Below are 108,776 nucleotides of genomic sequence, written 5' to 3'. Positions count from 1 at the left end.
TATTTTGTCCGCTCTCATTGTCAGTCATGTTCATAGTGATAGTTAAGTTACACACAGCCTCATCAACTCGAGTGCGGATATCGTAAAATGAACGCATGCATCATTTGTATAATAATCAGAAGATTCAGCCCGCGAATCCAGTCATAAAAATCATCGTTTAAAACCATATGAATAATTATGCGTACCAATTTTTCACTAGCTGCAGTCAAAACTCTTCTGAATCCAAGATATAAGATGGCGACGTCGCGTCGTCGATCGGGAATTCAAATATGGCTCGAGAATGCGCATTTTGGATGACGTCACGAAAGCATGCGCGCGCATGCATACAGCCTCACTTTCAAGTTGACTCACTTTTTTCTTCTAAAATGCTCTTATGTCGATCTTGACTCATTTTTTACGACCATGTGAGTCAGTCGAAGCATTTTGCAAATGCGTCAGCTCATGATTGACACACTGGTGAAATATAAATGAGACAATAGAGACTCATTGGTTGTTACTAATGAGTCAATTTACACCTGACTCACGAAAATTATGCTTAAATGTGTCAAATGACTCACTTTTTGTTGTGGGTGTATATATATGTGTGTGTGTGTGTATGCGTGTGCGTGTGTGCGTGTGTGTGTGTGTGTGTCACGTGGTGGGGGGGGGGTAGTAGTGTGTTTGGTTGGATAGGGTTATTTGTTTTATGTTACAACTGATTTATTTTTTGTTTTCATCAATCGTACAATCTATGTAATGAAAATGCTTTGAACTCATGTAAAGATGAAAAACAACTTATTTTTAAGACTGGTTTGTATTGTTAGGAATCAATTTTAAAAAACTATTGAAAAAAAATAATAATCGATGAGATCTGTTTTCGTCTGGGCCAGTCCTGTGACTTCACCATCCTGAAGATGCAACTTATAACCCAGCCGTGTCGTAGAACACCTAAGATCTATAACCACGTCTCAATCAGCCCGAACCTAGACATGGGAATAATGTTTAACCCAGCTATAAACGAAATAGTTTTCACTTCATTCACATTTTTTACAGCAATAACAGATATTTTAACCTTTTGCACAAGTGAGTAACATTGCCACAGACTTCTTGTCGCTCGCCAGCACAATTACCAATGATTCAATCTATTGCTAAGACCCCTCGTTGCCCCAAACTACATATACAGAACATAGATTTAAAATATATTAAAAAAACAATGCAACATCATGACTAAAAATGATTTAGAAAAATTCAATAAAATAATACTAAACGATCAAAATCCTCTCAAAATGTATCCATATGTTCTCAAATTTGTCAGTTTTGTTAGCAAGAATACTTACCTGCCTCTCATTTATGTAAATATTCCCGATATATTGTTTTATTGTCTGGAGGACGGTATAGATTTTTGTATTCGAGAAAAATATAATTGTTGTTTAGTCTAAATTATTATACAGTTTAAAGCATCTTTTTGTTTGTCAATGAAACTAATCAAACATGTATTAAAGACAGTTTTATGCTACAGCGTGTTAATATGTTTAACCAGTCAGTGAAACGACTCCAAGTCAATTTGGTCACGTAACAAGAGTTTAAAAAAGTGCATCATATCTTCTTCCTCTCTTCCACAAAGGGTTAAAAAAATATATCACAAGATCTTTATTCAAATAAGGTATCCTATATAGAAGTCTGTACTGAAAGTACAAAACTGCTGTATGCATTGTACAGCGAAACATAACTCTGAAATAATATTGCATATATTTATCATCAAATAATATACCTGCCTGCCATCTATTACATAATATATTCAAATGATCGTCCTTTTCTTTTAACATGATATGATATATATGACGTCATCCTTTGTTATCTTTCAAGAAGCATGAAATATACAGGGCACAATGGTCCATTTACCTTCATTTTATAACTTTCCAATTCGCATCTCTATTTGCATTAATTGATTTGACAGGTGTGTAACAATGAAGAAATGTATTTTGATTAAAAACTTTTATCACTCTTCTCTTACTAATATAATGTCATTAACTCGAATACCTTCATCCCACCATCAACCAAATATGGAAACAGAAACACCAATGAGAATGGAAAAGGGGCACTTATTACAACGGAACATGAGCAAAGGAGGTAAAGGAGAAAAAAATGAGAGGTGGTTGAGTTGAGTTTGAGTTGAAATTATTTTATTTATACACAGTAAAAGCCCGAAACAGTTAGAGGAGTGGTTTCGATCAGGGACGTGTTGATAAAAAAGCAACAAAATCATGAGATATAAACGAAAGTAATATAACACTGACAAATTTACCACCATAACACAACAATATATTGAAAGTAAGCTAAACACTTTAGTAATTAAAAAGCCTAAAAGATAAAAGATTAAATAAGTTATGAAAATCCAAATTTGTTGGTATATAGAAAGGGGCACTTATAAGAAGGTGAAACGGGTGCTTATTAGAAAGAAAAATGGGCACGAATCTGACGTAAAAGCGGTCATTTTCTTATGTAAAAAGGAGCACTTTTATGGTACTTCAAAAAGTGGGGAACTGCTCTTCCCCCGGGGGCGCCGCCTCTGAATATAGTATGAACAAATGCATGAATGATAGCATGAAGGAATAAAAACTGAAAGAATGAAATAAATTGTGGATGGTTGATGGAAGATAGAAGAGAAAACAAACAAAATGGTATTAAAAAAGTTACCAGCGGGAAAATAATCCCCGAGGACAACCACACAAGAGGACACCCCCCCCCCCCCTCGAGGACAACCACCCCCGAAAAATTCCCCCTGAAAAATTCTGCTTTTTTTTAAAAACCAACCTATTATCAGGGTAGACTTCCCCTTTAATGAACAGGGGAAGGGGTATTGTTCGGGGGGGGGTTATTGTCCTGGAGGGTAAATGTCCTTTGGGGGTAGTTTTCCGGGGGGTGATTATCCGGGGGTAATTGTCCAGGGGGTAATTGTCCTGATACGAGGGAAAAGAAGTAAAGACTGGGTATCAATGCTATCTTGCTTTCCCGTTTTTTTTCGTTTTCCTTTCATTATTCATTTGAAAATATTTTCACCTATTACATTCTTTCTTAGTTTCTTTTTTTCCCATATTCTTTATTTCTTCCATTCATTTATCCTATATCTTATACTATTTATTTTAATTTGTCTTTCTTTTTCCTTTTCTTCCTTTTCTTGTCAGAGTGAACTAACACGTCATAATTCCGTGGTAGGTGATGGTTTTGTGCCTCTGAAACCATGCATGCTGAAACACTGACGATTAGCATAGCCTCCCAGTCAGTGGCGTACGCAGGATTTTTTTCAAGGGGTGGGGGGGGGTTAACATTTTGAAATCGGGCCAAAAATTTCGCAATGACTCAGCCAGCCGTTGGGGGTTCATCTTTTTTAGGTCGTCCATTAGGATTTTTTTTTTAATATAAAAAAAAAAATATCACAAAAAATAACAACTCATAAGGGGGGGTTCTCAAAAAACATACACTTAAAACAAACTGAAGGAGGGGTTTAACCCCCCCCCCCCCCGCCCCTGCGTACGCGCCTGCTCCCAGTGCAGTGTGCAGCGCAGTCTAATGTGTCGCGTTACACTTTAAGACTTTAAAAAACATATATCTATAATTAATATATGGAAGGTAAATTTCAGCATGTCAGTAACGCAGCCTAAAGAGACTTAGTGCTTTAGTGTTGCCGTTGGCAATGGTTGGTACAAGTAAAATACACATGCACATAACAAATCAAACAGCGGTATTTTGAAGAAGAAACAAAATCATTATTACATCCCCATGAAATGGCTGTAAAGTAAGAATTAAAAAAGAAGAAAAAATACGTGGTGAGTTCTTTGTTTTCAACTTACTGATCCTGTGTGCGAGTATTCCCAGGATTTGCGTGAAAAGGATCGCCGATATGATGAAACAAAATTTAAAAATCATCTTGTCCGGGCAAGTTTGACTGGTGACTCTTTTAATACCACAATTATTTGGGTGATTATCTAATGATGATTTTCAAACAGGGTAGAGTTGTCTTGCCGTCGACTGTTTTTCTCCGAAATTATTGAAAACATACAACAGATTTCTTTTATCAGCTCGATACCCATTTCCTCGTACCCGGCTCAGGGACAGATCCAGCCTTTCATTAAAAAGGGGGGGGGGAACAAAATATTCCTTGAATCTGGTGACATGACAACAACTAAATGGTCATCACTTCAAAGTGAATGGGGTGCACATTCTTCGACGTGTATATACCAAAAGTATGATACTTGGATCTCAAATGGGGGACGGTGCGGGCTGTGTTGCCCTCCCCTCCCCCCCCCCCCCCCCCCAAGGAATAAATAAACGAATAAATACAATTCCGCCATAATTCAGGTTCACCTCTTAACAAGTTTATTTTGGTCTTCCGATTCCACCGTGAGCAACGTCCTTAAAAATCAAAGAGAATGCTTAGTTGTGGTAAAGATAAAAAAATAATGTATGAGCTTTCACAATCCCTGTAAGTTGGTTTGGAAAAATATAATAGCAGCAACGCCCCTGGATAAGATTGCTCTTCAAAAGCCATCATATTCGAAATATGCCGTGAATTGGCTGAAAGGTTCGGACCAATTTTGTATGCAACAATATTGGGTGAAAGTTTGCCACGATGGTATAATTGTGTGTACAACCACGCAGAGACAAAAAGTTTCGGGAATTTATTTCCAGCTGCGTAACACTTTGCCCATTTTCAAGTAGATTAATTTTGTTTGGACCCTATAAACGGGACGATATATAACACATGATGGGTTTTCAAAAAAGCCCAAAATTGGCCGAACACATCATTACCCTTGTGCTGGGATATTTACTAAATATTTTAAGAGTTCAGTGCATTTTCATCAGGATTGGGTTCGTTTCTTTATATTTCTGACCATTCCTAAACCTCACGGTAAACATAAATTCCTATGTACTACATAAACTTGAATCTTACTCAAATGCTTCCGGTCAGTTTCTTTCACAATGTAATCGCATGACCAGTATACTTAACTTATCTGTACGTTTTGAGACGTTTATCACAGGTCGCACTAAATAACAATGTAACTATAGTAAGGAGTGTCAACTGGCTGTCACATATGTTTTTGCTAATGGGGCATATAACTGTCATTGATATTTCTGATTTCTTTTTCCTTATCCAGATTTCCAGTTCAAGACATTAAAAGAATTGAATTCATCAAGTAAGCCCATATGTTTCCTGTTCTATGTTGGCAATGTACCCGATGTCTGTTTCAACTTTTATGTTTCTTTATATTTTGTGAAGGACATATCGATGAGCGAGGAAGTATACATGGATAACACTGCGTGACTGCGGTATCATATGGACGCCAGGATATAGCTTGTATATAATACACGACACCTGCATCTCACGGGCATGTCACAGACAACCCCAAACCAAATCAATTCCAGAGCCGTATGTGAATCATTAAGTTCAGTTTACAAATGAATTTGACATGTAAAATATTTGATACATTGAGAATGAAAAAGGGGAAACAGTAATATAAATCAGAAAATTAAACATTTGGATAATGTGTAACCTCTTCAAAATAGAATGGTCATTCGGTTAAATTTACGTAAGTTCAAGTAACGCCCGGCTGGAATGCTCCCCAGGGAGTGGAGATTGTGCACACAGTGTGTGCGGGCAAGCACTGAATCCAATGACCGGGGTAATAGTATATATTTGTAAAGCGCTTAGAGACATTTGTATTAAGCGCTATATAAAAATTAAATATTATTATTATTATTATGGAGCTATTGGCGCCTATGTACAACATCATTATTATATTAATTTAATATCTTAACTAACTATACAAAGAAATTTGTAACATTAAAATTGAGTACATTTTTTCACGTAACCAGCATCATTTCTTTTCAAGTCCAATTAAAGATCAAAACATACAGATGCATATCAACGTGTTATAGCCCCCCCCCCCGGACTCGGGGGGGGGGGGGGGTACTCAGATTTGGTTTGGACGTGGGTGTGCCGCCGAAGCCTCGAAACCCTTACCCATTTTTAAGGATCACTTTGGGGGAATTTTTCTCGAAATAAAGGCCCATTTTGCACAATTTTGAAAAAACGGACCCATGTTTAGGGATATTTTGTTAAAAATGATACCCATGTTAGGATTTTTTTGTCAAAAAGTTACCTATTAGAGCGGCACATCCCCGTGTGTCTTAATATGTGAGTACCCCTCCCCCCCCCCCCCCCCCCCCCGATTATAGCATAGCTCGTAGTCGTAGAAGATATATGTATTCTTCTAAGATAATACGATGCAAGTGGTAGAGGCTCATCTAAACAAAAGCGTACAGCATGGAGAAATCTGTATCAGTAAATGCAAAGCTTGAATATAGACATATACGGGCATGTACATAAATTTAGTCTGACAATCCTGATTGACCGAGTATCGAATGGTTATGTCATTACTAGTATAACACGATCATATCAAGAGTGATTATAATCACTTGTGCTTATTGCCTAATAGTAATAGATTAGTTTACGGTACGGTGTAGAGGGCGTTAGTGCATACAAGAGGCAGTCGTCCTGTTTCTTGAGTTAATAGGGACTTTTAGATTTGCACGTCGACAGCTTTGACTGCAACGTTTGACGTCATTTTAAGGCACTGCGCATGCGTCACGTCGTCTCAGTCGACGATCGAGAATGCGTCAACCTTGATTTTCCTAAATCTAGTACGTTACTAGTATATGCCGCGTGCGCATAAAATATACAGTTCCTCAGGTATAGATAAAGGAACATCCCGTCCCTGCTATTATGTAAAATGTGTAAAACAGGTGTCACATGCATATTCACTTGTTCTACACATTTTACTTAAGAGCAGTGAAGGGATGTTCTACCACAGCAATTGTTGAGCGTAGAATGAGGAACTGTATATTTTGTCCTCCTTCTTTGTCCGTCATGTTCATAGTGTTAATTTTTGCATGCATGTATATCGTCGAGTGCAATCTAAAAGATTTCTTACTGTAGTCAACATGGGCAGTTGGGTACGTTGACACGCATGATCAGTCTGCGTTCGTCGTGTTCTCGTCCACTCAATCTAAAAGTCCCTATTGGCACGCAAATCAAAGCGACACAATTCATGACAAGACTTAGCTGTAGAGGAGCAATTATCTGAACCGTTAGCTTTTGAAGTTTTTGATGGAGGAAAGAGTGTACGATGTTTTTTTTTTCAATTGACAGTTATATTCGATTGTCCCATACTCATGAAACATAGACATGAAAAATAATTATAGCCTATCAGGAGATGGTGAATTTGCAACAAATAGTTGTGGATAGATAGGACTGTATGCTTAACTATGTACAAGAAATGTTTTGTGTTCGGCGAACCATGCTACTTAAAGTCTTCAGTCAAGTAAGAAACGATTCACCATATCAACCTCTCAGGTCTAGTCATCCTTGATCGAGTTGACGACAGCAGAGGATGTTCTTGAAGACCCCCTGAAAGTTAGGATGCTTCAGTCCATAGATGATCGGGTTTACAACACTGTTCGCTAGTAAGATTATGTAGCCATAGAGTGAGGCTATGCTCGTACCGGGGATGACTAAGTTCACGCTGTGCACTAGGAAACAGAGAATAAACACACAGACAACGATGAAGAGATTCTTGGTGATTTCGACCTCCATTTTGTTGATGGCTTGGATCTTTGGTGGTCGACGACCGCGAGGCACGGACGAAGCCTCATTCTGACAACCCTGTAAAGTGCTTGATCTGCTGATTTCAATAATGCCAATCATGTTCTGAATCTGCCTGTTGTGCCGCACAACATGTCGCAGAATAAGAATGTAGAATGTCACGTTAAGCAAAAGGGCGGTTACAAGTAAAATTGCCTGGAATATAACGGAATAGAAGTAATACGAGTTCGTATCTGAAAAAGAGCATAGACCGTAGTATTTAGAATACCCTAGTGTCCCGAAGCCGAGTACAGGGGGTACGACCATGAACGCGACCGAGAGGATCCAGATGTTCACCACCACTGTGACGATTTTCTTTGGAGTATGAATCCCCTGGTAAGCACGAACAGATCTCGTGATGACGTACCAGCGGACGACAGCAATGGCGACTAAGGTAGACCCACTGGAACAGAGACAGGTAAACATGACACCTGCTACAGTTGCGCAGACCGCCTCGTGAAGAGGATATCGTCCTGTTTGACTTAGGAGACCCAAGCTCAGAAACGGCTGGAGGGAACAGGTGACAAGATCAGCGAAAGCAAGGTTGACGACCAAGATGTTGGTCACCGTACGAAGCTTCTTGGCGACGATGACGGATAAGATGACGAGGCCATTACCAAACAGTCCGATTATCGTCAAAGCAATCAAGACTGATGCAACAATAGCTCGATGGTGGAAAGATATCACAGGGGTTTCTGTGCTATTTCCAGGGTGTGTTTGAAAGCCCGTCAGATCCATTCCTGTAATCGTTTAGTAATCAAAATCAAATTTCGAAGAATTTTACACGATCCTTTAAGTAGTATAGTATTGATCTAAATAAGTTTTTGAAAAAAAATGACTGTTTTTCCAGTTTCCCTTAAAACTGGAGATGAATATTTCACCTACTCAATGAAATATCAGTTCGGTTTTACATGAACACTCTTTCTATTATTGCTGACAGCAACATTACTTCAATGTCGTAATTCGACAACTCGGTAAACAGAACAGAACATCATTTTAGGTGAACAAAATAGTCTTCCGTTAATCATCTAAGGTTCGATGTTTAATTAGGGAATCCGAATCACGCACCAGACAATATCGATATGAAATGCAACTCCGTAGTGTTTAACCGTCGTCAAGAAAAGAGGAAGGTGTTGCCATGGTAACCACTGAATTTAACGATACGTTTTGCTCAAATGGTCTTTCAAAGCTTCTTATACCTCGATTCTTAAGTGATGGTTTGCTGACATTACCGCCATCAAGGCAATAGGTTTGACATAATGTTTGCATCGGTCTTTTTTTAACAATCAATTCCAGTAATAACAATGTGATGGGTAATGGCATCAGTTTCTGCCAAATTGCCATGGCAACAAACCAACTGAACATGGACAAGGCCAGTAATGAATAATTTTTAAAGAGAGCATTTTTTCTATTAGCTTTGCTTTCAAGAATAAATATCCAGGTCGCCTAATTAAATTTCTACATGGTTTGTATGTTTTGCTGCTAATAATAATGTTCGTCTACAAAGGCTAATTATTATTTCGGTTGAATGATTGACTTTTGTTGGGGAAAATCCAAGCAGTTTTATTTTACCTCTTCTCGAGTCCTATCTCTCATCCTTATGTATATTTGTCTTCTTCTTCTTCTTCTTCATCTTTTACTTCTTCTTCTTCTTGTTTCTTTTCTTCTTTTTCTTCTGCTTCTTCGTCTTTTTTGTTCTTTTTATTCTTCTTCTTATTCTTGTTTGTGTTTTTGCTTTGTTAAGTTACTTACCACAATGAATTTTATATAAAATACTCGGAAGACCAAACTTTAACAAAAACCATACTTTTAGTGACGTAAAAGTGAGTAAGAATTTAAAACAAAACTAAATAAGAATGAAAACAAAAATCTCAATCAAATACTATGCTATCCTTTACTAGTGCGAGCTTTCGGTTAATTCGTGACGAAATTTTGGTTTACACTTCGTTAAAAAAAATGTATATAATATTGTGAGCAATTAAATAAATCAAATTCCCGCCTGGGGTAGGCATCGTGACTGGAATAGCCTTCCAGGGGGTTTCACTAAGACTAATATCGACTTTAAGATAGACTTAATCATGGCAGGCCATTAATGCCACAATTTTCTCTCACCATTTACTGGCATTGGTCTCTCAAGGGACGTACAAATCATGGTCACAAATCTATACAGAATTTACATTTTTTGATAATTCATTATTGAAGGAAAAAACATAAATATCTAAATGGACCAATAGTGAGAGCAACCAGTGGCATGAACGGCCTGCTATAGTTAATTCCAACTTAAAATCGATCTTAGTCTTTGTGGAACACCCCCCCCCCCCCCGAAGTTTCAGTGGAGGCTACGTCTCTATGCACTTGTGTGTCTAGGGTCAGCAAGTAGCTTTGCCAGTCATCTTCTTCAGAAAATCTGTTAATATACAGGTGTACACTGTCTTGCACATAATGTATGTCGTGGAGGGGGCAATGCAGGATATGAATGTATTCTAGATCTTTGTCTCAACCATGATGATCAACTCCTTTTGATTGTGGCATCAACGGAAAGACTATATCATGATACCATTTTTGTAAATTTTGTTTGCCTTCAAACAAAACAACTATCCACAGACGGTAATCTGCACGATGGAGGTATATACACTTTCGACACGAACGTTCGGACATGAATTTTGTCTGCCTCTTGCTGATCATGTTCATTAGGTTTTGTGGGTATTTTTAGTTTTTAATCAATACATATGAAATTTGACATCGTTGAATGACCCCATGTCCAACTCATCCGCTGTGATTGACGCCACGTTTCCGGGTAATAGACCAGTTCACGGTTAGCACATTACTGCAATGACCCCGAATATCCACAGATCTTCAAAACGTGAAGAGGTCCCACTTTGTATATTTTGAAATAATCACTCCTACAGCGATGGAGGTGCTTCCGAACTAGCCTTTGTTTCCTCTTTTCAAAGAATACTTCCACCTGTGTATCATTGAGTGCATAAATGAATAACAATTACATAACTTTCATAAGCATGTATCCAGTATTTCGTCTCCATGTATTTCACAATTCGTTCTGCAATGACCTTTATCTGTTCATGCTCAGACTGCAACCGTGAACTGGCTTATTGTATTCACCACTGCAGCGAGTATTATCTATGTGATTAGAGCTGCCATGCTATGTAATGACAGTTATTAATATGCCCGGCCTGAAGGGTTTTTAATGAAAATCGACACGCACTGGAATAAATTTGTCAAACAGAGGCAAAAATAAAAGAAGAACAAATACATAAAACAAAAATTAATTAAAAAAGAAAGAAGCGTAGATGCAAATCGCTCCTGTTATCTAACGCCTTTTTAAGTGATGATAAACTAGATTACAAAACACCATAGTATGTTTGTACTCAAGGTATGCCAATTGAGTTTCAATACAATACAATATAATAAAATCATTTATATAGCGCTCTTATAAATCGACTGTTATTTCACAGCGCTTTACATAAAAATAATCAAAGAAGTTGTTGATCATGGTCAAAGAGGAGAGTTTTTATACATTTTCTCTCCCTAAATCTACTGAAGGATGTGTAAAATGAAATCATGTTCCTCCAACTTATTGTCAGGAAAGAATTTAGTTGAAAATTGGTAATAAGTAATTACATTATATTTTTTCTACGTACAGTAAAGTGAAAATATGCCTTTTTATTACCAGCAATAACAGGTCAAAAATCAAACCACGCAATATTATTCTTTGACAAAACGAAAGTTTGTAGACATTATAATTGAGTTTAACTCACACACACTCTCACTATTTCCTATTCTTTCCTCCTTTCTCTCCCCTCTCTTCCTCAAAACTACACTCTCTCTCTCTCATTCTCTTTCTCTGTCTGTCTATCTCTCTCAGGCTCTCTCTTTCTCTGTCTGTCTGACTGTCTATCTTTCTCTCTATCTCTCACTCCCATCTCTCTCTCTCTCTCTCTCTCTCTCTCTCTCTCTCTCATCTCCCCCATCTCTCTCTCTCATCATGTCGTCAATTATTAAACTCTGACGTTATTACCTCTGACATTTTTACCTCTGACATTAAATTTAACTGGCACCGCATACGCTAGGGCTCACGTACAAAGACCTACATGCTTTAATTGGGAAAGAGCTCTATATTCAGTTATCTATTTCTTTCTTTATTTATTTTTATTTATTTATTTCACTTCTTTATTCAGGGTAGTCTGTTCAGTATACAAAAATAAAAACCTGGTCTTCCACAGAGCACTGATTATAAAAACAGCACATGAAAAAATACATGAATTACAATTAGAACTGTACAATATTGGATTATTAAACATTTAACACAATGTATGTATGGTTAAGATAATGATAAAAATCAACTACAAAAAAAAAAGTTAACAAAAACATGGGAATACATTTACTGAGTATAATACTACACAAAAGGAAAACAGTTAATTAATGATAATTGTAGGCATTGTATGATAATGGAGTCAAGTAACATGACAAAAACTGAATCAAAATAGATAATGATAGAATCAACTATCAAAATAAAATAAGCATTGTATGGTAATGGAGTCAAGTAACATGACAAAAACTGAATAGATAATGATAAATCAACTATGAAAATAAATTAAACAAAAACATGGGTATACATTAACTGAGTATAATACTACACAAAATAACAACAGTTCATTAATGATAATTGTAAGCATTGAATGGTAATGGAATCAAGTAACATGACAAAAACTGAATAGATAATGATAAAATCAACTATGAAAATAAATTAAGCATTGTATGGTAATGAAGTCAATAAACATGACAGAAAACTGAATAGATAATGATAAAAATCAACTATGAAAAATAAATTAAACCAAAACATAGGAATACATTAACTGAATATAATATTGCACTAAAGAACAACAGTTAAGTAATGATAATAGTACGCATTGTATGGTTATGGAGTCAAGTAACATGATAACAAACTGAATCATTATAGATAATGATAAAAATCAACTATGCAGAATGAACACCGTATCATGTGAGAATTTCTTGTATAGAGCCCTCTTAAAGACTGCTAGGCTCTGTGCTTCTTTAAGTTCAAGTGGAAGCTCATTCCAAATTTCACTCCCTGAATAAATGAATGACTTCCTATAAAATTCTGTTTTAAATTTTGGCAATCGCAACATCTTCTTATCTGTGTTGCGAGTTATTCGTTTTGAAACATCGTATAAACGAGTATAAATCTGTCATGAACGATTCCGGGTGTTATTCTATTTATACATTTATACATTAAGCAGCACATTGTTTTCCAGAACAACTTATCAAGAGTTGGCCAGCATAGTGACTGTAATTACATCCAGGGACGGTATATCCCATGACTTATTTGATACTATGTAGGCAGCTCTTTTGTTTAGGGTATTGAAATTCCCGACACTTCTGCGCGACCATACATTACAGCAGTAAAGAACATGGGGTATAATGTCCCCCCAATATATATCAGATAATTGTTTAGTAGAAAAAAATATGTCTTTAATCTTCTTATTACACCTAGCTTTTGTTTCACCTTTAAAGACACCTTTTCAGTATGCATCTTAAAGTTAAGGCTAGAGTCTATGGTTACACCTTACACCTAGACACCTAGATTCATCAACACGTTCAACAGATTTACCTTTTAATGTAACATGCAACTTTAGATTTGAAAACCGATGTAATTTTTGTCTTGAGCCTATTAGCATGACTTTGGTTTTCTCTGGATTGGGGATCAACTTGTTTCTGTTAACCCATTCATTTACGTCTTGCATTACATTGTTAAGCTGGATTTCAATATCTGTTGGACTGTTTCCATGGACGGATATTGTCGTGTCATCCGCGTACATATAAACATTCCCTTTACTTATATGCGTGGGAAGATCGTTTATCATGACTGTAAACAGGAGGGGCCCAAGGATTTAAGCCACTCCTGTGTTGACATTCATGATGTTTGACTTTTTATTTTGCATTGAAACATATTGTTTCCTGTTATTAAGATAGGACCTATAAACCAAGTGAGACATTTTTCAGAACAACCGTATTTAGCTCATTTGCTTATGAGAATACGGTGATCTACCATGTCGAACGATTAGCGTAAGTCAATAAGCGCTAATCCATTCACATATACCCCTTATCAACATGCATTGCTAATTCATCGACCATACAGATTAGGGCGGTCTCACATGAGTAGGTCGAAAACCGAAGTGTTTGGGGTTAATTTCTGACAGATATTCAAGGAGATTCTTATTCACTGCCTTTTCTATTATTTTGGATAAGATAGGGAGAACGGCTATCGGCCTATACTAATTAGATACTTGAAATTTGTATTCTTGCTATTTTCCATGCAGCAGGAACTATACACCCGTTGTCAGTGACAGATTGTATAAATACGTCAGAGTATCTATGACAATGTTTATGTTACAAACACGTTTCAAAATCTTGACACTAATAGTCCATCATTCCCATCATTGTTAATTGAGAGCTGAGTTGATGAGATAACCACCTGTCAGTGACCACGCTGGGTGGTCTAATCCCTCCTGGCCAAACTAGTACAGACGTGTTTTAATCTATTGTACTCTATTAATATCACAAAATCATGACATTTCGATGTGTATTGTATGTTGATCTGGTTTACTCTGATGTAAATATATTGTAATTCGTTGTTTTTGTTGATGATGATTGATGATGATGATGATGATGATGATGATGACGATGATGATGATGATGATGATGATGATGATCGATGACACTTTACTATGTTCGTTAATTGGTCATTATCTAATAAAAAGTTTAAAACATACAAACATTATTACAATTGAGATTTTTTTAAAACTTCCAAATAATAACAAATGTTCATCTCCTTAAAAAAAAAAGTGGTCTCGGTCCTGCACGATACATCTAGAGATCTATAGTTTGATGTCAGTTGGATAAGGACCATCATCGTCCTGATGGTGGTGATGATGACCCATACCGAAGAGAATAGAGGGGATTTCCCTATTGCTATACTGAATGAGCATATGCGCACTGTGTATATTGCATGCGCCCGACCAACCGACTGAGGGCTAGGGATCCAGAAAGAATATAGAATGGCGGCAGAATTGAAGAAGCTTGCTGACAATTTCGTAAGTTATGTGCAACTTTGTGCATCATTTCATAGAAGGAGATATAGATATCTACATAAAAAGATGCTCCCGATTACATACCATTTGTTTTCCACTGTAGAAAGATGAATTTCATTAGAGTTTACAATTTCGCTATTGCCCCCACATGTTCCTTATTTTGTTAGCAGGTTAGTCCAGACAGTGTGACTGTGTCGTTGTTGAGCTTGAGCTGAGCTGATCCTGGCGCTGGCCACGCATAGCTGTATTAACTATCCTGGCCTGGCTGTGTATTAAAAACTGTTCTATTGATTCTCAACATTTCAAACACCACTGTACAAAACTCAACCGATTTCACTAAAAATGGGTACTTTAGTGACAATTGATGACACCTAGACTACCTAGGTTAGTAGGTAGAAATAGCAGTAAAATACAATTTTTTTCAACTTAGTTAGATCTAGTCTAGGCAAATTCATGCAAAAAAATATATTCAAAAAATTGACTTGAAAACACATCAGACAATTAGTCTGAACCGAGTCAGGAGCAGATTTGAAGAAATTATATTTTTAAATGTTGTAAAACCAAAGATATAAGAAGAAAACTGACCAAGTATCTGTACTAAAAATCGTACATGTAAAATTGGTCGTACACATTCGACAGCTCTAAATGACGCGCACGGTTGCGTTACGTGCGTTCTCGAATCCAAAATCATACCTCACACACACACTCTCACCATACCGCGAATGGTCCGTCGTGCAGGGAAAAAATTAACATTTATCTTTTGGGGGCTACTTTTCAAGCTTGCCTGCATAAAAATTACTCTCTAAAATTTGTTCTGCATAGAACTCTATGCAAATTTACGGGGGCTCTTTTCTGATTTTCGGGGGCTCTTTTGGGCATTTCGGGGGCAAATTCGCCCTGAGCCCCCGTGTATTTTTTTCACTGCCGTCGTGGGGAGCTAGCCGGCTGAGAGTTTGCAGCGATACCAACGCAGCTTCGGAGCTCCGCAGCGCGCCATTTTAGCGGGACTCGGAAAGGTTCGCGGTGGGAAGGCAGCGGCCTAGCTTTTTGCCCAAACAACGCTAGATCGGCTGCTGGCAAAATGAAAATAACTACGATCGAGAACATCGTCGGTTTCTTAACTTTTCAGTGAGATAATTCTGAATTCTAATTGAGACTATATAATAAATTAAATCGACAAAGAAACCTCGGTAGAACTCTTATAACTATACAAAAGCTTGTTTATTTCTTCATTTGACATTTTGTTTATGACCATTTTTTCGTGCGCGAGTCAATGCAAACTATGTATTACCAAACTTTCAACACGCAAGGAACGGGGAACACTCACGGACCTCGTATCAAATTCGTTGCAAAAAAAAAATCAAGGGTGATTTTGAAGCAGTGAAGAATATTGGCGCTGCAATGCGCAGAAATATACTTGAAAGAAACTTAAAAAATCATACCTGAATTTTCAGAAAATCGTATTTGTATTAGTGTACCTAAATGTGAATTGTTTATAACTCAGATTTTATGAAGATTTGTCGGGAAAAAATGTCAATTTTTTCCGTTTGGTGGTCATTTCTAGGCTAATATTTTAAAAGTTACTTCAGTAATGGTCCCGATGTTTCTCTTATCATACTCGCATGTTATTCCTACATAGATTAAACATAGGATGGTTAAGGGTAAGACCGGATAACATTATAAAAAAGATATATCCTTCCAACCTCCCATATCCAAGTTTTGGGCTGATTATTGCCGACCCAACGCAGCAAGGCCATTCAGATTTTCGTACGCGACCGAAGCGCCCTCTAGTGCCCCATGAATGTGCCTAACTTAGTCTAGAAATCTACCGATGTTAGAAAGAATATTTGAAAATTCAAATCGTGAGTCTATACTGTCAAACTTGCCAACAGCCACATCGTCTTCATTGGGTTCAATAAGTGTATTGACTATTCATGCGTATGTGCAATTGCTGCCTCTTAGCATGTAGTACAGCGCTAGCCTAGAGCCGCATTAGTATTGACTGACTCTTTAGTCTCTATGCTCTGCTGAGATCAGGCAGCAATTGCACACATTGCGCACTAATGTACACAATGAATACAAAGTTTGTCTCTGCTAGTGCTACACATGATGCATGTTTTCTCCAAAATCACTACCTGTATTAATGATAGTTGCAATTGATATATAGTCTATAGCCCCGTTTCCACTGGATATAAAGCGCTTTCCACATAAGCCTTCCCTTTGCTCTTCTTTTAACACGTTTTAAAGTGCATGGTGTGAAAGTGCATTAGCACATTCAGTTGTCCCGCTCTTGGGCAGTTGGGATTGTATATTTGTTGACTAGATCTAATTTTATTCATAACTTGTGGGGAAAAACCACACATAGGTGCATTACTATCCTGGCCGTGTATCAAAAGCTGTGCTATTGATTCTCAACATTTCATACACCACTGTACAAAACTCAAATGATTTCACTCAAAATCAGTACTTTAGTGACAATTGATGACACCTAAATAGCAGTAAAATACAATTTTTGTAACTTACCAATATTAGAAAGAATAATTTAAAATTCAAATTGTAAGTCTACTGTCAAACTTGCTGATCAGCCACATTGGCTTGATTGTGTGCATTTGTGTGTTGAGAGTGTATTGACTATTCATGTGTGCAAATGCTGCCTATTAACACGTAGTGCAGTGCTAGAGGTCAATACGAATTAGCATTGACTCAATATGCTTTGCTGGAGTGGGGAAAAATGTAGAGCAGAGTCTTTCATATTTCCAATTATTTTGTAAACATTTTAGTTTAATATAGAGAACATCTTGATCAAAACCTCCTACTGTTTTTCTCTCTTAATGTTTCTTGCCACCAGCTTGAAGACCAGTCATCATGGGAACCGTCTCTCTTTCTCGGAGCTGTCCGAGAGCTGGTGGATAGAGAAGAGACCAGTGCAGTCCTTGAAATTCTACAGAATGGCAGTTATAAGGTGAGTTGATCAGGGGGGGTTTCACAAAGATTCTAAGACGAAATTAACTCTAAGTTGGACTTAAAAATTATAGAGAGCCATTTGTAGCCTTGAAATAAAATATATTCAAAAGCGAAAAAATCAAGTATTTTTGACTCTTTATAAACTCCACGTCCAGAACATGAAATCCCCTTGATAATAGAAAATATGAATGATAGGAATCAACATTTTATGCCTTTTAAAAAAAACTTGTGAAAAATATTTTCATAGATGCTAACGGCTTTCCATAAATGTTAAAGGTAAAGACCAGTATTGGAAACGCCCCAATTTCAAAAAATGAAATGGAATCTCTCATTACCTATCATGTGAAAGAATATGTTTTGACTAATACATGATGATAAAAAATTTGCCGGGAAACCGCCTACTAATTCATTTATTTGGTAAATTTGTTTCTCTCATGGTTTGTGAGAGATATAGGGTAGTCCCATATACATCTTTTTGTGTATAGTGCTTGTAACTTTACGAAGAATGGGCCAAATTTCTTATCATTTTGATGATTCCAGAACCTTGCAGATGCTAGATGCTAGATGATCAACCTTTTCTGATCGATTCCCCAACGTTTCTTTCACAATGCAATCGCTTGACCATAACTGGTCTTTACCTTTAAGTCCAACTTAGAGATCAGTTCAACTTAGGATCTTTGTGAAACACCCCCCAGGTTTGGCTGTACAGGCAACAGGGTAGCGTCTCACAAAAACGTCAGTAGTGCAAGTTTGCTGACAACCCATTGAAACATGTGTGAAATTCACATGTGTTTCGATGGGATATTGGTGATCTTGTCCTTACGATGGTTTCGTAAAATGATGCCAATGTTCTTAATGGGACCTCAATGGGCCTGTATCTTAGCCTCATCTTTATCACAAGAAAGTTGAAAAGATTCATAAATAGCCTTTCTTGTGTTGATTGTGTGTAGTCTTAGCTGTTTGTTTCATTGTTTAATTTGGCAGAAGACGCATTCCACTGGAATAAGATTGAAGAAGGGACATTGCATTGAAGAGAGACATATTGCTTCTTTTTGTCTAATTTAGTTACTTGTCTCATTTAGGCTTCAGTATGTCTTCCTCTCTTCAATTCTAGTCTTTGATTTTGTATTACCAATCATCTCTTTAGAATAAGTTTCACAATAACGGTTAACAATACAGCCATTCATCATAGTGCAAGCAACTTCTTGGACACTTAGTATTCTAGGTAGAATTACACATATTCAACAAAAAGTCTTTATCACGCTTATTATGTTTTATAACTGTTGTAAGTATCCTAAGGAGGATTTTGATGATGATGATGATGGTAATGGTGATGATGATGATGATGAGGATATTGATGATGATGATTATGATTTTGATGATGATGGTGATTATGATGATATTGATGATTATGATGATATTGATGATGATATTAATGATGATGATAATGATGGTGATGATATTGATGATGATGGTGATTATGATATTGATGATGATGGTGATTATGATGATATTGATGATTATGATGATATTGATGATGATATTAATGATGATGATAATGATGGTGATGATGAGGATGGACCTGTATTTATAAATTTACCATGCATTTAAACTTTGACCTTTGTACTCAGGCTCTGGTGGAGACAGTAGCTTGGGACCTCCTGCCGATAATCACCCCACATGTCAGTGACACTGAGACAAACAACGATGTTTACAAGGACTCGGCACAGATACTCAATGACTTGGCAGAGGTATGTAGTAATGTGCTGCCTCTCTTTATTTCAGCATTAAAAACTATTAATAGTGATCTCCGGACGAAAGCAACCCCAAATTTGCTTTTTCTCTAGGGGATCTTTTTCAAATTTTGAATAAAATTTTGTATCAAGAAGAAACATCCGTCACTCCAAAGAATCAAAGTGTAAACTAACAAAATACTTGTTTCTTGAATGAGGAATAATGTAATGGTACATTGGTGATTAAAGTGTTGTGAGCTACATTGTATTAGAGCAATACATGTATATAATGTCGTAATCCTAAAGTTTGTCTGTATTTAGATGAGAGTAAAAAATAAACTACATGATTTTATCCCTATTTCTCTTTCTCTCTTTCTTTCTTAATCTATCTCTCTCTGTCTCTCTCTATCCCTTTCTCTCTTAATTAATTTCTCTTGCTCTCCCTCTCTCCCTTTCTCTCTCTCTCTCTCTCTCTGTCCTCTTGCTCTCTCTCTCTCTATCCCTTTCTCTCTCCCTCTTTCCCCTCTCTTGCCTCTCCCCCTTCTCCTCCCTATCTCTCTCTCTTTCCTCTCTCTCTCTATCTCTTTCTCTCTTAATTTATCTCTCTTGCTCTCTCTCCCGCTCTCTCTCTCTCTCTCTCTCTCTCTCTGTCTTTCCTCTCTGTAGATTGGGAAACCTAAAGAGATGATCTTGGGTTATCTAGAGCAGCTTGATCGTTTCCTTGACGATGGCACCTACAGAATACTCCTTAAACCACTCTCAACAGGTAAGTAAACAGGGAGGTGGTATCAGCGGGAGAGTAGACAGGGGCTGGGGGTGTCAGGCTTCCTGGCAGACTTTATTTATCTTTGGTCCCGCTCTGTTGGGTCTCACATGCTGTAAAAGGAGATGGTCGTCAGTTTCCGTGTGCAGTAGGTCATTATTTGCTGACATCAGACTTGGTGGAAATGCCGTTGATGGGTGTACAAGTCTCGCACTCAGCGAACCAGTGGTGCCGTGGTACCTCCATTATTAGGTAAACACCGAATGTGTGGGAATTCCCCATGAGAGCCCACTACTATGCGCTTTAAAACACAAGAGGCACAATCGCTCCCACTGTGTACATGTATGCTCACACATTATGTGATAATGAAATTACTTACTTCACTGTGGCACCTCAGTTCACTCTGAGTACAGCATATCATCATTATGGGATAGCTGTTAGGAGCTGCTGAAAGGACCTACCAAGGTTTTCAAGGTCAAGGTTCAAACCGACTGAAATGTGGCCTCGCTGCATCTAACAGGGTTGTTGTGAGGACTAAACAAACTTTGCAGGTTGAAAGCGTGCATGAATTTATTCATTACCTTTGTGGTTGCTCTTTTTCCTGGAGAAGTTACCCTTTGTATTTTTGTCTGAAAACCCTTGTGTTATGTAGTAGCTCCAAAGGTGTTCTCATCTGGCAAATGCAGTGGGGGGGGGGGGAGTTGTGGCTAAGGGAGAGGTTTGTCTCAAAAGTCCACTGTAAATTGAAAATAGCCTCTGTATTGTGAATTTTCCAAAAGGTTGATATGGCTTTAAAGGCATCGTTTAACAAAGTTAAATCTGAGATGCACGGTCCTACGTGTTATCAGTGTCCGTAATATTGGGTAATATTGAAGCCCTAAAAAAATTGCGCTTCAAAATGATCAAGAAGTGCCTCAAGAAAGTAAAAATATTTGAATGACCGGTTTTACTGTACTCTTTTTCCCCAATAGACTGTAGTGTTATGAAAACCGTTGAGCAAACGGTTTTCAAAATTTGTAATTCCAATCATAAATATCTTGATAATCAGACAGGCGATCGGCTTGTACAAGTCATGGGGTTCCTGATTGACCTTAAGGTTTAGAATTATCATTGCAGCATGAGCAAAATCCAGGATTTTGTTTTAGAATCTGAGACAAAGTTACCGGATCCCTTTAACACAATGGTATGGATACTATATTTCCTTAAATGCTAGCCCAAGTTGTCTTAGGCTTTAATAGTAGTTAGTACTCGATGGCTTTGATTAGCTATTGTGAATAAAATTCATCTTGAAACTTCTTCCTTTCAGTTTTGATGCGATTTGGCCTCACCAAGAGTCATCAGATGAATCAGTCGTTTATTCTGCTACACACCCATCTACAGACTGCAAAGGTAAGGCATCATCCAGTACTAGTGTCCGGTCTCTCTGAGTTCATGTGTAATACACAAAATAAATCATAAATCATTCCCACTCTTCGGAATAATTTACCATTTAATTTGAGAATCATAACTTCCTTAGAGACCTTTAGTCCAAGATGAAATCTTATCTTTTTTTAACAATACCTGTACTTGGCACTATGACACTCATCTAAACTCTCTCATTCTTTTAATTTTTCTTGTGCGCCTCAGAATAGAATTGTCTAGATAGATGGCACTATATAAATGCCTATTATTATTATTATTAGATCTGGAATCAATCGCATGATACAGGGGGAATGGGTTACATCTGAAATAAAAGCTTCATTGCGACAAGATTGATTTTCATTACAGATTTTTTTTTTTTGTATGGCAACACTGTCTTGCTTATTCTTTTTTTGTGCATTCACATAACTGGTAGTTAAAGGGATAGTTTAAAAACACTCTAAAATTTGTGGGCAACTGTATGTGGGAGTGGCGTGGCCGAGTGGTTTAAGGCTCTTGACTGGAGATGTGACGGTCAAGGATTCGAATCCTGACACGGCACTGATATCCTTTGGCAAGATATTAACCTGCACTTGCTACTCTCCACCCAGGTGTTAAAAAGAATTCACATTGTATGCAAATTTTGAGAACATGAGGTAACAATAACAGGCAAATTTTAAACCAATATGTCTTTGTTTTTGTGTATTAAATGTAAATGTAAATGTCACATGAGTTTCGTCCAAAGTTTTCTCAGATTCTCAGGCCTATCAATCAACATGAATAAATATGAAAAGTCAAATCATTTGTAATTAGTTTGTATGTCTTGTTAAAAACAAATTTGGAAACATGATGTATAAGCGTTGCTTTTTAATAGGTTCCCCATATTTCACTTTATTATTTCTCTATGTTTATGTCTATCGTTGTTTTTTATTTATGCATTCTCTTGTTAAATCTGACGTATGAGACATCCTTGTTATGTGGAATGTGGAACTATAAAACAAACAAACAAACCATTGAACAATATTGAACAGTATATCCTTTGGCAAGATATTTACCTGCACTTGCTACTCTCCACCCAGGTGTTAAATGGGTACCCGGTAGGATGCGCACGTTCATGTGGTTGGAAGAGCAAGTGTGCACTTGCAAAATGGCGACTAGCTGGAATGCTCCCCAGGGAGTGGAAAATGTGCATACATTGTGTGCGGGTAAGCCTGAATCCGATGACCGGGGTAATAATATATCTGTAAAGCGCTTAGGCACATTGTTGGATGGATGTATTGAGCGCTATATAAACACGGAATATATTATTATTATATGAGAAAAATGTTTTCAAATGTAATTGCTTCTTTAAATTAAATTTCCTAATCCCCACGATATACAGTTTCCAAGCAGTGAGGGCTTAGATGAGAAACAGAGACGTCTACTACTGGAGGATCCGGGCGTCCACAAGCTCGGAAGGAACACCATAGCTGTTCTGGAATTCTTGGCTCCTTTCGTCTTCCAAGTAGAGCAAATGCTGTATGGCAATGTTAAAGAACTTTCAAAACTGGTGAGATGAAGATGGGTTGTTGGTATTGTAGAGGTGTCTTGGTCGAGTGGATATGTCACCGGACTGTCGATCACAAGGTACGTGGTTCGAGTCCCACCGCGGCACTAATGTCCTTTGGCAGGACATTGATCTACATTTGCCACACTTGACCCAGGTAATTTAAATGGGTACCATTCCTTGAAATGCTAGAGCGTAATCGGGATCGCTAGGGGTGTCAAATCTGACAGACATGAGCGCTATACAAGAACCCACTATTATTATTATTATTATTATTCTGGAAAACAATGTGTTTCTTTCCTGCGGGGACTGCCCTTCACCCCCGGAGAGGGTCAAACGAGTAAAGTAGGGGGCATTGATTGACATCACAGTATATATGCACAACCAAACAGTGTACATGTACTTAGCCTCTCAGTGTGCACATCAATGTCCTTGCCATTTGAAACTTCATGTACATGTACATGCCTTTCATCACGTCTTGAGTTTGTACTTGCTAGGGTTTAACGTAATACGCATGCATATATCTCAGCAGTTCATTACCACTTTAAGCCATGGGTTAATTGTCACTTTTTGATTGTATTCAAGGTAGGAAAGAATGATGCATGGTCACATGGTGTCATTTGACCAATTAGATTGGCTACATTTATAATTTACATATTTATAATTATTATTTACTGTTTGATATCTGATACCCTAAAGCCTAAAAAATATTACTTGACAGATATTCTAACACATTGTCATGTTTCTTTATTGATTTGACAGGAAAGAATAGAAGTGGAAAATTCCAAGATTGAAATTGCAAAATTGTGAGTATATGATACATGCAATTTACGATGATTCATAAAACAATAAAATTGGCATCTATATAGTTTGTGCTTACTATTGAAAGGTTTCCAAGCCCTTCAAGTACGTTTGTTATTAAATGTCCACCTCTTAATTCTCTCAACTGTTATCGATGTTTGTTTGAATGATGATGAGGATGATGATGGTGATGGTGATGGTGATGATGAGGATGATGGTGATGATAATGATGATGATGATGATGATGATGATGATGAGGATGATGATGATGATGATGATGATGAGGATGATGATGAGGATGATGATAATGATGATGATGAGGATGATGGTGATGATAATGATGATGATGAGGATGATGATAATGATGATGATGAGGATGATGGTGATGATAATGATGATGATGAGGATGATGATGAGGATGATGATGAGGATGATGATGATGATGAGGATGATGATGAGGATGATGATGAGGATGATGAGGATGATGATGAGGATGATGATGATGATGATGATGATGATGGTGATGATGATGATAATGACTGCCATAGAAAGATCATTGAAATAAATCAGACAATGACCGTGAAAAACACCCGTTTTATCTTGACTTACTTTACAAGCGGCGCTTGTATAATGGCGACTGGCTGGTATGCTCCCCAGGGAGTGGAAAATGTGCATACATTTTGTTACGGGTAAGCCTGAATCCAATGGCCGGGGTAATAATATGTGCTGCGCCTAGAAACAAAGTATTAGGTGCACTATAAATTTGAGCTATTATTATTATTTCTTCTCCAGCTTGATCAGAATACTGGACTACCCGTTGGCGAGGACAGATCTGGCATGGAAAGAGACGGAAGAAGACTCGGACAAACCAAGATATAAAGCAGATTTCAGATTGTGTGCAGAACAAGCAATGGTAAAGTGGTTCTCCTTTTACAAACAAATTCAACATTTATTTAGAAATATTATGGAGGGCAAATGTTGAAAAGTATCAACTCTGGAAAAAAATGTTGATTATGTTTTAAAAAAAGTATAATTAATTTTGTGATATAAGTATAATTCATGTGCTTTTCTTTGTAATCAAGATAATTTTGTGTTTCTTATGTACGTATTATTCAATTAATAAATGACGGAAAAAACTGATGGAACCAGCAGTTTACCGCCACAGTCTCAACTCTGTCACTTGACTTGTCGTGGGCACTAATATCTTTTGGCAAGGCATTAGTCTACATCTGCCACCTGGTAGGATGACAAAAAAACCTTTGTATTAGTAATTGCCATATGCCCTCACAGTGACCATATGGTAGGAATACTGCCCAGGGAATGGAGATGGTGCACATTGTGCTGGAATTAATCCAATGACCAGAGTAATAATATTTTAAGCACTTGGAGACGGTAAATAATTCCAGATTATTATTATTATTGTGATCAGTTTAATGTGGATGGAACATATCCTTTAAAAAAAGTTTAGAGCAAGTCAATTATTTTGAGAATCATTTTTTCTACAGTGCAAGTCTAAGACAATCTCAATGTAGAGCCCTGCATTGAAATACTAAATAATTACACCAAATTATGATTTATTTTGTTTGTATTGACAGACATACCTCTCTAGGCTGCAATTCAGCTTCAACCAACTCTTGTGCTACGGTAAAGAATTCAATCTGCCTATAGCGCCCTCATCGGAGGCTGATGATCTAGGTGAGGATGACCCGGGTCCTGGAGACATCAAGGGACTTCCTGTTCTAGGTCTGGGTTGCTTTGTTTATCTAGTCAAGGTAGAAGAGCTCAGAGAGGACAGACTACCGAATGTCTACAGGTAAGAATCACCTAGTGCAAGGAAATCAACACTCATGCATTTGTTTGAAGTCAAATAAAATGCTGCTCGAGGTCTTGGATACTTTGTCTATGATAAGGTAGAATAGATAATATAATGATATAAGTCCAAGTCTTAAAGGAAAAGTCCACCCTAATATTAAACTAGTTTTAAAGGGGGTGTAACTTGGCAAATACTGGTTAACGCCATCTAGGTCTTCTTTTGGACTACTGCATGTTAACGAATGGACTTGATTAATGGTACTCTACACGGTCAGCATTTGGGAAACAGACTGAAGTTCTCCTCACACTTCGGTTTCGTGTATGTAGCACGCACTTGAATGCTGTGATCAGGTTTCAGGTTGGACTTCCCCTTTAAGTGAAACTTGAATTTGAGTAAATGTTTTTCTTCTTCAACAATGAACTCTCAAAAATTGTCAATTCTGTAGATGTGTGACCATGATTCTGCACATCCCTTGAGAGACGAACAGTGAGAGTAACCAGTGGCATTATAGGCCTGCCATAGTCCAACTTGATTTAATCTTAGTCTTTGTGAAACACCTCCCAGATCCCAGCACAGTACTAGTCTTTCCTATCTATTGAATGTTTTCATTGCAGCTCTGAATATCTGCTACAACTCACTAGTGTGTACATTGCAGCCTTGCTAAGGAGACCAGAAGAGGAACCCGTCCTCAAAGGCTTGGTGAGTACTTGCAAGACTAGTCAAGAGAACATTTTCAGATTGAGAGACCAGGGGGGTGTTTCATAAAGATCCTAAGGCGAACTTTACTCTTAGTTGGACTTAACAATTATGGAAAGCTGTTAGCATCTTTGAAGATATTTTGTAAAAATTATTTCAAAAGGCATAAAATGTTGATTCAAATCATTCATATTTTGTTTTATCAAGGAGATTTCATGTTCTTGATGTGGAATTTATGAAAAGTCGTAAATACTTCAATTTTTTCTTTTGACTATATTTAATTTTAAGGCTACAAATGGCTATCCATAATGTTTAAGTCTAACTTAGAGTTAAGTTTGACGAATAGGATCTTTGTGAAACACACCACCTGATTACTTTCTTTTATTAATATTCTGTGATCTATGTGATGTTTGTTCTGGGAACCCTGTGGTAATTTGTTGATACTGTGTCAAGCAACTTTGAGCAAGCTTTTTCTTCAAGATGTACATGTAAAATTGGTTTTATTTGTAAGTTCTTGTGCCATCTGTGAACATTTGTTCACCTTCAAGATTTCCCCTTTCATATTTGGAATATTTTACTTCTGTCATAAAAAATAATCATAATACTGTTGGCTTTTTTGTTATAGCACACAGGATAATCGAGCTGCCAAATAATAATAATAATAATATTAAATACCGGTACTTATAAAGCGCACTTATCTAATAACCTTCGCTATACTACACAAAATACACAAATCTCTCTCAAGAATTTTAACAACATAATATCATAAGGAACTCTGAGTAAAAAAAATCCTTGTAACATATTTCTGAAAGGTTTCTAGACATTGAATGTTTTGAATGTCACTTGGCAGCTTGTTCCAGAAGACTAGTGCAACATACACAAATGCGCGATCCCCATAATGGGTGGTTCGGGTTCTGTGATATGTAACCCTCCAGCATATCAGGTACCCATTTACATCATGATGGGGAGTGGAAAATGTGGATTAATGTCTTGCCAAAGGATGCTAGTGCCTACTGGGATTCCAATCCTCTCTAGACTCAATTAAGAAAAAATCTAGTGACTGAATCACTATACTGTGTAGAGGACTTCAGGTGTCGTGGTCGAGTGGAAATGTCACTGGACTGTGGATCAAAAGGTCCGCGGTTCAAGTCCTGCTGCAGCACTAATTTCCTTTGGCAAGACATTGATCTACATTTGCCACTCTCCACCCAGGTGTAAAATGGGTACCTGGGAAGATGCGAAAGTTAATGTGGTTAGATGAGCAAGTGTGCGCTTGTAAAAATGATGCCTGGCTGGATTACTTCTCTGGGAGAGAAGAATATGCGTACATAATTATAGAGTCTTGACGCCCTTCTGGCTTTCAGCACATGACACCATGTTTTTGTCTTATGTTTTACATATTACATGTTACACCAATGGAAAACAAATTTCTGTATTATATATGGACAATAAAATCTTGAATCTTGAAGCGCTTTGAGAGGGCCTGCAATCCTGAAATACTCTATGAAAGAACAAACTATTAATCTATCATCACACCTCTGCAAACTTCTTCATCAATTCCTTTCGCTCTCTAAATCCTTCCTTATCGTCTACCATCTCTCCTTTACAGTCCTTACTGTCCTTGCTGGTAGATGGAATTGAGGATGCAGCACTACATCACAGACTCCTTGACAACACGTTCTATGAAGACCTCCCACAAATGCTATCCGTTGTCATGGTGATGAGTCCTCTCAACACCATTGTAAGTACACTTTTTGGTTTTAAATCAAAAATTGCAAAATTGAATATACTCTCAATTAACATGAAAGTGAATTGTGGGTAGACTACGTTACCTTTTGATGCTTGTGTGAAATAGGACCCATACGGAGCCAAAGTTGGGTTCTAGGTGCTCTGTTTTATGTTCTTTATTTTCTTCATAGGGGAAGTTTTTTTTAGTTGATTTTACACATATTATTTTTTTAAGGTGATTTTACACATATTATTTTTTTAAGGTGATTGGTACACTTGAAGGCAATCTTGGGTACATTGCCCTACTAAATATGTGTAAGAATAATGATATTTCTTGGAGTTGATCATCAAATCGGAAATGTACCTCAGTTTTGACATGAATTATTTACATGTAGTTATGTGTACTTGTAAAGTTATTTGCTCACATTGTATATAGATGTGTACCGTATATGTTTCATATTTTCAATGGTCTAAGATTTGATTGTCTAATATTTGTTGTTTCTTGATCCCTCAGGTCTTTTTTTTCCTAATTTTGTTAGATATATTTATTTTAAATGTTATTGGTCGCAGTCATTTGTGTATATCACGGTCTATCACTGAGTGTAAAACTTGATAGACTGTTGCAATCATAGACTTTCTTAGAAGTCAAATATAACTGACATTATTAGTTCAGATGTTTTAGAAAGAAAGAAAGAAAGAAATTGTCCACCATGATCCTTGACTCTGCCACAGACATTAAAGTATACTTACAAAACAAAACAAAAACTTTCCATATAGAAGTTGTAATGGTTTAATAGTTTTTAACTTTGATGATGAGGGATCACTTAAAATTAGAAAATGAGAATGAAATTCAGACACAAATGATTCCTGTTGTATTTTCAGAGGCAAGCAGCACTTAGAGTCTTCTCCGTATACATTCGTAAATTTGACTGGAAGGGGCGCTACAGGCTGCTACAGCTACTGCTGAAGAACACGGTCCACTCAGGTGTCTGCGGAATGGTCATTGGTATGGTCAAAGATAATGTCCATCACACATTACAGGTAAGCATAAGATAAGACAGTTTTAGCTGCAGCAACATTTGCAACAGGCCTTATTTCATCATAGATATAGGATAACATACCTGCCAACCACCCCGATTTAGGCGGAGTTCCTCCGCATTTTTCATACCAACTCCGAATTCCGAATGCATGCCTCAAAACTCCGATTTTTTTTTAAATTTAATTTTTTTTTTTTTTTTTTTTTTTTTTTTTTTTTTTTTAGAGTGTAATGCACTTGGAGAGTATATAACTGTCGAAATGTAAAGCGCCTTGAGCATGTTCATGTAAAGGTGCTCAATAAATACCAATATGTATGTATGTATGTATATTAATTAAGCATAACACAGCACTGATAACCAGATCACGCCGACATCCGCGCTCGCGCTCATAGAAGATATACACAGCGCAGCCCGAACGTGATCGTTAGTTCCCCCCCCCCCCAATCTACGGGCTACTACCCCAATCCTTCGGTGGTTCGCGACCTCGTAGTCCATCCAGAAAAATTTACTCCTAATTTCTCTTGTCTCAGGTTGGCAGGTATGGGATAAGGGTAAAGGTTACAATTGGGTTTTAAGCCACACTGTACTACTTGTAGCTACTATAAAAAAATGCCTAGTCGGTTACCATTGGTCCCCCATGATCCTCTTTTACTTATGTTAATTGAGAGCTGAGTTGATGAGATAGCCACCTGTCAGTGACCACCCTGGGTGGTCTAATCCTTTCTATCCATACTAGTACATACAGTCTTTAAGGAGAATGATGAGTTCTGGAAAAGGTAAAAGAATTAGTTTGATAGTGCTCTCATTGCTGTTATAAGTTTGGAAGAATATCTCATATCTCATATACTGTCATATTCAAAATATGACAAGAGTGAGCTGTAAAGCTTGGACTATTAAAGATTTGATGATGCCACTTTCATCATCTCTCTCATCATTACATTACCTAGTATTTTTGTTTTGCCATTAAAGTGACCCGGTAATATTGTTGAAAGTGGACGAAAGAATTGCATAATTTTTGTATGAAATGTTACTTATCATATTCCTTCTACTGTACATACCCTCTAACACGCAAAAAATCCTGAAAAAATTCTCAAACCACAAAGACATCTATGGTTTTCTTTGAAGGTGTCACTGTGCAACACACTCTAACAGTGATTAACAGTACATTCTCCCAACCATTTTTAAATTTTCCCCACCGTTTTTCCATGAAAAAAAGACAAAAGACAGACTTTGAAAAATCTTTCAACACTAAAATGTCTGGAATGGTGTAAAGAGCCAATTCATGCTTTTTGACGATATACATTGAACTAAAATGTAATTAAATCGTAATAATTTCATTGAGAGAATGAAGGAATCGATCAAATAAGTTTTTTCCAATTTTGATTATTAATAATGGTCTGTTTACACTCAAACTTTCAGATTATCTTTAATTGTACATCTAGCATTGAAGTCACTACCTTAGCACCACTTTCTCTCATCTAAACATTGTTACGAAGTCCCTTTAAACAGAAACTCTTGAATCAGTGCCATGGCAACCTATTGAATGTTGCAATCGACCTCGTAGCTGGGAGAAGGTACCTTGATACTTGATGGATAGATAGTAACCTATTATTTCTCTCTTTCACCAATGTTTTCATCCTATAGCACCGTGATAATGAATGGTTTGTTGGTCAGCGGTTAGGGGATCTCTTCTCTCTCATCTTTTCATTACCAAATGGGGCAGAGAGTGACATGCTTGAATTATCAGACAAGTAAGTACTAAATCTTGTAAAGAACGGTGAACAGATAACTAAGAAAATTATAAAAAATAATTTGGGAGAAAAAAAAAGAAAAAAATATAGGACTGGAATGTTGAGGAATGATTCAAATATTAGTAAGAGATATAAAAAGAAAGTGAGAACAAATAGTAAGAAAAGAAAATTGTGAAAAAGGAAAGTGATATGGTTGAACTACTAGGCAAATACTTGCAATGGTTGTTCTCTCTTTCTAGGCCCTCTATCATTTACCTCTGTTTGATAACCCATACCATGCCACTAAGTTCACTACTGGCTTTCAAATATTACACTTTCAGTAGTCAGACTTTCAATTGTACATCAGTGTTTCATGGTTTAAAAAAAAACATGTCTGCCATAGGCACAAACTGCATATAGCATGTACCCAACATTTTAGAGGGTATTCAAATATTTCACTTTCAGTAGCCAGATTTTCAGTTGTACATCTGTGTTTCATGGTTTAAAAAAAAGATATCTTCCATAGGCACTAACTGCACATAGCTTGTACCCAACATTTTAGAGGGTATTCATTTTGGGGTAATCGCCTACTTAGTTTTGCAGAGTGATGGCTTTCAAATATAACACTTTCAGTAGTCAGATTTTCAATTGAACAGGGGTGTTTCATGGTTAAAAAAAAGCAGATATCTTCCATAGGCACAAACTGCACATAGTTTGTACCCAACATTCTAGAGGGTATTCATTTTGGGGAAATATCCTCAGACCTGATAATAACCTGGTTTTGTTTGTTGTCCCAATTTATTTTTTTCCCCCGATTTTTTTCTTTCTTCCCGATTATACCCCGATATTCCAGATTTGTTCCTATTTTTTCCCAATTTTCTTACTCAAAAGGGGGGGAATGTTGTTAGATGCTATTTTTTTTCCCAAAAAAACCTTCTTTTCTTTAACCTAAGGGGGGGGGGGGGTGGCTGAGGAAAGAAAAAAAACCTACTTTTTTTTTTGTCGTGCTCACTATCGCCCCTGTATCCTCCTTGGTTTTGTTTGCAGGGTGATGGCCGCTCTCAACTGTCTACGATTCCTCCTCCTGAGGGACCCGGTGAGTGTGAACGAGACCGGTATCTGGTCCCACATACCTCACATCGAGCAGGGCTTCATCGCACCCCTTCACACCGGTATCAAACTATCCATGGCGCACTACCAGGCCAGGATGACGGCCGTTGTCAATGAACACAAGGCTCGAGGAAAGAGTAAGTTCCAATCCCCCATTTGTATCAGTGTAAACTTGGGTGTTACTAACCCTCCTATCGAGGGGGGGTGTTTCACAAAGATCCTACGTTGAACTTATCTCTAAGTTGGACTTAACAATTATGGAGGGCTGTTAGCATCTATGAAAATATTTTGTTAAAGTTATTTTAAAAGGCATAATATGTTGATTCAAATCATTCATATTTTCTATTATCAAGGAGATTTTATGTTCTTGATGTGGAATTTATATAAAGTTTAAAATCCCTGAATTTCGCTTTTGAATATATTTTATTTTAAGGTTACTTATGGCTCTCCATAATTTTTAAGTCCAACTTATGAGTTAAGTTTGACTTAGGATCTTTGTGAAACACCCCCCAGGGCATGCAACCGATCTAGGATTGCTGCTCTTACTAATGAACATAAACTGGAAGGGGTAAGACTAATTTATCAACCCCTTCGTTCTGGTAAAAACCTGGGCTTTATGAACCCCTATTTATACCACTTTAATCTCTTTTACTGAGGAGAACTTTACAGAAAGCACATTATTAGGCTATTGTCTCTTGGTAGTATAAACATTTCAGCAAGTCATTTTGCCAGACATTATTTTGTGTAAGTCATCAGTAGATCAAAGTAGAAGTTTGCTTAATGGACATAGAAATAGATTATTCTTTCCCAAGTTTCTTTTTTTGTTTGTAAATGTACTTGCACCGAAATATTTAAATCACCTACTCTGGTTCCCTGTTTTACTCTTTAAAAAAAAAAAGTTTTATATCTTCATCGTTTATTTGAGTTATTTTCATTCACCTCTTTGATTCCAGATAAATCAGCCGCCGTTCCTACTTCCACTTTGACCGTGGCTGGTCATCAACTCCCAGTCATGCCCCCATCTCAGCAAATGCATGTAAGTAGAAGTGTCGTGGTCAAGTGGATATGTCACTGGAGTTGTGGTTCACAAGGTCTGCGGTTCAAGTCCTGGCGCGGCACTAATGTCCTTTGGCAAGACATTGATCTACATTTGCCACTCTCATCCCAAGTGTTAAATGGGTACCTGGTAGGATGCGAAAGTTAATGTGGTTGGATTAGCAAGAGGCGCTTGTAAAATGGCGACTGGCTGGAATGCTCCCCAGAGAGTGGAAAGTGTGCTTACATTGTGTACGGGTAAGCTTGAATCCGATGACCGGGGTAATAATATGTGCTGCGCCTAGAAACAAAGTATTAGGTGCATAATAAATGTGAATACTATGCACCTATTACTTCTTTCATTATCACTGCTGATGAGAAGACACTCCGACATATGCTCCAGCAACAATGGTTCCGGGTTTTGTTTTGTCAAAGATAAATAGGATTTGGGTTAGATTTGCAGTTAGAGTGTAGGTTATGTTTTAGGGTTAGGGTTATGGTTAGTCTATGATTGAAGTTTGAAATTTGATAAGTGTCGGAAGTTGACTGTGGAGCAAGTGTTGTACAAAAACTGAAGAGCACCGAGTCTGCATTCATTTAAGAATTCTCAATAGGCTTGAGATTGAGCTGGTTGGGCACATATAATTTTTTGGATAGTGTTCTGGCAGAACCCGGTATCTCCCCTGAATGAATAAATTTTGATCTATTCATATTAATTATTCCATTACCGTAAGAGATAAATGTTTTTTTAATATTAGATAGATTAGACAGATACCGAGATGTGATTGGTCCAGAGCTCGTCACGTGATATAAATTGCGATGGTCGTAATTGTTATATTTTCCTGGCCGGTCACTTTCCAGTGTTATATTAACCAACTGGTGAAATGAATATATTTTTTAACGCATGACTCCCTTTTGAGGACTGGATGTCACCAATTACACAAATTACACCAATAACAAGGGTCATTTTTTTCCCCCTTGTCCTTTTCCCCCAAAATGCTCTTTTTTTTTTTAAATTATTTTTAAAGATATTACTTTTTCCCGAATTATCTCTAAGCATTTTTTTCAATTTTCTTTTTTTGTCTCTGAAAAAAAAAGGAAAAATATTGGGCAACAAAAAATGGACCCCTCCCCCCTAAATTTTCAAACCAAGGCTACACTATGAACATGACTGACAAAGAAAGCGGACAAAATATACAGTTCCTCAGTTAGACAAAGGATCCTTCCTTCACTGCTATTATGTAAAAATGTGTAGAACAGGTGTCACATGCATATTCACCTTTTTACATAATAGCAGTGAAGGGATGTTCCTTTGTCTACCTGAGGAACTGTATATTTTGTCCGCTTTCTTTGTCCGTGATGTTCATAGTGCTATCTAATATAACAGATATTGACTGGCAGGGGGTACCGGTATATAACATTCTTCGGACCTGAAGAGAGTTATATTTTCCCTCGTGACCATATTTTCCCTCGTGACCATATTTTCCCTCAGCGCTGCAGCTTCGGGAAAATATAACTACTTGGAAAATTATAACTCCCTTCAGCGGTCCAAAGAATGTTATTTTACAACCCCTGCCAATCAATATCTGTATAATGTGAAATAGGAAATGGCAAGGTATGCTATATAATTGCTACATATATGCTACACAAGATATATGTTACATAACAAGCTATCTGTACAGTGCTTTGTATAGACATTGTAAATATTAGAATATCATTTATATATATATATATATATATATATGTATTGTTATTACATGATGTTGTTGGAAATACATGCTTGTGTAAAAGTACAGTGTTTTAGTTGTAACACAACTGATTATCCATGAGTTACGTCTATTCATTTGCATAGGTAATGAAGTCAGCATGCCATACCTATGAGCTGATGCAGAGCATTGTGGGACGGGTGAGGGACATCCTATCTGCCAATGAGAGGTCGTCAGAACCTCAGAGGTCGGAGGTCAAAGGTGAAAGCATGAGTTGATCAAGAGAGAGCATGAGGACAGTCCTTTTCTGCTAGCTGTAATAATGATGGATTCAATACTCTGTTTTGGGTCACGAAACATTATTATCCAAGGTCAAAGGTGAAAGCATGAGTGGGTCAACAAGACAGGGTCGGAACAGTTATTTTTTGCTTTGCTGTTGTCATGGTGAATGCAATACTTCAAATGGATTACATGACTTCGCCTATGTGTCATAGGTCAAAGGTGAAAGCATGAGTTGATCACGAGACAGAATTAGGACAGTCATTACATGTTTTATTATCATGATGTATTCAATACAATGACTGGATCAAGTGACATTATTTCTAGCCACTTTTATATTGGACAAATATCACAATAGCGTTCATATTTCAGATGCCATTGATGGATTCTAAAACAAATCAACTGGGTCAGAGGCTGAGTGGCAAGTCTTTTCAAATCAACATTATATTGGAGAAGTTTTTTAATAATCTTCTAAAGCCACGTTTTGTGGGTAACATGAGCACGGTGACATTGTAAGACCAACATTGGCCATGCTTGTTATTGTGACATTATCTTAACATAATTTAAACATAATCTAAATATAGCCCTCAAGATTTGTAAGCATTGCACATCAAACAAATGTCTTAATAATAAAAGATACCAGGAAAATGAACTTCCACTTCCAGTCATATATTTTCTGAACTTTTTTATTCTGTTAAGAGCCTAACCGACTTTTGAAAACAACCGACTTCAGGTCAACAAACACAAGTAATTTAAAACACTTTGATAGCTAGAAAAATAAAAATTTGTGAAGAGGCTAAGAGACTTTATAAGCCAACCCGCTTCAGTTCAGCATTTAACAAGAGTAATTTATTATGCGTTGTATTTACTCATCTTAGAGAAATGAAACCTGCATTTAGGCCTAATGCCAGGTGTATATTTCAAGGATGGTCATGTGATGTCATGTAATAGTCATGTGATGTCATGCAATAGTCATGTGATGGACTTGTAAGGGTCATGTAATGGTCATCATGGTCATATGCTGATTACCGATCCAACACTTGCTTTGGCGACAATTGCTCCAGATTTTATTTCCTAAAAAGTAAATGGTTAAGGTTAGGTTGTAGTCGGGTTTCAGGTTAGATTTAAGATTAGGATTGGGGTTAGGTATAACGTTGGTTTTCAGGGTTGAAGATAGGAAATTGATGAGTGTAGGAAATAACTGTGAAGTAATCATTGTAGGAGCATGTGGTGTAAAACTATGCTGATCAGTTGCTGAAATTCTACTTCCCTGAACCTTTTATGGTAGGAATTGGCCTCATCAATATTGTGGCAAATGAAACTTTTCACCTTTGTTTGGTACTTTGTATATTGTGCCCCAATTTTTTGAGGAATAACCATTTTAAGGGTATACAATCATTTTGAGAGTAAACGATCATCACTTATTTCATCATTGTATTTATTTCTGACAGACACACCAGAACATTCCATTCAACAAAAAAGGAAATGACTTCCAGTTTGTATGTGGAATAAAAGCTTCATAGAGGAAACAGAAAACATATTGATATAAAAGTGTTCTTTTTGGTTGTCAGTCACAGTTTAAATATCAATGTGATTTTTTTTCTTTCTCCAAGCTTTATATCGTCAAAAACACAGGGTCAGGGCAAGGTTTCCTATTGAGTTTTAGGTTTTAGGTTTTAGGTTTGGCTCCAGGGTTGAGATTAGGAAATAGTTTTTGTTTAGGAAATAATTACCGAGCAAGTGTAGCAGATTGCTAGCTGATTTGTTATTTTTTTTCTTTTTCTTTTTCCAATGACACAATTACGATATGCATTTTTAAAGGGAAAGTCCACCCTGAAATTAAGTTAGTTTTAATAGGAGTAGAAAAATGAGAGAAACAAGTCAGTGAAAGTTTGAGCAAATTCCGATTAAAATAAGGAAGTTAGGATTTTTGAAGTTGTGATCAATCAAACACAAATTGGCAACTCTATGATGTATCATGCGAGCTCAACTTCCATTTGCTCAGTATTAAAAAAATCTAAAATTTTCATTTTCCCTCAAGAAAAATTTCAACCATACATGCACCCTAAATATAATAATTGCAAATATGTTTCTATACTCCCCCTGCAAGGAACAAATATATATTCCGTCATCAATAACGAAGAAAACATGATTTTATGGAATATTATGCACAAAGCAAATGAAGGAGAGCTTGTATGATAAGTCACAGAGTTGCCAATTTGTTTTTGATTGATCACAACTTCAATAATTCATAACTTTCTTATTTTCATTCAGAATTTGCTCAAACTTTCACTCACCTGATTTTCTTATTATTCTGCCTCTATCGAAACAAACTTATTTTGGGGGTGGACTTTCCCTTTAACAATAGCTTAGTTTTTCTTGCTTTCATCAGGAGCAAACTTTGCATACAAATTCAATCTAACATGTGACATTTTATGTGACTCAATTTAATGTTTAGATAATAATGGTGCTGTTGCCAAGTCCGTCTTTAAGTTCATGTTTTAGTGGCCTTGGCCTTGGACAGATTTGATTTTGTTTTGTTTTACCCGACATCCAAAAAACATGTGTATGCCAAGGGACTCGGTAATGATGATTAATACCTTACCAAAGGGCACTAGCGCACCGACTTGGTTTTGAACCGAATAGCGATGCTGTTGTCAAGTCCGTCCTCAAGGTGATACTAGGGACTTTTAGATTCGCAAGAAGACAATGGAGATTGCTACGATCGACGTCCTTTTAATGCACTGCCTTGAATGGACGTCACACGTATTAGTCCACGCAAATCTAAAAGTCCTTATTGTATATATATTAAACCTAAGGAAGCGGGCCTTGTTAATCTAAGCTGCCAGCTTTAACTACATCACTGGATAATACTTTGAAAAAGTTCACAAGACAGAAAACAGAACAATTTATCTTATTTTTAAAGATTTTTTTCAAGATTTTGTTCATTTGGACTATCATATAGTGTCGGGAATAAAACATTTGAGATTTTCATATGAAATTACATTTTTTATGTGCACATGAATGATGTAATACTTCCATTGTAATGACAATTATGATTAATTAAATACATTTTTCAAATTCATTTTATTTCACTAGAGGCTAAGTTTAAAGAAAAGTAAGAAGGTCCACACAATGTGGAGCAACAGGGTATGAAACGATGAAACGGTTGGCTCAAGACCGAGGAACTTGGAGAGAAACTTGGAGAGACACTTGATATAGAATTTTGAATGGGTCACTGAACCTGTCATAAACTGACAGATCACTATTGATGATGAAGAAGGTCTTATTCGCACAAATATCATTATTACAGGCAATTCAATCAGATTTATTTGCTTCCCTTTTCTTGATTTGATAGATTCGATAGATTTAATTCTTAGATCTACACAAGTTTCTTAAAGCCCCACTATACCACTTATAGCTACTTACGCCCTCTATATAGCAAACAGTGCCTAATTGGTGCCTGTTGGTCCCCCCATGATCCTCTTTTTCTAATGTTAATTGAGAGCTGATTTAATGAGATAACCACCCGTCAGTGACCTTGCAGGGAGGTCTAATCCCCCTGGCCAAACTAGTGCAGACAGGCTTTAAACAATATGATTTTTAGTGATTGGAAGTCTGGTTAGCTTTTCAACTTGTACACATGTTATACATGAATACAATTGCAACATTTTGCGGGAAAACGAGGACTAGTTTGAAAAGGAGAATATCAAGATATGATTAATGATAATAATGTCCTGTCCAGCAGATTCATGACATGTATTTAATGTCTTCATCGTACATCATGGAAATACTTCCATACAGACAATTCACAATAATTATGGTTACAAGTAAATTAAATAATGCAAGATGTGCAAAAAACAACTTTGCATTGAAACTTTGCAATTTACAGGCAGTCAACAACTTAATTATTCATACCCTTACCAAGTTTTTTGAATTTTCGAATTTTTCCTGATTTATGTTTCTTGAGAATGTACATGTACATCTAAAAGTATTCAATAATAGCCCTGATTCAACCTGTCCTCCTTTCATTCTTAAGTTACAAAAACTCCAACAAACACTTTAATAGAAGGCGTATGAATAATTTAGTTGTTAACTATATAGATTCACACTAGCTATCGAAACACAGACAGTGATAAGCCTTTCATAGTATTTAAAGCAGGCATTGCTTGCAAAGTGCGATATGATTTTGTTTAAGCAGTGTAAACATATCATTTGCAAAATGTATAGATTTCAATTCAGAGTTTGCAATGAAAATAGTATTTATTAAAAAACGAACCATTTCTATTCAGTAACAACCATCAAAACTATCCTAGAATGTACACTTTGGTCAGTGAACTGCTATAAAGTAGTACTTTTTTATACTTGGACATATTTTTGCAAGTGGAAATAAACCAATATCCTTGTTTTTCAGATGAGTCATATGTATATATTGCAGAGAGCTTTCGGTTTTGTAAGGTGTTAGATCGAGGTATCTACTTATAAGTCCATGCACACACAATCACGATTGCATTTTGAATAATAACCTCAATTAGCAGGATTAATTTGATATTTTTATGAGCCATGATTAACGAATGAAAATAGTAACGAAATATGATGATTAAACAAAATGATAATAATATTAATTGTAATATTAATAATATCAATAATAATATTAATGATATTAACGATTATAATAATTTAAAATAATAATGATTATAATAATAATAAAAACAGTAATACCGATAGTAATAATAAAAACAGTAATACCGATATTAATAATAAAAACAGTAATACCGATAGTAATAAAAACAAATAAATGAACAAAATAATAAAATGTAATAAAGCTTTTAATAAATTTGTGGAGTATTGAGAAGATGTGTAAGACAACAATCTAGGTCTGAGAAGCGAAGGATACAGTCAAACCTGTCTATACAGGCCTTCCACATGAAAAAGACGAAATGGCGCTATATGTTGCTTTATGTTGCTTTTATACCGGTGTGTTGGCTCAGTCAGTAGAGCGTCCGCCTCACAACCGGGAGGTCGTGGGTTCGAACCCTGGGTTCGCGTCATACCAAAAGACGGGAGTTGCTGCTACCTTGTTTGACGCTCAACAATAAAGGGATAGAGCAACGTCGATCTGGCGCTGCTCAGTGGCTGCCGGGCTCACAATCAATTGGGCAAAAAGAATTTCCATTTTCGGTTTAATTTAATAAAAATAAAATTTAGAGTGGACCATTAAAAGATTATTGTTATTTATAGATGGGGTTAATTTATACAACACGTACATTGTGTATTTCTTGAAAAATTAAACAATTTAGAGTTACTCGACCACTATAGACAGGTGGTCTTAAAAGAGAGGTCTTACCGCTCACATTTATTAGGGGTATGGGTATACATGAATTAATAATCAGGTGGCCTTTCTAGACAGATTCTTTGAATCTTTTTCTTTTTTTCTAGAGGGTGATAACACAAAGTGACCACTATAGACAGGTGACCTTTAAATATGACCAGTTTGATTGTATAATCATGTATACCCTTAATTCAGTGTAGGGGTTATGGTTTCATTGGAGTTTTCATCCTCCGTCTCGTTCTCGTTCTCGTTCTCATCGCCGCGGTACCGTCGTCGTCGTCGTCGGGAGCACACCATCGCGAAGAAACCCAACGTAAAGAGGACGGTCCCGAGCGAGATCAGCCCTATCACCGCCATGATCATAGCATACCGGAAGTGCATTGCCCGCCGCAGCGCCGGCAGGGTGATGTTAAGCGTCCCGCCGACGGTGTTGATGAGACAGTAGTAGACGGCGAAGAAGGACGGCCGGAGACCCGGTGGGATGAGCTCGGTGAGTGTGGAGACGGTGCCTCCGGTCCACGCGTCGGCAATCGAGGTCCCGACGGCTGCGGCGGCGAAGACGGCAGGGGGCTCGAGGAAGAAGATCAATGTCATGACAGGGGCGCAGATTACCTAATAGAAGTACAGAACACATTGTGGCGGTAGTATTTAATAAGAATAAAGAAACATCGAAGCTTCCTTATGTTTGCTGTAAATTTGTACAAAAGACTGCCACCAAAACTTTCGAGGGAAATTTACACAGACTGAGTGGAGAATATTAAACACAATAATATTTGTTTACATACATTAATTGGGTAAAATATTTCAATTTTGGATACGTCAAAAAATAAAAGAAATTATCAATGCGTCTAGGCTACTACATTTTATCCGCAAATATTCAAAGCATTGATGTCCTATCGGAATAGAAATTTTGATCAAAATTTTATGACAAAACGATTTTACACACTACTTTTTTTATAAGTGTTTTTGATAACCTCTGTTTCCATATCTCAAATCATCATTGGAGTACATTTAAGACTTGTCAAAGACTTGCCTTTTTCACAAAAGAAAAATTCGAATTCCAGACGATCCGCCATTTTTTTTTCAGAGTCAATTTCCAATTATCCATTTTCCTCAAAAGGTTTCATTAAAACAAATAGGCTTGCAGAATAATGCATTTATATACCTCTCTTTAGAAATCTAGCCATCTGATTGGTCGAAATTGGAGGCGTGATTTTAGCCGTGCCCGCTTACCGGTCAATAGTTTTTTTTTTAATGCCAGTTGCCCCGGGTAACGGGCCACATAAATAAAATTTTCATCTTGAGCTGTAAAATAGAGGCTTACGGATAACACGATCTGTATACACATCCTGCCCTCCACCCCGTATCTCCTCCGAGCGACATCACTCAGAATCCCACCGAAGAGTATGCCGCCGAAACCAGACAGGATCGGGGTCCAGCTCAGGTAGTTATGGACGGGGAAGTGAGGGTAATAGTACAACAGGTAGTTGTTGATGTTGTAGTTGAAGATGTACGTCGCCCCGAAGCGGAGGGCGGACCCGAGGATGAGGGGGACGATGGTGGCCCAGTTTTGGAAGATGAGCTGCTCGCACCGCCCCATCTTGATCAACGATTGAGTAGTCTGCTTCTGAGATGGATAAACATTATTTTTAAATAGTTTTTTGGAACCTCCGACAGGCCATTTTATATATTAAAAAAAATAAATCTCTGAATAACATATTTGAATAGGCCTACATGTACAAATGAATATCATATAAAACTTCAGAATAAGATATACATAATATAATAAACGATGACTGAAAGCATAACATATTGATAATGAAACGATAATGGTAATAAGTAACAGTTACTTATTCCCATTATCAATATGTTATGCTTTCAGTCATATACATACAGAACATGATAATACAACATTTGTAACAAATTATTATTAAAATGAGATGGATAAACATAGAGGATATGCCATTTGGTGGTCCGGCATTAACTACGCGACCTTTCTTTCGTCAAAACCATTGGGTAAGGGTTAGGGTTTTAATGACCTTCATTGTCGACTTGGAGGTTACAAATCGAAGAAATGGGAGAAATATAGAATTGTAAAGACAATCGACCAGTTTACTGGTCTACCTTTTTATCAACTCAACACATCGAATCTAATTTTATGTGAGATATATTTATCTCAATACACAAAAGGTGAATTAAGCATCAATAAATTCAAAACCTTTAACAAGTTCTATTTGGGCTGTTTGTTTGTTTTTTTTCTTTTGATTTCACTAATATATAGTTGCTACTCGATATTTTTGCTCTAAAATTGTGTGACATTTTGTTTGTGGCGAAATATTTCAGAAAATACACAATTCGGGCACATATCCGGCTTATCCAAATATAAAACTTTTCGGACATCTCTGTCCCCAAATATGAATATTCTCCCACCACCCCCCCCCCCCCCCCCCCCCCCAGTCTTCGAAATTGAGGATATTCTGGCACCTCGCTGCCCGAATATGAGGTGGTAGCCTGAATATTGGAACTTTACAAATACGGGGGGGGGATGCAGACCCCTAGCCCCCTTCCCTCGTCACATACGCCTATGCCTGTGCCTGGAAAGCTTTTCAAACACACATACCTGAATGAGCTTGTCGGGATTCTGCAAGGTGAACAGCATAATGATAGCGACGATCACTCCTGGGCTGCCAGCAACCCAGTAGGCCCACCGCCAGCCGGCCGCCTCCTTCAGGAAACCTAACCCGTAGGCCAGGGCGTATCCTATTGCGATACCGCTGTTTAAGATGCTCATGGCTAGACCACGCAGTTGCTGAAAGCAGCACGGAGAAAGGAACAGCAACAACACATTGTGAAGCAAACCAGATTTAAAGATGAAGTTGAGTTCTGGTCACGCGATTGCATTGTGAAAGAAACGGTGTGGAATCGACCAGAAAAGGTTGATCATCTAGCATATAAGAATTTGTGTGTATTGCAAGGTTCTGGAATCATCAAAATGATAAGAAATTTGGCCAAGTCTTGGTAAAGTTTCAAACACTGTACACAGAAAGATGTAGGCTATATGGGACTAGACGAACACGTGGCGTAAAAATCCTACCCTGGAGTTTTACGATGTTACATGACATATTTAGAATATGAAGGCATTTGAAGACCCATGCTTTTCAGGGAACATGTCTTATCTGATGTTCTTCCACACTTGCATAATAAGAATGATAACGCTCACAAATTATTTTTCACCTCTTCCCAGAACTTAACCTTCTCTTTAAGTTGAACAATCTTTGATGCTTTTAAAGGTACTATGTCCCATTTGCAAGCCAAAAAATGAAAAAGTTAAATTCCAACTGCATTTGAAAGATAATACTAATTTAGAACTTTCCTAAAAAAAGGTGGGGCTTGAAAATGTCTTCAAGTGGGAAAATAACGAATATTAGTTGTCAAATCGACTTTAGGGCTATAGAGCCCAAAAGTAATAGTCTTGATTTTCAGACAATACCGAATGGCCATACGTTTTATGCTGCGCAAATATTCAATCAGTTTAATTTTGGCCATTACAAGAAGTGGGTTATTGATGTAGACAAATGCTCATGTACCCTTTACGACTCTTTTCATGTATGTTATTACCAAAGGAAAAAAAAGCCAGTCACTCAATAGTGTCTGACAGTGAAGTCTAGCAAGTAAATGGGTTTCCTTGCATAATTTGAATATGAGGACACTGCTAACGTTTAAATTTCACAGATAGGACATACATGACATATTCATAATTCCTGCAAAGTTCTACAGCATTTGAGGTTGGCTGCAAAAGGGACATAGTACCTTTAATGAATATTGAGATTAAGAGACTAAATGAAGAATTATCCCATTACTGGTGAAGTTAAACTAAAACAGAAAAAAAAACGATCGCAAAAACTTTCCAAAATTAACCTCCATAAATTTCAAAAGCCACGCCCATCACTGATTGGAATATGTGTATTTTACAATGATGTTTCAAGTAATCCAAACATCATTTTTAAAGACTATACAAAAGGTATTTATATTGCCCTGGAGTGTTGATGTAACCATTTTGATGTAAAGAATCTGTTGTTTTCATTTAAAATGTCAAAATTAAAAAAAGCATTCCCAAAATATTGGTCACAAAATTTACGTTTAAACAAAGCTTCAAGTCTCAATGAAACAATGTACATTGAGACAACTTTAGATGTTTTAAACGTTGAATTTACTACGGCGAAAAGTTATTATAATTTAATGCTAGAAAGGAAAAAAAGAGAAATTTGGTTTCCATTTTTGGCAAAATATTTTAGGCCTACCAGAAACATTTGTTTGGAAAGATGTATTTCAGATCAAATTTAATAGCATAAGAGACAATAAGATCAAACAATATAATTTTAAATTAATTCATAGAATATTGCCATCTAAAGACAATCTCTTTATATGGAAAATCGTACAGTCTAACGAAAGTGAAATTTGTCGTGAAAAAGAAACTATTGAACATTTTATATTTCGTTGCAAGAAATTAACAGTTTTCTGGAAAATTATCTCAAGAATTATATATTTCATTTTTAAAATAGAAATTAAAATTGATATGAAAATGTTATTGATTGGATATAAAATAAAATAAAAAAATTACTTTACTTAATTTTTGGATAAATTATGCTCAACTGGTTATATACAAAAACTACGTAAAGCGGAACTTTGGAGAAGTACCAACCAATCCAAAGAGGTTAATAAATAATTTTATTTCATCATTAAAATGTTATTTGAAATACAAAGAAATATAAAATACTTCGATATTGAGGAAGTTAAGAAAGTATTAGAAATGTTAAAATAATCATTGCGTTGAGTTCAGAGCACATATTTTTGTTTTGTCCCGGAAATTGGAAAATTATGCTGACCGATATTTCGTTCAATAAATTGAGGGGGGTGACCCCCCCCCCCCCCCCCCCCCCCCCCCCCCCCCCCCGCCATGCGTACGCGCCTGGCCATGCGATACCTGAAAGAACGGGTCGTGCGCAAACACAATGGCGACACTCTGACAATTCTCTCACCCGCCAAAGACGGAGGAGTCTGGAGAAGATTTACGTCCTTTCTTTCGTCAAAATATTTATGTATGATGTTTTTATTTTTTAGGTAATGTTTTAAATGGCCTGCAAACTAAAATTAACATGTTGTTTGAGGTTAATTTCTCTTTAAGACTGCTAACACACTTACCGGCGGGGAGTATGCTGTTACCAGGGCAACGGAAAAGGGGCTGAACGGGGCCTGACTGAGGAAAGAAAATCGTATCATTATAATTGGCAACATTTTTTTGAATCATGCTTTGAGTTTAACCTATGCAACATGAAAAATTACAAAATTAGATCACTGAGCGTATGATCAACATTCCCAGCTTTGAACTCATATTTTAAAGGCCACAATATATTATAATTAGACATGCCAAATTTGGGTAGCGAACCAATATCTATGAATGGTTAGTGCTGTTTGATAAATACTTTCTGTGAAATCTGAAGGCAAAGGAGAAGTCTTTATGTTTGTTAAGTGTCCAGACACCCGAATCCCCATCATACAGTCCATCTTATGGTCCTATTTATATCAAAGCCAGGGGCGGATCTAGGTTTTTGCTAAGGGGGAAGCGGGGGGGGGGGGGTAGTGAGCATTAAAAAAATTGCCTCCGATATTGCGATTTAAAAAAAGTTTTACTTATTTTTTGGCCGCCCAAGGGGGGGGGGGGGGTTAAACCCCCTCAACCCTCCCCCGGTAGATCCGCCCCTGAAAGCTTGAGCTGATATTATTTGGGGCTCCTTCACAATATTACTCACAAGAGACCAAGCAGAACACGGCAAACGTAGACATGCCAAACTTGGGTAGCGAACCCCGTAAGCAATGTGGCCGTGCTCCAGGCGATGGCGCAGCCGACCAGGATGTTCCGTCCGTTGATGCGGCCGTGCTCCATGACGAAGGTGAGAGGGATCCTCATCAGTCCCACGACCACGATGAATGCAGGACCGGCCAGAAGTTGGTACTCGAGACCCGTTCCCCAGTAGACCCAATGACATGACGTCACATTTGAGGCGGTATCGTTGAGGCTCACAATTTCTGTCTCCTTGCATCTGTATAGGTGGATTAAGCAACCATCATACTCACAAAATATTTACAAAACTAGAATTTAAATCGTCACGAGGACGATTAAGGTGGTCTGTCTTCAAGTCTTATGATAGATTATAATACTTACTATATTGAGAAAGGGAGAAGTTATGTAGACATGTAAACAATGATGATCATCATGATGATCATGATGATGATGATCCTGATAGTAATGGTGATGACGATGTTGATGATGATGATGATCATCATGATGATGTTGATGATGATCATCAACAGACCATGATGACATCTGATTGAAAAAAATGAGGGAACATTTAGATAGCATATAGTCTCAGCTACAACATACTCCAAAATCAACAAAAACCAAACGGAATTAACGGCGATATTGCTCGCAAAAGACAGGAATGTAGAATCCAGATTTGAGAAAAAGTCATCTCCCATAGGGACTACACTCAAAAAGTAATGGATCAAGTGATAATAGGGGAATAATAAAGTAAACATGGTTGTTTATAACATTATTTGTGATTCTACGTGTTTTAATAAGCAAAGGAAAAGGTACAGTGAAAGGTCAAAAAGAAAAAAAAAGTGAAGAAAAAAATTGTTGGAGACGCCCGGACTCGAACCAGGGACTTCGAGGTCGGAAGTCAAGTGCGTTACCGATGTACCAAAATATTTCCCATAGAGATTACACGTAAACGGAAAATGGAATTATCAAATCCCACTTTGTAAGTGAAATATGAGCATGATCCCGGCATCTGATCGAAAATTAAAGGGCACACTTACGATAGCATATTGACTCAGCTACAACATACTCAAAGCTCAGCGTAAACGAAGATAAAACGACGGAGATATTGCTCGCGAAAGACAAGAATGTAGAAACCAGTTTTGAGAAAAAGTCATGTCCCATAGAGAATACACGCAAAATGTGAAAAATTGACATGCCTCCTTTAATCGCAAAAATACGCCATGATGCCATTGTTCAAATGAAATATCGTGTGAAATACATTCGTAGAAAATATTCTCAGCTAAAACATATCAAAATTTGAAAGAAAATTGATCAACATTTACAGAGATACAATCAATTTTCCAAAAATCTGCTAACGTCATAATATGCAAATTGAAATTTTAAGTTCGGAGGCCATTATGATGACGTCATGAGTTAATTGAGGGTCAAATGAGACATGAAATCATATCTCCGACTCATGATCTATCTAAATATGAAAAAAATTGGGGGTATCTATCCATTCTGAAGAGTTAAAATGAATTTTGTATAGGCTTGTTTTTGCACATGTAATGTGGATAGGGATAATGCAGATCCGCGTGTGCTGTAAACTTTGACGGACGCTCATTGCGTTATCACTGGTCAGAAAAAGGTGAACAAGGTATCAAAATGCTTGGAAAAATGTGGTTGATATGATAGAGAAAATTTGGCGTTTCCATGTTGTAAAATGTCAGTACGCGCACTTACGCGCGGAAACGCGCGCAAAAAAGTGCTCTCGCGCAAAATCTTGAAAATGCTTACAATTGCCTGAAACGTGTGCAAAAAAAATTTGGAACGAATTTGAGCATTTTAAAATTTTAATGCGCGCGTACGTGCGCGTCGAGGTGCGCGCGCAAATTTTGTTGACATTTTTAGTTGAACTTTGACCTGAAGTTGATGTATACCAAATATGGTTTATTTTTGAAGACTCGTTATCGAGATATGATAATGACTTGATTTTTACAAAATGGCGCCTGGATGACGTCACGATGACCCCATGAACTTGAAAAAGGTTTCGGGAACTTGATATTATAGGGCCTAATGACTATCAGAAATTTGAAGGAATTTGACCAAGTCGATTTCGAGTAAACGTATACACAAAAAAAGTGTACGGAAGAAATAAAAATAAATAAAGAATAAAGAATAAAGAATAAAGAAAGAAAATTCTAACGAAATCAATAGGTGATCTGTCATCGACAGACCACCTAATTAGACTAAGCAGCAATAGTTTTGTGACTTGTTTTTAATTCCTGATGCATTTTGTTATAAGACCGTGTCTAAACTTCCACGTTGTTATAATAACCACACAGGAGGCGTGACTTGAATTAGCTTCCCTTTAATAGTTGTGGCGCTGTAAAGCACATTCAACAATCGTGTGAATCCTGTAAAGAAACAAAAATAAACAAAGAATGACTATTGATTCAAAATACCCAAATTGTTCCTTTTTCCTTAGATTACATTCTTTGTAAGCAAACTTGAGTAAATACATGACCTTCAAGGGTGAATTTAAGTTTAAGACTATAGTGTAAAGCAACTAGAAGTAAATATCCACATTCGAACTCTTAACAAATAACTATTCATTTCACTTCTTTACTCTAATAAAAGTGTCTTCTTTAAGCAAAATAAAAATGTGTTGTTTTGTCTCATTTCTGAATTACATAAAACTCCATTCAGCATACTATAAATCACATTACAAAAATCCCCCTTTCAAATATTAAAACGAATAACGCGATATTACCTAGGGCGACATAAACAAGACTAACCGTAAGGCGAATCACTTAACCTGGCGTCTAAAAATATCCCTCCGCTATATAATCTGTACGTATAAGTACTACAATTCACTGAAGTCCTAAAATAGCGTAAGAAAAATAGGTCTCACGTGTCATCCCGAATTTATGAAATATGACACCAAAACAATAATGAACGTCTCCAGATAACTTATAAACTATCATGAGATATTTCAGCATCTCTTACACTTCCTTGAAGTATATAACCAAGAATTATTTTACAAATTATCAATCACTTTCACAAGTACCGTAAGCACAGTCAAAACCAATACGGACTTTTACCACTATCCAAACTTCAAAAGAGGCCCAAATTTGTCCTACAAACCTCAAAAACATTAAAGATACACATACAATCCTAGCATAACATACACTCATAAGAATAATAGCACGGAATTAAACATACCTTCAGTTTTTGATTATAAATGAAGGAAAAACTAGGATCAACCAACATGGTTGATGAACCTTCGTACGGTCTTGTTTTGCGCTGTAGCGAAAGTGCTGATAGTCTCAGTTCAGGTAAAAATGGTAATTATTCTGCCGCGTAACAAATACGGAAAAAAAATAATGTCATGCCTTGACATCCCGACCCCCTAAGCGTGACGGAATGTCACAAAAACACAATAAAACATGATTTAAAGACTAAATGGAACACTTATAAGATCAAAGAGAAATACAACGAAATCACTATCCTCTATAAATTGCCCATTAATAGCAATTTTTCTTCGAGCTGTTCAAATGTCCAGTAATCAACAGTTCTTGAACCTTTAAATGTCTGAATTTTTCTTCAAGCTGTTTAAATGTCTGAACGTTCATCTCGCTTCATCAGGGATACAAGTTTTGTGATCGGCCTGGTGGCACGCGTCCCATCTGCGTATTTCACTTCGACGACTCTAACAAGGCCATCCTGTCCAGGCTGAGTCCTGACTACCTCGGCCATCTTCCACGACCCGCGTTTTCTGTCATCACCGATGACGAGGACGATATCGTTCTCTTCCACGTTGTCTGAAGATCGTTGCCACTTCTGACGTGGTGCCAACTTGTGGGTGTACTCCATCCATCTACGCCAAAAACCCTCCACCATTGTATTACACAGTTCACGGCGTTTCCGTAGATCTCCCTTGTAGTCCTCACAAGGAATATCAGGGCAGTTCAGATCTCCTCTCCCAATGAGAAAGTGATTGGGAGTCAGCGGTGGATGATCGAGAGGCGACGATGACATCGCAGTCAGGGGACGGCTGTTGATGAGCCCTGAAATCTTGCAGAAAACAGTCTCCCATTCTACGAAGGTCAGACGGTCAGCCTTCACAAGGTGCCTCATAGCTTTCTTTACTTCTTGGACCATGCGCTCTACTGCCCCTTGGTGATGGGGTCCTCCCGGTGGTCCGAACTTCCACTCAACCTTATAACGTTGACAGTGCTCCCGGACCTGCGTTTGGTTCAGCTTAAGGTTCAGCTCATTGATCGTGTTGTCAGCCCCTCGGAAACAAGTAGCATTGTCACTAACCATCATGGCTGGTGCTCCTCTAATACTGACAAACCTTTCTAAGGCTTGAAGGAATGCCTGAGTTGATAGGTCTTGGACTACTGTCAGGTGGACAGCCCTGGTAACCGCACATGTGAATAAGGCACCATATCCCTTGGTCGTGGTATTACGATTCAGTTTCACCATTACTGGGCCTAGGTAGTCCACCAAGGTAGTCTTGAAGGGTGGCGAACATGGGCTGACCCGAAACTCTGGTAAATCAGCCATCCTCTGGTTCGTCGGTTTGCCTCTATGCCGTCTGCAAGTGATGCAACAGCGTACAACACGTCGTGCAATGTTCATGTCCCCCACTATCCAGTACTTCTTCCGAACCTCATTTGCTGTCCGCAAATGACCACCATGAAGGGCATGTAGATGTCTATCGCATACCAGGAGGAAGCTGATATGACTCTTCTTCGGAAGAAGATATGGGTGGCGAATGTCATACGACAGCGGTGCTCTACCTAGACGTCCACCAACACGGTACACTTCACTGTCCTCATCGAAGAATGGGTCCAGCTTCTGTATATTGGAATCTTGGAAGTTTATCTCCTTCTGAGCTTGTCTGACCCAATACAGTTCTGCCTCTTTGATCATTCTTTGGGATGGCCATTCAGAGATCTGCTGGAGGAATTGCTTCAGCCATTGATTCCGGGGAAGCTCCTTGAGGGATAACACCCTCGCCGTGACCATCTGTAGCTTAGACCAGCTGGAGAACTTGGTAGCATCAACAATCGGGGAATTCTTGGACACAGCATTCACAGTTACTGAGAGGATCTTGGTGTTTCGGGAGTGAAACTTCTTCTGTTCAGGATCTCCCGGTTTGACACGAACATTTTCTGGTGTCCTCGGCCAAGAATGAGGAGGTAGTCTCAAGTACTTTGGGCCCTTGATGACCTCCTGCATGTCTGTAACAACGCCTCCTCTGGAAATGAGATCAACAGCATTTTGATCCGTGGGAACGTAGGCGATATCACTGTAGGGGTCAAATTCAGATGTGATCTCACCGACTCTATGTGCGACGTAAGATCGGAAGGTCTTAGACTGCCCTCTAAGCCAACTAATCGCTGTCATGCTGTCTGTCCACATCTTCCATCCGACTATGCTGAAGCGTAGAGCATCTCTGATGGTGATCATCAGTCTGGATAGAAGGAGAAGAGCTTGTAGCTCCTTCCGAGGCATGCTTGTCTGTTTCAGAGGTGTCACTCTAGATCTGGCACAGACGAAGGATAGATGAGCTTCTTGGCTGTCAGCATGTGACCATCTCAGCCACACTGCAAATCCCATGGCGTCCTCTGAAGCATCACTGACACCATGCATGGACACTATGGGTAGGGGTCTCGTTCCCCTATAAGGCTCTGGTATCAGACATCTTGGGATCTCAATGCCGTCCATCTCATTAAGGTCTCTGTTGATCTTACTCATCATGGAGTAGAGCTCACTGCCTTGGTCAAGAGGGGAGTCCCAGTCAAGGTCCAGCTGCCACAACCTTTGAAGAAGAATCTTGGGGCGTACCAACAGTCCGGAAAGCATTCCAAAAACATCGTAATAGGATGCCGTTTGAGCAAGAATCTTCCGCTTGGTGAGGGTAGTATCCTCGAGGGGTTTGACCTTCTTCACTCTCAGTGTGTCCTTAGATAGATCCCAGCTGGTACCTAGGACAGTAGCAGTGTCTGTGTTTTCTGTCTCATCACAGACCTTCTTGACATTAGACTGCCACTTCCTTAAGTTGAAGTTTCCTTTCTTCAATGTCTCTGTCAGCTTGGACTTCAACTCTAGAGCTTCCTCAGCATTACTAACTGACTCGTTCAGGTCGTCCATATAGAATTGCTCGACGATCACTTTCTGTATCTTGTCATCATCTGGTGCATGCTCACGAGCCACATGTCTGAGGGTGATGATTGCTGCGGTTGGAGAGGGTTTATCCCCGAAAGTGACTGTTGTAAGCTCAAAGACTTGTATGGGATGGCTTGGATTCTCTCTGAAAACGAACCTGTGGAACCGAGCATCCTCTGGTGAAATCTTAATAGCCTGGAACATCTTGGATATGTCTGCGATCATGCCCACTTCATTTTCACGGAACCGGAGGGCCACCTCGAGAAGATTTGAGTTAACATTCTCTCCTTTGATGAGACAGTCATTCAGGGAACGCCCTTGGAACTTCGCCTTACCATCGTAAACCACCCGGACTGGAGTTGTTTTTGAGTCTTTAACAACCCCAAAGTGTGGAAGAAACCACATCCTTCTTCCTACATTCCTGTCTTGTTGCAACTCGTTCTGTGAAACCTGCCGGGAGACACCCCTTTCCAATTGGTCTCTCATTTGCCGGCAATAGACTTCCCACTCATTAGGCCGGTCTCGGAACTGGTTCTCCAGGCTCTTCTGCCTTTTAACTGCATAGTCATAGTTGTCTGGTAGTTCTTCCGGAGATCGCTTCCAAGGTAAGCGAACCTCATAAGAGCCATCTGGTAGCTGAGTAACACTCTTCTGCATGGATTCAGTTCCTTTCTCGTCATCAGAGAAGCATTTACATTTCCTGGGCTCCAAACCAGCTGTCTCGAGTCCAATGAACTCTTCCAGGGATCCTGAAGCAGCTACACTGACGTAGTTGAGAAGTGGTGCTGCATTAGCTGCTGGGCCTCCTTGAACAAACCAACCTAGAGGACATTTAACCGCAACTGGCTCATCTGGTCTGCTTCCCCTGATGTACTGTTCCCATACCATAAGGTGAGTATTGTCCACTCCAAGCAGCAGGTCAATGACTGGTGATGGGGCCACATCTATCTCTACACCTGTCAAGTGGTCATAGGACTGTAGATGCTCAGGGAAAATGACAGGTGTATTCCCGCATGGCTTATCTATCTCAGTAGCTGTCAACGGATAAGACCAACTCCTTTGTAAATCCTCAATCTCACAATCAAGGACTCTCAGCTTCCGCTTGATATTACTGCCGCCAACAAGGCTAAGGTCATGATCCTGGAAAAGATCACCCTCCATTCTGGGAAAGATTCCTGTTCTCACGAGTGTGGCCTGACTGCCTCCATCCAACAGAATGCGTACTAGGTGTCGTTTGCTGCCACATCGTAGATATCCCATCACGGTAGGTAAGGTAGCATGCAGTTTCCCTACATGGTTGATTGTAGAAGTCTGTATGGAGCTGTTAGACTGAGCGGGCCTCACAGAGTCTGCCTGGTTAGCATAGCCACTTCTCTGATCCTTATCTCTGGCATCACCATGGGCTTTGGGACAGATGGCAGGAAAGTGCTCGTCACTACCACATGTCTGGACTCGGCATGGTGCCCTGAACTGGCACTTGCTGCGGTCATGAGGGGGTTTCCCTGCAATACAGTTGTTATGACCACAACGGAAACATACACCATTTGCTTTCATGACTTCATACTTCTCCTTGAGTGTTAGGGCTTTGAACTTGTTGCAGATCTTGAGGTAATGAGAGGAGTTCTTAGGGTGTAGCGCACATTTCTGGATATCACGAGCATATGAAGGAGCCTCTCTGGAGTCCCAAGACACGGCTGCAGTCAAGGACTTAGAAACTCTTTTTGGTTCCATACTATCTGCGATGGTGGCTTTGGACTTCTCCATGAGAATTTGTTGCCGAAACAACCACTTGCTTAAACCTGAAATGGAGTCGTCAGCATTCTCATCCCGAACACTTTTGTAGTAGTCCATTCTGTGGTCTTCTGGGAGTTTCTGTTTTATTTGGGTAAGCATGATTCTGCTATTGAGCTCCCCAGCCAGGCCGATGGTTTCCGCCTGGCATTCAAAGTTCTGAAGTACCTGGATGAATCGCGCCATAGCTGGAAGATTCACCTTTCCTTTATACTCGTATGGCTTGAGACCATCCAAATCTTGTAGCAAACTGTCCACCACTCGGTCCTTGTCATCAAAACGTTCATCCAGCATCTCCCATGCCCTTGCTACGCTTGAACAGCTTTTGACCAAGTTTCTCTCCCTTTGAGACACCATTGACTCCGCTAACTGGAAAAAACACTCAATTTCTGACAATTCCCTTGTGCAGTGTTGGAACATTTCCTTGTATCTCCGGTAATCTTTGATGTCACCATTAAATGATGGTAGTTTCAGTCTCGCCATCCTAGGGGCACAGGCACCTGCAGATTGATTCTGAAAGGAGGTGCGGAGAGGAGAGCTTGGGAGTGTCACATTCTGCTGTTGCTCGGATGTCTGCTGTACTGGTGGTGGCGACAACTGCTTGCTGAGAACTCTCCTACCAGCAGTTAACTTCTGGACAAAGTCTGTCTCGCAGTTGGTCATCCAGACTTCCTCAGCCTCAAATTCCTCGTCTTTCTCTATGAACTGTACAAGCTCTGCATGCTTCTCTTCCACCTTTACAAACTGTTCTTCAGCCTTGCTGATGTACTGCTTCAGAAGACTAAGGTCTGCAGATTCATCGGAGAGATTGACAATGGATGTTAATGTCCTCGTCAATTGTCCCTTCAGATTTCTCCTCGCCAGCTTTAGAGTCTTCATGTCAGTCATCTTCAGTTGATAGTTATACAGCCTGATTGTTGAAGAATGTTATAAGACCGTGTCTAAACTTCCACGTTGTTATAATAACCACACAGGAGGCGTGACTTGAATTAGCTTCCCTTTAATAGTTGTGGCGCTGTAAAGCACATTCAACAATCGTGTGAATCCTGTAAAGAAACAAAAATAAACAAAGAATGACTATTGATTCAAAATACCCAAATTGTTCCTTTTTCCTTAGATTACATTCTTTGTAAGCAAACTTGAGTAAATACATGACCTTCAAGGGTGAATTTAAGTTTAAGACTATAGTGTAAAGCAACTAGAAGTAAATATCCACATTCGAACTCTTAACAAATAACTATTCATTTCACTTCTTTACTCTAATAAAAGTGTCTTCTTTAAGCAAAATAAAAATGTGTTGTTTTGTCTCATTTCTGAATTACATAAAACTCCATTCAGCATACTATAAATCACATTACAAAAATCCCCCTTTCAAATATTAAAACGAATAACGCGATATTACCTAGGGCGACATAAACAAGACTAACCGTAAGGCGAATCACTTAACCTGGCGTCTAAAAATATCCCTCCGCTATATAATCTGTACGTATAAGTACTACAATTCACTGAAGTCCTAAAATAGCGTAAGAAAAATAGGTCTCACGTGTCATCCCGAATTTATGAAATATGACACCAAAACAATAATGAACGTCTCCAGATAACTTATAAACTATCATGAGATATTTCAGCATCTCTTACACTTCCTTGAAGTATATAACCAAGAATTATTTTACAAATTATCAATCACTTTCACAAGTACCGTAAGCACAGTCAAAACCAATACGGACTTTTACCACTATCCAAACTTCAAAAGAGGCCCAAATTTGTCCTACAAACCTCAAAAACATTAAAGATACACATACAATCCTAGCATAACATACACTCATAAGAATAATAGCACGGAATTAAACATACCTTCAGTTTTTGATTATAAATGAAGGAAAAACTAGGATCAACCAACATGGTTGATGAACCTTCGTACGGTCTTGTTTTGCGCTGTAGCGAAAGTGCTGATAGTCTCAGTTCAGGTAAAAATGGTAATTATTCTGCCGCGTAACAAATACGGAAAAAAAATAATGTCATGCCTTGACACATTTTTTGATCAATAAGTATTTAAAGAGAAAAGTAACAATTCTAATTATATCGACTTTTTAACAGCTGTTATTCTAAAACCTAAAGAGAAAGGATATTTTGACGATTTGATTTGATTTGATTTGAGTTTATTCGTCCACAATGTGGAAATATGCTTTCCACCAGCATTACAATGATACGAGAAACAGAGTACAATAATATGAACATATGAACAATTAAGCAAGCAATTTCAGAACAGAAAAGATCTCGTCATTTCACATAAATAATACAAAATTGTTTAAGCCATCCAAAATTGTTAAACTTGATTAGATGATTAGAAATATCTTTGAAATAGCTTTATGATAACAGTTTATAAATTCAAATAATTATAATCATTATTGCTATTGTTATTATTATTAATATTATTATTATTATTATTATTATTATTAATATTATAATAATTATTATTATTATCTCTTAACGAATTGGTTGAACATGTGGATAGAGTTTGGTACGAAGGATTGGCGGAAGCGTGCTCGGTTTGTGCGTGGGACGTTTAATCGAATTCCAGAACGGTTGAAAGAATACTGGGTGTTGAGAGGGTGATTTTGATCTTTCATGATTTTGTTTGTTTTGGACATGAGTCTCTGTTCGAACAAACAGTTTATATCAGCCAAATCATGCCCTATCACTCTCTGTGCCGCTCGCCGCACCCGGTCTAAGCGAGTCCGGTTTTTCTGGGTCCCATTTCCGTAAAAGCAAATCACGTTGTATGTTAAAATGCTTTGTATTAGTGACTGATAGAACAAAACCAGAATTGTTCTGTCAACGTGAATATTTTTCATCATTCTCAGAAAGTAGAGTCTTTGGTTTCCCTTCTTACACAATGTTTGTGTGTTTTTAGTCCAGTCTAAAGTGTTGGTAACTATGCTTCCCAGGTACTTGTACTCCTTCACCTGTTCAACCTCCTTATTATGAAGAAATAACGGATCGTGTTTATTTGATTTTTTCCGAAAGTCAAACACCATTTCCTTTGTTTTAGATACGTTTAAGTGGAGGTAGTGCGCATCACACCACTCAATGAAAGCATTCACCGTTGTGACATAGTCATTTACATTCTCATCAGTAAGATGTCCAGTGATTACCATATCATCAGCATATTTTATGATATTACAATTTTCATTGTCACTGATAATTTTTTTTTTTATGATATCACATAAATAAGTAAAAGAAAAAAGAGGAAATGAAATATAAACTCATTACACACTTAATTGCAGACATTGATGGGAGCAAATCTATTCATCTTGGAAAGGAGGAGGTCGTCACTGTGCAATATTGTACTTGCAGTTTTGCGTTAATAGACCACGCGAGTTTGATTTCAAATGAAAAATCAAAACGATATCTGAGTAGTTATAAAACAATCTCTGATATTAATTATTAGAAGTAAGCTATACCTCACGCCACAGTCACACCAACGAAACAGACTCCAGAACCGACAACAGACCAAACAAACAATAACATTACCTCCAGTGGCCAAGAATTGGTCGGTTTAGGAGTCGGTTTGGCGATGTGACTGTGAATAAAGGTATTAAATGCAAAGTTAGGGAAAATTTGTAAAGTGGATGGATAGTAATTCTTTAAAATGTTGATATATTTGGATGCCCCTGTGGATGTATTATAAACTCTAGAAAATGTTGCCCTAAATCACTTCTGCTTTCGAAAAATTGAATACAAATTTCAAATATTTCAAAAAGCGCCTAAGGCCATTTTATGGTAGCTGCGACCATGAAAATCTCAGAATATGCAGTTCAGATATATAATTTCTAAATGGGAATAGCAAATTGGTCGATTGTAGTCAAGAAACATTGGTTTTAAGTTCAAGTAACATCAGTCTTGAGAGGGAGCTATATATACAACATAAATAGTTTATTATTTACAATTTCATCTCTTTAGACTCGATTTCAACCGCGACAACGATCATTGGACATTGAATATTGTAAACCGCATATGCTTCTAATATATTCATTTGGACCAAATTCAAATTCGTGACCCCATACCAAAACTTTATATTACCTTTAAATTCAACTTCACACAACGAAACTGACGGATTTTAAGTAAGCTGCGTTAAAAAAAGTATTAAGGAAATGTTATGCATTTTTCTTTCCATCGACTAAAATCGTAGAAATCGAAAACTAATGTATTTATAGATACAACTTCAGCGTATATGTGTTTGTGTTTGTTATAGGTAGCAAACAATATCAACATTTCCTTTTTGTCATTACAAGTTTAGCTTTAATGTTTTAAACTAATCAAAGGTGAATAAATACCCTTTTCATTCTTTCAAACAAATAAAACGAATTTTGACCACTAAAGAGTAATACTGACCACTGAACACTAAGTAGGTGACCGCTAAATATGTATCGCTATGATGGACGACCGTCGACTTACCTCTGAGGGTCACAGCTGTATTTCTCTCTTTCCTCGACGTTATCAGTGGGGTTGATGGGGGTGGTGGCATTCAAACAGCTACGATCCCCGAACTCGAGATCTTCCGCCATCTCCTTGATTACCTCGATCAAAACGTACCTGACATCGATAAGAAGACATAGTACAGGGGTCGAGAAGGATCAGGAGAACAGGCAGATGAAGAAGGAGGTGGGGAAGGAAAGGAAGAAAAACTGAGAAGGGTTAAAGAAGACAACATATAAGTAAGCGGTAAATAAAAAGGAAAATTGGTAAGAAAGGGAGAAGAAGTGGAAAGAGGGGGGGGGTGTGGAAAGAAGGGAGGGCGGTGTTGGTGGAATAACGATTTCAAAGCCTAAAGTGAGGGTAGGGGACGAATGCTCGAGAGCTTCATTCCCTCATTTGTTTTTCGTTACAGTTATTTTCACATTTACAATGCCTTTACATTGTTTTTGTCTATTTTTGTGACTACAAAATAATTGTAATATGACCTTCAACCGTCAGCATATAAAATACACGGTTCTAAATATACAACTGTAGCTTGAAAATCCGATTGGGAGTTTGAATATAATATGCCCTCTATTTTAACACGGACTTACGAGGTTTCAATATATATTCGCTATTTTCGTGACTAAAAAATAATTGCATTATGACCTTCAACCCCGGACCCCCCCCCCCCCCCCCCTCCCACCCACCCCGAGAACGGACGGACCCCATGCGTGTTACCAAAATGTCCGGTAAAGGGGTACTTTTCGTGCGACAAAGTCCGGCCCGAGCATTGTAAAAAAAAGGGGTGTATTAACTTTTCATCCGGAGATTTCTTTAAAAAGGGGGGTGTTTTTTCTTTTTTTTTCTCTCATCTCTTTGGACTCCTGAGAAATCATTCCGAATTTAGCGGGTACATTGAGCATTTTTCATGATTTAGGGGGGTCTCCAAGGCAGGAAACCCCGCGAAAGGGGGGTTCCGAAATGTTGGCAGTCCTCAGATAGGGGGTGCTTTCAAAAAGAGGGAACAAGCATATGCGTACCCTAAATAACACTGAGTGGGGGGGGGCGGGCCTTCAACAGTCTGCATATCAAATACACAGTTCTAAATATAGCTTGAAAAACCAATTGGGAGTTCGGATATCTATGCCCTCTATTTTAACACGGACTTACGAGGTGTCATTGAATATTCGCTAAATTTCAAATGAACCATAATATCAATGTTTCAACCACATATCGAAGAAGGGGTATAATTTGAATCTGATATTAAACTGTTTATTGGATAGTCTTTTAACAAATCGTCCCTATTTTCACGAAGTGACGGTAGTGAATGATAATCCCATACAATTTGCGTGCGGATTTTCCTCACTACCGTCACTTCGTGAAAACAGGAACGAAATGTAACCGGCGAAAATAAGTGGAACAAAATTTATGACCAATAATCTGTGACGAAACTGTTAAAAATTCAATCATTTACTGACCTGTCCATCTTGTTTGCAGCATTTAGTAGCGTAAGTAAGAATATGACATAAATCGCTTGCGCTCCGCCATCCGGCCACTTGATCCCATCCCGTTTCTTGCCAACGGTGCGCCGGCTTTCGTAGGCCGCATTTACGCAGTTGATACTCGTCGAGCCTGCATTGATGGTGCCATATCCTTGTTGTGGTCCGCCATTACTCCGTCTCCCTTCTTGCTCAACCATTTCTGAACTTGTGGACTTAATGTCCTCCGAAGAAGAAGAAAGATAGGAAATCAAACCAAGAGACGAAATTCTTTGATACATCATTTGCGAAACCTCAAGATACCTCGCACCCAACAGTGTATTCTGTCATGTTATGATTATGATGCAAGGGAGGACAGTCATTAGCGAACCCGAATGTACTTTCAAGATAGCATGAACTACACCATTTTATTTAGATAAAAAATAACTGTGATGTTTTGTCTGTCGATGACCATTATCTTTTTCTAAAAGAGAAAACAACTATCAGAGTATCTCTAGTTTTACAGACCGATCATTGAGCATAATGGCGAAGGTCAATGAGAGGCACTCTGCATGAGGTCTTTATTTCAAAACATCTAAATCAAGCTCCTTTTTTGGGGGGGGGGGGGGGTAGGAATCAAAAGCATTCATAACATAAGTCGGTACTTGATTGTATTATTACTTTAACGAGAAAGAATGTTTATTTATATATTTCATTTGAAATCATTTGGTAAGGCTCGTCTGGAATAGGCCATTTGCGTAATGTACCCACATTTATGCATATGCTTTTGTGAATCGCCTCGATACAAATATACATCTTTGACCTTTTACGAACAAATGTAACTCAATGTTAAAAATTATTAAAACAATCATACATTAGTTTTTGCTAGGTAAGACAAACATTATGGCTTGCCCTACCTAACAACACGTAGTAAATGAATGTACCCTCTTCAGGAAACATCTTTTACTTATTTATGTGTTTAATCGGAAACGCTAGGATCTGTTTTTTTTTTTTTCAAACGGTTTGAGAGAAAACAAGTTAATGCAAAAATAAGTGATACTACAGGCGAACTTAGGGGGCACTGCAGCCCCCTTCGAAACTCAAGTGCCATGACTTAAAGTACACGTAATTCATGCGAAGTGGATTCCACCCAGAGAGATGCCATTATTCGTAGCATAATTTTTAATTTATTTTATATTTTTCATAAGTATATCAACAGAGCCAACTATGCATAAAGAGTGGCCTACTCGGTTTCTGTCGGACGCGCAGACGCACTTTATGATGTTGTGTGTTTGACAATCAATGCAATTTGAGCCGTAATGTGTTCAACTGTGATACACCAAACTATGTTTATATGCATCGATGACTAAAGCTTTCAAAGACGCCCTCTGGTGAAAGCCGATCATTCAAGATAAAAATGTATACAAGCAATAGACCACTAGGTGGACTAAACTGAATTATATTAACGTCTGAGTGGAGACAGGAAGGCGTTAACTCATATCAATTTAACAGAGTTAACGCCCTTTTGGCACCAAACAAACGCTTTGTGCATAGACGGGAGAGAGAGAGAGAGAGAGAGAGAGAGAGCGAGAGACAGACAGACAGAGGATAGAGATACAGTTAGTGAGTGAAAGAGAGACAGAGACAGAGAAATAAGATGAGAGGAAAAGAGTATACGTTACGTATATAGAATACGTCAGTTTGAAGTGCAAGGGAAGCGAAGCGACCAAGCAGAAAAAAATGATTTCTTTGAGACAAATTTGCTTTTTGACATGAGTAACGGATACAGCTTTCATCAAAAGTTAACCGTTATCAGTTCAAATGCTTATGTCATGTCTCTTTATTTTGAAGCAAAGATCTGAACAGGCCTTTCTTTAAACCAAAAATTGAAATGGAGGACATTGGCAGAAGGAGGGTAAAGAACTTCTTGTTTAATCATCAAAGAGGAATTTTTTTAATAAGGCGTTGATCCATGTTTTTAATGCAGCCACTTCAACAGCAAAAATCGTTTGACGAGAGTCTAGATTTGGGAATAAGTTGTCAGTTGTTGAGCAAAGATTCAGAGCTTGTGTATACATGTATATTGTTTCGAGGGTGTTGTTAAGATATTCATATGACACATATTTTAGAATTTTTCAGACGTACGAACAATGTTTTTAAAATATGTTTTTGAGCATTAAAACAAAAAGAACTTTAATAGATATCGACTGCCGATGTGTGGTCATGAGTGATTCAATATCTTTTACAAAAAGAATACGGGTCATTATTTATCCCTGTCGCAATGAAGGAAAGCGTCCGGATCACCATTAGCATTGAAATTAAGGAAGGATACGAACAAACTGGCCTGGAAACACTAAAAATAACATTTTAAAGACTTTACTTCAGGTTTAAGGAAACATATTAGAACTAATATGGCACTTAGATATAACTTATTACATAATAAATTAATGCTCATTTTCAACTTCGAGAAAAGAGGGAAATTGTGATTTCGTGTCCCACTAGCTATGTCAGTTATAATTGAAAACATGCCTTTGAAGACAAGTAAAATGTGCATTTGTCAATGAATTCATCGGGGTGGTTTAAATCATTTTAAATTGTGGAAATGCACATCCAAAATGTATTTGCTGACACAATTCTCGTAGTTCCGACACCTTTCCCAGACATGTATAGGCAAATTAAAGTTAGCTGCTTATTTTACGATCGCCAGAAGATGTTATTTTGTGGATCGCCGCGTCGTAATTAAACATCGGAAGATTGGAACATTCCTGTTCATTTGCACCATATACATTTCATATCATGAAACAGATTTTAATTAATCAAACATATCGAGAGAGTCAGCTTATTTATCAACACCCCAGTCAAACTAGCTAACACGTTTCACATTGTTCGAAAGAGATGTATTTGATTCGATGTTTTCTTGAAGAGGTCTAGATCTAAAATATCTTAATTTTGTTAAAGGTCGACTTGAATCCAATCTTTCGAAGCACGTAATATTAAGACCGAAATGAACGTCTGCCAATTATTATTTACTCGTTTAGAGCTAACGAAAAAAGACTACTTTTGAAGAATTAAATAATACTAAAAATAAGGCCTAGCCGGCCTTGATAAGATACTGTGTAGTCATTAGGTCTTCATGCAAATGTAACGGTTTTAAGTAGAATATAGAATTTGTATTTAATCATATTTGTAAGAATTTACATGATTGCAGCACTACCTATTTTGTATTTCTATTTTTTTCAAATTCAGTTAGGTTACCTCCCCCCCCCCCTCTCTCTCTCTCTCTCTTTCTCTCTCTCTCTCTTTCTCTTTCTTTCTCTCTCTCTCTCTAACTCTCTTCCATATATTACTCTTATTCTTCTTATTACATATTTAATGCGTGTGTTATTTCAGAATTCATTCAAATAGAACGACAGGTTTAATCTGCATATAAATAGTAATCAGCCCATTTCATCTTGGTAAACGACATATAGGTGTTACTTTGTCTTTATTATAACAAATATTGATAAAATATTGACAAATATGACATTCATCTCGATAAGTATACCATGTACAGAAGAGCGAGTGCATCGTCCTTACTGATGGTATTTCACAATGTAGCCTTATCTTCTCCGTTGTATGAATATTTCAGGGGAGTTTTCTCAGTCACATCCGCTCCTCCTCCTTTTCCAATGTTTTGATTAGCCTCCTGCCCAGACTTTATCTTCTTTATATACATACAACCGAAGCTCAGGAGGAGAAGGATGAAGCATGCCCCAAAAAGTGTTCCAGTTAGGAGTGTAATCGCTGATCTGAAACTCGTCGCAGACGCCAACGGAGTGACGAGAAGGTTGATAGCTCCCGCCACGGAGTGGTTGAAGAAGTAGTTGATGGCAAAGACGACTATCTTGCACTCCAACGGAGTAAGATCGGAGATGACAGAGAGGATGATTACGTAGACCCAGTCAGAGACGAACAGCATAAGACCGTATAGAACCACCAGGGATGTGAGAGAAGTTTGGAATATCAACACTCCGAATACTAACGCGAGAACCTGGAGGTGGAAAAAGAAAACCATGATCATTATAATTGAAAGGAGGGACATTGTAACAACGATTGAGATATCGTCAATGATTGAAGTATTTGAACGTTCATTATGAAAGCAAATCGAACATCAAATGCTTTGCAATTATACATTATGCTGCTAACCTCATTTCTAGGACGAATGTATGTGTTTTCAGTCAACCAAATAAATCTGACTGTATTTCAGGGCTTCTAATGCCTCTATATTTCTTGTAAACTTTCCCAAAAGATTTAACCCTCATCATTTTCAAATCCCTAGTAGCATTAATAAAGGAGAGCCAAAAGTACCGCAACAAACAACTCTTTCCGATGTCCTCGATTTATCATTATTAGTGTTGTAAACACATGGTTGTGATTCTATATTACTTGTTTATTTTTTCTTTACTTTTGTAACTCTCTCAATGTTATTGTTTATGAACATCACTGATTATTTTTATATTGATATTTTCTAGCGTGTGTATTTCATGTTTAAACGAGGTTTTTTTTCTTCATGTGTTTTGTATGTTGAAGCAGAGCGTCATTGTAAAGCACTTTCTTAACTGAATGACCTATTGTTATTATGTTGTTAGTGTCATTATTATCATTATACGGCCTCCAGATACATATAAACGTAGACACCCACAAGCGTATAGGCCTATGGAAATTTAATTTTGTTCTGGTTTGTCAAATTATCCATTGTGTTACAATAAGATTTGAGGGGGAAAAACTCTATTGAAATGATCTGACTATCCATAAAATTCTTTATGAGAGTTAGGCGATTGCTTGAACAAAACAAAGCTTTTAAAATGTGTTAAGAGGTGTGATAAATCGTATGGCACCTTAATCTATGAATTGTATTTGTTTACCATGAGAAGAAGTGCCAGAGAGAGTCTCCCATGGATTCCAGAAACTTTCCGTAGACGATCACATACCCATCCTCCGAAGATGCAGCCTGGGAAGCCTATGACTATCGTTACCAAGCCTATCACAATCACATTAAACTCTGGAAAGTACTCCGCCAAATAAACGGTGAGGTTGAAGGAAACGACGTACATCCCTGCAATACGTGCTGTTTGTGCCAGGATAATACAAAGCATCAAAGACCAGATTATCTGTCTCAGACTGGCGCGATGTTCCTTCCAAGATGGCATTAAGGTGTTCTTCTGAAAATGTAAGTGGGTTTGGAATCATTAAAATTAGTCCGAATCTCTTGTCTGCTTGGGTCCTTTTAAAAATAAATAAAAAAAACCCACAGGGTACGATATCGTATGCCTTCTGGCAGCTGGTCAAATAGTTAGAAGCTTATGATCTCTTGAACCTCTATACAATTATTCAGAAGGCTCAAAAGACTGAAGCCATGGTAAGGTTACGGTTTCATCGACCTTCAGGCACTCAGAAAAAATGTTACAATATACATGTATTCATTTACATCAAATTATTCCCATGCAATCATTTTCTCTGGGGTGACTCCTTTAATTCAGATTCAATTGTCTATGAAAATATACACATTGCATTAGTTACATTTCCTTTGATATGGTAACTTTGCCATCTTTCCATAACGATTGGCCACGGGGCACTATAGTCATATTTGTTTACTACAAAAGATATTGTTTAGTGGCGAATCACCGTTGATCTTAAAGGCCCACTGCACTACTGGTAGCTACTTGCGCCCGCTATATAACAAACAACGCCTAATCGGTGACCATTGGTCCCCCATGATCCTCTTTTTCTTATGTTAGCTGAGAGCTGAGTTGATGAGATAACCACCTGTCCAGTGACCTTGCAGAGCGGTCTAATCCCTCCTGTAAACTACGGCAGATAAGCTTTAAGCATACCTTGTCTTGATGGTGAGGTCCTGTGGGATTTACCATGAAACAGGAAGCAACGGCGAGGATGAGACCCGCCGATCCACAGCTAATATAACACCATCTCCAGCCGATGCTGTCACTCACTAGGATGAAGAGGTATGATATTCCATATCCTGCGATGTTTCCGTATTGGCCTATCCCAAAGGCGAGAGTGTGTACCTCCTGAGCAAAGTTTATAATTTGGTGGAATGGAAGAAGGGGAATTTAAACGATAACAATTAATTGTTTAAAAGAGGAACCACGAGTTCATAGTGGTGGTCATATTGAGATGTTTTCGGATCTGTTTTGAGAAGAAGAAAAAAAACGCACCTCCTGATGGGATAAAAGGAGGGGGGTATGTTCCATCCAAACACAAAAGCTCTTCCGATCCATGAAATTACACCGATACATCCCCCCCCCCCTTCTTTTTTTCTCTCTCTCTCTCTCTGTGCATCTATCTTTCTGTCACACACCAAATGACGCCATGCAAAATAATCGAAAAACACAGTGTACAGTTGAAATTGTAGGTCAAAGGAATTAAGACATTCAATGTTATATTTAATTCAGGTTACAAAATCCTACCGTTTGAAAGATGTGTGTCAAGTATCCGAGAGCTAAAGGTAGGAACGGACCAGAGCTAAAGCAGGAAGAAAACACAAGGTTAAATATCAAGGATGGTATTCTCGAAAGCGGAGTAACTTTAGTCCGTGGTTTAATCTACCGACTAAGTATGGAATGCCTAGTGTCCATATGCCATGTGTTTTTAAATAATTTGATCCGTCCCTAAATAACCATGATCATAGTTATATTGTTGTTTATCAATTATGTTATTTCATTTTATTTTAATTTAATAACAGATTAAATTAGTCAAAAACATATTCATATGGACAATTGGTATTCCATACTTAGTCGGTGTATTTAACGATGGACTATACTAAAGTTAGTCCGCTTTCGAGGTCATTCATCATTCATGGCAGGTATAGTTAAATATGCACAATATTATATTACTTAACAATTAATCGCCGCTTGGTGTAAAGAAAAAAGGCATGACATCAGTATGTTAGTGTTTTCTCCGATGCAATCGCCACAAAAAAATTATAGGCTATTACCGTTTTCATTAGAGATAATGAAGTGATTAATATCAGACTTAAGACTATATGATAGTTTTTTTTTCATCAATGTATTGCTGGTCTTTTTTTCTTCAGATTGATGTATAAAACAGGAAATAATGGAACAACGGAGCGACTTTACAAGCCGGAAGGCTATGTTTAATCAATCGGAGAGGCATGTTTCTGTAAAAACAAAATAGTCACTAACGAATGTACCTAAGGTAGCTAATTTGCATATCATGCTACTATAGGGTTGTGTTTTAAGTTAGGGTTTACATGCAGTATGGTTAGGGTTATGGTTACGTTAGTGCCTATCATGCCTCTATGTCTGATTAAATAATGCCTACCACTTTACAAGTGGATACTCTTGGTAGTCGATGCACATGGTTATACGTGGATTTAGATAAATCTGGTCACATATGTAAGTGGCGATATTCGAGCGCTAGGAGCATACCATCCCCAGTCTCCTCGGATCTGAAGGGGATGACATCCTTTTTTTTCAATAAGACATAATCATGATGATATTGCGTGATTTATACGTCAAATCAGCGTTTACACGAATGTATTTAAGTTTACCTTTCCAAGAATGCGTAGAGCGCCAATATATAGTTGCCTAATCAGGCGCTTATGAGACTGAAAATCTACTAAAAATGCGGTTCATGAAAATGTTATGAAGTAAAAAACAAAAAAACAAAAAACAAAAAAAAAACACGTTAATTGAAATGTAGAGATTTGATACGTACAATATGCCATAGAGGAAGCGAAGCAAGGCAACGGCCCAGTAGTCTTTGACGAAGCCTGTAATCAAGGTACAGAGAGTCCACAGTACGGTGATTATCCCAATGGCAAATGGAGGCCTCAAAGAAAAGCTTTGAATCAAGCCTACGAGAGGAACTGCTGCTACACCTTGTATGATGAGGTAAATTGGTCCAGCCAATACGTCATAGAGTGTACCCTGCCCTGTGTACTGTATACCACACACATCTGGTAAGAACAACGTGCTGTTTTCAGAGCATCTTTTCAAAGTCAAGAGGAATCAGACAAGAAAAGATAAGAAAGACATGGTTTTTATATACGATTAAACAATGCAAGTCAGGAATCGGAAAATAGCATTGTTTTGGGTTTGCTTTAAACATGGAATACATTTTATACATCAGAGTAACTCATCGGCCTACTGAGCCTAATCGAAAACCATCCATAATCCACTATCTGAAAATTTGGAATGATTTAATATGATTCAAACACACACGCACATCACAACACACGCGCACACACGTTGTGTATACTTCGTTTGGAAGAGGTCGGTTATATATGTGATATGAGATCATCATGAATTTAAATTGAATTTACTGACTCCATTGAACAAAGCTTTAGGATATTTCATCACGTTTATAGTCATCAAGAACATATATAGATAAGGTAAAAATATCACATTTCCAGTTTTTCTCTCGATAACTTATATCAAATCATCTTTTTATAGGTAGAGTCCTACCGTACTTCGCGTGATTGAAATTTAGCTGACTGCAGAACAACCTACCTCCCTGCCTCAGCGCACAATTTCTCCCCGGTCATGTTGAGATCACCAATATAGTCACGTGCTGCTGTTTCGTTGATCACCCTACATTCTGTGTCTCCGAACTTCATCTCATTAGCCATTCCAAATATTGTAACGATAATAAGGTACCTGTTATGTAAAGATGGGAATTCAGTAAATTAAATAATTCAATTCAATATTGAATCACTTTAATATATCTGATCAATGATATCCATAATGGATTTTCTCACCCAATATTTGTTTAAGTAACTGCAAGCTCTTTTGCAATTGATTGGTTTACTGATTGATTGATGTTTATATATTTTCCATATACATCATCACAATATATAATTTTTTAACGTGGTCTCACAAAATAATACATAAAAATGGGGGTGGTAATCAGCTAAGCTTGAACTGACGAAATAACACCTGTTTTTAAAAATCCCTACCATGAAGTGATCAAATTCTCAAATTTGAAAGCAGGAGTGTGAATTCTGGGGATTGCGGGATCCCTCCCCCCCCCCCCCAAAAAAAAAGGTCACACACATACGCACACATGCACATAATAACATACGATACGAATTATAGGGGGACACGTCGTAAGGTGTAAGTGAAACGCGATTTATTTCCGAAATTCAGTATTTCACACGGGTAGGCTAATATAGAATTAAATTTGGATTAAATCATCTGTCACGCACAGACTTTTAAAAAAAATCAAAATCATATTTTAATTCAAGTTTAACCCCGAATCCTGATTTACATGTGCAATCGATTTTGCTAAAATGTTGGATTCGTCGATGAATCTATATCGCATCTGTTTGAAAGATGGACCTTGCACCGGAATCTCGTGATGGTTTAATATACCAGTTCGAAGATACAGTCTGCGCATGGGTAGATAACCGTATAGGGCATAATGAACACATTATTTACCGGTATGGTAAGTTTGGAGCAAATAGAAAACAGGGCTGGTTGGTTGGTTTAGGAAAAGGTATGGGCAATCAGTTCACCAGCAAGGGAGACAATAATACGACTCGACATTTAAAGAGGGATGCAGGCACTACAAAAATGAGAATATTCAATTTCACTACTGTTATTAACCAAGTACTCACTTTTTTAATTCCTTCTATTTTGTTAAACCTTAGATGGTAAATATGGTTGTTTACGGTTTATATTTAATATCTAAATATTGTGAATTTAAATTCCCTTTTCCTGAAATTAACAACAAAAGGCAATTTTAGTTATGTCACTTAATCTATACTTAAATGCCTTATTACCAATTATTTCATTCATCTGTTACGAATAATTGTATTTCAATAATATTCAGAATGCAAGTTTAATACATTAATTGTTGCTAGGTAGGGCAAACAGTATGGCTTGTCCTACCTAACAACCAGGCGCGGATCCAGGATTTTCCAATAGGGGGGGGGGGGGGGGGCGGAAATTCGAAATTCGCGCAGACCGTTATTTAAACTTACCAATACTGACAAGGTCATATTAGAAGCACTGTACTTTAATAGTGTACTGGTACTTACAAACGGGCATAATTATTTTGGAAAGGGGACATGCTCACGTCACATCTCTTGTCCGATATCAACATTCCCCGTTTTCAAGTTATGCTCGCGCGCAATTTTTTTTGACATTTCCATAAGTGGGGGCTGAAGCCTTTTGCCCCAATATCTATTTCCTGGTTTAATAATTTGGCGAGTGAGCGAAGCGAGTGAGCGGAAATTTGAGCTTATGTATGTTGTGAAAAGTGTTAATTTGCACCAAAATATACGAGATAAGATATAACAAATGCATATTGGTAATTTTTAAATTTTCGGGGAAAGAGAGGCTGCAACACCATCCCGCATTAACTGCATGTGTTTTGAAATCAAATCAGACTCCCAAAAAAGTTTTAACTAAAACGCACGAATCCAGTTTCAAAAATCCAAAAAAATGTCAGCTTCAGAGGGGGGCACATCACCCCTCAGACTCCCTCTAAAAGTATTAACCGAATCGCACGAATCTAGGTAAAAAAAAAATCAGCTTCAGAGCACACAGACACCCCCTGTGCGCGCAAGCGTGAAATTAACGCTGGCGCTGATGCGTAAGCAGGGGCGGCGGAGCTATTTCCAAAGTGGAAAGCACCAATAAAAAAGGGCACCTACAAAGCGAAATCTCAAAGCGAAAATATACATTTTTTTAGACATTGGTATATACCCTTTCATTGTGATTCCATTATCAGGGACGATTTCAATATTTGTTTTTCTCTATATATCATACAAGTTATTGCTTAAGCATCACACTTTCGGCTGAGTGTGATTGTCTGAATATTCATTTGCGAGCGAGCAAAGCGAGCGAGAAAAAAAGTAAGATCTGTGAGGTCGCAGAGTGAAAAATTACATCTTATAAAGAGGAAAAACCAAATCATGATGGGGTTATAAGCATCACGGAAGACTGAAAAAACATTTGTTTTAAAGTGACATATAATTGTATCATCTATAAATGCGAGCGAGCGAGCGAGCTCTAGGGGAAATTACTCTTAGTCGCTTTAAATTAGGTGCAAGACTAATGATGAGCAGGTTAGGGGGCACGTGCCCCCCCCCCCCCGTGCCTACGTGCCTAATGATGAGAGGTTAAGGGGACACATAAAAGGGGACACCTGAAAGGAGGCACTCACCAGAAATGAGATAGGGCACTTATGAGTATGGGAAATGGGCATTTGTCGACGGAAAAGGGGCATCCATCAGAATTTGATTTATCAGAGGTGAAAAGGAGCATTTATGAAAAAGGGATAGGTCCCTTAATAGAAAGGAAAAGGGGCACGATTCAAAATAAAAGGGCAGTTAGCAAAGGTGAAAATGGGCCCCCATCATAGATGAAAAGAGTACTTATCAGGAGGGGAAGGGGTACTTTTCAAAGTAAAACGAGCATCTCTCAGATTTGAATAGGGGCAATTATCGGAGGTGAAGAGCGCACTGAAGTGAATGAACTTCTCATATATGAAAATGGTCATTTACCAGAGATGATAAGGGACACTTTTTATTTGTGAAGGGCCTCATTTTTCTAAATAGCCCTTATCAGATAGGAAAGGGGGCACATGTGTTGATGAAATGTGCGCTTGTCCGAGTTAAAAAGGGGAAGGGACACTTCTTTACAAAGTAAAAGTGGCCCTTTGGGGGGGGGGGTACTTGAAGAGTGGGGGCGAACTTTGCCCCCTGCCCCTGCAACCCGCCCCATCATCTGAAAATCCAAAATGATGTTGTAGGGGCCGGGCGCGGCTTTATCATGAGTGCTTTTATGTGAACCTCTTTTTTTGACGTTACCGTCACTGCCATTTACGTATGGCCGGCCGGCGTATTTTTTATTTACACGCTAGCGAGGGGAATTTCTCGATTAATTCCAATGAAACCGCTTAAAATTCCAATGAAACCGCTCGCGAAGAGTCTAGTCTGGATCAGAGAGCTCGCTAGTGCTATACGCTAGTGTGAATTTACATCCAGGAGAAAGTTTGCTTAACTTTTTCTTGAAACACTTGAACGGTTATGGAAACTGTTTGTGTTTCTAATCTCCAAATATTTATATTATTCTGCATCAAATATAAAACATTGATTTCTACTGTGATATGTAAAGGCACGAACTTACGTTAATACATACACATATTTTTTTTTGTAACCAAGAAGGTGCACCATGGTAATACATTTTAACAAACACATCAACATGTTACCTAGACAACTCATCACCATAGCCATTGTAAAACCATATATTAATGATACATGTAAAATATAGATTGAAGCAATTCTCGTCGATTGGCTGTATCCTGAGTGTGATTTATATAATGGATTTTGAGTAACATTTGCATCTACCTGTAGTTGAAGAATAGATACAGTGTATAACATCAATTAAGTTGGAGTTCAATTGGAAGGAAGTAATGAGGAATATTGAAGCAAGGGAGACTGGGAGATGAGGAAAGCAGGAAGTTAGAAATTGAGAGATTACTCGCGTGATAGCCTTGCATTAATGAATCCTTTATATAATGTTGTCTTGAGAGAAGGTAGACGATTTTTTTTTTTTTAAATTGGAGATTAGTGCAAGTATTAGATATATTGGAAATAGAATTAATGAGAAAGTTATTTTTTATCGAGATCAATACATGAGGGGGGCACCATCAAAATAGGGCACTTTCTGGAATATAAGGTGCACCTACAAAGCGAAACATCAAAATGTAAATCTACCATATTAAGACATTGATAGACGTACGCGTAACGCATGTCACACACAGAAAAATGAGAAGAAAAGAAAGAATAATGTTTTTAAAAAAGAAGATAGAGGAAAAGGAGAGAGACAGAGAGAGGGAGAGAAAGAAAGAAAGAAAGAAAAAAGGAAGAACATGAAACTTAACTTTACACTTAGGCCTACATATTACATTTCCGACTGAGTTGGCTCGACATGTGCTTAAGTAGTCTGCGGACGAAAGTACAACAATACGAAAACAGAAGTTATATGAAATTGTCTTTAAGAGAGAAAGAGAGGTTAAATTCTAAAATGAAATGAAAGGGGTTATGTGACTCTCAAGGAGGAAATTACAATTTCTATCGCTCATGACGACTATTTGGAATTTCCTTAATTGTTTTAAAGCTCAAGAACTTCATGGGGCTCCGCCCCATGCAAGACTCCCGGCAACAGCAAATTATTTACACAATTTCTTGCTGTCTGCTGCCTCGAGATCACTGGAGCGAATAAAAGGTAACATATAGCAAGAATCCCTATTCAGTGAAGGATTTATCCCTTTTATTATTAAAGACTCCCGACAAAGGCTCTCCCCCTGCAAAATTGGAGAGAGTTTTATGTAGTTTAAGCTTCTAACAACGACCCCCGTGGACCTTTTATTATTTACACAAAGGTAAAAGTGTATAGCAAGAATCCCTATTCAGTGAAGGATTCATCCTTTTTATGCAGATGCTTCTTCTACCATTCTTGACCAGAAGTGCGTTTCAAACTCAATGATATGGGCATCATCCCATTGAATGTTGTGACCAGTGTTACGGGTTTGTTTTGCTATTTGCTGCCTAATCTGAGGGCACTGTTGTGCTCTTTAAAAAGAGGACACAATAGGGGCGGCGCAATTTAAATAACAAGGAATGTATTAGAGTTTATTTCTAAAATGAAATGAAAGGGCTATTTGACAAGAGCTCTTTCATTTCATTTTAGAAATAACCTCTCTTCCTCTCTTATAGACAATTTTCTCTCTTGAAAGTCAATAACCCTTTCATTTCATTTTAGAAATAACCTCTTTTTTCTCCTAAAGACAATTTCTCTCTTGAAAAGGCTCTGCCAGGCCCCTCAAGCTCTGCCATGTTGTATGGATCCATTAGAAAGCAAAATAAGCCCAGTCAATAATTGATATATATTAAAACGTCATAGCGATTCATCCAAATAAGAAATCCACGTAACAGGCATTTTGAAAGTTTAAAAAAAATTCTTTTAAATTCCAGGATATTGGGTGTTCTTTTTCTGGAAACTCTATTTAAACGAGTGGAAGCACTGGCGGTTCTGTTTTTTTTAAAACTGTAACAATTCTCCTTGGATCAGATATAGACCAAAAACAAGCCTCATTATCTTCAGTATACAAGTGTCATTTCGGACCTTACAGCTTTCATAGAAATCGCTTCTGGACCGTCAAAGAAAAAGTTTGAGAACCCCTGGTCTACGCATTATACACATCAGGACCAACTTGATAACTTGACAAAAATTTGAGGGGGGTTCGACCCCCCCCCCCCCCTACGTACGCGCCTTTTTTTTTCTTCCTCTTTTTTCCTTCTCAATTTTTTTGCGTCGCTAATAGGGGGGCCGCGGCCGTTTCGGCCCACCCCTGGATCCGCCACTGTAACACACTTAATGTATACAATTCGCATTCTGATTATTGAAATACATCTATTCGTATAACGGGGCACTTGGTATAAATTTTTGATACATTACGAAACAAAATTATGGTATGGTATTAACAAAACAAAATTATGGTATTGTAACTATTTGGTATAGGGACAATAATGTTTAAGTTGCTAAGTGGTGGGCTGTGTCATATCACTATTCGCCATATTGTAGCTTCATATATACAACGTATATGGTTTTGATTGTATAATATACTAATCATTAATTTGTCTACACATGGATCTACCGTAAGTGTAGAAACATGGAAAGCACTTTCCCCTCAGCGAAAAATACACGCTTTCTGCGCCATTTTAAGCATCTATCGTCTCTGCTTGGAACAGTTAATACTTGTATTTTGTCATATTTTGCTAGCGTAACATTATGAGTGGAATCAGTAGTGATTCTGGAGGGGGATTGGGGCTTAAGCTGCCCTCCCTCCCCCTCAAAAAAAGGAAATTCTTAATCATGAATTGATTCAATTAAGCTAAGCACTTGTAGAAAATGAATGTTACCCCCCCCCCCCCTTCTTCTACCCATGCGCCCACCCCCCCCCCCCCCCATTTGATTTAAAAAATGATATATTTACATGAATATACTCACTGTTGTGTGAAGTTCATGGCGTTAAGGAGAGTGATGATAGCTAACCCATACACTCTCCATCTGAAGCGGACTATTGTCCCATCAGTCTCGCCCGTCTCTGTTCTCCTGATCAGTAGCAACTCTTCGCTTCCGTCCATGACGGGAGTTGAAATACACTAACAGCTGATATAAGTACGGGATTTATGTACCACTACTACTTCTAATACTAATAATAATAATATTCCGTTCATATAGACTGTGAAGCATAGCACATGATATAACGTTTTTATATGTGGTCGGGTGTTGGTCTCCTCGGTGTGGCTTGGGGTTAGGAAATGTTTTACTAGCTGGTCTCAACTTCAATTCCGACAATAAATTTGTTGTGATGTCGAGTCGAGTGCATACTAAGCTGTATGTATAGGCTGCTATTACATCGAGATAAATTCCTGTTGTGCTCCTTTGATTCCATCTGTAAAATCCTTGCAATTCATGCAAAGCCTAGTTATGTTGTTCTTCAGGAATATACTATAGCCCGGGTAATATATTACCCATCCTCAGCGTGCATGGCTAATTCCTCCGTTTGCAATTATACTCCGCAGGATAACGACTCCCTGGCAAGAAGTATGCCGCTAGAATGACCTCATTTTTCTTCCCATTTCCACATACAGTAGCTGCATGATCTCGTGATGGTCACTGCAAGATTCCTTCTTATGAGTGTGATTTCAATAAGTCTGAATTATTCTGACGCTTTCTGCCTCTTGAATCACACATTTCCCTTGTCATATATATAGGTGAAGTCACGATGTTCTTGTTGGTTAAATTTCAGATTTTAGATAGCGCTTTCCGCTCTAAATCTGTTGGCATGATCTGCTGTGGATTATCCGCACCCGCATACGCCATACGCTGATCATAAAGAGTGTTTTTATTTCTCGGTGACCAGAGGCCGGTTAACAGATCCTGCCACTGGATAAAGTAGATATATCCCTTGTCCGTTCCAGAAAATGATTCCAACAACTATATGTACACGCAGTATAAACCAAGTTCAATGCACTAGCTGACTGTATAGGCCAACGTCGCGTGCAGACGTGATAGTTTGCAAACAAGTTTTTTCATGTTGTTTTCCTTCTCTGTGCAGTTACAGACACAATTCATAATACATACCGGTATGGGAATGCATGGAGTGTATTTTATTTCTATATATAGCTCATGGACCGGACCGCACTTGTATGCTTTAGAGTTCATCATATTTGCCTAGGTATTATTCGGATGTCTCACTTGGAGGCGGAAATACAATCGAATCTTTCGTTCACAATTAGTTTATTTCCTGGATATACTTTGCGTTTCCCTTGCCTGATTGTCTCTCTCTTCCTCTCTCTCTCTCTATATATCGCTTGACCTCTCTCTCTCTCTATTTCTCTCTGTATATATATCGCTTGACCTCTCTCTCTCTCTCTCTCTCTCTTTCTCTCTATACAGTGCGTCCCAGAAAAAACGAAACCGAGAAGTATCGATGTTCTATCATAACTTAATCACAACTATAATTAATAAATGATACATATTTGGAAAGCTCAGAGTCTCCTCTTTCATGTGATGCTACTCAGATAATGCATATTTCACGCATGAGTGATTAAAAGCAATTTGAAGGAAGGAAACCAAAAATACATTTGGCGGGCGGTATCTGAGTTTCGAAGAAAAATTCACATTTCTAGAAAGTTGAGTTTCTGCCCTTTCATATAACACCTCGATCAGGAAAAATGAGCGAGGAATGACAAAGTTCTGTTTGTTTGAAATAGTGCTTGCATTTCCATAATTTTATTAAACGAATTCGTTTTCACTGGCTGCCTGCCGTATCAATAAACGAAATTAACAAAAGACTTAACTCCGTTTCGTTGACAATCATCCGTAGACGAGAGTCTTCATGCACGGCTGATTGTCATCGAAACGGAGTTAATTCTTTTGTCAAATCTGCTTTTTGCTACGGCAGGCACCCAGTGAAAACGAATTCGTTTGTTAAAATTATGAAAATGTAAGGGCTACTTTAAACAAACAGAGCTTTGTTATTCCTCGCTCATTTTTCTTGATTGAAATATGAAAGGGCAGAAAATACACTCTATCATTAAGCATAAGTAATACCGTATGGTGTTAATAAATAAGCCTATCTTAAATTATTTAATATTTCGATGTCAGACTTATGTTCATTTTGATATAACTCCGAGGAGTCTGTAGAACATTTATTTTGGGATTGCCCAATCATTAAAAGGTTTACTGCAGATGTCCAACATTTCATTTTAGAGGATAAAGTTACTTTGAATAAATTTAATTTCGTATTTGCATTTTATGGAAACGTTGAAGTTTAATTTTATTTTATTATTTAATATGCCAAATACTATATATTTTCCAACAGATGCAAAAATAGCGCATTATCACTAAATTCTCTTAAACGCATGTAAAGGTATTATTGTTCTCTTGAACATTACATTTATGTTAAAAACAACGAATTTGTATGGTGGCCCTGAATGGACTTTGCGAATAGACCAAATCGCGAATTATTCATGACGAAACTTGCCTTTGCCTCTCCCGTGCAAACCTAAAAGAGAGAGAAGGAAGGGCTAGGAAAGGAAAAGGGAAAAAAGGGGGTAAGAAGGAGATCGGGGGCGAGGAGGCTTTGCCCCCCCCCCCCCCCGCCAAAAAAGAGAGAAGGGAAATGAAAAGAGGAGAGGACGGGAAAGAACGAAGAGAAAGAAGAAAAGAAAAGGGGGAGGAGATCGGGGGCAAAAGGGCCTTGCCCCCCCCCCGCATAAAAAAAGAGAGAGAGAGAGAGAGAAGGAAAAGAAGGGAAATGGAAAGAGGAGATAACGGGAAAGAAAGAAGAGGAAGAAGAAAAAGGGGAAAGGAGATCGGGGGAAGGCCGAAAGACCCTTGCCCCTGCCCCCCTGAAAACCTAAAATAGAGAGAACGAAGGGAAAGGGAAGGGAAATGGAAAGAGGAGAGAAACAAAAGGGGAAAAAAAGAGAAAGAAGAAAGGTATAGGGGAGATCAGTTGCGATTTTTCCCGCAAGGTGGAGGTTGGAGGGGGTGGGGCCTTGCCCCCCCCCCCCCCCAAAAAAAAAAAAAGAGGAAGAGGGAAAAAGAAAAGAAGGGAAATGGAAAGAGGAGAGAAAGGGAAAGAAAGAAAGAAGAGGAAAAAGAAAATAAGCAGATCGAGGGAGGCCGAAAAGCCCTTGCCTCTCCCGTGCAAACCTAAAAGAGAGAGAAGGAAGGGCTAGGGAAGGAAAAGGGGAAAAAAGGGGGGGTAAGAAGGAGATCGGGGGCGAGGAGGCTTTGCCCCCCCCCCCCCCCCGCCAAAAAAGAGAGAAGGGAAATGAAAAGAGGAGAGGACGGGAAAGAACGAAGAGAAAGAAGAAAAGAAAGGGGGGAGGAGATCGGGGGGCAAAAGGGCCTTGCCCCCCCCCCCCCCCCCCCGCATAAAAAAAGAGAGAGAGAGAAGGAAAAGAAGGGAAATGGAAAGAGGAGAGAACGGGAAAGAAAGAAGAGGAAGAAGAAAAAGGGGAAAGGAGATCGGGGAAAGGCCGAAAGACCCTTGCCCCCTCCCCCCCCCCCCCCGCCCCCCTGAAAACCTAAAATAGAGAGAACGAAGGGAAAGGGAAGGGAAATGGAAAGAGGAGAGAAACAAAAGGGGAAAAAGAGAAAAAAGAAAGGTATAGGGGAGATCAGTTGCGATTTTCCCCACAAGGTGGAGATTGGAGGGGATGTGGGGCAGTTGCCGCTAGATTTACAATGAGGCATAAATATTCAGAGGCATACATTTCAGGGTCTGCGAGCTCCCCCCCCCCCCCCAAAACTTTTTTGAAAAATACATTTAAGAGAAATAGAAAGAAAGAGAGAAAGAATAGTGACCTACCAGTGTCACAAAACCCTCTCTCTCTCTCTCTCTCTCCCTCTTTTTGCGGGGGGAGGGGGGGGGGCAAGGCCCTTTCGCTCCCGATCTCATCCCCCTTTTCTTTTCTTTTTCTTTCTTTCCCGTTCTCTCCTATTTCCATTTCCCTTCTTTTCCTTCTCTCTCTCTCTCTATCTCTCTCTCTCTTTTTTGCGGGAGGGGGGCAAGGCCCTTTCGCTCCCGATCTCCTCCCCCTTTTCTTTTGTTTTTCTTTCTTTCCCGTTCTCTCCTATTTACATTTCCCTTCTTTTCCTTCTCTCTCTCTCTCTCTCTCTCTCTCTCCCTCTCTTTTTCGGGGGGGGGGGGGGCAAGGCTTCTGAATAAGCATGTTTTGCCTGACTGTAAATTTAGAGATCAAAGCTCTTCCCGACGTCGGATCGGATGTGATCCAAATTCAGGTGGGAAATGCAATATATGATTTTGATTAAAATTAGTAAACAAAGATTGGGCTAAAATTCCCTTATTTAAAATGGATATTAAACTGCTAAAAAAATATAGATCCGGAAGTACACTAGCGCCCAAAAATCATGGTAAAAACTTCTCGTCATAATCGTCTTCAAGGGGCTGGATTGTTTACCGCTAGACTAGGCAGGCCGCGTAAGCAAGGACATGTTTGACTGTATAACATAATGTATTGTATATTATTCATTGTAGAGCTTTAATTTAATGTAATAATATGTATTGTATCATAATGATTTATATTGTATAAATTATTGAAGGAGAAATTGTGTGAGATGTGACTTGGTCTAGCATAACGGTTTCTGTCTTGGCCAACAACTGACTCTGATCAGACCCAGGTTCGAAGTAAGGTCGGTCCCAAAAGTAAATAATTATCAGATCATATCTGATTGATACCCGTAAAAGAACAATTACACACAGACACACACCAGGCGCGTACGCAGGGGGGGGGGGGGGTGGTTTGGTGGGTTACCCCCCCCCCCCCTTGGAATGTTTTATGTGTGTATTTTTGATGACCCCCCCCCCCCCCCTTTGGTTTTTTTTAAAAAAATAATATACTATATCGACATTATTCACACGCCGCAAACTTGTTTCTTTTTACGTTTCAATAATGAAAAAACAAATTCTTAGTACAGTGCATATTATTCAAGCCTAAACCTTTACCAGCATTGCTTTTATACGAAACTAAAACTACCTGTTATTTTACTAGTATTATAGTATAGTGCACACAATTTGCTATCAGGCTTACCCTTTACTAGTATTGCATGTATACGTAACTACAACTACCTCTTATTTTACTAGTTTTATAGTATAGTGCATAATATTTTCTTTCAGGCTTACACATTACAAGCATTGCATGTAAACGAAACTTAAACTACCTCTTCTTTTACTAGTATTATAGTACAGAGCATAATATCTTCTTTCATGCTTAAACTTTACTAGCATTGCATGTATACGAATCTACAACTATCTCGTATTATACTAGTATTATAGTTCAGTGGATAATATGTTCTTTCACGCTTACACTTAACTGGAATAACATGTATACTAAACTAAAAGTACCTCTTATATTACTTATACAGTGGATAAAATGTTCTTTCATGCTTACACTTTACTAGCATTGCATGTATACGAAACTAAAACTACCTGTTATTTTACTAGTATTATAGTACAGTGCATAATATGCTCTTTCAGGCTTACACTTTACTAGCATTGGATGTATACGTAACTAAAACTAACTCTTATTTTACTAGTATTATAGTATAGTGCATAATATGTTATTTCAGGCTTACACTTTAGCCTACTAGCATTGCATGTTTACGAAATTGAAACTACCTCTTATTTTACTTGTACAGTGGATAATATGTTCTTTCAATCGTACACTTTACTGATATTGCATGTATACGAAACTAAAACTACCTCTTATTTTACTAGTATTATAGTATAGTGCATAATATGTCATTTCAGGCTTATACTTTACTAGCATTGCATGCACGAAACTACAACTACCTCTTATTTTACTAGTATTGTGGACTTTATGTTACAGTCAATAATATGTTCTTCAAGGCTTGCAATTTACTAGCATTGCATGTATACGAAACTACAACTACCTTTTCTTAATTTGTACAGTGGATAATAATGTTCTTTCAGGCTTACAATTTACTAGCATTGCATGTTCACAAAACTACAACTACCTCTTATTTTACTAGTATTATAGTACAGTGCATAGTAAGAAAGATATGAAAGTTTGAAATATGAGATCACAAGGTCTATGCGAATATCAAGTTGGCTGTTTGGTAAGTGGAATGTGACGTATAATCGCGGATGACTCTCTCGTCGGTAGTGAAATCTTTGTTATGGAGAGACGAAAAATTATAAAAATGTGCACATGGCATATAGCTTTGTTTATGTTTTATGAATGTGTGTATCCAATATCGCGTCGAGAGATGAGGGAGCTTTCGGAGTTGAAACCCTCTCACGCGCGGACCCCCCCCCCCCAACCCCGGTTCCCACCGTGTTACATCACCCTCGCAAACAGGGAAATCCTACCGTTAATAGTAGTAAACTACTCTAAAAGAAAGCAGAAAAATCGGAGAAGGAGAATGGTAAACGATTGTTATGAATTTTTGAAAGTTGTAATCACCATACCTATGGTCATTTTAACTTGGCTCAATTGGCAGTGCCATTGTGGCGTAGTTCCGGACAAATTTCCCGATAATTTGTTTTTTTGCTCCATCACACAAAACGACTAAAATGTCAATATTTCTAAATGTATGGCTCAGGAGGGTTTTTTCTTTAAAGTTTTGGGAAATTTTGAAAATTGGGTAGATAGTGATTCTTTACAATTTTGATATATTTGGATGCCCCTGTGGATGTACTATACGCACTAGAAAATTTAGGCTCTAAAACACTTCTGCTTTCGAGAAAAAGTGAATATAAAAATGTACCGGTGCTCCCGGTAAATTTTGATAAATTTCTAATAGCGCCTATGGCCGTACAATGGTACTGTGACCATGAAAATCTGAGAATAGGTAGTTGTGATATATAATTTCCAAATGGGAATAGTTAATCGGTCGATTATAGTCAAGAAACATTATTTTATAGCTTAATTACTATCTTGACCTTGAGAGGGAGCTATGCAACATAAAGAGTGTACTATTTATAATTTCATAACTTTAAACTCGATTTCAACCGCGACAACGATCACTGAATATTGTAGGGTCGCATATGCTTCCAATATGTTCATTTGAACCAAATTCATGACCCCATTCCAAAACTTTGTATTACCTTTAAGGTAGAGTCAGGGGTCAAAAAGGGTTGCATTTTGTCTCCTGTTCTTTTTAACATTTTCATTAATGATTTAGTTGACAGTGTCATTGCTATGTAATGGAGGATTCAAGTACTAGATACAAATATTTACATGCTTATGTATGCAGATGATATTGTGGTACTCGCTGAAAATGAAAATGACCGTCAACGTATGTTACACAATATTATCTCTTAGGCTCGCAAGTGGAGGAATGAATTTAACACCTCAAAAAAAAAATCTACATTTTAGACAGAAGTCCCAAGCTAAAACCTCCGCAATATTCAATTGTAATGGAGAAAAGCTTGATAATGTGGACTCAGAGAAATACCTTGGGCTGGGGTTTGATGAATTTCTTAGCCTTCAGAAGGGTACCAGAATGCTAGCTCAGTCTGAATCCAAAGCATGGGGTGTGTTATAAGTAAATTTAAATTGATTGGTAGCTCTTTATTCAAGACTTATAAAAAAAAATATGATGCCATGATTTTACCCATACTACAATATGCAAGTGGTATCTGTATGGGGTGTGGATGAGTATACTGTTATAGTCTTTTTTTCAGAACATGCCGTTTCTACTTAAGAGTTGGGAAATATACACCTAGCAATGCAGTATTATGTGAGATGGGTTGGGACCCACCATTTTATCACCAAATTCAATCGGCTGTTAGATTATGGAGTAATTTAAGTAAACTTTATAGTGACCGCCACCCAAGAAAAATGTTCACTTGGTCTAAGTCTCTAGCGAACAAAAACTGGTGTTTCAGAGTACCTTAAGCTAATCTTATCATTACAGATAGTGATGTAAAAACTATGTCATCGGCATGTACATTATTAATTGAGAATAGATAGTGCGGTTTGGTATGTAATCCCGTAGGATTTTTGGGCCAAAATTGATTTTTTTTTTTTTTTTTTTTTTTTTGGGGGGGGGGGGGGGGGTTGTTGTTGTTGTTGTTGTTGTTGTTGATGTTTTGGCTCCAAAAAGGGTCCCAATTGACCAAAAATGATGGGGTTCAAATTTTCAGACCCCTCCTTTACTTTCTTGGGGGTCCATATTGGGCGCCAAAATGGCTTATATAAAGCGCAATAGGGAAATTTTGTGTCTTCGGGAAAATTTGAACCCCATCAATTTCTGATAGCTTGGACCCCAATGAATCCAAAAATGGCACAAAAGTCCTAAGGGGGCTGTTTCAGTAACATACCGTACCACATCAAGATGGAGAAATTCAATCTTTGACGATAAAAGGAAGAAAGCTCATGCTAAAAATAAACTTAGAACCTATCGTAATTTTAAACAATCTTTGAGCACCTCAAAATATGTAATAGAATGTCAAAATATATCAAACAGACGTGCTTTTGCTTTGTTTAGATGTGGTTGTGCCCCTATAGCTCTTGAAATTTGGCGTTACCAAAATATTTCATATGAAGAACGATACTGTGTTCTTTGTAATTCTAGTAGCATAGAAGATGAGTTCCACTGTTTTTTTTTTATTTGTTCTGCATATAATGACTTCAGATCACAACTTCCTTAAGATATACTAGAACATGACCATACTTTTTCGGATCTATCCACTTACAAACAATTTCTTTACCTGATTTCAGCCGACTCACTAAGCAGTTTGATAGCAAGTTGCGCAAACCAAATCCTACCAACGCGCCACAAAAATTGTACTTCTTAAATTAATAATTTGTGTGTGTTTTTTATGGGGGGGGTATGTTTTTAGTGCATGTCAAACAACTTTCAATTAATTGTAATATATGAATATGATTTTTCTGTGAGTGTGATTATTTAACTTATACTGTTACCATGTCAAATTGTTTATGACTTCGTTATTTATTTTAGTTTAGGTCGGCCGTCTGATGGCGGGTGTGATTTTTTGATAAAGAAATAAACTAAACTAAACTGTATCTTCGTAAGTATTTCCCGGGTCTGATTCTGTGACATTTTGATAGTTAACGTTGATGTTGGGTTTCTTAAGTTCTTGATAGGTATGTGCGTCGGTAAGATTCTGGATGTTCGGTATGTCTGTATTAACATCTTGGTATGAGTGGGTGTCCGAGCCATCAAAAGCAGGGTTCCCATAGTTCGAAGAGGTTTTATGTGCAGTATTTGGTGGCGACGCCACTGGTTCAGCGTTTAAACGTCTTTGTTTGATCCTGGAAGTGAAATTCAATTCAAAACAACATTTATTTCCTTCTACTTTGTAACATCATTGAATTTACATACACATTTAATTTTCTTCCCTCCCTCACTCACTTCCTCCCTCGCTTTGGTCAACCCCCTTAAAATCAGTCGGGCATACTCTCAGTCAAACGCCTACATCTACATCATAACACACACATCCCACACACAAACCCACACCCACACATGCCCTTATAAGACAAAACTTTCAAACACATTATAAACTATTCATAGTAGATATTTATCAATGGCCTTTAGAATAGATAAATCCTGCAATCACTTTATCTGCTATCGTCTTGGCTCACTTTAGATGGTCAAGTATTCGACCTTTATTTGTAATAATGTTATAAGACAGTGAATTGAATTCACCTGAAATGTAGTTGAGTTTACTTACCTTACATGCATCACCACAGTAGATATTAGTAGTACAACGATGATAACGAAGGGTACAAGCGCACTCGCTACCACAGTCCCTAGTGATATCCTGGTACAATTATCATTACCTTTAGCACAAATAAAAATACATATACATATAATTATGCTGTCATAACTTATGATAACTTTTTGTTGGTCTGTTTCACAAAGTTTTTGTTGATTTTGTGTAGATTGTGATTACGTTCAGAAACGACTCTTTTCGTGAATTTTCACAAGAGGTAACAAAGACATGGTTTGGATTCATACATTCTATTTCTCTTTATTTTGAATAATACATGATAGTGCAGACTATTCGACTTTTCCAAAGCCATTTGGCAAATCAAACAGAGGATAAAGAATGATATTATTATGAAAATGTAAATAACACTGATAAGCTACATACTTATGTTCATATTTTCTATCTGACGGTTACATACTGACTTTAGTTTGACAAGTAGCTTTTACTTATTGATAATAACGATAATAATAATAAATAAGATTTGTAAGGCACGTAATTTTCTTGAAATCAAGAGCTCAAAGTCGCACTTCTGAGAACAAACAAAATAAAATAAATTATAAAAGGATCTGCATTATAAACAAAACTGGAATAATATAGAACATACTAAAAATGAAAGAACATTTAATTAAATACCGAATACAATTAAATTCTATATCCTTTAAAACACCACATTACCTAAACAATGTTTTTAAAGTATATTCAGTGTAGAATAAGTTTCATTCGATTCATGATCTTACCTAAAAGGATGGTCTTTGCAATCACTGGTTCGGACCAATTACTTGAACCAGCTTCATTGACAGTTCGGACCTGACAAGCGTGTAAATAAAATAAAAATGTGTTGCGAAAATAATGACAATAGAAAAAACATCATCTACACATGAAACACACAAAATATTTGTCTCAATCTTAATTATAGATATTAAAATCCTGGAGAAAATACCAATCTTCAATTATCAAAAGCGTCGGCATCATAACAGTTAGTATTTAGATGCCATTAAAGCATTCAAATGTGATTTTTTTTTTTTTTTTTTTTTTTTTTTTTTTTTTTTTTAAATGCAATATCACGCATATAATTTGGGATTTCTTGTTAGATCAATGGCACGAATATGAAAGAGAATCACTTTGCGCCTAATTAGGATAACACCTCATTCTACAATGTTCTACACACTGAAATATTGTACTAAAATATGAAGAGATTGAACATTCCTCAATCGTTGGTTCTTAAAGATTGAGGTCAAGACATCTTACCTGGACTGTATAGTTGATTGCACTGACCAGGTCCATCACAATGTGTTCTCCATCAAATGCACCAGTCAATACTTCTTCCATCTTATAATTGCCATCACCAGCTGGATCAGTTCGCTTGTAGCGGATGACATACTTCTGGATGTTACCATTGATGTTAGATGGTAGAGGGGTAGACCAGGATACAGTGAAGGAGCTTGTAGTACTCTGCGTTATAGCCACATTGATAGGACTAGGTGCAACTGTTCAGAAAAAAATATTTATAAAAATTTCACCCTGAAATATGGAAGACTTATGTATCAATATTCCAGAATTATCAATTATTATTCTTAGTAACGTCTTAACAGGCTAGCACAATTTCTAATTACCAAAAACAAAAATATTACGAGTGCAACTAAAGTGACGAATTGTATAAAAAGAAAATCAAAGTTGGAATCACAATAAAATGTAATGACATTAAAACATGATAGGCCAATGCCTCGAACGGTCATGTTTACGAGTTATATGATGCAGAAAGAAGTAGTTGATTATAAAAACACTTCCGTAGATATATTTGAGATCTCATTGCCCTTGATAATCTGAGATGATATAAAACGCGTCAATATATTCGTACATAGTCCACTAAGGTTCAACCCGACGCTGGATTTAAGCATCGTCTGAAGTTGTGTTTAACAAAAAAGTAAGACCGAGGTCTAATTCTAACAAACTGCACCCGCCCCCCCCCCCCCCCACTCAGTGTAATTTAGGGTACGCATAAGCGTGTTCCAACCGACCCCCCCCCCCTTTCAGCAAAAGTCCGGTGTGTAAAGTCAATACGAGTCGACCTTTTTCTTTTGTTAAGAAAAGGACATTTTGGCAACACGCATGGGGTCCGTCCGTTCTCGGAGTGGGGGGGGGGGCGGGAAACTGCAGTCCTCGGGTTGGGTTTAATGAATTAGAAGTATGACGAACCATACAGTTTGTAGTCTAGCGGAAGAAATGACTTTCACTCAATCGAGATCAATTAACTTTGTAGATACAGTTGAAGTATTATGTGAAATCAAGAGAAATAGTCATGTTGGACGAGGTTGTGACAAAGATTTCGACACGATGCGGATGCCCATTATGCTTTATACATAAATTAAAATATTCCGTTCTTGTATAGCACATATCACATTATTTAACGTCCTTATGCGCTTCCAAAGAGATTTGGAAACCATGACTCTAGCTTTAGCTCCGGTAGCCGTTATCAGTGCACAGCGCACTTCAAAGAATAATCGTACCAGGTACCCATTTACCTCACCTGGGTCGAGTGTGGCTAATGTATATTAATAGGGACTTTTAGATTTACACGACGAGAGCGTGGACTGCCGCGTGTGACATTGTGTGAAGGCCCTGGGCCGTGCCCGACAGTGCCTTAAAAGGACGTCACATTACCTTAAAAGGATGTCACACGTGGCGGTCCACGTTCTCGCCGTGTAAATCTAAACGTCCCTATTGTCTTGCCAAAGGACATTAGGGCCCCGGCGTGGCTCGAACCTTGTGATCCACAGTCCGATGACATATCCACTCGACCACGACACATTTACGATAGCTTAAGCTGAAGTAAAAGAACTTGATTCACAAGCTTATTGAGCAAGATTGTAAATTACAGCTACCCACGATGAAATACATGCACACATAGTTCCATATGCACTCTGAGGCTGCTTTTAATCTTAACCAATTTCAGCTGAACAAGAAGACAGACCGGATTACAAAATGCTGGGTATAATTACTTTGACAGTGTGGTCCAATCCAGCTATTGAGACATTGTCCCGTGCAAAGACCCACCTCCGTCTCACAAGCCTCTGGAGCAGAATAGTCACTGCGTACTCTGTACCCTAGAGCACACTTCTGCTCAGGGCACTCTCCAGTATCTTTATCACATGGTTCATCATTAAAGCAATGACATTTATCAGTGCATTGAGGTCCAAAGTAGCCGTTTTCACATTCATCTGGAACTGAGGATGATTAAAACAATATTTTAGAAATCACAATTTAGCAAGTACTACTAGCAAATTATATCAGCTCATTAAAACTAGAATATTTTCTTGTGACTAGTCATTTCAATTTTTGTTTGCACTGTTGATATCAATTAGTACACATATTCTTGAATTTAACACTGGATTCACTAAGTAAATTCGTGTATTCTTTAGAAATAAATCATCTCCTTTATTAATAAACATGAATTGGACATTGTGGCAGAGTATATGGCCTGGTCCTAAACGGATAATCCAAAAAGTCGTCCAGTCGTCTACTACTTCTACTACTATTACTTCTAATAAAAAATGGAATATTTGGCGGGAGTTGTCCCCAAAACACAGCTTAAGAGTGGGTTGTCAGAAAAATGTACAAAATATAATAACTTCAAGTTAACCCATTGACTACTGAATTATCTTATTCCAAATAGGAATAAAACAGGAGCCACCTGGGTCCCGTAGGCAACGGGGTAAACAAATAACAAAATAACAAAAATTACAAAGATACAGTGCACATGTAAAATTTTGATTTATCTTTTTGCGGGAGAGCATTAATTTATGTCATATTAATTATTTGTTATCATTGTTGACCATAACTTACTTTGACAGTTGTCCCCAGACCAACCAGTCTGACATCCACCTGAACATATTCCATTATAGATATTACATGATGGACGTTCTGCACAGTGACATGTCTGTGAACATCCTGCACCATATGTACCTATAGTACATACTGTAATAGAATTCAAAATACACAATCAGGATGGAGAGATATATTACGTTCATCAGAAAGAAATATTGTGCATGTTACAATAACTTCTTCTCATTTTTCCTTTTCTCTTCATTCTTCTTCTCATTCTCCTCCTCCTCCGCCTCGTCTTTCTTTTTCTTCTTCTCCTTCTTCTTCTTCTTCTTCTTCTTCTCTTTCTCCTTCTTTTCTCCACTAAGTTGCACCTGACCTCACTCATGAATCTAGCCACATGATGAGATGTGCTTTTGATATTCCAAGAAAAACTAGAATTTCTAATATTGGTAGATGTATGATAACTTTTAGGCCTTCAAGAAATTTTCACTATCAAAATTTGAGCACAATTAATTGACTATCGGAATACTCACGTGTCCTACATGCAAGACCATGAACACCGACGTCACATGAACATCCATAAGGATCAGGAAGGCAAAAGAGCTTCCCATGACAGTGTGTGACATGATCGGTAATATATGAACATCTGAACTCGCAGTTGAATCCAAATCTATTTCCACCAATACAAACTAAAGAAAAAAGGTAAAGACTTTCATTAGAAATAAGATGTAATAAGACGAATTTCCAATATGGTTGCTTTCCTGTAATCTTCTTGCAAATTATCAATGGTGTATAATGCTCATTAAGCCCTCCCATAGCATGGATAGAAAATTTCGTTGATTATAAAGAAATAATGTTATTGAGACATTTGTTTAGACAATTTTTAGACATTTCATATGGTTTTAAGGAGTAAGAAACAAAATCAAATCTTCTCCCCTGCTGTATATTATTTGTCATTTATTTTTTGTATCGCCTTACTTGATGTACAATGTATATATATATATATATGTGCATGTAGAATGACCCGCAGCTCTGGCAGAGACGGTCACTTTACAAAGTATTTACAAAGTCATTTAAGTTATATAACAGACTGTTAATAATACATGAGAGATAATACTGTATAAACAGAATTATAAATGATAAATCAATATAATTCTTGAAAACGATTCCTGGTTAAAAGGAAAATGTAGAAGTACATATGTATTAACATCTCAAAAGACATGGTGTATAATACTATTCTGATTTCTCTATCTCCTCGGCAGGTAGAAGAATATTTAAAATGAACATGTAAAATAGATGTACCTTACTCTGTTTATTTAAAAAGGAATAAGTCAAAAAATATCTTCCTTAATTCATCTGTTAAGAGATTTAAATAAACATCATTCCACATGAAGTTCTATAGGCCTACTTACTTTCTAAACAATTCGGACCCTTGAAGTTGTTAGGACAGACACATAGACCAGACTTGTCATCACAGACTCCACCATTGTAGCATTTATCACAGATACCATAACACTCAGGGGGACCCCACTTACCAGCAGGGCATTCTAGTATTAGATAGGGCGATTTAAAATAATTATGTAAAATATATAGTAAAATAGATAGTAGATAAGCAAGGTAAAACAACAAAAATAGGAGTAGACAATTTTGTTAAATAACAATTTTCTTGATTGTTGGAGTCAAAGTGTATGTCATTGGCTCTCTTACATTCTGGATATACATATGTAATATCCTCTCTACAAATCACATCACTGATTATGACATGCTTACAAATGAATTTCATCATTTGAAGTTTCATAACTCTTTTGAAATAAAATTTGCAAAGGAGAACAAGCTGTCCCTTTTATGGTAATGTGCCATCCTACCAAAATGCTCTAAACTGTACAAAAAAAATGCCAGAAAGGTGCACATTCATTCATTCATTCATAAATAATGCAAATATAAATAGAAATGCAAATATCATCATGCTCATGTAACTTGCATAATCCAATAAATCTAAAATAAAGATTTCTTGGCAAAATTTTAAGCAATACTGTTAACTTACATCATAACAATCAAAATCAACTTGGATAAAAACATGACCCGTCTCATGAAGCCGTGTCTGAGATTAGCAGGAATACACTTAACATCTACCTCTGACGATGAGTCTGTATAGTCCTCCTCTATTTTGATTCCTCTCGTTATCATAGTAGATCTCATAGATTCCTTGGTCTGATGTCTGGATTGGGTTTGGGAAGCTGATCTGAGTCTGCCCATCAAATGGTGTAAGAACCTCACTTCCATCTTTCATCCAAGTAATCACGTTGTCACTCTCATCAGGATTATTACGACTAGTCATGTTGATCATCACACCAGAGTCATTCACATTAACTGTCGTTGTAAACAATCCATTACTTGATAGGAATTTAGCTGTTAAAAGAGATAATGATAAATCAGCAAGATACAAAATGTTGACTTTAATGGATTACATGCGGCGCCTACAGGTCACGTGCAGTGTAGCCATGAAAGGACATCGTATGCCTTTATAAGACTTTGCATCAAACTAGTTGACATCATTTCCAAGATGAGGACATGCAGAATAGTCTACTCTGCATGTCAAAATCTGTTCGGACTTTCCACTGACCATTCGAATGTAAATAAAAAGCATCAACGTAATTGGGATAATTTCAGACTCAACTTAATATCGCGCATGCTTTGCATACGATAATTATTTGTGTTATTTAGTTTTGTTTGTATAATTCCTAACAGAATTTTACTCTAGAATCTCAAGATTCATTCTCATTATACATGTGAAATATCAAGCCTTGTAATATAGTCATTCTCAAGCAGTTATCTTTAACGAGTGCGAAAGCGTCATAAGCGGAGTAATTTTATTGAATCACTCTAGCTCCTTATCCTCAGTAACCGTCTTGCATGTCCATAGTAGCGTATCGTTTTCAATGCGGATTATAAATGAACTATATCCAAAGATAACTCACATAACAGTTCACATAGATCAAGATACCCTACCTCTGCTGTTACAGTGCATCGTGTACAGTCTACATTTGAAGAAGAAATCTCTAAAAATGAGGGAATTCGATTATTAATATAATGAATGGAATAATAATCATATACCATCGTTTCGTTGGAAAAATGTAGTAACCCTTGTAACATCTCGATCAGGTTTAGAAGCATCACAGTAGAAAGGACCGAATCCATCACTATTCCATCCATCTCCTACAGAGAATCTGACCACTCTGAGGTATGGTATTACTCGCCCATCATCACCTGGTGGGGATCTGTCTGTTGTTATGGGTGCTGATCGACCAAATGACAGTGAAGCATCTATATCTGGTACACTTGGCCAACATTGATACTCCACAAATGTAGATATATCGATATTGGTGTATCCCTCGGTCACCACTGTGATATGAATAACCTCACCTGGAATACCAAGAGAGAATATAATTTATTTTACAGCATACGGTTAACAACTAAATTATTCATACCCATACCAAGTTTTGCAATTTTTTAAGTATGTACAAAAATTGATTCGTCCAAACTATGTTACTTGAGAATGTAACATAATAAAGCTTACATCAAAACGTATATAACAGAATCCCTAATTCAACCAATCCACCTTTTATTCTCGAGTTATAATTTTTTTTTTACAAAGGTAAGTATTGTTCAGTTGTTAATTGTGAGTCTATATATCATTTTCATTTCCACATGCATTTTAGATTTTAAAACAATCAAGAAACTTATATTTATTTATTCATTTATTTATTTCTGATATTTATACAGGGTGGCACATATCACCAATTTGGTGGTCTTCCATGAGGCCCTGTTTGGTAAGAATAAAACAAATAACAGCATAAAAACATATAGATAAATACAGAAGCATATAAACAGGTAAAATACAAATTAATTGGTAATCAAAAAATTTTAAACGTTCATTAAATAATCTGATATATATAGCTTAACGCACGGGATACCAAAATTGTTATATACATATTTACATTCAATTGCTCTTTAACTATAATACACTTAGGTTGTTTACAAGATAGCTGAAAATGGATGCATTATATGTATGAATACATGACATAACGATAACCATGTCAACCAAATGTCATAATTTTGCAAATAGGAAGGAAAAATGGTTAGCTTCGCACGAATACTATATGCTATCACATAAACAATAACACATCTATATAGAATAACCGAACTCTAAATCACTTGATAGCCTATTGAGAAACAAGGCATGTGAGGGTAAGCCCCTTCGGGAAACCTATCGTTTCAAATAGGAACAGAAATATAATTATGATAATATTTCGTATTTACATAGCGCTTGCATACAATGCGCTGTTGTACTGTATACCACGGCTAGGCTACCGATATTGGTGCTCAAAGCATTCAAGGAATTCCTCTCTAAGAGTATCCATTTCACACTTGGGAGAAGAGTGGCAAATACAGATTGATGTCTTTCCAAAAGGAATCGAACCTATGACTTCCCCATCTCCAGTCATGTGTTTAAGCTACTCGACTACGACTACGGTTACGTTTAATCGAATATTTTATTTTTAGTTTTATCAGGGTTCTTTACTAGAAAAGAAGTACAAATAATTGTTACCGTGATAAATGAGGTATAATTCCATTCTTATTAAATCAGTCCATGATCATGTTATAGCAATTTTTCCAATTTTTTGTATTAATTCAATAAATTTATCATCCTTTGTGTGACCTTCATATCGCTTTTTGAAAATCTCATAAACGTTATTGACTGTAATTATTTAATGACACTTCTAATGTTTGATAATTATTGTAATATTTTTAAATACCAGGTCATCTTGCTATTCTGCATTAAATAATTTGAATAAATAAATGAATGTAAATTTCGATTTCATATATTTCCATTATAATGTGAATACAAGAACATTGATCAGGAATCGTGAACACCTTTAGAAGAAAATAATGAAATCAATAAAATGAATAAACAAATGAACTATTGAAGAAAAAAACACGCCACTGCCCAAATATGTGGTGGTAGTTGCCCAAACATTGCTGCAGCGCCCATTCCCCCTCTTATCTCTAACAGTTTTTTGTTATCCACCCCCTCCTCAAGCGAATAATAACGACTTGCAATTATGCTGAAAAGTTCTGTTCTAGCATATCCCAAAGTTGAAGTACATATATTTCCGGAGAAAGGACCGATAGAGATGAATCTTGCATTACAATATAATTTTTAGTCAGCATTTTCGAGCGAATTCGATTTTCATGGGCAGAGGCGCAGCTCCCCATGAACTCTTTCACCATATCTAGTTTGATGATTTTATCATATTTTAATTATTTTTAATCTATTACTTTTCAATGCCAATTTTTTAATGGAAATCTAATATTCGTGCAAGTAACGTTGAGCCCTCCCGCGGAATAAACTTACCCTATACGTATATGTTCATAGGGCTATGTGTTTTGTTGGCAACGCAAACTTTGAGCTTATATGGTCACAACATTAAACGCGTTTAATTGTTTAACTTATTACCAAGGAGTGGGGTTTGCATTCAAGCACTTTTTTCATTATTAATCTCCGGCAAAGAACGATATGGTAATATGATTCTAATAATAAAATGCATATCTTAATAGACAGAAAGAAAGAGCGAAGGAAGTTAGCGACTATTTATTCTGAAGATCTTTTCCTCAAAATACTAGATGTATTTTGCATTTTTAAATACTACAGAACTATTTAAGGTGATAACAACACTCGTTGAATTATTTTTTTTATACTAATTTTGCTCGTTTCCTGATATTTTTGTAGGGGCTACTTCTTAACCGATATTTTGTTTGTTTGTTAAAGTGGTGCATCCCCTACCCTTTTTGATCGCCCAACCTACATGAGTAATAGTAGTTTATTAATCCTATGAGATATTTTTAAAAAATTCTACCGATTGTAATACAAAGGTCAAAACCAGTCTGTCCTGATCGCGGACATTATGATTTGCAATATTTTATCATGCGTCTGGTTATCAGATGTTTATATTTCATGCGAGGGAGTCTAGCACCTGTCTAGCACGAAGTCTAATCATTCCCATGAATACTCTGATAAAAGAAAATATAAAAATGAGGACACCCCCAAATCACCTACATTGGAGGCAAGCAAACAGACATTTTACATTCATACTTCTGAATAAGGATTAACTATTATAAGTTGAAAAGGACCGAGATTTTGTCCGTTCAAGCATTACACATTTTTTTCATTTTCACATACAATCGATGTAGATCACAATTTAGTAGCACGATCAATGAGGGCAAAGTACGACGAATATTTTCTTATAATAATTGAAGTATTTTCATTGCATTTATCGTTCCCATTCCATACATCAAACCTAGTGTACAACTGCAGGTACTATAGGCAATTATAGATGTAAATCTACACTGTATATTTTGGTATAGAACGGCTCTATTATATACACATATCGGCCTTCTTATAAATAATTATCAAAACAATTATTCCCAGACTAAGATGTAGTATAGTAATTTTCGATTTCTGAACAGAAGTATTTCTCAGCTCAAAATCCTGAGTAGTTTGAGAATGTGAATGATAGATAATAGTCTCACGCAAAGCTATATGCGATAAAACAGAACTAAGTTTCAGCAACCCTACATATTTTTTTTTTCTCAATGGTTAATTTTAAGCGAAATTCTTTTTGAAATTTCGATTTAGAGCAAGGAGAAGTAATGTTTTTCAAAATCGTGATTTCGGGGAGCGGTACCTGAGATTCTCTATCTTCAATAAAATAATTGTTAACAAATTATTCTAGTATCAAAATATACAAATCTGTGTTAGGTATTACCTATAAATAAGGCGCTTTTAATACTCCTGACATTTCAAGGCCAAAGTTCATAGTCTCAGTCAAATGAACAGAGTCAGTTTTTAAAGCATCACCATTTGAAACCATTTGCATTTGGCATTTTTCCTCCGATTAGTTTCAAACATTGCACATATCATAAGTTAGTGATATCACTATGATAACAAATTTTGCAGGAGAGGTGACATCTTATACTAAAAGAAGAAGTTATGCGGAGTGAAGACTAAGGTAACATTTTGCTTATGAAATGCATTATTTTTTAAAATAATGAATCAAATAGTAATAAATAAATGCATAGGGTTTAAAATATAAAAGCCTTTATTTACAGAATAAGTCGGGTGCAATATATATATATATGTCATAAAGAATATTGTTCCTATTCCCAAGTTACATGCATGGTAGAACTTTAAAAAAATGCTATTCTTTAGTCACCTGTACAAACCGCAAGAGGTTGGGCGTAAAAACGGAAAAAATACTTTGTTAACAATTCTCAGGTATGCTCACATGACCATGAGAACATTTTCATAAAATCATCGACTCGGTCATGATCACACCAGTTCGCAAACACTCACACACCAAGATGGATTTGAATGGATGGAAGCAACCTACCTTGTATTAATATCGGAAAACAGACAGAGGTAGACAGAGTTAATACAAACAGTTTCAACATTTTTAATGTTGCCATCTTTCTCCACTATGCTCCGCAACATACACAGCCCACACTCTGATTTTCCACACTTATTCTCAATCAACTGCCATTCGTATATCGTCAGATGGCGCCTGTATACCTCTTGTACCCGGTACTTAATTCATTATGTTAGTCTGTCATCAAGTCTCTCGCGACAAAGCTGAAGGCAGTGGAATCAAACAGAAATACATTTAAAAGAAACTTAATTACAATCATTGAAGTATAAAATATTGACCCTTTAGCTGTCAATACATTGCCCATGCATTCATAGAGAAATGACAAGTACGCGTAAACTTGTCCACCGTTAGTAAAGGTGTGGATTTACTAATTGGCTTAATGCATAATGAAGTGTATGTTGTCTGTCTTTTATTTCGACGCTTCACTGCTTGAGTAACATACGCAATTTGGGAGGGATTTGACATTTTAGTTTTGCTTCTAGTTTTAAACACACAAATGAGCAAAGTATGGGTCAATTTCTGGCACCGGGCTCGGTACTCCATGGGTCAACTGATCATGCTTAAAGAGCTACATAAGAGATAAAACAGAGTGACTTAAATTATGATGAAATGCCTACTGCGTCGGAATTCGCTGCTAGATGATTATATGAATTTTTTATATTTGTTTTACAATCGTATAAACGAAGATTACAAAATAATTTAAAGATTTCAAATGAAGTTAAAATGTACGGAAAAAAGGTTCGAAGCCAAAGTCTTTTCTTTCCTAATCATATATTCAATGTCAGGTGGAAAAAGTTTCTCGAAACTGACTATGAAATGATTTCACCCTTGCCTTTTGACACAAGTTGAAATATTGTTCAATTGCTACTTTGTTGTGAACAAAAAAAGATGAACGGGTTCGCGAATATTTATGTGTTTTTCAACAAGTTAAAGGTAATACAAAGTTTTGGTATGGGGTCATGAATTTGGTTCAAATGAACATTTTGGAAGCATATGCGATCCTACAATATTCAATGATCGTTGTCGCGGTTGAATTCGAGTCTTAAAGTTATGAAATTGTAAATAATAAACTCTTTATGTTGAATAGCTCCTCTCAAGGTCACGATATTAATCAAGCTATATAACAATGTTTCTTGACTAAAATCGACCAAATAGCTATTCCCGTTTGTAAATTATATATCACGACCACATATTCAGAGGTTTTCATGGTCGCAGCTACCATTGTACGGCCGTAGACGCTATTTGAAATAATTTACCGGGAGCACCGGTAAATTTTTATATTCAATTTTCCTCGAAAGCAGAAGTGTTTTGGGGCTAAATTTTCTTGTGCTTATAATACACCCACAGCGGCATCCAAATATATCAAAATTGTAAAGAATCAATATCCACCCAATTTTCCAAATTTTCCAAAGCTTTCTATAACCTTTAAGAAAGTCACAATATGCTTTCCACATTCACCATACTTTTGTTTATTTAACATTGATAATATTTAAACTATATTTAACATATATATTTCATTCTTCGTGGTCTAATTTATCTTCTGTGATTCATGAAAACTGTCTATTCTATCAAAAAGCATGCATAGCTATAAAATGCATTCACAAAATATAAAAAATTAATTGATGAAAATGGTGAGCCAAAACATGTAAACAAATATACAATTATGATGTAATTGGAAAGTAAAAAAGATCATCTGTATATAAAGGTTCTGTTAAAAGAAAAAAAAACTCCTGAGTGATACATTTTTAAATATTGGCATTCTAGTCATTTTGTGTGTTGGAACAAAAACAAATCACTGGGAAATTTGTCCGGCACTTCGTCAAAATGACACTGCCGATTGAGCCAACTTCCAACAATTCATAACATTCATTCACCAACCTGCTTCTACGATTCTCTGCTTTCTTTAGGAGTAGTTTACTAGTATTAAAGTTTTAAATTCCCTTTATTGGAGTGTGACATAATGATGGGGGTCGGGGGTCCGCGCGAGAAGAGGTTTCAACCCCCAAAGCCCCCTCACAAGGGTTGGATTGCCCTTTGAAGGAGTATTCATTCCTTAATCGTATATGCAATGCTAGTAAAGTGTAAGCCTGAAAGAACATATTATGCACTGTACTATAATACTAGTAAAATACGAGGTAGCTGTAAAGCTTCGTATACATGCAATGCTAGTAAAGTGTAGGCTTGATTAATATGCACTGCACTAAGAATATATTCTTCCCGATTTGTTAACATTGAAACGTAAAAAGAAACGAGTTTACGGCGTATGAATAATTTTTATGTAGTATATTATTTGTGATATATTTTTGGCTATTGAAAATATTTGGCATTTATCACATTTGGACAATTCATTAGCCTTTCTTTAAAGCAAATATTTGGCGTGCTTGTTTTTGTTTTCGGCATATATTTCTATTCCAGCATGTTCAGTTGACCCATAACATGCCCGTGGAGTACCGAGCCCAGTGCCACAAATCGATCCCTATTTTGCTCATTTCTGTGTACCAAACTAGAAGCAAAAGTAAAATGTCAAATCCCTCCCAAACTGGGCATGTTACTCAAGCAGTGAAGCAGCAAAACAAAATATAGAAAACACACTCTACTCTGCATAAAACACTAAAAGGGAATTTACCTTTAACTACATGTTACATTCAGTTCGTAGTCCATTTAAAACATTATCTGAAAAATAATAACATTATACACTTGAGGAAAGGGAGCACGTAACTATTTTTCAGAATCCTTCGTCTTGATCGCTGCTCTGAGAATTTTCAGAACGTCGCCATTGTGTATGCACACGGCCCGTGCTATGACGTATCGCATTGATTCGACCTCTAGTGGGTTCCTACGTTTCCCTGCTGTTAAGCTATGGTCACAAATCAGAGCGGCGACCGACCGATTAGTAGCCTGCTCGGTCGCCGCTGGAATTTAGGCATCGCCTAGCGATTTTTGGAGAAGTCGAGCAGGCTGTAGAGCCCAAGCGATGCCTGGGCGGTGCCCTGTCGATTTCCCGTCGGTCGCCAGTCGATTTTAGGTCAAAACTGGGCGAAATCACGGAGCTTTTCCGTGCGATGTCCCGGCAGTGACCGACCGGTGACCCACCGATTCCCGAGCAGTCTCACAACGGCCGCCGGCTGATTTAAAAGATATTGCACGGCGGCCGGCCAGTGATCGGCGGGGCTCCAAAATACGCTTCGAGCGTTCGCCGCAGGCTACTTTTGGGTAATGTAACCATAGCATTATCTGTAAAATGATCACTGCGGATCACATCGTTTTTACCTATAGCTTGAATATTTCAATGCGATTATGTTGGTCTGGAAACCGATGAAACAATTTCCCCTTGTTTTTCGAGGAACATTACACCCCTTTACCGTTAAGGCCACCATTTTATTTTGCGAGTAAACATTGCGTCATCGCTTTTTCTATGTTTTCAGACGCACATGTATTGTTGCGTCACTGCATGCGCCGTGCTGTGCGCCAAGATTATATAAACATGCGCTTTGCAAGAGTTACTCGCAATACACCAGTTTACGGTTGTGTACGCCATTTTAATACACCAGTTTACAGTTGTATCAGTGCGCATGCGCAGACAGTTGACCTCGGGTCATTGGCCCCGGAAGCGGGGTCATTGGCCCCGGAAGCGGGGCCAATAACCTTTGACCAGTGGTATTTATGCGTAAATTAAGATTGCGCCCATGCAAATTATGATTTGCGCGCACAACGCAGCGCGTAGGCAGTTATATCATCATAATTTGCATGGGTGCAATCTTAATTTACGCATAAATACATGACCTCTAGGTCATTGGCCTTGTTTAAAATGGCACACACAACTGTAAACTGGTGTATTGACGAGTAAACAAAGCCAATGACCTAGAGGTCAGTGGTATTTATGCGTTATAATTAAGATTGCGCCCATGCAAATTATGATGACATCACTGCCTAGGCGCTGCGTTTTGCGCGCACATCATCATTTGCATAGGCGCAATCTTAATTTACGCATAAATACCACTGACCTCGGGTCAGTGAGTGATTTCAAGTACGGTGTTCGGTGTTGGTGTTGGTGTTGAGAGCTTGGAAAGGCTGCTGAACCGAGCTCCAACACCGACGGTCAGTTTAGAAGAACGATACCGATCACGCGTGCATGCGTGCGTGCGCGTTATCGATAGCTCAACACCAGCCTCAACAATTTCACCGGACCACTCAGCAGTAGAACTGATTATTAAACTACATTCTTCTACTAATCCTGTAATAAAAGCAGGATATTGGAAATTTAATAACAGTTTATGTAACGATGCAGATTATGTGAAAAGTATGAAAGAAGAAATAACACGGTTGAAACTCAATCTATCCAAAGAGATAATAGATAATAGAATATTATGGGATTATGTTAAAATGGAGATACGAAGTTTTACAAGAAAATACTGTAAGAAAAAAGCCAAAGAAAGAAAGGATAAGATTGTTGGTTTGGAAAAAGAAATTTCAAAGTTAGAGGAAGAATTACAAATACCAGCGAAGGTGAATGACAATTCTTTGATTAACGATTTGGAAAAGAAAAGAAGGGAATTGAAAAATCTTTACGGTTATATAAGTGAAGGGGTAAAAATCAGATCTCGAGCCCAATGGTTTGAAAGTGGAGAAAGAGAAACGGCATATTTTAAGCAACTAATAGATTTCAAAGAGAAAAAAAGTGCTATTAAAGAATTACAAGTAGATGGAAATATAACTGATGATGAAAAAGATATCATACAAGAAATTAGAAGATTTTATTCTAAACTGTATGCTAAATCAGAAGAAGGATTATGCGAAAATATTAATTTTTTCCCCAAAACCTTACCCAAATTAACAGAAAATCAGAGGAAGCTATGTGAAGGAAAAATTAACCAGGGAGAGTGTATTGAAATCTTAAAAGAAATGCAGTTAAATAAATCCCCAGGAAATGACGGATTAAATGTAGAATTTTATATTACATTCTGGCATGTAGTTGGTGACTTAGTTCTTAAGGCATTTAACGATACCATGAAATTCAAGGAATTGTCGCCTTCTCAAAAACAAGCAATCATAACGCTTATACATAAGGATGGTAAAGACCCCAATTTCATTAGTAATTATAGACCTATCTCCTTACTCAACGTAGACTATAAGATTATTACCAAAATACTTTCTAAAAGAATAAAAAAAGTTTTGAATGAAATTGTGTCGGTCGATCAAGTAGGTTATTTAAAAGATAGAAACATCGGTGATGCAATCAGATTAATCAATGATATGATTTTTCATACTTCTTGTTTTAACAAACCAGGGTACCTATTGGCAATAGATTATGAAAAAGCTTTCGACTCGATTTCACATAGTTTTCTTCAGAAAGTGCTCATTTCTTTCGGGTTTGGGCCAATGTTTTGTGAATGGGTTACAATTTTACTTACCAATGCTCAAAGTTGTGTTTTTAATGGGGGTAAATCAACCGGATATTTTAAAGTTCAAAGGGGTGTAAGACAAGGAGATCCGTTATCTCCATATTTATTTATTTTATGCATAGAATGCTTAACTCACTGCATTAGAAATGATAAGTTGGTAAAAGGTATTTGTTTTGGAGAAACAGAAATAAAGATGATCTTATATGCAGATGACATGTCAATTTTTGTACGAGACATAAACTCGATTAATAGAATAGAGGTAATCATGGAAAATTTTAGGAAAATATCAGGACTAAAGATTAATGGAAATAAAACATTCATTTTACCCTTAGGATCTTCTGTTGGCTCTGCGACTGTGTATCCTTTTGGAAAGGAGGCACACATTTTAAAAATACTCGGTATATATTTTGCATTAGATCCCAATGTGGCGGAAGAGATGAATTACAAAGAAATATTAAGCAAAATAAAGAAATTGTTAAATTGGTGGAAACAAAGAGATCTTACTTTGATAGGAAAAATTCATTTACTGAAAACATACGCATATTCAAAACTAATCTATGTAAGCTCTTTGACTCCAGTGCCTGAATGGGTTATAAAAGAAATTGATGAGATCTGTTTTAATTTTCTATGGCGAGGTAAAGACAAAATTAAAAAAAGTACGATGTATTTTGATTACAAGCAAGGAGGATTAAAAATGCTCAACTTTCAACTTTTTGTGAAAGTACAAAAAGTGATGTGGATTAAAAGACTTGTAACAGGAAACCAGAGAGTTAAATGGAAAAAGTATTTCAAATTTTTAATGAGACCTTTCGGAGGAAATCTTATTTTTTACTGTAACTATTTACCTAACAAGATCGATTTACAATTACCAAAATACTATCGGGATTTAATAAACATTTGGTTAGATATGAATGATTTTATTAAAAAAGATACAACTCACAAAGGGAATGAAATTTTTTTAAATAATAGGTATATACACAATAGTGGAAAAACATACTTCAATGAAAATCTTTTCTTAAAAAATACTTATAGATTGTACCATATTATAGATGGAAAAGGAACATTGAAGTCGGAAACTTATTTCAGATGTATGGGACTAGAGGAAGAGGAAATATCAATGCTTAAAGAAATCTATGGTAATATACCAAAGGAATGGAAAATCGAATTAACAAAGAGGCAAATTTCATTTCATGATCTAAAAATAGAATTTATGTTCACAAAAAAAACATTCCAATTTGAATCGGTTTGTTCGAAAAATCTGTACAGGGCATGCATACAAAAAATGCAAGACGTCCCTGTCAGTTTTCAGAATTTACATTCATCATACAATCTGTCGGTTAAAGAAATTGAAAAGGTTTTTGTCCGACCAAGAATTAGTACTTTAGATAATAAACTAAGAGAATTTCAATTCAAATTGCTTTATAAAATTGTTTATGTCAATCGTTATTTATACAGGTTTCAATTCATATTAAGTGATAAATGCTCATTTTGTGGAAAAGAAGAGGAAACATATAGGCACATATTTTTTGAATGCGAAATGGTGAGAAAATTATGGGATCAATGTAGTGATAGTTTGGATATTCCAATCCTTAAAGATATGAGCTGGAAGGAAGTTCACATTGGATTAGACGAAATAACCGAAGATAGGCAAATGATTAATCACGTGGTTTTATTAATTAAATATTTGATATTTATTAGTAGGGAAAAAAAGAAGCCTCCAAGTATTGAAGAAATAAGAGAGAAAATATTCAAAAGTAAACGGGAAGAAAGAAAGAGTGCTACTGAACGAAATACGTTGACGCTCCACTATAAAAAATGGGAACATCTCAAGGTAAACATGGATAATATGCAAGAAAATGCAAGGGATGAGGAAAGGGGGGGGCCTGCCCGGTTCACAGCTGTGTGTGATTGACCGGTCTCGACTGCCATAGACTGCCCACGTCTTCTTGTATCGTTTTTTTTGTTTTTTTGTTTTTTTTGTTTTTTTTGTTTTTGTTTTCTTTCTTTTTTGTTTTTTTGTTTTGTTTTGTGTTTGTTGTTGTTGGTTTTGTTTTTAACGGGGGTAGGGGATTTAACAAACTTTATTCATTCGATATAACTAAGTTGATTGTAGTCTGTACTTTGTTCCAATATGTTATAAATGATAATATGTAATAGGGATACTAGTAACACAGAACAAAATATAGAGGGGGGGGGGTTATAACAATATTAATTCATTCAATATAATTGAGATTACTGTATTTTGTACTCTGTAATTGGTTTCAATATGTTATATATTACAATTTGTATGAATTAATATTATTTATTGAGTGAATACAATAAAGAATATTACAAAACAAAAACAGCGAGTGACGTCTAAACTACCGGCGAAAAGTCTTGCGATAAAAGCATAATCCATTTAGAAATTCCAATAAATAACACCATGTCGAATATTAAATGTAAAGTCATATTTAACAATCAATAGATAAAATATCTCCCAGGATTTTTCTGTTCTGACTTTAAAATGGATTTTTACCCTGGCATGATCGTTAGATTCGTGCCAGATGTCCGCATAGTTACCTGCATAGTTACTGCAACACCAACACCAACACCGAACTTGAAATCACGAATTTCCCAATCCCTAGGGGCTGGTGTTGGTGAATGGGAAAATAACATGTAAATCGTCAACACCAACCGCGATACTCGGTTCAGCAGACGACATTCAACACCAGCCCTCAACACAGACTACCGGAAATACGTCCTATTTCCCGAGGTCAATCCCAACACCAGCCTGATTTCAAGTTCGGTGTTGCGGCTGGTGTTGGTGTTCTCACAACACCAACACCAGCTATCAACACCGAACTTGAAATCACTCATTGGCTTTGTTTCAAAGCCAATGACCCGAGGTCAACTGTCTGCGCATGCGCACTGATACAACCGTAAACTGGTATATATTTACTCGCAATTTAGAAATGGCGCCCATGTCGGTGCATGCGCACTCATGTAACCGTCAAAGGGTATATTATTATACAATTAATGCACTGTTGCGAGTGTGTTAGTCAGTGCGATATCGATAATGCACTTGCCCTGCGGGCGGGTGCATTATCACTTTGGGCACTGACTAAACTTCGTGCACTGGAACTGCCCTTATAACATTCGAGCATATAGCTCCGTTTAGTCTCATTTCACATCGCGCCCTATCGTCAGAGTCAGCAGCCATACATGAATTATCCTATGGACGTTTTTTTTTTTTAATCGTTAAAAATTCATTTTTTTGTTTAAACGAAAAGCACATCCACTCCGACGTACGTTATCGCTAGCTCTTTTATTGGAGCCCTCATGTCTCATTGACTTTTGAAAGTTCACCCACCGTAATTTTTCAAAATAGGTTGTAAGCTCGCCATTGCCTATAATACACATGTGAAACAAGTCGAACTCTGAACTCAGTCTGCCAAGTGATTGTAAGATTATAGGTCAAGCACACGAAGGATAAGAAGCATGAATTATCAATTATCACTTCTGCTATGTTCATTATGTCCATTTCATCCAACCCCCACCGTCATTTTTCCATTTAGTAAAAGCAAACATTTTGCCGAGTTTAGCAAAAACATAAATATTCATGAACGGTCAGACAATACAGCCTTTTAGTACGTAACGTACAGTGAATGGGAATGGGCGATGATCCGTCCAGGAGGTAGAGGTCAGTGTTTTGTGCTGGCAATGTTCACGCGAGCGAAAATGAGACAATCGGAGCAATATGCGAAACAGTGCATTATTTGTTTTATGAGACGGGTTGGCAATACAATTGGGGGGGGGGGGAGGGCACTTTTTTTTGTCCCTAAATTTGAAAATTTGGCTGATCAATATTTCGTTTCGTTGGGGGGAGGGGTAAGGTCACCTTTTTTGGTCACACATTAGCACAATATTTTTTTTTTTTTTTTTTTTTTTTTTTTTTAAAGGCAAAGACCAGTATTGGAAACGCCCCAATTTCAAAAAATGAAATGGAAGCTCTTATTACCAATCATGTGAAAGAATATGTTTTGAATATGTTTAGAGCAGATGACGTCGTAAATATGGCGAGGTAGGGTGTCTTTATTGTATACAGGTACCTGTAAGACGATATTATTTGGCTTACAGCTAGCAATGCTTTTTATATCAAATGAAACTTTGTCTTACCCTCTTTGTCATGATAATATAGATATATTGACTGCTATGAGAGGCATCACTGTTTCTATAGGCTCAATGGGACGTTACATCCTGCTATAACCCCGAGGCGCGCCAGGATGTAACGTCCCCGAGAGTCAGTATAGAAACAGCTACGCTTCGAATATCAAAGCAGTCCATATATCTTTTATATACCGAATTCACAAACAAATCTACAAAGAATTATTACCTCATCCTTTCCTTGAGTAAAGATTGGTTAAAACATCACAGAAAATCTGAGACACTGTCTTTAATTAGTCTTCGCTGGAAATTTGCCTAAATGTAGCGATCATTCGGGAATCGCAGACAAAAATCACTGTATTGAATCCACGCTCGCACAAAGAAACTTTTTACACGTCAACCAATGGGGAACTCAGCAAAATTTATACATGCGGCCCGTACTTACCCGGGGCAACGGGCATCTTTTATAAAACTATTGACCGGAAGGTGGGCAAAGCTAAAAATCACTACTCCAATTTCGACCAATCAGATGGCTAGATTTCTAAAGAGAGGTATATAATGCTTCCTAGTCGAGAGGTTTAATTCCCTTTTAGCCAATAAGCAAATCCACAGCTTTACTACCAGTGGACACGTTCATTTCATTTTGTTTCATTTCCAGGAATATAAGGAGTATTACAATAACAAAAAATACAAGAAAACGAATTACATTAATACAATAAAAAAGAATACAAGAAAACGAATTACATTAATACAATAACAGTAAAGAAAAAGCCATCAACCAATGATTTAGGAAAACCAAAAGAAACTGAGTTTCTGTAGGAGGCTCTCTTCATAAGTTTGCACTTACTTGGAATTTCTATGTGAATGCATGGGCAAGGTTTTGGCTGCTTAAGGGTTAATACTTTAAAATTGAATGATTGCAATTTCGTTGAAATGTATTTCGGTTAGATTGCCCTGCCTTCAGCTTTATCGCGACAGACTTGATATCATATAACATCATGGATTCAGTTCCGGGTAAAAGAGGTATAAGACGCTATCTTTGTTTGGGAATATTCACATTGAACGTCAGTTGAGAGTTCACGGTATACGGCTGACAGTCGATTGAGAATACTTGTGGAAAATCAGGGTGCTGGATTTGGATGTTGCGGAGAATACTGGAGAAAGATGGCAACATTAAAAGTGCTGAAACTGTTTTTATCATCTCTGTCTACTTTCTTCTGTTTTGCGATATTGATACAAGGTAATTTGCTTCCATCCATTAAAATGCATTTTGGTGTGTGATTGTTTGCGAACAGGGGTGATCATGACCGAGTCGATGATTATATGTAAATGTCATCATGGTCATGTGAGCATATATATATATTGTTTAAGGGGCGGTATACCTGAGAATTGTCAACTAAGTCATGTTTTCCGTTTTATGCCCAACCTCTTACGGTTAGTAAAGGTGACTAAAGAACATAATCGTTTAAAAATAATGTTTAGCTGTTACATGCATGTAACTTAAAAGTAGGAACAATATTCTCTCTCTCTCTCTCTCTGTCTCCTCTATATATATATATAAATATATTGCTCCCGACTTTCTGGAAATAAGGGCTTTTATATTTTAAACCCCATGCATTTCTTTTTTACTTTTTATATTAAAGCAACATGTCACCTAAATCTTGACTTCGTATAAACCCCGTAACAAAATATTCCACATGCTTTAGTCATAAGATGTCACCTCTTCTGCAAAGATAGTTATCATAAGATTAAAGATTATCGCCAACCTATGATATTTGCAAAGTTTTAAAACTAATTGGAGGAAAAAGATTTCAGATGTAGATTCCCTTAACAAACTGGCTCTGTTCATTTGGCTGAAACTCTGAGCTTTGGCCTTGAAATCTCAGGAGTATTAAGAACACTTGATTTATATGTACACAGTTTTATTTTTTAAACAATCATATTAGTAAAGATAAAGAATATCAGGTACCGCTTCCCAAAGACACGTTATTGGAAACATTTCTTCTCGTTTCCCTAAATCGAAAAAAAAAATGTTTATTAAAATGGTTAACCCTTGTTGATTAAAATGAACCATTGAGAAAAGAGAAGGGTTGCTAAAACTTAGTTCCGTATTATCGCATATCAATTTACGTGAGACTATTATCTATCGTTTACATTCTCAAACTACTCGGGATACATTTGAGCTGAGAAATACTTCTGTTAAAGAATCGAAACTAACTATACCCAGGGGCGTCAATCCTTATCGTATTGGGGGCACCGAAATTTGAGTGTCCAAGTAGAGCTTAGCGAGCATTATACGGCTTGGTGTCCAGAGGGCGGAGCCCCGGAAGCTCTTGGTTTTCACGGGTTTTCAGATCTTAAAACGCATAGACTTTCTTCCATTTGTCAAACCAGTTTTGCAGATATAAGTCGAATCATGTTGATGTGCAGGACTGCAAACAACTCATATTTTGTTATTCAAACATCTAAATATATTTCAAAGATTTTTAAATTAAAAAAAAAAAATTCTCAGACCTGCTAAGCTTCACCCTAAAATAATGCTCCAGATTGCATTCCCTTATGACATCATCTGTCAATCATTAGTGAGCTAACAAGAGACAGTGGTATGTAAATTCCTCAGCTCAGTATATGTTCACAAAAGAATAGCATGCTTTCATACAATACCTCCACATTACCTTTCTTTTCCTGGTGATGCTATACAGCACGTCTGACATTATATAGCAACTCCTATGTAGGTATTGTATGGTCTATTGTAAACAGGTGGTCAGCTCTGGTGAATCTTCTTACCACTGTCTCGTGTTAGCTCACTAATGATTGACAGATGATACCATTTAGGGAATGAGTCCTACATAACGCTCGCTACGCTCTACTT

The 108,776-nt window shown here is 37.4% G+C and overlaps 7 protein-coding genes and 1 non-coding gene across 8 annotated transcripts; 3 read left to right on the top strand and 5 right to left on the bottom strand.

Moving 5' to 3' along the window:
- Window positions 1–7,399: 7,399 nt before the first annotated feature.
- Window positions 7,400–8,419, bottom strand: LOC115929076 (rhodopsin, GQ-coupled-like). Its single transcript, XM_030997228.1, has one exon. It carries the CDS (start codon window positions 8,417–8,419, stop codon window positions 7,400–7,402), a length of 1,020 nt encoding a protein of 339 aa, XP_030853088.1.
- A 5,146-nt stretch (window positions 8,420–13,565) lies between these two features.
- Mir4850 (microRNA mir-4850) lies at window positions 13,566–13,651 on the top strand. The gene has a single exon (NR_038819.1). It is a non-coding gene; the product is annotated as a microRNA mir-4850 (primary transcript).
- A 1,107-nt stretch (window positions 13,652–14,758) lies between these two features.
- Window positions 14,759–21,754, top strand: LOC115929203. The gene is made up of 5 exons (XM_030997715.1): window positions 14,759–14,814; window positions 17,660–17,773; window positions 19,407–19,526; window positions 20,175–20,274; window positions 21,578–21,754. Exons 1-5 carry the CDS (start codon window positions 14,779–14,781, stop codon window positions 21,727–21,729), a joined length of 522 nt encoding a protein of 173 aa, XP_030853575.1. The 5' UTR covers window positions 14,759–14,778; the 3' UTR covers window positions 21,730–21,754.
- Window positions 21,755–22,937: 1,183 nt separating this feature from the next.
- Window positions 22,938–36,686, top strand: LOC115919027 (glomulin-like). The gene is made up of 12 exons (XM_030997227.1): window positions 22,938–22,943; window positions 23,051–23,218; window positions 23,978–24,021; window positions 24,809–24,929; window positions 25,612–25,829; window positions 26,444–26,528; window positions 28,135–28,266; window positions 29,136–29,294; window positions 30,935–31,041; window positions 32,068–32,267; window positions 33,084–33,166; window positions 35,018–36,686. The coding sequence occupies exons 1-12, from the start codon at window positions 22,938–22,940 to the stop codon at window positions 35,147–35,149; spliced, it is 1,455 nt and encodes a 484-aa protein (XP_030853087.1). The 3' UTR covers window positions 35,150–36,686.
- Window positions 36,687–40,332: 3,646 nt separating this feature from the next.
- Window positions 40,333–49,224, bottom strand: LOC115919026 (D-galactonate transporter-like). The gene is made up of 6 exons (XM_030997226.1): window positions 49,181–49,224; window positions 46,293–46,583; window positions 45,685–45,739; window positions 43,103–43,291; window positions 41,807–42,109; window positions 40,333–41,094 (listed from the first exon to the last, which is right to left on the bottom strand). The coding sequence occupies exons 1-6, from the start codon at window positions 49,222–49,224 to the stop codon at window positions 40,669–40,671; spliced, it is 1,308 nt and encodes a 435-aa protein (XP_030853086.1). The 3' UTR covers window positions 40,333–40,668.
- Window positions 48,665–56,287, bottom strand: LOC115929239. The gene is made up of 3 exons (XM_030997854.1): window positions 56,129–56,287; window positions 49,529–55,320; window positions 48,665–48,720 (listed from the first exon to the last, which is right to left on the bottom strand). The coding sequence occupies exon 2, from the start codon at window positions 55,160–55,162 to the stop codon at window positions 49,919–49,921; it is 5,244 nt and encodes a 1,747-aa protein (XP_030853714.1). The 5' UTR covers window positions 55,163–55,320; window positions 56,129–56,287; the 3' UTR covers window positions 48,665–48,720; window positions 49,529–49,918.
- Window positions 56,288–58,656: 2,369 nt separating this feature from the next.
- LOC115929336 lies at window positions 58,657–60,822 on the bottom strand. Its single transcript, XM_030998127.1, has 2 exons — window positions 60,214–60,822; window positions 58,657–58,870 (listed from the first exon to the last, which is right to left on the bottom strand). Exons 1-2 carry the CDS (start codon window positions 60,516–60,518, stop codon window positions 58,729–58,731), a joined length of 447 nt encoding a protein of 148 aa, XP_030853987.1. The 5' UTR covers window positions 60,519–60,822; the 3' UTR covers window positions 58,657–58,728.
- Window positions 60,823–63,727: 2,905 nt separating this feature from the next.
- On the bottom strand, window positions 63,728–76,187 carry LOC115919044 (D-galactonate transporter-like). Its single transcript, XM_030997906.1, has 7 exons — window positions 75,255–76,187; window positions 68,745–68,891; window positions 67,951–68,223; window positions 66,681–66,735; window positions 66,087–66,281; window positions 65,118–65,414; window positions 63,728–64,243 (listed from the first exon to the last, which is right to left on the bottom strand). Exons 1-7 carry the CDS (start codon window positions 75,389–75,391, stop codon window positions 63,800–63,802), a joined length of 1,548 nt encoding a protein of 515 aa, XP_030853766.1. The 5' UTR covers window positions 75,392–76,187; the 3' UTR covers window positions 63,728–63,799.
- Window positions 76,188–108,776: the final 32,589 nt, after the last annotated feature.

The sequence above is a fragment of the Strongylocentrotus purpuratus genome, unplaced genomic scaffold (genome assembly GCF_000002235.5).
Source record: "Strongylocentrotus purpuratus isolate Spur 01 unplaced genomic scaffold, Spur_5.0 spur5_scaffold_4, whole genome shotgun sequence".
NCBI lineage: Eukaryota > Metazoa > Echinodermata > Echinoidea > Camarodonta > Strongylocentrotidae > Strongylocentrotus > Strongylocentrotus purpuratus.
This window is presented reverse-complemented; position numbering and strand designations above follow the sequence as displayed.

Excerpts from the sequence above, each read along its gene's own strand:
- LOC115929076 (XM_030997228.1), bottom strand. The coding sequence starts at position 8,419 with ATGGATCTGACGGGCTTTCAAACACACCCTGGAAATAGCACAGAAACC.
- LOC115929203 (XM_030997715.1), top strand. The coding sequence starts at position 14,779 with ATGGCGGCAGAATTGAAGAAGCTTGCTGACAATTTC. Across the intron at positions 19,527-20,174 it reads TACTCAATGACTTGGCAGAG|ATTGGGAAACCTAAAGAGAT; the intron begins GTATGTAGTAAT and ends TCCTCTCTGTAG. Across the intron at positions 20,275-21,577 it reads CCTTAAACCACTCTCAACAG|TTTTGATGCGATTTGGCCTC; the intron begins GTAAGTAAACAG and ends TCTTCCTTTCAG.
- LOC115919027 (XM_030997227.1), top strand. Across the intron at positions 23,219-23,977 it reads TTAAAGAACTTTCAAAACTG|GAAAGAATAGAAGTGGAAAA; the intron begins GTGAGATGAAGA and ends TTGATTTGACAG. Across the intron at positions 24,930-25,611 it reads TGTGTGCAGAACAAGCAATG|ACATACCTCTCTAGGCTGCA; the intron begins GTAAAGTGGTTC and ends TTGTATTGACAG.
- LOC115919026 (XM_030997226.1), bottom strand. The coding sequence starts at position 49,224 with ATGACACGTGAGACCTATTTTTCTTACGCTATTTTAGGACTTCA. Across the intron at positions 45,740-46,292 it reads CGTGTTCTGCTTGGTCTCTT|TCAGGCCCCGTTCAGCCCCT; the intron begins GTGAGTAATATT and ends TTCTTTCCTCAG. Across the intron at positions 41,095-41,806 it reads GTATACAGATCGTGTTATCC|GTAATCTGCGCCCCTGTCAT; the intron begins GTAAGCCTCTAT and ends TACTTCTATTAG.
- LOC115929239 (XM_030997854.1), bottom strand. The coding sequence starts at position 55,162 with ATGACTGACATGAAGACTCTAAAGCTGGCGAGGAGAAATCTGAAGGGA.
- LOC115929336 (XM_030998127.1), bottom strand. The coding sequence starts at position 60,518 with ATGATGTATCAAAGAATTTCGTCTCTTGGTTTGATTTCCTATCTTTCT. Across the intron at positions 58,871-60,213 it reads GCTGCAAACAAGATGGACAG|GTACGTTTTGATCGAGGTAA; the intron begins GTCAGTAAATGA and ends TATCGATGTCAG.
- LOC115919044 (XM_030997906.1), bottom strand. The coding sequence starts at position 75,391 with ATGGACGGAAGCGAAGAGTTGCTACTGATCAGGAGAACAGAGACGGGC. Across the intron at positions 66,282-66,680 it reads TGACACACATCTTTCAAACG|GAGGTACACACTCTCGCCTT; the intron begins GTAGGATTTTGT and ends AACTTTGCTCAG. Across the intron at positions 65,415-66,086 it reads GACCTCACCATCAAGACAAG|AAGAACACCTTAATGCCATC; the intron begins GTATGCTTAAAG and ends TTACATTTTCAG.